Source organism: Polyodon spathula, chromosome 3, assembly GCF_017654505.1.
Source record: "Polyodon spathula isolate WHYD16114869_AA chromosome 3, ASM1765450v1, whole genome shotgun sequence".
Lineage (NCBI taxonomy): Eukaryota > Metazoa > Chordata > Actinopteri > Acipenseriformes > Polyodontidae > Polyodon > Polyodon spathula.
The window spans coordinates 99,659-243,837 of NC_054536.1; the positions used below are offsets into that span (position 1 = coordinate 99,659).

The window sequence follows — 144,179 nt, forward strand, 5'->3', positions numbered from 1 at the left end:
AAGGTGTGTTCAGCATCGTATTGTTGTATTGTTGTTGTCTGTAGTGTATTTTGAGAAGTGAAGGTGTGTTCAGCATGCAGCAGTCGTATTGTTGTTGTCTGTAGTGTATTTTGAGAAGTGAAGGTGTGTTCAGCATGCAGCAGTCGTATTGTTGTTGTCTGTAGTGTATTTTGAGAAGTGAAGGTGTGTTCAGCATGCAGCAGTCGTATTGTTGTTGTCTGTAGTGTATTTTGAGAAGTGAAGGTGTGTTCAGCATGCAGCAGTCGTATTGTTGTTGTCTGTAGTGTATTTTGAGAAGTGAAGGTGTGTTCAGCATGCAGCAGTCGTATTGTTGTTGTCTGTAGTGTATTTTGAGAAGTGAAGGTGTGTTCAGCATGCAGCAGTCGTATTGTTGTTGTCTGTAGTGTATTTTGAGAAGTGAAGGTGTGTTCAGCATGCAGCAGTCGTATTGTTGTTGTCTGTAGTGTATTTTGAGAAGTGAAGGTGTGTTCAGCATGCAGCAGTCGTATTGTTGTTGTCTGTAGTGTATTTTGAGAAGTGAAGGTGTGTTCAGCATGCAGCAGTCGTATTGTTGTTGTCTGTAGTGTATTTTGAGAAGTGAAGGTGTGTTCAGCATGCAGCAGTCGTATTGTTGTTGTCTGTAGTGTATTTTGAGAAGTGAAGTTGTGTTCAGCATGCAGCAGTCGTATTGTTGTTGTCTGTAGTGTATTTTGAGAAGTGAAGTTGTGTTCAGCATGCAGCAGTCGTATTGTTGTTGTCTGTAGTGTATTTTGAGAAGTGAAGGTGTGTTCAGCATGCAGCAGTCGTATTGTTGTTGTCTGTAGTGTATTTTGAGAAGTGAAGGTGTGTTCAGCATGCAGCAGTCGTATTGTTGTTGTCTGTAGTGTATTTTGAGAAATGAAGGTGTGTTCAGCATGCAGCAGTCGTATTGTTGGTGTCTGTAGTGTATTTTGAGAAGTGAAGGTGTGTTTAGCATGCAGCAGTCGTATTGTTGTTGTCTGTAGTGTATTTTGAGAAGTGAAGGTGTGTTCAGCATGCAGCAGTCGTATTGTTGTTGTCTGTAGTGTATTTTGAGAAGTGAAGGTGTGTTCAGCATGCAGCAGTCGTATTGTTGGTGTCTGTAGTGTATTTTGAGAAGTGAAGGTGTGTTCAGCATGCTGCAGTCGTATTGTTGTTGTCTGTAGTGTGATTTTGAGAAGTCAAGGTGACAGTACTAGACAAGTAAGCTTATTACTGTTCAGTGAGCCGGCAGAACGTTTTAAAAAAATGAATAAACCTCCGATTAATTGTTAGTGGTATAGGTATATATTCCTCTGGTCAGTTGTGGTTATTATCTATAGAGAGAAGTTGCTGACGCGGTATGTAGATATTGACATACTGCACCTGTGGTTGAAACAGTGTTAGTCTTTGTTTAGCTACAGGAAATTATAAAAAAAAATGTGCTATCTGTATTGTTTGTCTAACTTACTATTACTATTTTAATGCATTTACTGGCACTAATGCAAGATTGTCTTTTCCAATGTAAACGCAGGTTTGATAATAATTTCTTATTTGAGCAACTAAGACCAAATCAGACTTTTAACATGCACTGCAAGCAACATAGAAATCTCTATTAAAACCCAACGAAAAGACCAAAGTCCTTGCTGATGTCTGTTGTGAAAGCTGCTTGATGGGTGTTTTGTATGTCCTTGCTGACGTCTGTTGTGAAAGCTGCTTGGTGTTTGTTTCGTGTGTTCTTGCTGACGTCTGTTGTGAAAGCTGCTTGGTGTGTGTTTTCTATGTTCTTGCTGATGTCTGTTGTGAAAGCTGCTTGGTGTGTGTTTCGTGTGTTCTTGCTGACATCTGTTGTGAAAGCTGCTTGGTGTGTGTTTTGTATGTTCTTGCTGATGTCTGTTGTGAAAGCTGCTTGGTGTGTGTTTTGTATGTTCTTGCTGATGTCTGTTGTGAAAGCTGCTTGGTGTGTGTTTCGTGTGTTCTTGCTGACGTCTGTTGTGAAAGCTACTTGGTGTGTGTTTCATGTGTTCTTACTGACGTCTATTGTGAAAGCTACTTGTTGTGTGTTTTGTATGTCCTTGCTGACGTCTGTTGTGAAAGCTGATTGGTTTGTGTTTCGTGGGTTCTTGCTGACGTCTGTTGTGAAAGCTGCTTGGTGTGTGTTTTGTATGTTCTTGCTGATGTCTGTTATGAAAGCTGCTTGGTGTGTGTTTCATAAGAACATAAGAACATAAGAAAGTTTACAAACAAGAGGATGCCATTCGGCCCATCTTGCTCGTTTGGTTGTTAGTAGCTTATTGATCCCAAAATCTCATCAAGCAGCTTCTTGAAGGATCCAACGGTGTCAGCTTCAATAACGTTACTGGGGAGTTGATTCCAGACCCTCACAATTCTCTGTGTAAAAAAGTGCCTCCTATTTTCTGTTCTGAATGCCCCTTTGTCTAATCTCCATTTGTGACCCCTGGTCCTTGTTTCTTTTTTCAGGTCGAAAAAGTCCCTTGGGTCGACACTGTCAATACCTTTTAGAATTTTGAATGCTTGAATTAGGTCGCCACGTAGTCTTCTTTGTTCAAGACTGAACAGATTCAATTCTTTTAGCCTGTCTGCATATGACATGCCTTTTAAGCCCGGAATAATTCTGGTCGCTCTTCTTTGCACTCTTTCTAGAGCAGCAATATCTTTTTTATAGCGAGGTGACCAGAACTGCACATAATATTCAAGATGAGGTCTTACAAGTGCATTGTACAGTTTTAACATTACTTCCCTTGTTTTAAATTCAACACTTTTCACAATGTATCCGAGCATCTTGTTAGCCTTTTTTATAGCTTCCCCACATTGTCTAGATGAAGACATTTCTGAGTCATCAAAAACTACTAGGTCTTTTTCATAGATTCCTTCTCCAATTTCAGTATCTCCCATATGATATCTATAATGTACATTTTTATTTCCTGCGTGCAGTACCTTACATTTTTCTCTGTTAAATGTCACTTCCTATGTGTCTGCCCAGTTCTGAATCTAGTTTAGATCATTTTGAATGGCCTTTGCTGCTGCAACAGTGTTTGCCACTCCTCCTATTTTTGTGTCGTCTGCAAATTTAACAAGTTTGCTTACTATACCAGAATCTAAATCATTAATGTAGATTAGGAATAGCAGAGGACCTAATACTGATCCCTGTGGTACACCACTGGTTACCACACTCCATTCTGAGGTTTTTCCTCTAATCAGTACTTTCTGTTTTCTACATGTTAACCACTCCCTAATCCATGTACATGTGTTTCCTTGAATCCCAACTGCGTTCAGTTTGAGAATTAATCTTTTGTGCGGGACTTTGTCAAAAGCTTTCTGGAAATCTAAATAAACCATGTCATATGCTTTGCAATTATCCATTATCGATGTTGCATCCTCAAAAAAATCAAGCAAGTTAGTTAGACACGATCTCCCTTTCCTAAAACCATGTTGACTGTCTCCCAGGACCCTGTTACCATATAGGTAATTTCCCATTTTGGATCTTATTATAGTTTCCATAAGTTTGCATATAATAGAAGTCAGGCTTACTGGTCTGTAGTTACCTGGTTCAGTTTTGTTTCCCTTTTTGTGGATCGGTATTACGTTTGCAATTTTCCAGTCTGTCGGTACCACCCCTGTGTCAAGAGACTGCTGCATGATCTTGGTTAGCAGTTTGTAAACTACTTCTTTCATTTCTTTGAGTACTACTGGGAGGATCTCATCCGGCCCAGGGGATTTGTTTATTTTAAGAGCTCCTAGTCCCTTTAAAACTTCTGCCTCAGTTATGCTAAAGTTATTTAAAACTGGATAGGAACTGGATGACATGTGGGGCATGTTGTCAGTATCTTCCTTTGTAAAAACTTGTGAAAAGTAATCATTTAACATATTTGCTATTTTTTTTCTTCCTCTACGATTTTGCCATTTGTATCTCTTAAACATTTAATCTCCTCTTTGAATGTTCGCTAGCTGTTGTAATATTGGAAAAACATTTTGAAATTGGTTTTAGCTCCCTTAGCAATGTTTATTTCTATTTCTCTCTTGGCCTTTCTAACTTCCTTTTTGACTTGCGTTTGCAGTTCTGTGTACTCTTTCTGCGTACTTTCTTTTTGGTCCTTTTTTAATGCTCTGTAAAGTGTCTTTTTTCGCTGAATATTTTTTTTAATTGATCTATTAAACCATTTTGGCAATATAGTTTTACATGTAGATTTGTCTACTTTAGGGATGTAATTGTTTTGCGCCTCTAGTACTACATTTTTGAAGAACAACCATCCTTCTTCTGTGGGTGTTTTCTCCCCAGCGACAGCGAGTGGAAGCGACCGCGAGTGGGACAAGTACAGGCGTGGAAAAGTACAGAGCAGTTTCGAAGCAGAAAGGAGAAATTGCATCTTGAATTGCTTTAATCAGAAAAGAGAGGACATTGGGGAAACACAGCAGCAGCTCAAAGTCAAACAGCCGCGTGTGTTTTTCTGATAACAAACAAGCTGAAACTCGGAGCAGCTGATTCAAATTCAGCGCCGTTTTGAGACACGGGCGAGGGGAGGAGCCAACAGCACAGCAGAGCAATGCAGTTAAACGAGGCAGTCTTCCCAGCGACAGCGAGTGGAAGCGACAGCGAGTGGGACAAGTACAGGCGTGGAAAAGTACAGAGCAGTTTCGAAGCAGTTTGAAAGCAGGTTGACAGCTGCAGAAGAAACTAAACTTCAAAAAAAAAAAAAAAAAAACCTCAACATGGTCTTCAAGCCAGTAATCTGTGACACCTGCTTGATGTGGGAAATCCGAGAAAACCCAGCGGAGCTAAACCAAGTGTGCGTAAAGTGCCGCACGATCCAGGATTTGCATAAACTAGTAAGTATGCTAGAAATGGAGCTGGAAGAAGTGAGACAGCAACAGGATCTTGAGGAACTGGCACACCCACAATTCATGGAAGTCTGCATCACCCCTAACAGACTGAAAGCCACCAGGGAGATAGAAGGTCAGAACAGCTGGGTTCAGGTAGGCAGAAGCAGGGAAAAAAAGAAACCTTCGTCAAACACAACCACCAGAAATCAAAACAACCAACAAATTTGAGTCACTTCAGAATTTTGATGAGCAGAACCAACAACAAGAGAATGAAAGGAACAACATCCAGGACCCTATTGACAGTGGTGACCAGACAGCAAAAAGAAGGGAGGTCATGATTGTTGGGGACTCCATATTGAGAAACACAGCAAGTTCAATTCACAGTTTGGACCCCCTTACTACAACAGTGTGCTGCCTTCCGGGAGCCTCGGTCAAGCACATCACTGAGAACGTGGACAGGCTCCTAGAACGAACAGGAGACGACCCGGTAGTAGTCGTCCACATCGGTACAAACAACATTGGAAGAGACAGACCAAAATCCCTGCAAAACAAATTCAGAGAGCTAGGAAGGAAATTAAAAGAGAAAAACAAAACTGTGGTATTTTCTGGTATACTACCCGCACCTTGCAAAGGACCATATGGACAGCTGGAAATAATTAATCAAAACGAATGGCTGAAGACGTGGTGCACACGGGAAGGCTTCACCTATCTTGATCATTGGACCACATTCTACAACAAGGACTATCTGTATAGACGGGATGGACTGCACTTAAATAACAAGGGAACTAGTCTACTTGGAGAAAAGATCCTCGAGCAGGTTCAGAAGCATTTAAACTAGAAAGGAAGGGGGGAGAAATCAACAAAAAAAACAGAAGGGAGACCGCATCAAAACAAGAACAACAACTCAGGTAAGACAACCATTAAATGTATTTATCTAAATGCTAGAAGTATCAGAAACAAAATTCTAGAACTTGAAGCTACTGCACTAACAAGTAACTATGATGTGATAGGTGTTACAGAAACGTGGTTATCTGAGAGTGATGGGGACGAATATAATATTTGTGGGTATACACTGTATAGGAAAGACAGGCAGGACAGAAGAGGAGGAGGGGTAGCGCTATACATAAGAAACAGTCTTGAAGCCCAGGTGTTAAACCTGGACAAAGAAAATAAAACCGAATCAATATGGGTCAGAATAACAGACAAAAATTCAAAAGGCATAATAATAGGAGCATGCTATAGACCGCCAGATTCAGACGGTGAGCACAATAATCTGTTATACAATGACATTAGAAATGTGTGTAGCAAAGGAGAAGCCATACTAATGGGGGATTTCAACTTCCCCCAAATAAAATGGGAAAACCCGGTGGGTAGCGCGAAGGATGAAATAGAAATGGTGGAAATGACAAATGACTGCTTCCTAACACAATTTGTGAAGGCACCCACTAGAGGGGAGGCATGCCTTGATTTAGTCTTTTCAAATAACGAAGATAGAATAACTAAAACAGAGGTCAGAGAACCACTGGCAAACTCAGACCACAACATGGTCTCATTTGAAGTGTTTTTTAAATCCCCAAAAGTAAAGACTAAAGCTAAGGTTTACAATTTTAGAAAAGCAAACTATGAAGGTATGAAACAGAGACTAACAGAAGTAGATTGGAGTAAAATAGAGAAAACACCCACAGAAGAAGGATGGTTGTTCTTCAAAAATGTAGTACTAGAGGCGCAAAACAATTATATCCCTAAAGTAGACAAATCTAAATGTAAAACTAAATTGCCAAAATGGTTTAATAGATCAATTAAAAAAAAAAATTCAGCGAAAAAAGGCACTTTACAGAGCATTAAAAAAGGACCAAAAAGAAAGTACGCAGAAAGAGTACACAGAACTGCAAACGCAAGTCAAAAAGGAAGTTAGAAAGGCCAAGAGAGAAATAGAAATGAACATTGCTAAGGGAGCTAAAACCAATTCCAAAATGTTTTTCCAATATTACAACAGCAAGAGAACATTCAAAGAGGAGATTAAATGTTTAAGAGATACAAATGGCAAAATCGTAGAGGAAGAAAAAAAAAAAATAGCAAATATGTTAAATGATTACTTTTCACAAGTTTTTACAAAGGAAGATACTGACAACATGCCCCACATGTCATCCAGTTTTAAATAACTTTAGCATAACTGAGGCAGAAGTGTTAAAGGGACTAGGAGCTCTTAAAATAAACAAATCCCCTGGGCCGGATGAGATCCTCCCAGTAGTACTCAAAGAAATGAAAGAAGTAATTTACAAACCGCTAACCAAGATCATGCAGCAGTCTCTTGACACAGGGGTGGTACCGACAGACTGGAAAATTGCAAACGTAATACCGATCCACAAAAAGGGAAACAAAACTGAACCAGGTAACTACAGACCAGTAAGCCTGACTTCTATTATATGCAAACTTACGGGAAACTATAATAAGATCCAAAATGGAAAATTACCTATATGGTAACAGGGTACTGGGAGACAGTCAACATGGTTTTAGGAAAGGGAGATCGTGTCTAACTAACTTGCTTGATTTTTTTGAGGATGCAACATCGATAATGGATAATTGCAAAGCATATGACATGGTTTATTTAGATTTCCAGAAAGCTTTTGACAAAGTCCCGCACAAAAGATTAATTCTCAAACTGAACGCAGTAGGGATTCAAGGAAACACATGTACATGGATTAGGGAGTGGTTAACATGTAGAAAACAGAAAGTACTGATTAGAGGAAAAACCTCAGAATGGAGTGTGGTAACCAGTGGTGTACCACAGGGATCAGTATTAGGTCCTCTGCTATTCCTAATCTACATTAATGATTTAGATTCTGGTATAGTAAGCAAAACTGTTAAATTCGCAGACGACACAAAAAATAGGAGGAGTGGCAAACACTGTTGCAGCAGCAAAGGTCATTCAAAATGATCTAGACAAGATTCAGAACTGGGCAGACACATGGCAAATGACATTTAATAGAGAAAAATGTAAGGTACTGCACGCAGGAAATAAAAATGTACATTATAGATATCATATGGGAGATACTGAAATTGGAGAAGGAATCTATGAAAAAGACCTACGAGTTTTTGTTGACTCAGAAATGTCTTCATCTAGACAATGTGGGGAAGCTATAAAAAAGGCTAACAAGATGCTCGGATACATTGTGAAAAGTGTTGAATTTAAATCAAGGGAAGTAATGTTAAAACTGTACAATGCACTAGTAAGACCTCATCTTGAATATTATGTGCAGTTCTGGTCACCTCGCTATAAAAAAGATATTGCTGCTCTAGAAAGAGTGCAAAGAAGAGCGACCAGAATTATTCCGGGCTTAAAAGGCATGTCATATGCAGACAGGCTAAAAGAATTGAATCTGTTCAGTCTTGAACAAAGAAGACTACGTGGCGACCTAATTCAAGCATTCAAAATTCTAAAAGGTATTGACAGTATCAACCCAAGGGACTTTTTCGACCTGAAAAAAGAAACAAGGACCAGGGGTCACAAATGGAGATTAGACAATGGGGCATTCAGAACAGAAAATAGGAGACACTTTTTTACACAGAGAATTGTGAGGGTCTGGAATCAACTCCCCAGTAATGTTGTTGAAGCTGACACCCTGGGATCCTTCAAGAAGCTGCTTGATGAGATTCTGGGATCAATAAGCTACTAACAACCAAACGAGCAAGATGGGCCGAATGGCCTCCTCTCATTTGTAAACTTTCTTATGTTCTTATGTTCTTAAACCCGTCCCTGAAAAACTGCACTTGGATTTGCTCCATTGTAAGCATTTACTTGCATTTACAAAATAGAACGTCGTATCGACATCTGATTGAACTATGTATTGTAATGGTTCACAAATAAATCATAAAGCAGCTAGAATTTAGCCCTAGTTACTCACACAAGATGTACGCAGTAGACTACGCATTAGCTAGACATTATTATGCAACACACAGTACATATCAAAATACAGAAATACAAAATGGACAACTTTTATTTTAGTTACATAAACGGATTCCATTGCTACATTCTCGGCATGCTTTCAGTACATTATGCAATGCTGTCTTTCTGAACTTCTCATTAAATATAAATACAAGGGGCAGCTATATAGTATATACGCTAATTATACAAATCTTTCTTGAAATAAAAAGAAAGGTTAGGAAAAATGATTACACAAACGGAAACCCGACACACTGACAAACAGAGCCCACTGTGTCTCCCTAGCCACGCTATGACAGAATAAGCGGGCTAGTTCTGCTAAATCAATTCGAAATCTCAAAAACTTTGCATTATTTCCTGTTAACTGACGCGCATGACAGTACAATCTCTTTTAAGATCACAAGCTCTTTAGATACCGTAGGCGCTAACTGCAGAGGCTGCTCCCGGCAACAGCGTAAAAGAGGAGTTTTGGAAGGACGGCTGTGTTGTAAATTGAACTGTACACTACCCGAGGGGCTTTCTTCGATGTCAAGACAGCTGCGTACTACACAAACAAAGCCTGGAGGTGCTCTCTGAATATATGCGGTTACTTCTGTTGCTCGGGGTTGTCTCCCTCTAGGTGCATTAGCAGCGCGTGGCTACTGGAACTTCACCTGTGAACACCCGGTCCCACCCCACGGGCTCCTGGCAGGGTGTGGAGAGAACGCGTTCTCATTACAGTTACATGCCTTCAGCTGGGACAAGCGCTCCAGTGTTTAGTGAGCCGAGTAGCCGGCTACCGGGAGCAGCGTCTGTGCAGTGAGAGGGGATTGAAGAAGGGAGCCTTCTGCGGAGGATTTACTGAACTTACTGAGACAGAGCGCAGTATCTTGATGACAGATTCGTGCTTTATTTTGTGATCAACTTCCTTGAAGAATGTGACTCATACCAAAACAAACACGAGAAGATATTGGTTGTCAAATATATTGAACTGAGCTGCTGGTTTGATGTCCTTTTAAACTCAGTCTGAACGGGAAACCCAACTGTGCTGAAAACGACTGGAATAAAGAATTTTTTTCTAAAAGCTGAAAGAAAATGGATATTTCACACATTGCGATCCTTGCACTAAGTCTACAGTACCTTTTTTCTTCTGTGAGTAGCTCCGTGTTTTCTGATTCCTATTTGAGTATTATAACTTCATCATGTAGCTTGATCGTTAGGTAATTTACGAACACTAATGTACATTTTGATATTTGGTAAATTGTCTGTTTTGTCTGATTGACAAGTTAATGAGCCGATAATTTGTATAAAGACGCTTTAGCTGTAATCAATAATCATGTTAATGTGACTAGAGTAATGCCAAGCCAAGTGTCATTTGTGTAACTGGAATACTATTATTACTGCTGCTGCTGCTACTACTAATAATAATAGTCGTAGTAGTAATACTGCTTGTCTTTGTGGCTGCAGGCAAGATTGCCTTGATGTTATATCAGTATAATCTGTCTTGCTAAAAGATACTGTGGCTTCTAGTAGAATTTATATTAGTAAAAAGAAAAACAAAAAAAATGCTGCTGCGAGGAGATTTTCTCTGAAAACTCAAATGCAAATTCACTTTAACCAGTGATGAAGTTATTTTTGCATTCTGTGAGACCCGAAGAAACAAAACGTTGCTCGTGTCTCAAACAGAACTACCGCAGGATGACAAACTGCAGCAGAGGCTGTGGTTTGTATAGGCAATTGAACAGTCTGGTATTTGAGTTTATACCAAGATATGTACAACTGTAATAGCCTAGGTCAGAGCAGCACTGTTACCTGTATGCTACCGTAAGTGTGAGAGTATATGCATTTTCCTGCACGTATGGGGTTTTAGTAAGTGTGAGAGTATATGCATTGACCTGTAGGCACAGGGTTTTAGTAAGTGTGTGAGTATATGCATTGACCTGTAGGGGCAGGGTTTTAGTAAGTGTTTGAGTATATGTATTGACCTGTAGGCACAGGGTTTTAGTAAGTGTGTGAGTATATGCATTGACCTGTAGGGACAGGGTTTTAGTAAGTGTTTGAGTATATGCATTGACCTGTAGGCACAGGGTTTTAGTAAGTGTTTGAGTATATGCATTGACCTGTAGGCACAGGGTTTTAGTAAGTGTGAGTATATGCATTGACCTGTAGGCACAGGGTTTTAGTAAGTGTGAGTATATGCATTGACCTGTAGGCAAAGGGTTTTAGTAAGTGTGTGAGTATATGCATTGACCTGTAGGGACAGGGTTTTAGTAAGTGTGAGAGTATATGCATTGACCTGTAGGCACAGGGTTTTAGTAAGTGTGTGAGTATATGCATTGACCTGTAGGGACAGGGTTTTAGTAAGTGTGTGAGTATATGCATTGACCTGTAGGCACAGGGTTTTAGTAAGTGTTTGAGTATATGCATTGACCTGTAGGCACAGGGTTTTAGTAAGTGTGTGAGTATATGCATTGACCTGTAGGCACAGGGTTTTAGTAAGTGTGAGAGTATATGCATTGACCTGTAGGCACAGGGTTTTAGTAAGTGTGAGAGTATATGCATTGACCTGTAGGCACAGGGTTTTAGTAAGTGTTTGAGTATATGCATTGACCTGTAGGCACAGGGTTTTAGTAAGTGTGTGAGTATATGCATTGACCTGTAGGCACAGGGTTTTAGTAAGTGTTTGAGTATATGCATTGACCTGTAGGCACAGGGTTTTAGTAAGTGTTTGAGTATATGCATTGACCTGTAGGCACAGGGTTTTAGTAAGTGTTTGAGTATATGCATTGACCTGTAGGCAGAGGGTTTTAGTAAGTGTGAGAGTATATGCATTGACCTGTAGGGACAGGGTTTTAGTAAGTGTTTGAATATATGCATTGACGTGTAGACACAGGGTTTTAATAAGTGTGTGAGTATATGCATTGACCTGTAGGCAGAGGGTTTTAGTAAGTGTGAGAGTATATGCATTGACCTGTAGGGACAGGGTTTTAGTAAGTGTTTGAGTATATGCATTGACCTGTAGGCACAGGGTTTTAGTAAGTGTTTGAGTATATGCATTGACCTGTAGGGACAGGGTTTTAGTAAGTGTTTGAGTATATGCATTGACCTGTAGGCAGAGGGTTTTAGTAAGTGTGAGAGTATATGCATTGACCTGTAGGGACAGGGTTTTAGTAAGTGTTTGAATATATGCATTGACCTGTAGACACAGGGTTTTAATAAGTGTGTGAGTATATGCATTGACCTGTAGGCAGAGGGTTTTAGTAAGTGTTTGAGTATATGCATTGACCTGTAGGCACAGGGTTTTAGTAAGTGTGAGAGTATATGCATTGACCTGCAGGCACAGGGTTTTAGTAAGTGTTTGAGTATATGCATTGACCTGCAGGCACAGGGTTTTAGTAAGTGTGAGAGTATATGCATTGACCTGTAGGCACAGGGTTTTAGTAAGTGTTTGAGTATATGCATTGACCTGTAGGCACAGGGTTTTAGTAAATGTTTGAGTATATGCATTGACCTGTAGGGACAGGGTTTTAGTAAGTGTTTGAGTATATGCATTGACCTGTAGGGACAGGGTTTTAGTAAGTGTGAGAGTATATGCATTGACCTGTAGGCACAGGGTTTTAGTAAGTGTGTGAGTATATGCATTGACCTGTAGGCACAGGGTTTTAGTAAGTGTGTGAGTATATGCATTGACCTGTAGGCAGAGGGTTTTAGTAAGTGTGAGAGTATATGCATTGACCTGTAGGGACAGGGTTTTAGTAAGTGTTTGAATATATGCATTGACCTGTAGACACAGGGTTTTAATAAGTGTTTGAGTATATGCATTGACCTGTAGGGACAGGGTTTTAGTAAGTGTGTGAGTATATGCATTGACCTGTAGGCACAGGGTTTTAGTAAGTGTGAGAGTATATGCATTGACCTGTAGGGACAGGGTTTTAGTAAGTGTTTGAGTATATGCATTGACCTGTAGGCACAGGGTTTTAGTAAGTGTGTGAGTATATGCATTGACCTGTAGGCACAGGGTTTTAGTAAGTGTTTGAGTATATGCATTGACCTGTAGGCACAGGGTTTTAGTAAGTGTGAGAGTATATGCATTGACCTGCAGGCACAGGGTTTTAGTAAGTGTTTGAGTATATGCATTGACCTGTAGGCACAGGGTTTTAGTAAGTGTGTGAGTATATGCATTGACCTGCAGGCACAGGGTTTTAGTAAGTGTGTGAGTATATGCATTGACCTGTAGGCACAGGGTTTTAGTAAATGTTTGAGTATATGCATTGACCTGTAGGGACAGGGTTTTAGTAAGTGTGAGAGTATATGCATTGACCTGTAGGCACGGGGTTTTAGTAAGTGTGAGAGTATATGCATTGACCTGTAGGCACGGGGTTTTAGTAAGTGTGAGAGTATATGCATTGACCTGTAGGGACGGGGTTTTAGTAAGTGTGAGAGTATATGCATTGACCTGTAGGCACGGGGTTTTAGTAAGTGTGAGAGTATATGAATTGACCTGTAGGGACGGGGTTTTAGTAAGTGTGAGAGTATATGCATTGACCTGTAGGGACGGGGTTTTAGTAAGTGTGTGAGTATATGCATTGACCTGTAGGGACAGGGTTTTAGTAAGTGTGAGAGTATATGCATTGACCTGTAGGGACAGGGTTTTAGTAAGTGTGAGAGTATATGCATTGACCTGTAGGCACAGGGTTTTAGTAAGTGTGTGAGTATATGCATTGACCTGTAGGGACAGGGTTTTAGTAAGTGTTTGAGGATATGCATTGACCTGTAGGCACAGGGTTTTAGTAAGTGTTTGAGTATATGCATTGACCTGCAGGCACAGGGTTTTAGTAAGTGTGTGAGTATATGCATTGACCTGTAGGGACACGGTTTTAGTAAGTGTGTGAGTATATGCATTGACCTGTAGGGACGGGGTTTTAGTAAGTGTTACGTAAGGACTGTTATCTCGCCTCAAATGTTGTGTTTAAGGGTTTTGCATGCACAGCTGCACTTATTCAAATGCTTTGTGACCAGTCAGGTTTCAAAGAAGAAGAACTACATATTCTTTAGGAATTTAAATGTAACCATAGTTCAGGTATGTTAAAATTAATGTAGATTATTATTTTGTGGCTCAGGGCTGACCCAGTTTTGCATCTATAATTGAACAGCTATTTTTATGATTTAAGCAGTGTTAGTAGTCAGATCCCTGCTGTTTGAAATAAATAAGCAGTGCTGAAACCTCACTTATATAAAGAGTTGTGACTCTGGCATTCTTTTCATCAGTTTAGCAGCACAGCGTTTTGACATGAAAGTGTTTACTGCTCTGATAACAGGAATGCAGTATGAATTGTAGTATCTTGAGCACTGTCTGGAACACTCATTGCAACAGGTGTGTGTTTCTCGTGATCCACACCTACGAAACCAGCCTCTTTATAAGTCAAGGACATTCCTGAAACAATTTTCTATAAATGTTGTACAGGATCCGCCAACACAGGGATTGTTACTGTAATTGAACATTCTAAAAGTATCATCCTGTTTCTGCAAACACAACTGAGCTTGTTGGAGGTGTGAGCATTGAACACTTTAACGCATCAGTGTACCAAATTACCTAAAAAGAAAAAAAGGAAATGACTGTTTGGTCCACAGTCATCGTCTGTAAATTCTCTGTAATACAAAAGTATACACAGAATGACCTAAAATGAAAGACATGTCAATTTCAGTACACAGTTGACATCTAAAGCATCCTGCATTCATGTCTGCTATTAAACTTCCTGTCAGTGTCCATGGTGTGATGCTACTATAGCCTTGAAGCTGCACCTCTCAACACAAACCATTTCCAAGTAGATGGGACAGTATACATTGCATTGCAATACATATTTTTGAATTCTGAATGCTTGAATCAGATTGCCATGTAGTCTTCTAGAATAGATTCAGTTCTTTTAACCTCTGCATATGACATGCCTTCAAGATGGGGTCTTACTAATGCATTGTAACGTTTTAACATTGCTTCCCTTGATTTAAATTCAACACCTTCAACTGTATATCTGCATATGACATCTTGTTGACCTTTTTATAGCTTCCCCAGATTGTCTTTAATAAATCAACATCAAGTCCTAGGTCTTTTTCATAGGTTCCTTCTTCAATTTCAGTATCTCCCATTTGGTATTTATAATGCACATTTTTATTGCCATTATGCAGTACCTTACACTTTTCTCTATTAAATGTCATTTGCCATTTGTCTGCCCAGTTCTGAATGGGACCTAGATCATTTTAAATGACCTTTGCTGCTGCAGTGGTGTTTGCCACTCCTACAATTTTTGTGTCTTCTGCAAATTTAACACTTTTGTTTGCTTACTATACCTTGCTGAAACCATGTTGACTGTCTCTCAGGATGTTGTTACCATATAGGTAATTTTCCATTTTGGATCTTATTGTAGTTTCCATAAGTTTACATATAATAGAAGTCAGGCTTATTGGTCTGTAGTTACCTGGTTCAGTTTTGTTTCCCTTTCTGTGGATCAGTATTATGTTTGCAATTTTCCAGTCTGTCGATACCATCCCTATGTCAAGAGACTGTTGCATGATCTTGGTTAGCGGTTTGTAAATTACTTCTTTCATTTCTTTGAGTACTATTGGAAGGATCTCATCCGGCCCAGGGGATTTGTTTATTTTAAGAGCTCCTAGTCCCTTTAACACTATAACCAACACGGTAGTCATTTTGACGGTTTTCACTTTTAAAATATAAATTACTCTGTGTGTGCTAAAGATCCGCGGTTGTCTGTTTTTGACTTTTCCTAAATACATGTGTTAAATATTCTGACAGTGTTTGAAAGTCAGAATCGCAAAAATAAAAGTTAGAAGCACTTCTACTTAAAAAGTAGTCATTCTGACGGCTTGTTACAATACTTGCTTCTATTGTCAATATAACCTACAATATGTTATTTACTATATGTGTACAAGCCAGTTTCTTATCTCTGCCTCTGCTGAGTTTACAGCAGTATGTGTTTTAATAAAATATTGCTCTTGAAGTCTAGCTATGTGTTATCCAAATCTCTATTGTAATCCTATCAGTTCAGTTCAGTAAACAAAGTGAGAAGAGCGTTTCCACCATCTGCGCAAAACTTAGTACTCTGTGAAAGCAATCACCGGTGTCCAGGTGCTGTATTTTACAATGGACTGGACATGGCAGCCGTCAATTTCTTCTTTTTGTACAATGAATGCACAGAGCTAAACATCATCTTCTGATGCTAGCCATGGAGCTTTGGCAGAAACATTTTGATCAGAAAGCTGCAAAGCGGCAGGGAAACGCAGCTCAACCTGGATACAGTGCGCATCATGTGACACGCAACAGAAAACAATGACGGGTAACTAAATGCAATGAAAATAAAGTGTCCGATATCTATCTGTGCCCAGTGTGAAAGAGCAGTATGTGGTAAATGCACACGACAAGTTGATAAGCGGTACATCTGTGTGGATTGTGCTAATATGGGGGCTACTTTGAAGTTGATGTTTGCCTGAATGTGCATTCCCGTTACACAATGTGAACAGAGTTATTTTCTTTTTTATATGATTTCGATTTTACAATTCTGTATGTAGGCTTACATTAACCAGTTTACAGCTGGTTACACAATATTTCCTTTTGAAATGTTTATTTTATTATAGTTTATATTTTTTGAAGTCGTGCTATCCAATAGACTAATGTGAAAAAAAAGCCTTTTATATTATTTTTGTAAATAATTACTTTGTTTTTACAATTTTGTATGTACATACGCTGTAGCATTTTACACGTTTACACAATATCTTCTTTTGAAAGGTTTATTTTATTCATTTATAATGTTTTTCATTTTTTTATGTAATGCATTATATGCGCTGATTTAAAAAATAAATAGCCTTTTATGTTTATTTTTTCATTTAAATACAGTGTTTCTGCTATGCAAATGTTAGATATGATGTTCATAAATAAATCTTTTGACTTGTCTGATAGTTTGCATTTCATTTTCATATCAAAGTTGTTTAAAATGTACCCATCAAAATGACTACTGCTGGCGGTTCTAGGTAGTAGCATAAACACACTTATGCCTCTGTTATGCTAAAGTTATAAATACTTTTTAGAATTGGCTTTATCCCCCTTGGCAATTTTCATTTCTATCTCTCTCTTGGCCTTTTAACTTTTTCAAGTACTCTTTCTGTGTACTTTGTTCTTGGTCCCTCATAAACACTCTGTAAAGTGCCTTTTTCCTCAGAAAAAAAATATATATAGTGCCTTGCAAAAGTATTCAGACCCGTGACCAATTTTCTCATATTACTGAATTACAAATGGTACACTGAAATTTTGTTCTGTTTGATATTTTATTTTTAAACACTGAAACACAGAATCAATTATTGTAAGGTGACATTGGTTTTATGTTGGGAAATATTTTTTAAGAAAAATAAAAAACTGAAATATCTTGCTTGCATAAGTATTCAACCCCTGTGCTGTGGAAGCTCCCAGTTTGCACCGATGAAAGAAATTGCCCTAACGAAGACACAATTATCTTGCCATTGGCCTCCACCTGTGAACCATTAAAGTTGCTGTCACATTTTCTGGATAAAAACCCCACTGTTGAAGGATCATTGGTAAGGCTGTAAATCTGAAGGAAAATGAAGACCAAAGAGCATTCTACAGAAGTTAGTTAGAGATAAAGCAATAGAAATGCATAGATTAGGGAAAGGGTACAAAATAATATCCAAGTGTTTGGATATCCCAGTGAGCACAGTTGGATCAATAATCAGGAAGTGGAAGCTGCATCACACCACCCAGGCACTGCCAAGAAAAGGCCGTCCCTCAGAACTCAGCACTCAAACAAGGAGAGAAGCCACAGAGAGGCCAACAATCACTTTGAAGGAGCTACAGAGTTCAGTGGCTGGGAGTGGAGTAATGGTGCAGCAGTCAACCATATCAAGAGCTCTGCATAACACTGGCCTGTATGGGAGGGTGGCAAGAAAGAAGCCTTTACTCAAAAAGTACCATCTGAAAGCACGTCTGGAGTTTCCCAGAAAGCATGAGAGTGACCCAGCTGCGATGTGGGAAAAGGTTTTGTGGTCAGATGAGACCAAGATAGAGCTTTTTGGCCAAAACTCAAAGCGCTATGAGTGGCGCAAACCTAACACTGTCCATGCCTCAAGACACACCATCCCTACAGTGAAGTATGGTCATGGCAGCATCATGCTGTGGGGATACTTCTCATCAGCAGGGACTGGGCATCTTGTTACAATTGAAGGAAGAATGGATGGAGCAAAATACAGGAAAATACTGCAAGAGAATCTGCTTCAGTCCACTAAAAAACTGAAGCTTGGGAGGAAATTCACCTTTCAGCAGGACAATGATCCCAAGCACAAGGCCAAAGCAACATTGGAGTACCTCAAGAACAAAAAGGTGAATGTCCTATAGTGGCCCAGTCAAAGTCTTGATCTCAATCCCATTGAGAATCTGTGGCACTATTTGAAAATTGCGGTCCACAAGCGTCATCCAACCAACCTGAACAACCTGGAACAAATCTGCCAAGAAGAATGGGCCAAAATCACTCCGACACTGTGTGCAAAGCTGGTACATACTTACCCCAAAAGACTTAAAGCTGTTATTGCAGCGAAAGGTGGCTCTACCAAATATTAATGTGTAGGGGTTGAATACTTATGCAAGCAAGATATTTCAGTTTTTTATTTTTCTTAAAAATATTTCCCAACATGAAACCAATGTCACCTTACAATAATTGATTTTGAGTTTAAGTGTTTTAAAATAAAATATCGAACAGAACGAAATTTCGATGTACCATTTGTAATTCAGTAATATGAGACAATTGGTCAGGGGTCTGAATACTTTTGCAAGACACTGTATATATATATATATATATATATATATATATATATATATATATATATATATATATATATATATATATATATATATATAAATTTATAATTTATTTAAAATTTTAATCTATTAAACCATTTTGGCCATTTTGTTTTAGATTTTGATTTGTCTACTTTTGGGATGTAATTGTTTTGTGCCTCTATTACTACATTTTTGAAAAATAGACATCCTTTCCCTGTGGCTGTTTTCTCTATTTTACTCCAATCTACTTCTGTTAATCCCTATTTCATTCCTTCATAGTTTACCTTTTTAAAATTGTAAACTTTAGTGTTAGTTTTAAAAAGCACTTCAAACGAGACCATGTTGTGGTTTGTCAGTTGGTTCTCTGACCTCTGTTTTAGTTATTCTGTCTTTGTTATTTGAAAAGACTAAATCAAGGCATGCCCCCCCCCACCCCCCTCTCTAGTTGGTGCCTTGACAAATTGCGTTAGGAAGCAGCAGTCATTTGTCATTTCTACCATTTCAATTTTGGCTGTCATGCTCCCCACCGGGTTTTCCCATTTTATATGGGGGAAGTTGAAATCACCCATTAGCATGGTTTCTCCTTTGCTACACGCAGATCAGTGTGGTTATTACACAGCCATACCTGTTATTAAAGAAGCACACTACAAGCCATAGCTACAGTGTGACCTGTACCTGTTATTAAAGAAGCACACTACAAGCCATAGCTACAGTGTGACCTGTACCTGTTATTAAAGAAGCACACTACAAGCCATAGCTACAGTGTGACCTGTACCTGTTATTAAAGAAGCACACTACAAGCCATAGCTACAGTGTGACCTGTACCTGTTATTAAAGAAGCACACTACAAGTCATAGCTACAGTGTGACCTGTACCTGTTATTAAAGAAGCACACTACAAGTCATAGCTACAGTGTGACCTGTACCTGTTATTAAAGAAGCACACTACAAGCCATAGCTACAGTGTGACCTGTACCTGTTATTAAAGAAGCACACTACAAGTCATAGCTGCAGTGTGACCTGTACCTGTTATTAAAGAAGCACACTACAAGTCATAGCTACAGTGTGACCTGTACCTGTTATTAAAGAAGCACACTACAAGCCATAGCTACAGTGTGACCTGTACCTGTTATTAAAGAAGCACACTACAAGTCATAGCTACAGTGTGATCTGTACCTGTTATTAAAGAAGCACACTACAAGCCATAGCTAACAGTGTGACCTGTACCTGTTATTAAAGAAGCACACTACAAGTCATAGCTAACAGTGTGATCTTGTGTACCTGTTTCTAAAGGTGCTGACCTTACCCCCTGAGTGTACCATCATGCTGGAAATTGAGAGGGAACGAGAGGACTGTGTGAGAAAGGTGGAATCTGAAAACATTTCCGCTGTTTACGGTAAGGATGGTACTGGACTGTCATACCACTCCAGAGCTCAGTGTACTGCGGATCCACTGGCACAGATTAATACAGCACGACTGCACTGCAGATCCACTGGCACAGATTAATACAGCACGACTGCACTGCAGATCCACTGGCACAGATTAATACAGCACGACTGCACTGCAGATCCACTGGCACAGATTAATACAGCACGACTGCACTGCAGACTGCAGATCCACTGGCACAGATTAATACTGGCACAGATTAATACAGCACGACTGCACTGCAGATCCACTGGCACAGATTAATACAGCACGACTGCACTGCAGATCCACTGGCACAGATTAATACAACACGACTGCATTGCAGATTCCCTGGCTTATTTCGGGCAGCTTTTGATTTTTGTTTTTAGTTCAGTTCCAGACTAATGTAGTTGTTTTAACTTAAACTATGATTTGATTCAGTGCACAGGAAGAAATTTTTAAATCTGCACCTTACTACCTACAACAAGAACACTTCTATAAACTAAAGAAATCTAATTTCAAATCTGGAGTGCACTGGACCTTCTTTTGTATACCCTGCCTACAGTCATGGTTGGCCCATCGTTATTGTTATTGTGATATTAAAGATGTCAAAAACTACAGTACTGTGCAAAAGTTTCAGGCAGGTGTGAAAAAAATGCTGTAAAGTAAGAATGCTTTCAAAAATAGACATGTTAATAGTTTATATTTATCAATTAACAAAATGCAAAGTGAGTGAACAGAAGAAAAATCTACATCAAATCCATATTTGGTGTGACCACCCTTTGCCTTCAAAACAGCATCAGTTCTTCTAGGTACACTTGCACAAAGTCAGGAATTTTGTAGGCATATAGTCAGGTGTATGATTAAACAATTATACCAAACAGGTGCTAATGATCATCAATTCAATATGTAGGTTGAAACACAATCATTAACTGAAACAGAAACAGCTGTGTAGGAGGAATAAAACTGGGTGAGGAACAGCCAAACTCAGCTAACAACGTGAGGTTGCTGAAGACAGTTTACTGTCAAAAGTCATACACCATGGCAAGACTGAGCACAGCAACAAGACACAAGGTAGTTATACTGCATCAGCAAGGTCTCTCCCAGGCAGAAATTTCAAGGCAGACAGGGGTTTTCAGATGTGCTGTCCAAGCTCTTTTGAAGAAGCACAAAGAAACAGGCAACGTTGAGGACCGTAGGCGCAGTGGTCGGCCAAGGATACTTACTGCAGCAGATGAAAGACACATCATGCTTACTTCCCTTCGCAATCAGAAGATGTCCAGCAATGCCATCAGCTCAGAATTGGCAGAAAACTGTGGGACCCTAGTACACCCATCTACTGTCCGGAGAAGTCTGGTCAGAAGTGGCCTTCATGGAAGACTTGCGGCCAAAAAGTCATACCTCTGACGTGGAAACAAGGCCAAGCGACTCAACTATGCACGAAAACACAGGAACTGGGGTGCAGAAAAATGGCAGCAGGTGCTCTGGACTGATGAGTCAAAATTTGAAATATTTGGCTGTAGCAGAAGGGAGTTTGTTCGCCAAAGGGGTGGAGAGCATACACGAATGAGTGTCTGCAGGCAACAGTGAAGCATGGTGGAGGTTCCTTGCAAGTTTGGGGCTGCATTTCTGCAAAGGAGTTGGGGATTTCGTCAGAATTAATGGTCTCCTCAATGCTGAGAAGTACAGGCAGATACTTATCCATCATGCAATACCATCAGGGAGGCATCTGTTTGGCCCCAAATTTATTCTACAGCATGACAACGACCCCAAACATATAGCAAAAGTCATTAAGAACTATCTTCAGCGTAAAGAAGAACAAGGAGTCCTGGAAGTGATGGTGTGGCCCCCACAGAGCCCTGATCTCAACATCATCGAGTCTGTCTGGGATTAAATGAAGAGAGAGAAGCAACTGAGGCTGCCTAAATCCACAGAAGAGCTGTGGTTAGTTCTCCAAGATGTTTGGGCCAACCTACCTGTCGAGTTGTAAGTGTACCTAGAAAAACTGATGCTGTTTTGAAGGCAAAGCGTGGTCACACCAAATATTGATTTGATGTAGATTTTTCTTCTGTTCACTCACTTTGTATTGTGTTAATTGATAAATATAAACAATTAACATGTCTATTTTTGAAAGCATTCTTACTTTACAGCATTTTTTCACACCTGCCTAAAACTTTTGCACAGTACTGTAGATCGATAAGGGCTCCCGAGTGGCGCATCTGCTAAAGTAGCTCCGCATGGAGTGCAGGATGCACCCTATAGCATGGATGTCACAGATTCGAGTCCAGGATATTCCACTGCTGACCGGGGGTGGGAACGGCTCAGGTCAGCCAGGGTGTCCTCACTCACTATGCACCAGTGACCCTTGTAGTCTGGCCGGATGCCTGCAGGGTTGCCTGTAAGCTGCCCAGAGCTGCACTGAGCGGTGAGCTGAGCCTAAAAATAATTGGCTGTTCTAAATTGGGAGAAAAAGATTTAAAAAAAACAAAAAAAAACACAATTAGCAACTACTAAATCTTTAAAATGCAAAAAAAAAAAAAATAGTATGCAATGCCACCTCCTACATTGCTAAACTTCAAGCTGGTTTTTAACTCATTTTATCTGAAAGCAATGTAAACATTTTGCACCTATTGTTTTTGCATCTCTACTACTAAAATAGAAAATACATTTTTAGATTCTGCTGCAATTAAAGCAGAAAAGCAATAATGTGCAGGAGACGAGTGCTCTGAATAAGCTAACAACAAGAAAATGTGTTGCAAGATTGATTTGCAATTCATAAAACACTCTGTATGTCTTGCCTTATCTGCACAGGAAAGATGTTGAATAAGAAGCCGCTTCTTTCAGTAAGCTGGTCCACTAATTGTAATGCGTTTGTATGTCTAGAGGAGGAAGAGGATCTTTTTGTTGAAAGTCTTTAAAGATGTGCACTGGACTACCCTGTAGAGGCTTTTTAAAATCACAAATACATTTTCTGTTACAGATGTTGGCAATGTTTTTGCACTCCATGAAATATGTATTTTTGATCAACATTAGATTTTATATTTAAGTCAACTTTATTATTTTAAGTTTTTTTTTATTCAGAAACTCATACAGAAATAACAATACAGATACAAATATATATATATATTAAAAAAGAGAACAAATGAGATCCCCATTTTCTTTTCTTTACCCCCTCCCTCCCGGGTGGCTATCTCCCTCCCTCCCGTTACCCCCTACAAGGGCCCCAGAGATCTCATTCAGTCCGGATTTAACAACGGCTTAAGATCAGCCATACCTTTCCAGGCATTAATCGTCTGTTCCCTGGCACCATCAATCCGAGCGGTGGAGAGCTCTAAGTAAATGATATCAAGGAATGTTAGAACCCAGTGGCACCAGGGAAGGGAGTATGGCGGCTGCCAACGCAGAGCACCCATCATCTTCACTGCAGTGAGGCCAGCCAACAAATTGCCTTTCTGCTGTGGAGAAATGAATTATCGCTCAATAAAAGAAACACAGCGGAGCGAGGGACTACCCTCCAAATATAGATGAACAAGTAGAGGAAACACGCTCCCAGAATAAAGCTTCAGCGGGGCATTCCCAAACCATGCGTGGAAAAGCGCCCTGGGGGCATAGAGAACAGTCAGGGGTAGGGGCAAGCCTGATAAGAAAACGTCTTCGAGGGGTTAGGTCTGTCCTATGAAGAAAGTTAAAGTGAATCATCTGGTGATTAGGGGTCCTAGAAGCCAAGCCTAAATGATTCCAGATAGTATCCCAGTTAACCTCGATCTCTAAGGGAGCTAGGCTTCCATTCCAAATCGTACTAGCTGCTAAGGGTTTATAGGAGGCTTTTAAAAGATATATACATAGAAAGAAGAAACCAGCCCTTGTTCAACATATCATGAAGTGGATGTACTGGTAATGTAGCCCCCCAGGGAACCCCATAGGCACGCATGAGTCAACATAATAATAATAATAATAATAATAATAATAATAATAATAATTTTGTATATTACTTTCAAACTTACTTCTATTTATTTTATGTATCTTTCCTTTTTCTAATTACTGTATAATTTGCAGATGTTTCCTTGAGCCATAATCAGCATTGATGAAGCTACCGGCTCTTTCTCTCTCAAAGTATTTTAAATCATTTCCATCATTACTTACAACATATCTTTGTGCTTCAGCTGGCAATGTTGAGTGAATGTGGTTCCTTCAAGCTGACCTCCTAATATCCTGCTTCACAACAACAGATACAAATTGTAGAGTAATTTCAGTTTTGCCAGAAATGTTAAAGATAGGTGCCGGGCAACAACAAATTGGCTTTAAGAAGGTTGGTCAGTAAAATTGAATTGTATTATACATACTGTATATCTGTACAGTAATCAGCATTGTAATTAAATAGCAATTGAGGTTAGCTGGTGTCATAGATACTATAAGGCTCAATCCGTCACTCACTCCCCTGCGTATGTGTCCCGTTATCACCTATAGTTCAAAGAGACCTCAAAGCAGGTTCATTGAATGATATGCTGTGCTCTGTTTCTGTAGGCTGCAGAGGAATGTGGGATAACATTACCTGCTGGCCCTCAGCCCAGGTTGGGGAGATGGTTCTGAGGCAATGTCCAACATACTTCAGCTTTTTCTCAGATATGCACGGTAAGTGTCAATGGTTTAGCACTGAAGTGTGTCAGTCATACAACATTACCCTGGGTGAAGTGTGTCAGTCATACAACATTACCCTGGGTGAAGTGTGTCAGTCATACAACATTACCCTGGGTGAAGTGTGTCAGTCATATACAACATTACCCTGGGTGAAGTGTGTCAGTCATATACAACATTACCCTGGATGAAGTGTGTCAGTCATATACAACATTACCCTGTGCTTGGATCAATCCACAAATTTCAAGGACTCTGAGTACAGGTGCCTGTTTTTAACACACTAGGTGAAAAAATAGGATGATTAAAAATGTTCAGTTTTTTTGTTTCTCTCCATGGTTCTCATGATGACAATTAATTGAGCCCACAAATAAAAACCTCTTTTTTTTAAATACATTTAAAAGCTACTTACTGATCAATCAATAAAAACTTATTTATCCAGATGAGTCGATTGAAAACAAATTCTCATTCACAACGACGAGCCGGTAAGAGGCTCGCACCCCCACAGCAAGCGGCATGAAACATGAGAAATAGGGAGTTTAAAAACACGGCATCAATCAGACATGTAAAACCACGTCAGTCAGTAACCTCAATAAGAACCGTTCTGATTTGAACTTGAGTTTAATTCCACAATCGTTAATCGGGACACTGTTTTATTGCAAAACTGACATTTCTTGCTTTATTGTATTTTAAAACACATCATAACAAATGCAAGATAATTCCTTATTGCCTTATATTTGACTGAATTGCTCCTGTAAGTTAACCCCGCTAGACTGACTGTATTAAGTGTATTTTGAGTACTTTTCTGTGAAAGGGACAGTAACTAAGCTGTGTATTACCTGGTCTAGAATGAGAATGTGTAATCATTGTTCCGCTTAATTTCTGATCCCGTATAAGGTAACCTATAGTATGTTAACATACTCAATTGAAATCTAATCTGTGATATATTATAGTATTGTAGGGTAGCTTTCACAGCGTATGCATTGTAAAGGACACTGTCACTGTCCAAAGGTAGCAGCTAGTTATGTAATTTAACATTACAGGATCAATCAGTGCTTAATATGCAAACATTATGATTATGGAACTGGCTTTTGTTAGCGCTAGCTTTTTGAATAATAGGTTACAGTCTGCGTGCTATGAATGTCATGCTGTGGGTTATATTTCATTATTATACCTGGTTTTACTAGCACACATTTCTTCTTCATTTTACTACTCTATTTAGGGGTCTACCTAAATCGCGTTATCGTTGATTTCGCGGAAATTGTGAAATTGAGCGGTCCCCGCGAAATTCAATGCATACCGGACAAGTATGGAGAGAAAAAAAGAAACATTGTTTAAGTCAACTACTGCACAACGCAAGAGGCACAAACAACAAACAAACAAAAAACATCCACAAGTAACATTTACAAAGAAAATTCAGTGCGTCTGTACTGCTTTTCTGTGACCTGTACTGTACAGCAGGGGGTGGGACAAAGTTAGTGCTGCATTGTTTTGATTTAGGCTGCTAAAATCTATTTTTCACCATTGGAGGTAAAATAGTAGAAATGGACGACAGAGTAAAAAAAGCAAAGTATATTTCGTCTGATGATCGTGTCAAGATATTTCCCAAAGAAACTGTGCATGCAGTTGGAGGTAATTGTTTTGCACGTCTTAATGTGTCTTTGGAGAAAATACGATCGATCGCTATTTAGCTTTTGAATCACACATTATACAAAAGGCTACTACAGAGGCTGCTGAACAGAACATAAAATAAACAGCTTTCAGAAACGAAACCGGAAAGTCAGCGCAGACAAAAAGTATTCCTGACGGCAAGTTAAATCAGAACTACAGCAATCTAGCACAGCCACCTCGCTTCAACCTGCTGCTTACTTTTTCGCAGGTGAAATTTTAGACCCGAATAACTACGTTTTCTTTGTTTTGACTCGGGACTAATAAAATAAATTATTGGATGGGACAAATGACATGACAACGAACGTGCTTCATATATTGCCTTTATTAAAGTATGCCAGATGCCCTTGGGTAAACGTTTTTTTTTTTTTTTTTCTTTCTAATCAATTTTAACATCTGTATAACTTGGCAAAGCATTGTCTTTAAATTCATACTAATTCAGTGGACACAGAACGTGCAGTCTCAATGTATAAGAACATAAGAACATAAGAAAGTTTACAAACGAGAGGAGGCCATTCGGCCCATCTTGCTCGTTTGGTTGTTAGTAGCTTATTGATCGCAAAATCTCATCAAGCAGCTTCTTGAAGGATCCCAGGGTGTCGGCTTCAACAACATTACTGGGGAGTTGATTCCAGACCCTCACAAGGGGCAAGTCAGCTGCAGGGGGGTGCCGCATGATGGCCTTTAATAAATGCCAGCACTCTGTTTTAGTAAGGAAGCAAGTACCACTATGTTTAGACTTTATAGTGTTCTGAAATACTGTCTACTTGAGTTTATTTAATGTTTAAACAGGTCCGCGAAATGCCTGTGAAATCCTAATTTTATTCCGCAACCTACCCGTGAAAAATATGTAAATTTACCGTGAATTAAGTAGACCCCTACGTCTATTGGGCATCTATTAAAAGTATAACGGGTGTAGTTTCAGTTGTTATATGCATTTACATGATATTCAGTTTCTCTGTAGACTGAGTCTGCATTCATTACATGTGTTTTCAGATTTAGTATTAAGTTTAATTCCACAATCGCTAATCGGGACGCTGTTTTATTGCAAAATTGACTACATGTCTTGCTTTATTGTATTTTAAAACACATCATAACAAATGCAAGATAATTTCTTATTGTCTTCTTATATTTGACTGAATTGCTCCTGTAAGTAGGCTATTTAAACAAAGGGTTATGAACCTAAAACAAGCAGAATAAAAAGGTAAAATAATGTTCCCCCGGGTAATACCCAAGCTCCCAAGGTGTATTGAGCTGATTGGACTGAAGGAAGCTCCTTGCTGTTCCATATTCATTTCTTCAGCTTGTGCCCATGCGTAGATAATGATTTTACCAGACAAAGGCACCTAAGCATCCCCACTATTTGTCCTACTTTTTTTTTTTTTTATAAACATGGAGTTTCTCCCTCACCTTAATAAGTGTGTGGCTAAATCTATTCATCCCCATACCTAGGGATCTCTGTTAATCCAGCCTTGAGTCTATTCACAGTGTACCCAGGGATCTCTGTTAATCCAGCCCTGAGTCTATTCATAGTGTACCCAGGGATCTCTGTTAATCCAGCCCTGAGTCTATTCACAGTGTACCCAGGGATCTCTGTTAATCCAGCCCTGAGTCTATTCACAGTGTACCCAGGGATCTCTGTTAATCCAGCCCTGAGTCTATTCACAGTGTACCCAGGGATCTCTGTTAATCCAGCCCTGAGTCTATTCACAGTGTACCCAGGGATCTCTGTTAATCCAGCCCTGAGTCTATTCACAGTGTACCCAGGGATCTCTGTTAATCCAGCCCTGAGTCTATTCACAGTGTACCCAGGGATCTCTGTTAATCCAGCCATGAGTCTATTCACAGTGTACCCAGGGATCTCTGTTAATCCAGCCCTGAGTCTATTCACAGTGTACCCAGGGATCTCTGTTAATCCAGCCCTGAGTCTATTCACAGTGTACCCAGGGATCTCTGTTAATCCAGCCCTGAGTCTATTCATAGTGTACCCAGGGATCTCTGTTAATCCAGCCCTGAGTCTATTCATAGTGTACCCAGGGATCTCTGTTAATCCAGCCTTGAGTCTATTCAGTGTACCCAGGGATCTCTGTTAATCCAGCCCCGAGTCTATTCACAGTGTACCCAGGGATCTCTGTTAATCCAGCCATGAGTCTATTCACAGTGGACCCAGGGATCTCTGTTAATCCAGCCCTGAGTCTATTCACAGTGTACCCAGGGATCTCTGTTAATCCAGCCATGAGTCTATTCACAGTGGGGATCTCTGTTAATCCAGCCGAGTCTATTCACAGTGTACCCAGGGATCTCTGTTAATCCAGCCCTGAGTCTATTCACAGTGTACCCAGGGATCTCTGTTAATCCAGCCCTGAGTCTATTCACAGCATACCCAGGGATCTCTGTTAATCCAGCCCAGATTCTATTCACAGCATACCCAGGGATCTCTGTTAATCCAGCCGAGTCTATTCACAGAGTACCCAGGGATCTCTGTTAATCCAGCCGAGTCTATTCACAGAGTACCCAGGGATCTCTGTTAATCCAGCCGAGTCTATTCACAGAGTACCCAGGGATCTCTGTTAATCCAGCCGAGTCTATTCACAGCATACCCAGGGATCTCTGTTAATCCAGCCCTGAGTTTGTTTCCTATAGATAGGGATTTTCATGGCCATAGTTTGGTTTTCAAGCACTAGTAAAATGTATTTTTGTAAAAGGTTTTTCTGCACAGTGTCTGTAGGCCTGTTATCACAATGGCATTGTAAACACTTACCATTTAGAGTTGTAATTTTAACATTTTTGTGTGGTATCAACTGTACTGTGTTTATGTAAAATTTGCTAATGATGATCACTCCAAAAATAATGTATTACTAATGTAATGCAAGGAAAACAAAAAGCCAATGCAAATGTCTCTCTCCTCCACTCATAAAGTGGAAGGTCTGAGTTACTGGTAATTTACAGAGATCAATATTTACTGTGCTTTTACAATAGAGTAACACAACTTGTCTTGCCGAGGGACAGCGGCCATTTCATCCTTCAAACAGTCAGTCTCATAAGAACAGCTTTGTACTTTCAACAAGCGTTGTTACTATGACATCAGAGTTACACACAGTCCTGCATTAAAAGCACAGTATGGTAAACACCATTGAGTGTTAGCATTCCATTTGCCAATGTCAGCAGAGTAGAGTCAAGGGGCAGCTTTCATTACTTACATCTTGTGTCAACACTAGTCTATAGAGGCACCAGCTCCTTCTAATTAGCTTTGAGGATAGCTATGCTTTTTCTTCTGGGACATTAGTATCAAAGTGCAATAAGGTAATTTGTATTTCTTGTATCATTTAAAAAAGAGATGGAGCTAAGCTGTTTACCTGTTAACACAAACGTCACGCACGCAAAGGTTTTTACACACTACCTTTCTCTTTCTTTACACTTGCATACACCTACAAGCGGGCTTTCCACCCACAGCAGCCCGGAACACACTGGCTGCTTTCTATAAATAACACCCTGCACCTGGCTCTTAATTACAATAAACATCAGGTGCAGGGGATAACTAATAATTAAACAATAAAACAATTAACACGTATGTATGTGCCTACTCACATGTTTTTAGCAGGGAGGATTTTAACCCCCTCCTTGCCGTGTTACAATATATAACAGCTCTGGAAAAAATTGAGAGACCACTGCAAAATTATCAGTTTCTCTGGTTTTACTATTTATAAGTATGTGTTTGAGTAAAATGAACATTTTTGTTTTATTCTATAAACTACTGACAACATTTCTCCCAAATTCCAAATAAAAATATTGTCATTTAGTACAAGGTTGTCCTGGAAGAAAACTTGCTTCCTTCTGCTCTGACAATGTTCCCCAACTCTGAGGATTGTTTTTTCCAGCAGGACAATGCTCCGTGCCACACAGCCAGGTCAATCAAGGTGTGGATGGAGGACCACCAGATCAAGACCCTGTCATGGCCAGACCAATCTCCAGACCTGAACCACATTGAAAACCTCTGGAATGTGATCAAGAGGAAGATGGATTGTCACAAGCCATCAAACAAAGCCGAGCTGCTTGAATTTTTGCGCCAGGAGTGGCATAAAGTCACCCAACATCAATGTGAAAGACTGGCTTTAAAATCAGGGTTATTCCACCAAATATTGATTTCTGAACTCTTCCTAAGTTACAACATTAGTATTGTGTTGTTTAAAAATGAATATGAACTTATTTTCTTTGCATTATTTGAGGTCTGACAACACTGCATCTTTTTTGTTATTTTGACCAGTTGTCATTTTCTGCAAATAAATGCTCTAAATGACAATATTTTTATTTGGAATTTAGGAGAAATGTTGTCAGTAGTTTATAGAATAAAACAAAAATGTTCATTTTACCCAAACACATACCTATAAATAGTAAAACCAGAGAAACTGATAATTTTGCAGTGGTCTCTTAATTTTTTCCAGAGCTGTGTATATATATATATATATATATATATATATATATATATATATATATATATATATATATATATATATACCATATATATACACACACACACACACACACACACACACACACACACACACACACACACACAACAGTAAATGAAGACCGAACATAATGCATGGTACAGGTGACTGCTATAGTAATATTCTGGTACAGTAAGCAAACTTGTTAAATTTGCAGATGACACAAAAATAGGAGGCGTGGCAAACACTGTTGCAGCAGCAAAGGTCATTCAAAATGATCTGGACAAGATTCAGAGCTGGGCAGACACATGGCAAATGACATTTAATAGAGAAAAGTGTAAGGTACTGCACGCAGGAAATAAAAATGTACATTATAAATATCATATGGGAGATACTGAAATTGGAGAAGGAATCTATGAAAAAGACCTAGGAGTTTTTGTTGACTCAGAAATGTCTTCATCTAGCCAATGTGGGGAAGCTATAAAAAAGGCCAAGATGCTAGGATATATTGTGAAAAGTGCTGAATTTAAATCAAGGGAAGTAATGTTAAAACTGTACAATGCATTAGTAAGACCTCATCTTGAATGTTGTGTTTAGTTCTGGTCACCTCACTACAAAAATGATGAATCTATTCAGAACTAAAAGAACTGAATCTATTCAGTCTTGAACAAAGAAGACAATGCAGGGATGTGATTCAAGCATTCAGAATTTGAATTGACAATATCAACCCAAGGGACCTTTTCAACCTGAAAAAAAGAAACAAGGACTAGGGGTCACAAATGGAGATTAGACAAAGGGACACTCAGAACAGAAAATAGGAGGCACTTTTTTACACAGAGAATTGTGAGGGTCTGGAACCAACTCCCCAGTAATGTTGTTGAAGCCGACACCCTGGGATCCTTCAAGAAGCTGCTTGATGAGATTCTGGGATCAATAAGCTATGAACAACCAAGCAAGCAAAATGGGCCGAATGTTGTTCTTCTTCTTATGACATTTACATTTAACAAAGACAATGTTATTCTGATACTTGCACCCTTGATGTATAGACGTTATCCTTTGGGCAGCCTCTGCTGCAGCAGCCATAACTCAGCTTCTCCTAATTATTTAAACAATGTACAATGCTAGAGATCTTGCTAAGAAGACACAACAGATATTTAATTTGGTACTGTGCGGCTGTCTTCATTAAAATATTTTCTCTTAGTACATTTTAACTTTAAGTGTTGCGATGGAAATGCAGATTGCGGTATGTTTGCACTACAAACTATTCCAAATCATCATTGGCAAATTTTGTTTCTGAAAGAAAGAAAAAAAAACATTTGCATTTCTAAAAGGATGAATAAATGAAATGTCTGAGTTGTCGATTTTTTATTTGGGTGTGCTCTCACTGTCATGCTGATGACAATTTCTTAGAGGAAACCCTTTTGAGAATCTAGCCCAGTGTGTACTTAGGCGACAGTTTTCAGATCTCTGCGATTTGGTAATAATTTTGAATACTGTGCAATAAAGCATGTGAAAAGTGTAATAAAAGCAACATCAAACAAAGGAATCTAAAAGAATAAATTAGCCAACTGAATCTTGCAACAGGCCAGTTAAAAACACAACCCTCTGAAAACTGAAAGCATTGTGATTCATCAGAAAATGTTTTTTTAAAAGCCCACACAAGTGTGGTCTGTAACCTCCTGCTGCATTGCTTTCAGTGTTGTTGCAATATATACAATTTATTTCACCAGGCATCTGTTTTGTGTCAACATTGAAGTAGAAGCTAAATCTGTAATGGACAAAATACTTGTAAAGATTTTTTTTTTTTTTTCAGAATCAGTTCTGTCAAGATACAGAATTTAAATATATGACATGCAGTGTAAAAAGAATATCAGTTTTGCTTATTGTGTATCATGACTGGTGTGGTTCTAGTCGCGAAGTCACTCAGAATCACTGTGCTGGTGTAAGGAGGGGGGGTGCTCTCTCTCAGTTCATTTTACTGGAGAGGGATTAGTTTATACCTGTGTATATAAATATAGTGCTGGCGTTCTCTTAACTATAACTAAAATAATGATTCAGCCCACAATTAAATCAGTTCGGATTTCTATTTTCTTTACTGCTGCAGTTTACACATATGGCCATTAAAAGTTATAAAATAAATGTAGTTCTTTTAGTGGTACCACTTTAAGCAACACGTGTGCCTTAAAACAAGTCCTTGAATTTGCACTCATCTGATCCTTAAAGCAATGTGTCCAGTGTGATGTCTTGATCGCAGTTCAACGTAATTCTTCAACCTAAAATAAAATATTGAGAACTAAAATATTCCTAGCCCTCTCAGCTACTTCAGGTCTTTTAAGGATTTGATCCTAACATCACAGACACACATCGCAGCTTGGCGGCGTCCATCTTAGTTTTCTATATTCACTCGCGAGCACGTTGTATTACTAAACTAACTAAACAACCACAATCAAATAAATCAGATTGGTTACTAATTGTAATTTCTTTAAATAACTCTGAATTTCAAATAAACATTCTCATACACTGAATTTATAAAACATATTTGCTGGCAAAATGCAGTAGTATGAATTACTACAGATATACATGTATTCAGTACAGTGTACACTGCGCAGATTAAAGATTTAACATAACTTTCAAGTAAAGTTTGAATATTACTCTAAATTTCCGAAACATCAACTAAAGTTAATTTGGCAACACTTACCTAAAATAAAATATTGAGAACTAAAATATTCCTAGCCCTCTCAGCTACTTCAGGTCTTTTAAGGATTTGATCCTAAAATCACAGACACACATCGCAGCCAGGCGGCATCCATCTTAGTTTTCTATATTCACATAAGAACATAAGAACATAAGAAAGTTTACAAACGAGAGGAGGCCATTCGGCCCATCTTGCTCGTTTGGTTGTTAGTAGCTTATTGATCCCAAAATCTCATCAAGCAGCTTCTTGAAGGATCCCAGGGTGTCAGCTTCAACAACATTACTGGGGAATTGATTCCAGACCCTCACAATTCTCTGTGTAAAAAAGTGTCTCCTATTTTCTGTTCTGAATGCCCCTTTTTCTAAACTCCATTTGTGACCCCTGGTCCTTGTTTCTTTTTTCAGGCTGAAAAAGTCCCTTGGGTCGACACTGTCAATACCTTTTAGAATTTTGAATGCTTGAATTAGGTTGCCACGTAGTCTTCTTTGTTCAAGACTGAACAGATTCAATTCTTTTAGCCTGTCTGCATATGACATGCCTTTTAAGCCCGGAATAATTCTGGTCGCTCTTCTTTGCACTCTTTCTAGAGCAGCAATATCTTTTTTATAGCGAGGTGACCAGAACTGAACACAATATTCAAGATGAGGTCTTACTAGTGCATTGTACAGTTTTAACATTACTTCCCTTGATTTAAATTCAACACTTTTCACAATGTATCCGAGCATCTTGTTAGCCTTTTTTATAGCTTCCCCACATTGTCTAGATGAAGACATTTCTGAGTCAACAAAAACTCCTAGGTCTTTTTCATAGATTCCTTCTCCAATTTCAATATCTCCCATATGATATTTATAATGTACATTTTTATTTCCTGCGTGCAGTACCTTACACTTTTCTCTATTAAATGTCATTTGCCATGTGTCTGCCCAGTTCTGAATCTTGTCTAGATCATTTTGAATGACCTTTGCTGCTGCAACAGTGTTTGCCACTCCTCCTATTTTTGTGTCGTCTGCAAATTTAACAAGTTTGCTTACTATACCAGAATCTAAATCATTAATGTAGATTAGGAATAGCAGAGGACCTAATACTGATCCCTGTGGTACACCGCTGGTTACCACACTCCATTCTGAGGTTTTTCCTCTAATCAGTACTTTCTGTTTTCTACATGTTAACCACTCCCTAATCCATGTACATGTGTTTCCTTGAATCCCAACTGCGTTCAGTTTGAGAATTAATCTTTTGTGCGGGACTTTGTCAAAAGCTTTCTGGAAATCTAAATAAACCATGTCATATGCTTTGCAATTATCCATTATGGATGTTGCATCCTCAAAAAAATCAAGCAAGTTAGTTAGGCACGATCTCCCTTTCCTAAAACCATGTTGACTGTCTCCCAGTACCCTGTTACCATATAGGTAATTTTCCATTTTGGATCTTATTATAGTTTACATAAGTTTGCATATAATAGAAGTCAGGCTTACTGGTCTGTAGTTACCTGGTTCAGTTTTGTTTCCCTTTTTGTGGATCGGTATTACGTTTGCAATTTTCCAGTCTGTCGGTACCACCCCTGTGTCAAGAGACTGCTGCATGATCTTGGTTAGCGGTTTGTAAATTACTTCTTTCATTTCTTTGAGTACTACTGGGAGGATCTCATCCGGCCCAGGGGATTTGTTTATTTTAAGAGCTCCTAGTCCCTTTAACACTTCTGCCTCAGTTATGCTAAAGTTATTTAAAACTGGATAGGAACTGGATGACATGTGGGGCATGTTGTCAGTATCTTCCTTTGTAAAAACTTGTGAAAAGTAATCATTTAACATATTTGCTATTTTTTTTTCTTCATCTACAATTTTGCCATTTGTATCTCTTAAACATTTAATCTCCTCTTTGAATGTTCGCTTGCTGTTGTAATATTGGAAAAACATTTTGGAATTGGTTTTAGCTCCCTTAGCAATGTTTATTTCTATTTCTCTCTTGGCCTTTCTAACTTCCTTTTTGTCTTGCGTTTGCAGTTCTGTGTACTCTTTCTGCGTACTTTCTTTTTGGTCCTTTTTTTAATGCTCTGTAAAGTGCCTTTTTTTGCTGAATATTTTTTTTAATTGATCTATTAAACCATTTTGGCAATTTAGTTTTACATTTAGATTTGTCTACTTTAGGGATATAATTGTTTTGCGCCTCTAGTATACATTTTTGAAGAACAACCATCCTTCTTCTGTGGGTGTTTTCTCTATTTTACTCCAATCTACTTCTGTTAGTCTCTGTTTCATACCTTCATAGTTTGCTTTTCTAAAATTGTAAACCTTAGCTTTAGTCATTTCTTTTGGGGATTTAAAAAACACTTCAAATGAGACCATGTTGTGGTCTGAGTTTGCCAGTGGTTCTCTGACCTCTGTTTTAGTTATTCTATCTTCGTTATTTGAAAAGACTAAATCAAGGCATGCCTCCCCTCTAGTGGGTGCCTTCATTTCCACCATTTCTATTTCATCCTTCGCGCTACCCACCGGGTTTTCCCATTTTATTTGGGGGAAGTTGAAATCCCCCATTAGTATGGCTTCTCCTTTGCTACACACATTTCTAATGTCATTGTATAACAGATTATTGTGCTCACCGTCTGAATCTGGCAGTCTATAGCATGCTCCTATTATTATGCCTTTTGAATTTTTGTCCATTATTCTGACCCATATTGATTCGGTTTTATTTTCTTTGTCCAGGTTTAACACCTGGGCTTCAAGACTGTTTCTTATGTATAGCGCTACCCCTCCTCCTCTTCTGTCCTGCCTGTCTTTCCTATACAGTGTATACCCACAAATATTAAATTTGTCCCCATCACTCTCAGACAACCACGTTTCTGTAACACCTATCACATCATAGTTACCTGTTAGTGCAGTAGCTTCAAGTTCTAGAATTTTGTTTCTGATACTTCTAGCATTTAGATAAATACATTTAATGGTTGTCTTACCTGAGTTGTTGTCCTTGTTTTGATGCGGTCTCCCTTCTGTTTTTTTGTTGATTTCTCCCCCCTTCCTTTCTAGTTTAAAGCACGTTGTATTAAGGGCTCTTAAAGGTACGGTGCCAAATTAAAATAAGTCTGCCGACTAAATATTAATTAAGTCTTATTTTGATTTAATAAAACTTTTTTTTTTTTTTTTTAACAGCAATAAAACAACTCTAGTCCTTTGTTGGTAACAAACACTATAAAATAATAATAAAATAATGTATTATTTTATAGGGGGTTACATTCTCCCTCCCTTGTAGTTGTCGTCCTCGACAAGCTTTTAAACCTTTATTTTTTTCTTAACACAGGCATTTAGCAGTTAGTACTTCCAGTACTTTATTTACCATCTGACTCTGATTCTGAATTATTTGATTTTGCCTGGTAATAAAACTGAACAGATACTTTTCATTTGTACTGTTCTCTTGGCAACATTTAAACTCATGCCCTTGAGCCTGTGCTTGCTTGCCAACTAAAGGGTATTCCCATCTATTTGGGGGTCTTCGATTCCGAGTTGATCTTCTTGGTGCAGGAATTCTTGTTTCATTCTCATAATCACAGTTACTTGCGATCACCTCCTCAGCTAGATCATCATCCCAGCTTCCAGTCTCATCAACAGGGTCGAAAAATTGAAACTCCTCTGCTTCTGGGTTCAACACATACTCCGGTTCATCAACCTTAGCATTCTGGTTCTTTTCTTGATAGTGTTCATCTTCCAGTTCTTCAGGGTCCAAAACCACATCTTTCTCTGTTTTGGTTTCCCTTTCTCGCCTATCAGCACGTGGGCTTGCTACTTGAAAATCACGGTCTGTGTCTTCCCTGGTAAGCCTTTCTGTACTGTCTACAGGTTGCTGCCTTGTCCTTGGTCGTCGTGGTCGGATGGGGGTCCGTTTTTCTTCTTCCAGGTGGTCACAAGATGGGGTGAGAAAACAGAGTAGTAATAGGTCACGATGAAGTGTCCTCTCTGGACCACTTTCATTTTCTGGTTTCACTATAAAGACAGGAATATCTTCTGCAGTTTGTTTAACAACAACATAGACAGTAGAATCCCAGCGATCAGAAATCTTATGTTTGCCTCGGATCCCTGTATTCCTCACTAGAACCCTGTCACCTTCAATGATCACGGATACCGTAACCTTGCGGTCCCATCTCCGCTTATTGGCTTGCTGGCTTTTTTCAGCTGATCTAGTGGCCAATTCACATGCATACTTAAGCCGTCTTCTGAGCGGTTTTGTGTACTGCTGATGTACTTTATCATTATACCCCGCAAGACCTAAACCAAAACAAAGATCAACTGGTAGTCGAGCTTGCCGCCCAAACATAAGAAAAAATGGGGACTCCCCAGTGGTGTCATTGCGAGTGCAATTATAGGCATGCACTAAAGGCCGCACATAATGACGCCACTCCTCCTTCTTCTTGTCACTGAGGGTCCCAAGCTCCTATTAAATCGTTCAACGGGATTACCTCTGGGGTGGTAAGGTGTGGTACGAGACTTGACCCCAGCAATTCCACACAGTTCATCTATCAGCTCAGATTCGAAATTGGCACCTTGATCACTGTGAATTCTTTGAGGAAACCCATAGTAGAGAATTAAGTTTTCCCAGAGCACATTCGCCACGGTTTTCGCAGTTTGATCCTTGGTTGGTACTGCCAACGCATACTTGGTAAAGTGATCGGTCATTACTAGAATGTTCCTGATATCTTTGTTAGCAGGCTCTAGAGAGAGAAAATCTATATAGACCAGTTCAAGTGGTCCAGATGTTTTGATGGTTACTAACTTTGTAGCTCTTTGCAGTTTTGCCTTCCTCTTAACACATCTTGAACACGTCTTACACTTCCTTTCCACTTCAGAGGCCATACGAGGCCAATAAAACCTGGCTCTGGAGAGATCTAAGGTTCTGTCTGTACTGAAATGTCCAGTCTCATCATGGATTCCTTCAAGAGCACGTGCTCTGTGACTCAAAGGCACTACTAAATGAAAAAATACGTCTCCATGGTGACCTTGAACTTTACGATATAATACTCCCTCCCGAAGTGTAAGTTTGTCCCACTCTCTTAACATTATCCTCACTTCAACAGATTCCCTGCCCCGCTCCTTCTCAGAAGGTTTGTTATCCGCTTCCAGGTAGCAAATAACTAGCAATGTGTGGATCTTCCCGCTGAAATCTGAACCAGTCTTCAGCTGTTAACACAGGTAAAGGAGACTGACCAGGCCATGGCTCTGGATCTTCAAAATCTGATGGAATAACATCATCTCTACAACTAAGACTCCACCAGGGTGATTTCATCTTCTGCATATTCGTCTCCGGTGACCTGAGTCTGAGAACATGCAATAGGTGCTAAGTAGTAATTGATTGCTTCCACATTGTGTCTCTGAGAAATTGTTCCGTCACCCTGGACTTCAGCTTCAATATCCTCTTTTCCATCTCTGAGGACGCATCATCAACAAGAGAAGACTCATGTGGCCGTCGCGCTAGCCCGTCTGCATCTGCATTTTGTTTTCCAGAGCTGTATTGTATATCAAAATTGTACAAGGATAATGCTGCAAGCCAGCGATATCCTGCAGCATCTAATTTAGCAGTGGTGAGTACATATGTCAAAGGATTATTGTCAGTAACAACCCTGAATTCACAGCCATACAGGTAATCATGAAACTTGTCTGTGATTGCCCACTTCAGAGCAAGAAATTCCAGTTTGTGGGCTGGGTAATTCTTCTCACTTTTGCTGAGTCCTCTGCTGGCATATGCAATTACACGCATCTGCCCTTCTTGTATCTGATATAGTGCTGCCCCAAGCCCTGTAGTGCTAGCGTCACTATGGAGAACACAGGGAAGCCTCCAGTCAGCAAAACCCAGAACAGGTGCAGTAGTTAATTTTGCTATAACAGTCTGGAAAGCCTTCTGACAGTCTACAGTCCATCTAGCTTCCAGGAACTTCGTGCTTGACAATTTCTTAGTGTCATTACTTCTGTAACCCTTCTCTTTTTTAGGGGTCTGCCCCACTAAAAGATCATTTAATGGTCTAACGATCCTTGCATAATCATGGACAAACCTTCTGTAATATCCAGAGAACCCGAGAAATGCTCTTAGCTCCTTGATGCTTTTCGGAACAGGCCATGTTTCCAATGCAGACACTTTATCGTGATCTGGTTCGATCCCCTTTTCAAAAATGAGGTGCCCCAAATACTTCACAGAAGACTGAAAAAAACTGCATTTCGGTAGAGATAATTTCAATCCATGCTGTGCTATACGGTTCAAAACTTTCATCAGTCTCACTTCATGTTCTTCCAATGTTTCAGAGAAAATGATGAGATCATCTAAAAAAAGCAATCACTTCTTCCAGGTTAAGTCCAGCCATGACCTTCTCCATGGTTCTCTGAAATGTGGCAGGAGCATTGGTCAATCCCTGTGGCGATTGTGCCAATTAAATTGCCAATTCCCAAACGGCGTTGTGAATGCTGTTTTAGGCTTATCATTTTCTTCCTTTTCAATCTGATAATAGCCACTCTTTAGATCCAGCACAGTAAACCACTTTGAACCTGCAAGAAGGCTAAAAGTTTCTTCAATCCTTGGAAGAGGATAGGCATCCTTTTCAGTCAACTGGTTTAATTTCCTATAATCCACCACCATCCTCAAAGCACCACTCTTCTTTCTTACAAGAACTATCGGAGATGCATATGGGCTGGCATATTCTTCAATGATCCCTGCATTAATCAGCTCATACAGGTGCTACTTCAGATCCTTAAGGTCAGAGGGAGACACACGTTGAGTGCGCTCCTTGAAAGGAGTATCATCGCTCAGCTTAATCCTGTGCTTGACACCTGATACATGTCCGATATCTAAATCATGTTGTGAGAAAACATGCGGCACTTCTTCACGCATTCTTTTAACAATGTGTTTCTTAACCTCAGATGGAATTGGTGAGCCTTCAAAATTAAACTAAAGACACAAGGGTGCTATAACTGCATGTTGCGAGCACAAAACCTTCCCTGTATTTCCAACAGGAAAGTCCAGTGGGGTCCCATTACTAGAAACACTCTTCACCCATTCTACTGCACACACATTAGCAATAACTCTTTTGGGAGTAAGCACAATATCGTGTTCAGTTTTATTCTTAATGAGAACACTGGACATTGTAAATCCATTCTGAACATCGGCAATCTGGCTGAACATAATCAAACCGCCTGGTAAGCATGGATCATCTGGAGCTTCTAAAATTACATATTTACTATGTGAAGCTTGCCCATGATATTCCCCAAGAACCTCCGCCATTTCACCACTCGACAGAGTAAGTGGTTGGCTGTTGTTGAGTGTGAGCTGTCCCAATTTGTCTTCTATTGGAGTGATAACGTCTTCTCTAACAATAGTTTGCAAAACCCTAGCCCAATCATTCCGAATGGTTAGTGTATGAAGAAAATTATCACCAGCAACATCTTTGCAAGATAAAACAAGAATCCTTAGTAGATTAGTACCCACAATTAGAGGAACACGTTGAGTGTACTGTTGATCAGGGCAGACAAGAGCGAGAATACAGAATTTGTCATCTGTTCCACATATCTCTTTAGGTAACTGCACTTCCAACTCAATATACCCTAAGTAAGGCACTAGTTGTCCTGCAGCACCTTCTATGGTAATTATAGTACAAAGGGAGTTCAATTCACGATGGCTAAGGTAAGTATTATAGAATGACTCTGCAACACTGTAACCTGAAACCACTGTCAACAAGGTGGTGGGCAAACACACTCCCTGCCATCAACCAGAACAGTTATGTGTACCACAAGCCTCTCCATAAGTTTGCCATTTCAGGTACCCAATGTAGGGACCCACACGTTGGGAGTGTAATGTTGACTTATGCCTGCCAACCAACTATCAGGGTTTGACAACTGGTAACAAGATACTTTTGGGGGCACCGAGGGACCAGTAAAGTTTTTTTCTGCAAAAACAATTTTGAAAACCACGCTTGCAAACCAGAAAAACAGTTAAACTTTCTGGGGGGGGGGCCTCTCCATAAGGGGTACATCATTTGTCCAAAACTTCCAGGGTTTTGATAAAACATCTTTTGCAAACCTGGACCCCTTTTTTGTTGCCTTGAAAGCTTGGTCCCTTCAGAAGTTAGTAAAATGTTTAAAAAAGACGGGTGATGGTTTGAGGATGGTTGAGAGCTGTTAAACTTTGTGTTTCTATGTTTAAACCGCTTGCAAAGTTTCTGCTGCATGAGAATGGCATTTGTTTCATTGCTACACTGACCTAGGTGATGTCCATCTTCACCACAATTTTAACAGAAACTGAAAGATTTTCCAGCTAAGGGTGTGCCATGCTGGTGTTCAACTGAGGTAGGCAAATATGTAATCTCTTCTTTTCCTGTAGTCATGGCCATGGTAGTGGTCACTGAGTGGTGAGCTTTGGCATGCATGTCTGCTAATTTTCTTTCCAGCTGAGCAACCTTTTGTTGAAGCTGCACTGGGCTATCCTGAGCATCAGAACTAGAGAGTCTGGCACTGTGCAGTGAGATTTGCTAGCCCCTTTAACCTGCTGACCTCCCAAGTAACGCTTCCTTCTATCCTCTTTAAAATCACGCTCCCGTTCTGCAGACCGACCATAAAAAGCAACCCACCATAAGTTATGCTACTGTCCTTGGCAGACGATAACTCACTTAGACGCAGGTCAGAAATCAACTTCTCCTCCCAACAACCTCTTATGAACTGTTTTAGCAGGACCTGTTCAGACCTTTTACTACCTATGCCCCCTCTCTCCTTCACTGCTTGCAATAACTCATTGAGGCGCTTTAAGTAATCGGATGATTTCTCCCCTTTGTTCTGCTGAGTTTCCAACCACTGGGTATATAACTCTTCGCCATCTGCAACATTACCAAATGCTTTCTCCACCTCCTCAAAGTACACTGAAGCAGAAGCCGAATCACCCAAATGTAAAGCTGTATTGAGGGCGGAAGGCATTAAACTGTCCAACAGCTTTCTTCGTTTCTCATTGTCTGAAAGATCAGGATCTTTAATCAATTGCTGGGCTTGTAATCGCTATACTTTATAATTGACCTCATTGGACGGTTTCGGCAAGTTTCCAGAAAACACTCTAAGGCGATGATGGTTAGATGCAACGTTTCTCACTACATGCTCCACAACTACTTTGTGAACATCAGGGGGGATAGAGATTGATGAACTACTCTGAACACAAGGAGTAGAAAACTGTGGCTGTTGCACCGGCTCCCCAGAGAATCTCACCTGTCTTCTCAGTGATTCAGTTGGACTGGTTTTGAAATGAGAGGAAGACTGTGAAAGGGTTGCAGGTGTTTCTGCTACAGGGCTGCTACTTCCAGAAACGCCAGACATATCCAGTTTAGCAAAGGCAATGTTACGTAATTCATCTACATTTACATTGTTTGCAACAGCAAGACAGTCTATTTGTTCTTGAAAATTAGAAGTCAGATCACATAAGATATGATCAAGGAGCTCTCCAGACTTACAATCATTTACTATTTCACTGTAACATGTACATGGTTCTGGATACCCTTCAGCAACAGGAGTAATTTTCCATTCTCCATTTACTCCTGGGTGCTTATCGTCAAGCAACAAAACAGATAAAGAGTCTTGGAACTCACACAACATATCACCATCACTGACTTGTTGTACTTGAGAAACTTCTCCCAGTAAATGGAATGTGTGTTTAACATCTTGAAAGGACACACAGGGATCCACTCCACTAATAACAACTGTGCACTCAGGTTTAAACTTATACTTCTGACAAAAATCCATATTCACAACAACAAAACAACAAATAATATTTGTCTTCAAACTACTAGTAAAATGTAAAAAAAAAAACCCACTGTATTGCAATTTCTGTAGTGTTTTTGTATATAAAATAACTACATTGTAAAAAAAATTAAAGCTGATTACTTACTTAACAATTTCAATTGTTGGTATAATTGTTAACGTGTTTGAATGTCCTTGAATTTGCACTCATCTGATCCTTAAAGCAATGTGTCCAGTGTGATGTCTTGATCGCAGTTCAACGTAATTCTTCAACCTAAAATAAAATATTGAGAACTAAAATATTCCTATCCCTCTCAGCTACTTCAGGTCTTTTTTAAGGATTTGATCCTAAAATCACAGACACACATCGCACCCTGGCGGCGTCCATCTTAGTTTTCTATATTCACTCGCGAGCACGTTGTATTAAGGTCTCTTAAAGGTACGGTGCCAAATTAAAATAAGTTTGCCGACTAAATATTAATAAAGTCTTATTTTGATTTAATAAAACTTTTTTTTTTTTTTTTTTAACAGTAATAAAACAGCTCTAGTCCTTTGTTGGTAACAAACACTATAAAATAATAATAAAATAATGTATTATTTTATAGGGGGTTACACTGGTGCAGGAGAACAGCTGCAAAGCATTAAGCATCTCCTGCACACTGATGGCGCACAAGTTTTTTTTTTCCTTTAATACTCACTGAGACTTGAAGTCATGTTATTTGCTTCTGGAATATAATTCTCTTGAGAAAATAAAATGAGGGACAGCTTATAACTGAGCAAAAGCTTAGCTTTTTAAGGGTTAATGAGCGCACAGAACGATGCTAAAAAAATCCTCATTTAGGTCAACTGGATTCGAACAGTTAACATGTTTATATGAACTGCTGCAGTTAACACTTGGATCCTGGCTTTGCAAAATAATGTATGACCTTTGTAAATGAGAATGTACCTGATTCAATACAGAACAGAGTAATAGTATTGTGAAATATGTATGCTGTCCAGGAGAAATATCGCCATAAAGAACCTGCAACAGCCAGGGCGGTTATGTCAAATTACAGTTTTGTTTTTATACCTATGATTTTGCAGAAGAACTAGGGGAGGGAGTCCTGTGTGCACGAATCTCTCTATATATCAAGGATTCTATTACAGCACATAAATAAAGATTTCTGTCCAAATTAGAATATCAATTGCTTGTAAAATACTTCAAGTATTATTCAACTACTTATTGTAGATGTGGAGTGTGTGTATTCTGTAGTCTAAGAACATGTAAACACAGCATTGATTCCACATGTTATAAAGATATCAAGTAAAAGAGATAATGCAGTCTGTAAGAGTTACTACTTCCATTCTCAATTCATGTTAATCAATGGTTATGAGAGAGCTACAGGGCTCTGGTTATCAATGGTTATGAGAGCTATGGGGCTCTAGTTATCAATGGTTGTGAGAGCTACAGGGCTCTGGTTATCAATGGTTATGAGAGAGGTAGAGGGCTCTGGTTATCAATGGTTATGAGAGAGCTACAGGGCTCTAGTTATCAATGGTTATGAGAGCTATGGGGCTCTGGTTATCAATGGTTATGAGAGAGGTAGAGGGCTCTGGTTATCAATGGTTATGAGAGCTACAGGGCTCTGGTTACACTATGTAACACAATCACTCGCCTTGCTCCTCCGAGTACGCTCCCATGTTCTCCTTGAATTTATCCAGATGAGCATCAAGGATATGGACTTTGAGGGACATCCTACAGCCCATTGTGCCATAGTTCTTCACCAGAGTCTCAACCAGCTCCTCATAGTTTTTGGCCTTGTGATTGCCCAGGAAGCCCCGAACCACTGCGACAAAGCTGTTCCAAGCCGCTTTCTCCTTACTAGTGAGCTTCTTGGGGAATTCATTGCACTCCAGGATCTTCTTTATCTGTGGTCTGACGAAGACACCGGCTTTGACCTTTGCCTCAGACAGCTTAGGGAAGAAGTCTTGAAGGTACTTGAAGGCTGCCAACTACTTAACTAGAGCTCTGACAAATTGATTCATAAGGCCCAATTTGATGTGCAGTGGTAGCATCTGCACCTTCCGGGGGTCCACCAGTGGCTCCCACTTGACGTTGTTCCTCCCCACAGAGAACTCGGTCCGCTGTGGCCAGTCCCGCCTGTGGTAGTGCGCCTTGGTGTCCCTGCTGTCCCAAAGGCAAAGATAGCAGGGAAACTTGGTAAAACCGCCTTGGAGACCCATCAGGAATGACACCATTTTGAAGTCTCCTATGACCTCCCAGCCGTACTCATCATACTTCAAGGCATCCAGCAAGGTCTTGATGCTGTTGTAATCCTCTTTGAGGTGCACCGAGTGAGCCAGGGGAAGAGATGGGTACTTGTTACCATTATGGAGCAGCACGGCTTTGAGGCGCCTGGATGAGCTGTCAATGAAGAGGCGCCACTCATTCTGGTTACAGGCGATTCCGATTGCCTCGAACAGGCTGGTCACATTGTGGCAGAAGCAGAGCCCATCTTGACGGGTGAAGAAGCTGGAAAAAGGTTGGTGACGCTTCCTCTGATCTGCGACTTGCAAACTTTCATCCAACAAGTTCCACTGCTTGAGCCTAGACGTCAAAAGCTCGGCATTGGACTTGGTGAGACCAAGATCTCTAATCAAGTCATTGAGGTCTTTTTGGTTGGGGTAGTATGGGTTTCTCTCCTCAGCTCCACCTCTGAAATTGTCATCTGGATCTACAACGTCTTCCTCGCTCTCTGACTTGCTGCTCTCTTCTAAAGACGGCTGCTCTCTCTCCGGAGGAGTGGTACGGGGAGCTCATGGCAGTGTGGCACCGGGGCGATGGATGAAGGAAGGTCCGGATACATGATAGCAGGTGCATTCTTGCCAGTCCGACGTTTGGAAGGGTCCACCGTGCAGAAGTAGCAGTTGCTTGAGTGGTCAGTGGGTTCTTGGGATAGCGAACTTCATGGCTCTCTTTTCCCCTCTGTACCATCCTACAAAAATACATTTATTTCACCCATGACTAATGTGTAAGAGATTCTCACAACATTTTTCATATATGATATATTTTTTCAATAACATTGAAAATTGTAAAACATTTTAAAATTAAAAACTTTTACAATTTAAAAAATTTTAACAAATTTTATAACATAAAATTCCGAGCAACAATTGTCCATCTTACCTTCCGAAGTTTTTTGCAGTGCTCGCAGGTGAAATTAGGTGCCCAGGGTTAGTCTTGATCCCCGACAGACATGCCTAAATATGTCTTGTAGGCCTCACACATCTTAGCAGATGCTTCCACGGGTACTTTTTCGCTCTTGTCTTGATAAATTGGCTGCAGACATAGCAAAATGCGTCTGCCGGATGCTTGCAGCCTCTTGATGCCATCTCAGAAAAATGCAGATATGTATCCACTTAGGCAGCTGGAACTAAACTGAACTGGTGGGCTTAAGGCCCCTGTATTTATACTACTATTTATATTACTGGAAAGTTCTAGAAAGTTCTAGAAGTTACTCTAAGTTTACTCAGCACTGAATCTATCTGGAATGTTCTGGAAAATAGGTAAATTTCAAAATATCACTGTCCTGGTCACAAAAGCAAAGTTTGTGGGGAATAATAGCCATTTTCTATACTTTTGAGGCATAAGCAATTAGGAAATAACACTTACTACCCAGGAACCAAAAAAAAAAAAAAAAATTGTTACACGGTGTTATCAATGGTTATGAGAGCTACAGGTCTCTGGTTATCAATGTTTATGAGAGCTACAGGTCTCTGGTTATCAATGTTTATGAGAGCTACAGGGCTCTGGTTATCAATGGTTATGAGAGCTATGGGGCTCTGGTTATCAATGGTTATGAGAGCTATGGGGCTCTGGTTATCCTGTTCTAAATAACATTGTCCTGCCCCGCTGATCTTTTCCAGAAAGCATTTAATGTTGTTTTCAATAGTGTGCTGTTTCTATACTTTCGCAAACAATGCATGGGGTTCAGAAGGTATTGTCCACATTCGTCTACTTGCAATTATATCTGCTCTTCAAAAAAAAAAGTCCAAAGCACTAGTAAAAAGAAAACAGCTCCCTAATACCCTGTAATTAAATGTTTAAACTCAAAGCTTCCAGACCGTTTTATTTCCACTACTTGCCACACTAATTCATTCAGATGATTTTTAATTGATCAATATTGCCAGCTTCCAAGAAAAAAAAAAACAGAAAGAACAGCGAGTCATTTCAGCTGTAATTTTACATTTGACAATTACAATAAACATTTTCCAGGAACTGCAGGTGGCCCATTGATTATAATGTGTTTTTACTATGCAAAAATCACTCTCTGTGTTTGTTAAATCTTAGCAAGGGAAATTTGTTGAGGTGTTAGAGCTCTTGAGAGCCTTCTCTGTATTGTTTGTATATTGACAGAACACAAGCTATGGCTGAAGTGCTGAGTGCTTTCGTTTCTCTGAATCTGTACCATGCTGCCACTTACTGTACTGGCAAAGTGTTGGAGGGAGGATCCTGGGGGCAGCGTAGCAAAGGCTGACCAGCTCCTTAGGATCAGCAGCTAAACTAGATCAAGTTTAGTGTGGATTGCAGCGGCCTGCAAATGTACAGTACTGTATTTTATAGCCGACAGTATGCATTGTGTAGAATGGTGAATTCCACTGACTTTTAAAAAAACAGGTCATATTAGTTTAAGTCCTGTTAATGTAAAGGGAATTCAATAGAAAAGAACTGCTGAAGAATGGGATGTTGTCAGTGTTTGTTAATGCAGTAATAGGTAGTGGAGCTTGGTAAATGAAATACTGTTGAAGAATGGGATGTTGTCAGTGTTTGTTAATGCAGTAATGGGTAGTGGAGCTTGGTAAATGAAATACTGCTGAAGAATGGGATGTTGTCAGTGTTTGTTAATGCAGTAATGGGTAGTGGAGCTTGGTAAATGAAATACTGCTGAAGAATGGGATGTTGTCAGTGTTTGTTAATGCAGTAATGGGTAGTGGAGCTTGGTAAATGAAATACTGCTGAAGAATGGGATGTTATCACTGTTAATGCAGTAGTGGAGCTTGGTAAATGACATACTGCTGTAGAATAATAAAGTTTACAAACAAGAGGAGGCCATTCGGCCCATCTTGCTCGTTTGCTTGTTACTAACTTATTGATGGGATGTTATCAGTGTTTGTTATCGCAGTAGTGGGTAGTGAAACTTGGTAAATGAAATACTGCTGAAGAATGGGATGTTGTCAGTGTTTGTTAATGCAGTAATGGGTAGTGAAGCTTGGTAAATGAAATACTGCTGAAGAATGGTATGTTGTCAGTGTGTGTTAATGCAGTAATGGGTAGTGGAGCTTGGTAAATGAAATACTGCTGAAGAATGGGATGTTATCAGTGTTTGTTAATGCAGTAATGGGTAGTGGAGCTTGGTAAATGAAATACTGCTGAAGAATGGGATGTTGTCAGTGTTTGTTAATGCAGTAATGGGTAGTGGAGCTTGGTAAATGAAATACTGCTGAAGAATGGGATGTTGTCAGTGTTTTTTAATGCAGTAATGGGTAGTGGAGCTTGGTAAATGAAATACTGCTGAAGAATGGGATGTTATCAGTATTTGTTAATGCAGTAATGGGTAGTGGAGCTTGGTAAATGAAATACTGCTGAAGAATGGGATGTTGTCAGTGTTTGTTAATGCAGTAATGGGTAGTGAAGCTTGGTAAATGAAATACTGCTGAAGAATGGGATGTTATCAGTGTTAATGCAGTAGTGGAGCTTGGTAAATGAAATACTGCTGTAGAATAATAAAGTTTACAAACAAGAGGAGTTAATGCAGTATCTTGCTCGTGGAGCTTGGTAAATGAAATACTGCTGTAGAATAATAAAGTTTACAAACAAGAGGAGGCATTCGGCCCATCTCGTGCTTACAGAATGGGATGACAGTTGTTGTAATTAATGGACAAGTAAGGGTAATGAAGCGCTTGGTAAAACTCGAACCATTGGGATGTTATCAAGGTAAATGCAGTAATGGGTAGTGAAGCTTGGTAAATGAAATACTGCTGAAGAATGGGATGTTATCAGTATTTGTTAATGCAGTAATGGGTAGTGGAGCTTGGTAAATGAAATACTGCTGAAGAATGGGATGTTGTCAGTGTTTGTTAATGCAGTAATGGGTAGTGGAGCTTGGTAAATGAAATACTGCTGAAGAATGGGATGTTGTCAGTGTTTGTTAATGCAGTAATGGGTAGTGGAGCTTGGTAAATGAAATACTGCTGAAGAATGGGATGTTGTCAGTGTTTGTTAATGCAGTAATGGGTAGTGGAGCTTGGTAAATGAAATACTGCTGAAGAATGGGATGTTGTCAGTGTTTGTTAATGCAGTAATGGGTAGTGAAGCTTGGTAAATGAAATACTGCTGAAGAATGGGATGTTGTCAGTGTTTGTTAATGCAGTAATGGGTAGTGGAGCTTGGTAAATGAAATACTGCTGAAGAATGGGATGTTGTCAGTGTTTGTTAATGCAGTAATGGGTAGTGGAGCTTGGTAAATGAAATACTGCTGAAGAATGGGATGTTGTCAGTGTTTGTTAATGCAGTAATGGGTAGTGGAGCTTGGTAAATGAAATACTGCTGAAGAATGGGATGTTGTCAGTGTTTGTTAATGCAGTAATGGGTAGTGGAGCTTGGTAAATGAAATACTGCTGAAGAATGGGATGTTGTCAGTGTTTGTTAATGCAGTAATGGGTAGTGGAGCTTGGTAAATGAAATACTGCTGAAGAATGGGATGTTGTCAGTGTTTGTTAATGCAGTAATGGGTAGTGGAGCTTGGTAAATGAAATACTGCTGAAGAATGGGATGTTGTCAGTGTTTGTTAATGCAGTAATGGGTAGTGGAGCTTGGTAAATGAAATACTGCTGAAGAATGGGATGTTGTCAGTGTTTGTTAATGCAGTAATGGGTAGTAAATGAGCTTGGTAAATGAAATACTGCTGAAGAATGGGATGTTGTCAGTGTTTGTTAATGCAGTAATGGGTAGTGGAGCTTGGTAAATGAAATACTGCTGAAGAATGGGATGTTGTCAGTGTTTGTTAATGCAGTAATGGGTAGTGGAGCTTGGTAAATGAAATACTGCTGAAGAATGGGATGTTGTCAGTGTTTGTTAATGCAGTAATGGGTAGTGGAGCTTGGTAAATGAAATACTGCTGAAGAATGGGATGTTGTCAGTGTTTGTTAATGCAGTAATGGGTAGTGGAGCTTGGTAAATGAAATACTGCTGAAGAATGGGATGTTGTCAGTGTTTGTTAATGCAGTAATGGGTAGTGGAGCTTGGTAAATGAAATACTGCTGAAGAATGGGATGTTGTCAGTGTTTGTTAATGCAGTAATGGGTAGTGGAGCTTGGTAAATGAAATACTGCTGAAGAATGGGATGTTGTCAGTGTTTGTTAATGCAGTAATGGGTAGTGGAGCTTGGTAAATGAAATACTGCTGAAGAATGGGATGTTGTCAGTGTTTGTTAATGCAGTAATGGGTAGTGAAGCTTGGTAAATGAAATACTGCTGAAGAATGGGATGTTGTCAGTGTTTGTTAATGCAGTAATGGGTAGTGGAGCTTGGTAAATGAAATACTGCTGAAGAATGGGATGTTGTCAGTGTTTGTTAATGCAGTAATGGGTAGTGGAGCTTGGTAAATGAAATACTGCTGAAGAATGGGATGTTGTCAGTGTTTGTTAATGCAGTAATGGGTAGTGGAGCTTGGTAAATGAAATACTGCTGAAGAATGGGATGTTGTCAGTGTTTGTTAATGCAGTAATGGGTAGTGAAGCTTGGTAAATGAAATACTGCTGAAGAATGGGATGTTGTCAGTGTTTGTTAATGCAGTAATGGGTAGTGGAGCTTGGTAAATGAAATACTGCTGAAGAATGGGATGTTGTCAGTGTTTGTTAATGCAGTAATGGGTAGTGAAGCTTGGTAAATGAAATACTGCTGAAGAATGGGATGTTGTCAGTGTTTGTTAATGCAGTAATGGGTAGTGGAGCTTGGTAAATGAAATACTGCTGAAGAATGGGATGTTGTCAGTGTTTGTTAATGCAGTAATGGGTAGTGGAGCTTGGTAAATGAAATACTGCTGAAGAATGGGATGTTGTCAGTGTTTGTTAATGCAGTAATGGGTAGTGGAGCTTGGTAAATGAAATACTGCTGAAGAATGGGATGTTGTCAGTGTTTGTTAATGCAGTAATGGGTAGTGGAGCTTGGTAAATGAAATACTGCTGAAGAATGGGATGTTGTCAGTGTTTGTTAATACAGTAATGGGTAGTGAAACTTGGAAAATGAAATACTGCTGAAGAATGGGATTTTGTCAGTGTTTTTTAATGCAGTAATTGGAAGTGGAGCTTTGTAAATGAAATACTGCTGAAGAATGGGATGTTGTCAGTGTTTGTTAATGCAGTAATCTGTAGTGAAGCTTGGTAAATGAAATACTGCTGAAGAATGGGATGTTATCAGTGTTTGTTAATGCAGTAATGGGTAGTGGAGCTTGGTAAATGAAATACTGCTGAAGAATGGGATGTTGTCAGTGTTTTTTAATGCAGTAATGGGTAGTGGAGCTTGGTAAATGAAATACTGCTGAAGAATGGGATGTTGTCAGTGTTTGTTAATGCAGTAATGGGTAGTGAAACTTGGAAAATGAAATACTGCTGAAGAATGGGATTTTGTCAGTGTTTTTTAATGCAGTAATGGGTAGTGGAGCTTGGTAAATGAAATACTGCTGAAGAATGGGATGTTGTCAGTGTTTGTTAATGCAGTAATGGGTAGTGGAGCTTGGTAAATGAAATACTGCTGAAGAATGGGATGTTGTCAGTGTTTGTTAATGCAGTAATGGGTAGTGGAGCTTGGTAAATGAAATACTGCTGAAGAATGGGATGTTGTCAGTGTTTGTTAATGCAGTAATGGGTAGTGGAGCTTGGTAAATGAAATACTGCTGAAGAATGGGATGTTGTCAGTGTTTGTTAATGCAGTAATGGGTAGTGGAGCTTGGTAAATGAAATACTGCTGAAGAATGGGATGTTGTCAGTGTTTGTTAATGCAGTAATGGGTAGTGGAGCTTGGTAAATGAAATACTGCTGAAGAATGGGATGTTGTCAGTGTTTGTTAATGCAGTAATGGGTAGTGGAGCTTGGTAAATGAAATACTGCTGAAGAATGGGATGTTGTCAGTGTTTGTTAATGCAGTAATGGGTAGTGGAGCTTGGTAAATGAAATACTGCTGAAGAATGGGATGTTGTCAGTGTTTGTTAATGCAGTAATGGGTAGTGGAGCTTGGTAAATGAAATACTGCTGAAGAATGGGATGTTGTCAGTGTTTGTTAATGCAGTAATGGGTAGTGGAGCTTGGTAAATGAAATACTGCTGAAGAATGGGATGTTGTCAGTGTTTGTTAATGCAGTAATGGGTAGTGGAGCTTGGTAAATGAAATACTGCTGAAGAATGGGATGTTGTCAGTGTTTGTTAATGCAGTAATGGGTAGTGGAGCTTGGTAAATGAAATACTGCTGAAGAATGGGATGTTGTCAGTGTTTGTTAATGCAGTAATGGGTAGTGGAGCTTGGTAAATGAAATACTGCTGAAGAATGGGATGTTGTCAGTGTTTGTTAATGCAGTAATGGGTAGTGGAGCTTGGTAAATGAAATACTGCTGAAGAATGGGATGTTGTCAGTGTTTGTTAATGCAGTAATGGGTAGTGGAGCTTGGTAAATGAAATACTGCTGAGGAATGGGATGTTGTCAGTGTTTGTTAATGCAGTAATGGGTAGTGGAGCTTGGTAAATGAAATACTGCTGAAGAATGGGATGTTGTTAGTGTTTGTTAATGCAGTAATGGGTAGTGGAGCTTGGTAAATGAAATACTGCTGAGGAATGGGATTCGGTCAGTGCTTTTGGTTGTTACTCGCTTATTGATGTTGTCAGTGATGTTATCAGTGTTTGTTATCGCAATGGCGATAGTGGTGTTTGTGAAGCAGTAATGGGTAGTGGATGAGGTCAAATGAAATACTGTATTGAAGAATGGATGTTATCAGTGTTTGTTATGCAGTAGTGGGGTAGTGGGAGCTTGGGTTACGCGCTGAAAATAAGAATGGGATGTTGTCAGTGTTTGTTAATGCAGTAATGGGTAGTGGAGCTTGGTAAATGAAATACTGCTGAAGAATGGGATGTTATCAGTGTTTGTTAATGCAGTAATGGGTAGTGGAGCTTGGTAAATGAAATACTGCTGAAGAATGGGATGTTGTCAGTGTTTGTTAATGCAGTAATGGGTAGTGGAGCTTGGTAAATGAAATACTGCTGAAGAATGGGATGTTGTCAGTGTTTGTTAATGCAGTAATGGGTAGTGGAGCTTGGTAAATGAAATACTGCTGAAGAATGGGATGTTGTCAGTGTTTGTTAATGCAGTAATGGGTAGTGGAGCTTGGTAAATGAAATACTGCTGAAGAATGGGATGTTGTCAGTGTTTGTTAATGCAGTAATGGGTAGTGGAGCTTGGTAAATGAAATACTGCTGAAGAATGGGATGTTGTCAGTGTTTGTTAATGCAGTAATGGGTAGTGGAGCTTGGTAAATGAAATACTGCTGAAGAATGGGATGTTGTCAGTGTTTGTTAATGCAGTAATGGGTAGTGGAGCTTGGTAAATGAAATACTGCTGAAGAATGGGATGTTGTCAGTGTTTGTTAATGCAGTAATGGGTAGTGGAGCTTGGTAAATGAAATACTGCTGAAGAATGGGATGTTGTCAGTGTTTGTTAATGCAGTAATGGGTAGTGGAGCTTGGTAAATGAAATACTGCTGAAGAATGGGATGTTGTCAGTGTTTGTTAATGCAGTAATGGGTAGTGGAGCTTGGTAAATGAAATACTGCTGAAGAATGGGATGTTGTCAGTGTTTGTTAATGCAGTAATGGGTAGTGGAGCTTGGTAAATGAAATACTGCTGAAGAATGGGATGTTGTCAGTGTTTGTTAATGCAGTAATGGGTAGTGGAGCTTGGTAAATGAAATACTGCTGAAGAATGGGATGTTGTCAGTGTTTGTTAATGCAGTAATGGGTAGTGGAGCTTGGTAAATGAAATACTGCTGAAGAATGGGATGTTATCAGTGTTTGTTAATGCAGTAGTAGTGAGCTTGGTAAATGAAATACTGCTGAAGAATGGGATGTTGTCAGTGTTTGTTAATGCAGTAATGGGTAGTGGAGCTTGGTAAATGAAATACTGCTGAAGAATGGGATGTTGTCAGTGTTTTAATGCAGTAATGGGTAGTGGAGCTTGGTAGAAATACTGCTGAAGAATGGATGTTGTCAGTTTGTAATGCAGTGGGTAGTGGAGCTACTAAATGAAATACTGAAGAATGGGATGTTGTCAGTGTTTGTTAATGCAGTAATGGGTAGTGAAGCTTGGTAAATGAAATACTGCTGAAGAATGGGATGTTGTCAGTGTTTGTTAATGCAGTAATGGGTAGTGGAGCTTGGTAAATGAAATACTGCTGAAGAATGGGATGTTGTCAGTGTTTGTTAATGCAGTAATGGGTAGTGAAGCTTGGTAAATGAAATACTGCTGAAGAATGGGATGTTGTCAGTGTTTGTTAATGCAGTAATGGGTAGTGGAGCTTGGTAAATGAAATACTGCTGAAGAATGGGATGTTGTCAGTGTTTGTTAATGCAGTAATGGGTAGTGGAGCTTGGTAAATGAAATACTGCTGAAGAATGGGATGTTGTCAGTGTTTGTTAATGCAGTAATGGGTAGTGGAGCTTGGTAAATGAAATACTGCTGAAGAATGGGATGTTGTCAGTGTTTGTTAATGCAGTAATGGGTAGTGGAGCTTGGTAAATGAAATACTGCTGAAGAATGGGATGTTGTCAGTGTTTGTTAATGCAGTAATGGGTAGTGGAGCTTGGTAAATGAAATACTGCTGAAGAATGGGATGTTGTCAGTGTTTGTTAATGCAGTAATGGGTAGTGGAGCTTGGTAAATGAAATACTGCTGAAGAATGGGATGTTGTCAGTGTTTGTTAATGCAGTAATGGGTAGTGGAGCTTGGTAAATGAAATACTGCTGAAGAATGGGATGTTGTCAGTGTTTGTTAATGCAGTAATGGGTAGTGGAGCTTGGTAAATGAAATACTGCTGAAGAATGGGATGTTGTCAGTGTTTGTTAATGCAGTAATGGGTAGTGGAGCTTGGTAAATGAAATACTGCTGAAGAATGGGATGTTGTCAGTGTTTGTTAATGCAGTAATGGGTAGTGAAGCTTGGTAAATGAAATACTGCTGAAGAATGGGATGTTGTCAGTGTTTGTTAATGCAGTAATGGGTAGTGGAGCTTGGTAAATGAAATACTGCTGAAGAATGGGATGTTGTCAGTGTTTGTTAATGCAGTAATGGGTAGTGGAGCTTGGTAAATGAAATACTGCTGAAGAATGGGATGTTGTCAGTGTTTGTTAATGCAGTAATGGGTAGTGGAGCTTGGTAAATGAAATACTGCTGAAGAATGGGATGTTGTCAGTGTTTGTTAATGCAGTAATGGGTAGTGGAGCTTGGTAAATGAAATACTGCTGAAGAATGGGATGTTGTCAGTGTTTGTTAATGCAGTAATGGGTAGTGGAGCTTGGTAAATGAAATACTGCTGAAGAATGGGATGTTGTCAGTGTTTGTTAATGCAGTAATGGGTAGTGGAGCTTGGTAAATGAAATACTGCTGAAGAATGGGATGTTGTCAGTGTTTGTTAATGCAGTAATGGGTAGTGGAGCTTGGTAAATGAAATACTGCTGAAGAATGGGATGTTGTCAGTGTTTGTTAATGCAGTAATGGGTAGTGGAGCTTGGTAAATGAAATACTGCTGAAGAATGGGATGTTATCAGTGTTTGTTAATGCAGTAATGGGTAGTGGAGCTTGGTAAATGAAATACTGCTGAAATGAGTATGGTGATGAAATACTGCTGAAGAATGGGATGTGTCAGTGTTGTTAATGCAGTAATGGGTAGTGGAGCTTGGTAAATGAAATACTGCTGAAGAATGGGATGTTGTCAGTGTTTGTTAATGCAGTAATGGGTAGTGGAGCTTGGTAAATGAAATACTGCTGAAGAATGGGATGTTGTCAGTGTTTGTTAATGCAGTAATGGGTAGTGGAGCTTGGTAAATGAAATACTGCTGAAGAATGGGATGTTGTCAGTGTTTGTTAATGCAGTAATGGGTAGTGGAGCTTGGTAAATGAAATACTGCTGAAGAATGGGATGTTGTCAGTGTTTGTTAATGCAGTAATGGGTAGTGGAGCTTGGTAAATGAAATACTGCTGAAGAATGGGATGTTGTCAGTGTTTGTTAATGCAGTAATGGGTAGTGGAGCTTGGTAAATGAAATACTGCTGAAGAATGGGATGTTGTCAGTGTTTGTTAATGCAGTAATGGGTAGTGGAGCTTGGTAAATGAAATACTGCTGAAGAATGGGATGTTGTCAGTGTTTGTTAATGCAGTAATGGGTAGTGGAGCTTGGTAAATGAAATACTGCTGAAGAATGGGATGTTGTCAGTGTTTGTTAATGCAGTAATGGGTAGTGGAGCTTGGTAAATGAAATACTGCTGAAGAATGGGATGTTGTCAGTGTTTGTTAATGCAGTAATGGGTAGTGGAGCTTGGTAAATGAAATACTGCTGAAGAATGGGATGTTGTCAGTGTTTGTTAATGCAGTAATGGGTAGTGGAGCTTGGTAAATGAAATACTGCTGAAGAATGGGATGTTGTCAGTGTTTGTTAATGCAGTAATGGGTAGTGGAGCTTGGTAAATGAAATACTGCTGAAGAATGGGATGTTGTCAGTGTTTGTTAATGCAGTAATGGGTAGTGGAGCTTGGTAAATGAAATACTGCTGAAGAATGGGATGTTGTCAGTGTTTGTTAATGCAGTAATGGGTAGTGGAGCTTGGTAAATGAAATACTGCTGAAGAATGGGATGTTGTCAGTGTTTGTTAATGCAGTAATGGGTAGTGGAGCTTGGTAAATGAAATACTGCTGAAGAATGGGATGTTGTCAGTGTTTGTTAATGCAGTAGTGGGTAGTGGAGCTTGGTAAATGAAATACTGCTGAAGAATGGGATGTTGTCAGTGTTTGTTAATGCAGTAATGGGTAGTGGAGCTTGGTAAATGAAATACTGCTGAAGAATGGGATGTTGTCAGTGTTTGTTAATGCAGTAATGGGTAGTGGAGCTTGGTAAATGAAATACTGCTGAAGAATGGGATGTTGTCAGTGTTTGTTAATGCAGTAATGGGTAGTGGAGCTAGGTAAATGAAATACTGCTGAAGAATGGGATGCTGTCAGTGTTTGTTAATGCAGTAATGGGTAGTGGAGCTTGGTAAATGAAATACTGCTGAAGAATGGGATGTTATCAGTGTTTGTTAATGCAGTAATGGGTAGTGGAGCTTGGTAAATGAAATACTGCTGAAGAATGGGATGTTGTCAGTGTTTGTTAATGCAGTAATGGGTAGTGGAGCTTGGTAAATGAAATACTGCTGAAGAATGGGATGTTGTCAGTGTTTGTTAATGCAGTAATGGGTAGTGGAGCTTGGTAAATGAAATACTGCTGAAGAATGGGATGTTGTCAGTGTTTGTTAATGCAGTAATGGGTAGTGGAGCTTGGTAAATGAAATACTGCTGAAGAATGGGATGTTGTCAGTGTTTGTTAATGCAGTAATGGGTAGTGGAGCTTGGTAAATGAAATACTGCTGAAGAATGGGATGTTGTCAGTGTTTGTTAATGCAGTAATGGGTAGTGGAGCTTGGTAAATGAAATACTGCTGAAGAATGGGATGTTGTCAGTGTTTGTTAATGCAGTAATGGGTAGTGGAGCTTGGTAAATGAAATACTGCTGAAGAATGGGATGTTGTCAGTGTTTGTTAATGCAGTAATGGGTAGTGGAGCTTGGTAAATGAAATACTGCTGAAGAATGGGATGTTGTCAGTGTTTGTTAATGCAGTAATGGGTAGTGGAGCTTGGTAAATGAAATACTGCTGAAGAATGGGATGTTGTCAGTGTTTGTTAATGCAGTAATGGGTAGTGGAGCTTGGTAAATGAAATACTGCTGAAGAATGGGATGTTGTTGTTTGTTAATGCAGTAATGGGTAGTGGAGCTTGGTAAATGAAATACTGCTGAAGAATGGGATGTTGTCAGTGTTTGTTAATGCAGTAATGGGTAGTGGAGCTTGGTAAATGAAATACTGCTGAAGAATGGGATGTTATCAGTGTTTGTTTTGAAGCTGACAACAGTGAGCAGCTTGGTAAATGAAATGTTAACTGCTGCTGATATGAATTCTCTTTTTTCAGTGATATCTTTGTATGAGCTGCTGATATGAATTCTCTTGTCTCTTCTGATAGCTCTGTATGAGCTGCTGAATGAATTTCTCTTATCTCCACTGATTCTCTGTATGAGCTGTTGATTTGAATTCTCTTATCTCTTCTGATAGCTTTGTATTGAGAACATTTTACCATGAACAGATTGAAGAATCTTATTTCCCACATACCTCGATAGCTTACTCCTGTTAACTGAGATGTTACTGATATGACTAACATCTTTTGTCTCCCTATGACCCTCTATAGATGCTGTGATGAAATGAATTCTATTATCTCTTCTGATAAATATTTGTATGAGCTGCTGTATTGTTAAGATGTGATTCCTATTCTGTCTGTTGGTCTTTATTCCAATGATATATCTATACAAGCGGCTGATACAATTCATCTATCATTCCACTGATATGAATTCTCTTATCTCTTCTGATAGCTCTGATAGCTGAATTCTCTTATCTCTTCTGACAGCTTTGTATGAGTTCTGCTGAATTGAATTCTCTTATCTCTTCTGATAGCTTTGTATGAACTGCTGATATGAATTCTCTTATCTACACTGATAGCTCTGTACAAGCGGCTGATATGAATTCTCTTATCTCCACTGATATCATGTACGAGCTGTTGATATGAATTCTCTTATCTCTTCTGATAGCTCTGTATTGAGAACAGCAAGAAGACCTGGTTTAGGGACATCAATTAATAATATATGGATCTAAATGACCATATATTATATATATATTATACTATATATTGGCATATTATATATATATATATAATATAGCTATATTAAGGGCGCGAGCAAAATATTGTGGAACTTCGAGGACCAGCAACGTTTTAGGAGCTTCGTTAGCACCGCAAAACATTTCAAGTTCAGAAACCTGACAAAATAAACATTAAAACACCATGTCCTTGTTTTTGCTTATAACCTCAAATATTTTACTAGATATTACATCGATTGCAAGTGTTCATCAAAAAATATGTATAAGCTATTGTTTACAGTCCTGACAAATGAAGACAGTTGTCTTTGTAGCAAGGGGTGCCAATGAAGTGGCTCCCTGTGCTCTCATTGTTCTCCCTCTGAATAATCTGAATACTATGAAATATGAGCTGCCATAAGATGTCTTTAAACCTCAACCCCTCACTTTTGCAATGGCAAAAGCTTTATGAAAGCATTTCAAACCCTTCCCAAGGTGTAGCTGTTTTATTTGGTTCCATTCCTGAGCCCCCAGTTTGTAAAAGCTTTTTTTCTGGGTCAATGATGTTTAATATGCCAAATCAACAACTACATGGTCTAATCCATGACCTTTAAATAAACTCAACATACCTAACTCAAGTCATGTGACATGGGTCATCCTTTTCGCAGCTGAAGTAACATCAGCATGTCTCATTCTTTATTAAACAAGCTATCAAGACAGAAGTTTATTTCATTCTGTACCAGGACAATAATGGGAACGTTTTGTTTCACATGTGCATGTAGTGTGACAATAGAAGTTTCTTCCCCTTGCTTGAATGAACATCTTATGCATTTGCCAGTGATGCGTACTGATATATTTGTATTCTATCTTATTGAAAAATGTGAACCTCTGAGAATACACAGTAAGAAGAAAAAGAAAACAAGAGGAGGCCATTCGGCCCATCTAGTACTGGAATTACAGTGCAAAAATAGCAGAATCAGTCAAATGATACAGCAGAACACTGCTTATTACACAAGCATTCCACATAAATCTGAAAGGAAAAATGTCTTTACATCATTACCTCTGTTATACTAAAGGCATAGAATATACAACACACTAATGATTTTCCTTTAAAATGTAGTTTATTTTGTAGTTCAATCACCCTAAAAAACTACAAAAAAAAACAGTATGAACTGACATTGATTTCCTTGGTGTGATAAAATGTAGTTGAAAAGCCTGCCAGCAAGCTTGCATGTGTTAATTATAAGAATGCAATGCATTTTAAGGCAGATGACATTGAGCTTCTCAAACCCTTGGATGTAGGAGATGTGTAAAGCTGTATATTGTTGCCTCATAGGTAACGTCACACGAAGCTGCACTAAGCAAGGCTGGGCTGGCATGCATCCTGTCTCCTATGCTGTGGCTTGTGGCTACGATGTCAACACGTCTGCTATGGAAGAGGTTTGTAAACTTTTGTTATCTGTGTGACTCTGCAGTGTATGACTGGAAAGGTCTCATCTACCCCCAATTACTAAGCAGGTTTTCAGCTGAATTCATGCTCTGTGGTTCATAAATAACATACAGATGGAATGTTCAGATTGGAGCATGTCAGTAAAACATATGCCAAAAAAGCAATTTCATATACAAATTGTGCAAACATGTGGTCAAGTATCAGTGACCAGGAAAGGGCTTTTAGTTCTGCCATCACTTCAAATGATGATATGTTGATGAAGTTCAACAGGCAGTTTTACTAAAACCATGACATTTTATCATTTAGGAGCAGATTCTCAAACTGTTTACTCCAAATCATCACAATAGCACATTTTTGGAGGATCCATACAGTTACAAATAGGAAACAACTTAAGACTAACTACTAGTGCCTAAATGAAACATCAGAGTTATTGGGTGCTTTTCTTTCTTTTCTTAGTAAAAGCACCTAGACTTTATTGCAGTTTGTCTCCAGTCCAGGGATGTAGTGTCCATACATTAAGAATCACATTTAAAAGAAGTGAAATGAACTTCAACTTTTAATTGCAGTGTATTACATTAGAATAAGAGAGTGTGTTCCCTGTTTTACACCGCATAACAAAAATGATAGCTAAAACAAAAAAAAACAAAGTTTCTGAAAGCTGTAAAGCAGAGCCTCTTTTTTCCATGGAAAGCAGAATGGTTCAGGCTGTGACAGGAACATGCTTGGAAAGGGAGTCGCTCTCTGGATGTGTAAAGAAGGCTTGAGAACAGCAGTCGAATGACAGGGAAGGTGATATCGTTAACATTTGTTTCTGGGGTCAGACTGCAATTGTAGATACTGTTGACTCTCAGGCACAAATTTATAAAGGGGAAAAACCGACCGCAAAAAAACATGTAATGTGTGTGTTCAGTACGGCCACACTCACTGTCAAAATAACAACCTATTTTATAAGACTGATTAAAGCAGGCGAGTCCGCAATCAACCAATTTAAATATCCTTAACGCAATTAGCAGTGGAGAATTACACACCTCACAATAAATAACAGGTTTGGGTCAACCCTGCGTGTGTAGGCTACACATTCCAAAGAAAATCAAAGGCACACAAAGACCTCAGCCTGGTACTAGCCATGGTGATGAGGATGCTCAGAAGCAAAAACTGAAAGTTATCAATATGGAAGTGGAGATTTTGGTACAAGCAGTACTTGTAACACATGAAGATATGTTACAAGCTTGAAATACATCACCAGGACAAATGAATAAAATATGGAATGTGCGGTGGCTTCTTAATAAACAAAAGTACCAGTTCAGAGCTTGTAGTAGGTTGCTTATACATTACGATGCATAATCCAGTTACTGTGCTTCTCATATTAGTTCGACTTGTTATTTCATAAAGAATAATTCCAGATGTATAGACTTCTCAGACTTCAGAAACAATATGTTTTATTTACTGTGGAAGGGTGGTGGGTGATTCACTGACACACGGGAGACAGACAGGTGGAATTGAAACACCACACAGGTGCCCAGTTTTATTATTACCGACTCTTTGGTCAGTGATTTGTTTTAGCCCGCAGGGGGCGCTGTTGTCCATGGCCTGACTATCAACAATGATAGACAGAACCACGGAAATACCGATACTGATACAGGAATCAACTGCGGGCACACTCGCAGGTGCTCAAAATAATAATGAAAACAGAAGGCGAAAGAAAAAGGGAAAATAAAACATGGTAATAAAACTGCAAATAAAAGGTGCTGCACTTGGCAGCTTTACCCCCGTCGTCGCTACCTGCATGACCAGGGTCACAGACCTACACTCACAGCTCCCTCAGCCTACTATGCACAATACTTCGGGTTTCTGCCCAAGGTTTCTCCTCTACCACTATACCTCTCTGTGGTTTCATTTTGTTATCTCTCGTTCCTCCCGGGTTGCTTTCTCCCGGCCGTTCTTAGTCCTGGATTAGCGCTTCTGTACGCTCAGCACGTCTAAAAGGGCAGGCCTGAGGAAACAGCAGAGTGATATTTTATAGGGATAACAATTCCCGCAAGATCTGCCTCTCAGCCACTCAGAGAGAGGGAAAGCCACACACCCTCTCTCTCCTAGCTCTCCGTGTCACTGCCAGGACCGCCAAGCGGGTGTTGGACGACTGCTGCCCTCTTCCTGAAGCACTGTGAACATGCCAGCAGAGTCAGCACAGATCCCCCTGTTACATTTACTTACATCCATGGCAGTCAAACTGGTGGATAATCCTTCCACTGTTGTACAGCAGTATGTTCAGCAACAATAACTCCATACAGCTGCATACGAACAGTCTTCAGTTTAACTACGACTTGTATCTTCTTCAAGTCTTATGCAGTTACAACTCTCCTACTTATTATGTTTGTCTATTTCTTACACTGTGTATGATTTTAAAGCATAGCTGTATTGTATATATGGTTGATAAACTGTACTTGCTCTAACTGCGTCATTTGTCCCTCTGTCCTTTTTTTTTTTTTTTACCAAATTTAACAATACCGCCTGAACCAGTATTGTTAAATACTAGAATGCCATATTACAAAAAATAAATGCTGTAGGCGTTACTAAAATAACGGTGGGGGATGAGCCCTCATTGTATATGAGACTTTTTCTTTTGTGTACTTTCTTTCGGTCCATCTGTTCTTAAAATAATCAATACGAGGCCTGCAATTACCAGCAGTTTTAATAAATTAGACAGAATATTTAATAGACCTCATTTGCAAAAGCCCCTCCCAATTTTAGCGGTTTTGTTCAGAAATGCCTCAGAATTACATCTGCATATACAGAATGACATATGCATCAAGGGCTAAAGCGCACAGACATTGCCCACGCAAATCACGTGTTAATTGCGTGTTTATGCCATTGCGTGTGTTTTATAAATCCCAACCAAGAATTCAGAACCCTCAGTGCCTGTTTAACAGTTGTAAAACATGTGCAATCCTTTGTATAATATAAATGTATAAATCTGGGCCTCAGTGTATTACAAAGCAGTATATTTTTGCCATGACTGTGTCTTGGCTATCAGTTTTATGCTCATACGTCACACTGTGTACCATGTTAAACATGGAGGTGTTGTCCTGTTAATACATTCTTTAGTATTATTTACTATGTGCTGTGGTTCTTTTTCTCAGACCCAGTTCTTTGGGACAGTGAAGATTGGCTACACTGTTGGACACAGCTTGTCTCTAATGTCCCTGACTGTAGCCATGACCATTCTATGTGTATTTAGGTAAGGACTGTAGCCATGATCTTTATATGTGTATTCAGGTAAGGACTGTAGTCATGGACACTCTATGTGTATTCAGGTAAGGACTGTAGCCATGGACACTCTATGTGTATTCAGGTAAGGACTGTAGTCAAGCTCACTCTATGTGTATTCAGGTAAGGACTGTAGTCATGATCACTGTGTGTATTCAGGTAAGGACTGTAGTCATGGTCACTCTATGTGTATTCAGGTAAGGACTGTAGTCATGGACACTCTATGTATATTCAGGTAAGGACTGTAGTCATGGACACTCTATGTGTATTCAGGTAAGGACTGTAGCCATGGACACTATATGTGTATTCAGGTAAGGACTGTAGTCATGGTCACTCTATGTGTATTCAGGTAAGGACTGTAGTCATGGACACTCTATGTGTATTCAGGTAAGGACTGTAGTCATGGACACTCTATGTGTATTCAGGTAAGGACTGCAGTCATGATGACTCTGTGTATTCAGGTAAGGACTGTAGTCATGATGACTCTGTGTATTCAGGTAAGGACTGTAGTCATGATGACTCTGTGTATTCAGGTAAGGACTGTAGTCATGATGACTCTGTGTATTCAGGTAAGGACTGTAGTCATACTCAGTCTATGTGTATTCAGGTAAGGACTGAGGAGTTGACAGCATTGTATTTTGTAATATTCTTTACAGTGGATATTTGTTTTATCTGGTTCATCTAAAAGTGTGGATCTCTCCTGAAGGCATACAGTGCTAATTGCACCAGATGCTTAAACCCTGTTTGAAATTCTAACTAATCCTTGAATAGTAAATGAGTCGGTGGCCGAGTACTCGAAGGCTCTGAGAAATCATCCGAGAATTGTAGCTGGGTTGTTTAAATGAGTACATTAACAATAAAGTGGTATGTAATACAGTTTGAGGACTTCAGGCTTGTGTGCGAGATTTATAGCGACACTGGTAATCTGTAAACATACCTCAGCTTTCAGCCCTGGTCCATTCATTTTTACTGTGCCCAAGCTCCCAAATACACAGAACTTCACAGCCCCTTAGCCTTTAATGACACAACAGCATGTACTGTATGTTACAAAGCAAAGTCTATCTAGTGCATCTCTTATTTCTTTTCAGGAAATTGCACTGCACAAGAAACTACATACATATGCATCTGTTCATGTCCTTCATTCTGAGGGCTATTGCTGTCTTTGTAAAGGATGTGGTTCTTTTTGAAAGTGGAGAATCTGATCACTGCTTTGTTGGTTCAGTAAGTGAATTTTATAAACCTTCTATTAAGAACTTTTTCAATGTTAAAAATAAAACAGCATACTGCATACATAGACCAGCTCAAATCTTAGATTCTATATTCTATATTTTGAGCTGTTGCATGTCTGGTAATCACTGACTTTCATACAACATTTTATATTACACGCAATGTATTTTATATCGCACCCAATGTATTTTATATCGCATGCAATGTATTTTATATCGCACCCAATGTATTTTATATCGCACGCAATGTATTTTATATTACACGCAATGTATTTTATATTACACGCAATGTAATTTATATTACACGCAATGTATTTTATATTACACGCAATGTATTTTATATCACACGCAATGTATTTTATATCGCACGCAATGTAATTTATATTGCACGCAATGCAATGTTTTTATATTTATATTATATCGCACGCAATGTATTTTATATCGCACGCAATGTATTTTATATCGCACGCAATGTATTTTATATCGCACGCAATGTATTTTATATCGCACGCAATGTATTTTATATCGCACGCAATGTATTTTATATCGCACGCAATGTAATTTATATCGCACAATGTATTTTATATCGCACGCAATGTATTTTATATCGCACGCAATGTATTTTATATCGCACGCAATGTATTTTATATCGCACGCAATGTAATTTATATCGCACGCAATGTATTTTATATCGCACGCAATGTATTTTATATCGCACGCAATGTATTTTATATCGCACGCAATGTATTTTATATCGCACGCAATGTATTTTATATCGCACGCAATGTATTTTATATCGCACGCAATGTTTATATTTGTATTTTATATCGCACGCAATGTATTTTATATCGCACGCAATGTATTTTATATCGCACGCAATGTATATTTATATCGCACGCAATGTATTTTATATCGCACGCAATGTATTTTATATTGCACGCAATGTATTTTATATTGCACGCAATGTATTTTATATCGCACGCAATGTATTTTATATTATTTTATATCGCACGCAATGTATTTTATATCGCACGCAATGTATTTTATATCGCACGCAATGTATTTTATATCGCACGCAATGTATTTTATATCGCACGCAATGTATTTTATATCGCACGCAATGTATTTTATATCGCACGCAATGCAATTTATATTGCACGCAATGTATTTTATATCGCACGCAATGTATTTTATATCGCACGCAATGTATTTTATATCGCACGCAATGTATTTTATATCGCATGCAATGTATTTTATATTACACGCAATGCAATTTATATTGCACGCAATGCATTTTATATCGCACGCAATGTATTTTATATCGCACGCAATGTAATTTATATCGCACGCAATGTAATTTATATCGCACGCAATGTATTTTATATCGCACGCAATGTATTTTATATCGCACGCAATGTAATTTATATTACACGCAATGTATTTTATATCGCACGCAATGTATTGCTTCTGTTAGGTTGGCCCCGTAGCTTACAAACCCTGAAACATTAATGAGTCAATTATCGGCTTCGTAATCAGATGGGCTTAGTCATCTGATTTGGATAATAGTTTGCTTCTTTGTGGCAAGCAGTGTTTAATGACTGCTTCTGCCAGTGTGCAGTATGCTACTGTAATTGCTTTGTGCCTCGTCACAGCATTCATCTACAGTCACAAGAAGAAAACAAAAAGGCTTGTAAAGTAACAATCTTACCTGAGACTGTTTAACCAGAGCAGTACTGCGACTGCATTACTGCAAAGAAACAAAAAACTATGACTTCCAGGTTCCATGTTGACTGCCAGAGGCGTTTGTTTGCACAAATATCCCTCTTGAAAAAGTGGACAACCGAAAGTTGCATTAATTCTTCAGGCTGAGTGTAGCAAATGGTGGAGTGATTCCTTCATCAGCCCAGCTGAGACATGAATACTTACCTAAAGCTGCCGAGTATCACAAGCAGGAGATTATGGAATTGGTAAATTGGTTGCTTGTCAATGGTCACTGACGAGTCGACTGATGCCCAAGATCAATACGAGTTACACATTGTATTTGTTTTGCAATGCCTATATGGTGAACATGCATCTGACGTACTAGAACTGAAAGCTGTCCTTGCAGATACACTTTACCTACAGGCTGTTAATTACAACACTGTTTCACAAGCTATTGGAAAGTGCTTGATGATGTCAGTGCATTTATCTCTATATTTGATGTTTAAAATAATAATACAAATCTGTACACATAATGTATGAAATAGTTCCGTGCACATTCCGCAAATACTGTACCCATGACACTGCTGTGAATTGTAAAGAATGTCTATGGTTTTCACAGGGCTTTAAGCCTAGCCATTGGAAAAGCAAAGGAAGTGCTGAGTGTCTGTATGTACCCGGGTTGTTTACTCTCCAGATTAAAGCTGGCCTGTAAATGTCGTCTGGGAAAGATAAGGAAGGAACATGACAACAAAAACAATTGTCAAACAATTAGAATTGGTGCAGCTGAACACAATCTGAAACCATCTCCCAGACCAGTAGCTTTCAGCCTTTTCATCTCCAGTACCAGTGTTTCCAGCAGGGACCACCAGGTGTACTGGTAACCATGTGCAATCTTAAACTGCTGTTGTAAAACCGAGACCTACTCCATTACAACCAGATTTGTGTCTGTACTCGCTTGTTTGTTGCCTCATTCTGATGAATGGTTAATCTATTCATGAGCTCTGCATGTTTATATTTTTAATATATTGCAAGTGTTGTGTATTGAATTGGTGACCGCACCTGTGATTGTGTAGAGTTGCACAGTAATATGGAGACAGCATGCTGAAGCTGCCATGCTCAGTTTAGTGATATCCTGATCTGACAGCATGTAACACAGACTCTCTAATGATTTACATACCGTTTATTCTTCAGTAAAAACAAGTTTAAATTGCAGTGAGTTTGTTCTGCTGTATTTACGATATTAAATACACCACAGCAAGCACATTGTCATACATTTTCATTAACACAATCCGAGAGCTAAATTTAGTAAATGGTGTGTTTTTTTTTTTTGGTTTACTGCAATCAGGTAAGCTGCAGTACACAATACACTTCCTAATTACAGTCCCCGGTGTGTGTGTTCTGCTGTCACATTTTTTAAATGGTCAGTTTGAAAAATAAACTTTGTTTTCCCTGCAATAGCTGACCCTGCTTTAGTACAAAACTCACGCTACATACTGTTTTACATAATGGTAACGGTGCTCATAAATTACTGTGCCTGCTTCTTTGGCTGAAGAGATATTATCAGCTCAACTGGAATCTTGTGCAATTAAGTCATACTTAAACTGCTGACTTTAAACAATGTAACTAAGTCTGTTATATCTGGGATGCAAGACGCAACAGACGTGTTGACTCAAGACTTTATTGAGGCACTCTATGATTTGACTGGTGAAAGATAACAGTGGTTTATTGGAGTTTGCAATGATAACTTTTTTTAGCTTGGTATGGTAACCTTTTCACTTCCTTGCTTGTTTAATTATTGTACTTTTTGCTGCATTACAGCCCTTCATTAATTATTTTCTTTATTTTAAGTTTCCAGGGCATTTTGTTAATGGCGCGTGTTCAAAACTCAAACCTGAAGTGCATTTGTATTTGTTGCTGTCCTTGTTCTACGTTTCTTAAATGCGGCTGTTCATTTTAAGCTACTTTTTTACACAGCAGTACTCACACATGTTTCGTCACCATCACAACTGTTGCAAGAAACTGGGGTTCCATATTCTTCTGATGTTAATATACTTGTCTGCACTTACAAGCATTTTCATTGATGAAATTGTTACCGTCCTTGTCTCCCTTCAGTTTATTAAAACATGTGATATGCATTTTTTTATACACAGACCAACGTCATGTCACATTTGTAAATATTCACACTTGCTTTTAAAGGGAGATGCAGCATTTTTGCCTATAACCCCTAAAAAACAGTTTTTAAAATGTTGTTTTTGTTGTTGTTGCATTTTTAACCCTTTTAGTCGCAGTCTGGTGCCCTGCATCATAACTGATCATTTTTCTGTCATTCAGTGATACAAACAGATTGATACATTACAATGGTGCGACTGAGGGAGCATTGTGTTTTGAGGAATCGTATCGTCATCAACTCCCCAGTAATGTTGTTGAAGCTGACACCCTGGGATCCTTCAATAAGCTACTAACAACCAAACGAGCAAGATGGGCTGAATGGAATGAATTATTTATTTCTTAGCAGACACCCTTACCCAGGGCAACTTACAATTGTATACAAAAAATACATATCAAGAATTACAGTACAATTAAGAGCAAGATACACAATGCAGTGACTTGAGTCCTAATAAGAGCAAATACAAAACACAGTACAATTTGATATCAGGGCAGTTCAAGAGCAAATAGCACTGTTGATAGTTACATCAGGGTTAGATATGAGTGCAGGTGAAATACAAGACACTACAGATTGGGTTCAGTGCAGGATTAAATACAGTAAAACAGGGAGCAGCTAAGTGCAAGTTAAAGTGCATTGCCCAGAAGGGGAGAGTTGAGTTTTACAGGTATTGTTTGAAGAGGTGTGCCTTGAGGAGGCGCTGGAAGGTGGTCAGGGACTGGGCAGTCCTGACATGCGTAGGAAGGTCGTTCCACCACTGTGGGGTGAGGGTGGAGAAGGATCAGGCTCTGGCGGCAAGGGAGCGTAGAGGAGGTAGAGCCAGTCCTCTAGTGCAGGTGGAGCGGAGAGGTCGGGTGGGGGTGTACGGAGAGATGAGGGTCTGGAGGTAGCTGGATGCAGTCTGGTCAAGGCATCGGTAGGAGAGTACAAGAGTCTTGAACTGGATCAAGAGCCAGTGGAGTGAGCATTGTAGTGGAGTAGGGTTGGAGAAGGAAGGCAGAGAGAACACCAGACGAGCAGCAGAGTTCTGGATGAGCTGGAGTGGATGGATGTCCAGGAGGAGATAGCAGACAGACTGGTAGAGATATGGGAGGGGAGGTGAGGGGACAGAGGGAGTCGAGGGAGGAGGTTAGGGTTGAGGGAGAGAAAGTGGAGGTTAGGGTGGGTGGTGACAGTGGGGGTAGGTGGAGTTGGGAGAGAGGAGAGGTGAGATCCAGTTGACGGCCAGCTTTGTAGGTAGGGGATGAAGATAGAGAGAAGTTGAAGGAGTGAAGGAATCTGGGAGAGTGGGTGGGGTTGGAGAGATGGATATTGAAATCACCTAACAGGACAGTTGAGGGTAGACAGAGAAGGGAGGGAGGAAAGGAGATAGTCAAGTTCATCAAGAAAGTGAGTGAGAGGTACAGGGGATGGTAATATACAATTAGCAGGAGTTGACAGGGCGAGGTTAGTTGGACAGCGTGAAATTCAAAGGTGTTAACAGAGTGAGGAGAGGTCAGAGGGGACAGAAAAGAGTAAGGAGGGAGAGGAGAAGACCAGACCTGTTCTTATGTTCTTATGAAACCATGGTTACAATATTAAACTTGCATTGAAGAGCATAGACAATGAAACCATGGTTACAATATTAAACTTGCATTGAAGAGCATAGACAATGAAACCATGGTTACAGTATTCAATTTGCATTGAAATTTAAAGCAATGAAACCATGGTTACAGTGTTAAACTTGCATTGAAATACAAAGCAATGAAACCATGGTTACAGTATTAAACTTTCAGGAAACACTTGCAGACAGGGGGACGGTTAATGTGTTGTTCTTAGTAGTTTATAGTTTCACACCATTATATTATTTTACTCCGCAGATTGCTAAATTTCCTTTTAGCCTAAGAGGATTGAGTTGTCAATTGTTTTCAAGCAGCTCTTACTAGGTTTAATCTCACTGAAGTTCTGGGGATGCAGTAATCTACTAATGCAATGATCCACCTAATAATGTGTTTGTTTTAGTTATTGATTCATAGATTTGGAAGGTTGTTTTAAAGGTATATTTATTTTCCAGCCACAGACAAATAATCTGCTCCAGAAACTCCAGGATATCCATTTTCCTGTTCCCTTCACTGAAGCGTGGATATTGGTCTGTGTGTCCGACACTGAACATGTTTTGTCCTTGTCACAAGCTCTTCCAGCTACACAGTGCACTCACTCTTCACGCAGAAGTTAATGCAGCAGGTAGAGATCCATTAGGACGGACAGAGAGAGCTAGATAGTTAACCAGCTGTGGAATAATATCAGGCAGAGGCACAATGCCGCTGATGGGTTTGAACCTGGGCCAACATTTGGCAGTACAGAATAAAGTGTTTCTGTTTCTAAAACTGTGGAGCACAAAAGCCACTTTTACAGGAACAGTGGTTTGAAATCTAGTTTGAGGCAACTTTTCTGTATCAAACCCCAAGTCTCCCCTGGTGTGCTACTGCAGTGGCCTGAAACCTAGTCTTCTGAAACCAAGTTCCAAGATCCAAAGTGGCTTTGTGTTCCCTCAGCTTAACGTCTTAATGTTTTGCAGCCTAAAAGGTAGAAGCAACCTCTGTCATATTGTCCATGCTCACAGCTTGACTGCAGACAGTGGATACATTTGAACTGGACATTTTGACTAAGAATGGCTTGAGTATCATATTTCAGGCAGCTGGAGAGACTGTACTGCTGTTTACACAGTTTTGAGAAATTGCTCATGCATGTTTTTAGACAGGAAAGTTTTTGTAAAAGGAGACAGTGACAGTCTGAAGTAAAGCAGCTGTTGCTGGGTTGCTAAGTACGTTCCATGTTGATTCCAGTCTGGCTAGATTATTTCTAAAACTACATGGTGCTCTGAACACTCAAGTCTGTCATGGAAACCTCTGCTGCTCCTTCCACTGCTCTTGCTTTCCTTGTGAACTCTCTTTGAAGAGTTGAGCACGGAGCAGAGGAGCAATGCAGTGATCTGTAATCTCGGGACGGCAGTTTAAGAGACTGCTGTTCGTGTCATGCTTTATAAGAGAATGAAAGTACAAATCAAATGGTATGGGGACCAGTCCCTGGCTTTTCAGCATTGTGTACAGAACTGGCAGCCAATAAATGTACAAACAGGATGTACTGTAGAAAAATACACAGTCACTAACACTTTCATTCATAAACAAGACATTTCAACTGGCAAAGATTATAAAAGGATGCACATGCATAAGCTTGGAGGATTTAACCTTCATGCTTTACCAATAGGACTTCCTTGACTAATCCCCACAGTGAGAGGAATAGATGGAGCCTTACTTGATTAACTTTATTACTGCCAGGCTGTATTCTTCTTAATCATATTAACTATTTACAACATAGGAACACAACAAAAATACAGCTTGAATTTATTGATTTATTGTTATTGAAGGTAATTTATTATAAGCTCAGTTAGTATATATATATAATATATATGATAAATATACCTTGTATTGTTTTATATCGAAATTTTTAAATACCTAAAATAACAAGTTTAAATATATGGATATATTATATAATATTAATTATATATATATATATATATATATATATATATATATATATAACACATATATGAAATAATATAACAGAGAAGTCGACTTATGATTAAACTCAGAAGAGCCAGCTGATTAACTGTCCAAGACACTAAGAGCATGATATAAAGACAATGTTAAGAACCCTTCTCATTCACACTGATGATCTCCTCTGTGTGTACAGTGCATGTGCTTGTTAATGAATGTTTCTTGTCCTAGGTACAGCAAGCGATCAGATTGAATAATAAGAAAAGATCATTATCTTTCCTTCATAGCTGCTTCCTGGATATTCTGTCAACCAGATTATTGTGAAAGGGATTTATATTGTTTAAACAACCCTTTCTCACAGTCCCAAAGCAGCTCCAGGACTGATATCATTGTAATTGTGACTGTTTTGTGTGGCACTGTTTGATTTATGTTTGATATAACCGATTGCATATTTGTACTATATAATATATATATGTATATATATATATATATATATATATATTATTTATATATATCTGTAATCATATAAATATATATATATATAAATATATACTACTACGCCTGTGTGTGACACATATTTGTGTGTGTGTGTATATATATATATATATATATATATATATATATATATATATATATATATATATATATATATATATATATATATAGATTTCTGGATGTGGATCTCAAGCAAAATAGAAAGACAGCAACGCTGATGTACAGGTAAGTACAGGTAAGTAAGCTGGGCTGAGCTGAGTGGGAGATGGAGGGGGGTGGGGAGGCAAAAGGCAAAATAAGCTGATCCCTGGAGCCAGAAGCAATCAACACCAGACAGAAGGATATCTACATCATCAGATGGAAAGAAATGCAAATGGATGGAGATGCAGATGGATCCCATTAGTTTACTTTAAAGCTACGTCTTAGTTGGTGCTTATCTTGGCGAGAGCCGAGTTCAAATGACATTAGTAGATTCACGTGACAAATGTATAAGGGAGGCAGCACCTGTGTTGAAAACTGGAAGAAAATGGACAGCAAAGAAAGCTCTGGAAGATGCTAAAGCTGCCCTTCGATTCAAAGATATTATGGGGCAAGTTCAGCATGGAAAAGGAGGTTTTGGTCTCAGTTCCGCTCCTCCTACATGGCACAAGGCAACCCCGGCTCAATGGAGGAAGCTGGTAGTCAACGAGGTGCAAAAGCAGGAGGAGAGGATCAGGTGTGTAAAGGCCGTTTCCCAGGCCAAGCAGGGAGAGTGGATGAGATGGGAGAGTGTGGAACAAAGCAAGATCAGCTGGCAAGACCTATGGACAACGGAACAGAGCAGGATCAGTTTCCTTATCAGATCAGCATATGATGTTCTCCCATCACCACAGAACCTAAACCTCTGGGTGGGTGAGGATCCCTTGTGTTTATCACCTGCAACATTGAGGCACATTTTGACAGGATGTAAGGTGGGTCTTAGCCAAGGACAGTTTACTTGGCGCCATGACCAGGTGCTGCGATGTTTGGCCTTAGCATTGGAAGACAAGCGTAACCTGACCAATAAGTTGCCACCAGTTCCATCAAAGCATTACACACAAAAGACAATATTCCTCCGTCCAGGAGAGCAACCACCAAGGAAAGGTGTTAAAATCAAATCTCGCTCAGGACAACTGGAAGCTGCTAGAGACTGGAAGATGCTGGCAGATGTTGGTCTACGGCTTATTTTTCCACCTGAGATTGCCACCACTAACCTTCGACCAGACATTGTCTTGTGGTCTGGATCAGCACGCCTTATTCATCTGGTAGATTTAACAGTGCCATGGGAAGATGCTGTGGATGAGGCGTATGAGAGGAAGAAACTTTGGTATGCTCAACTAGCTGCTGAAGCGGGACAGCAAGGATGGAGAGTCCAGGTTTACCCAGTGGAGGTGGGTTGTCGAAGATTTGTGGCACACTCTACAACTCGGTTTCTCAGAGACATCGGATTCAGTGGCCAAGAGGTGCGCCGCACAGTGAAGAACTTATCTGAAGCAGCAGAGAGGAGCAGCAACTGGCTGTGGTTGAGACGGAAAGATTCTGGATGGGAATCTCAAGCACAATAGAAAGAAAGCAACGCTGATGTACAGGTAAGTAAGCTGGGCTGAGCTGAGTGGGGGGGGGGAGGGGGGTGATGCTGGGACGCCAGAATCACTGTCAAGCCCTCTTGAGGTGTCGTGGGCTAGTCAACGAAACACCGAGGATGGAAGGTGCCCACTTGAAGACCCCAGAGAAGTACCCTACTTAGCTCAATCCAGACAGTTGTCATGCTGATGCACTGGGGAGACCGCACTGTGGTTGATTCCCCGGAGCCAGCATCGCAGCCGTTGTGTGTGCTGATGCGCTGGGGAGGCAAAATGAGCTGATCCCTGGAGCCAGCATTACACTTCAGCAATCAACACCAGACAGAAGGATATCTACATCATCAGATGGAAAACAACGCAAATGGATGGAGATGCAGATGGATCACATTAGTTTACTGCAAAGCTACGTCTTAGTTGATGCTTATCTTGGCGAGAGCCGAGTTCAAATCAGCATGAAGTTCAACATCTACTCTCATGTAATGGTAATAATTTATATATATATATATATATGGATGTAGCAGGACAGGGGACCTGCAATTTAAGAATCCTTGTTTTATGGCAAAATTAATTGTTTTATTTATTGTTAATTGTTAATTATCACCTGGACCTGGTGATAATTAGAGCCAGGTGCAGATTTTAAAAGGCATGTAACCAGTCTCTTTGGGGCTGCTGAGTAGAAGGACATGGGAAGGAGTACTCTGTGTCCAAGCAGTCACGGTGTAAGTACTGTCCGAAGTTTAGTTTGTAAACTGTGTGTTTTGTTTTTACAGCAGGTAAACAGCTTATCTGTCCTGTGAGTCAGTCAGAGACCTGCTGTGTGTGTAGTCAGTGCTCATGAGAGCTAGGTTTTTGTTTGTTTGTTTTTTGTGTTTTTAATAAAAGTGTGTCTAAGTGCTGAAAAATCAAAGTTTTCCTCTCTAGGTCATGTTTTTAAAGGGGCACTAACCCCAAAATTGGGTTTTGATACCGGTTAACAAAGTGATGATATATGATATATATATATATTATATATATATCTATATATATATATAATACTACACACACACACACACACAAACACACACACACACACATACAGTGCCTTGCAAAAGTATTCAGACCCCTGACCAATTCTCTCATATTACTGAATTACAAATGGTACATTGAAATTTCATTCTGTTTGATATTTTATTTTTAAACACTGAAACTCAGAATCAATTATTGTAAGGTGACATTGGTTTTATGTTGGGAAAAATTTTTAAGAAAAATAAAAAACAAATATCTTGCTTGCAAAAGTATTCCACCACTGTGCTGTGGAAGCTCCCAGTTTGCACCGATGAAAGAAATTGCCCTAATGAGGACACAATTACCTTACCATTGGCCTCCACCTGTGAACCATTAAAGTTGCTGTCAATTTTCTGGATAAAAACCCCACTGTTGAAGGATCATTGGTAAGGCTGTGAATCTGAAGGAAAATGAAGACCAAAGAGCATTCTACAGAAGTTAGAGATAAAGTAATACAAATTCATAGACTAGGGAAAGGGTACAAAATAATATCCAAGTGTTTGGATATCCCAGTGAGCACAGTTGGATCAATAATCAGGAAGTGGAAGCTGCATCACACCACCCAGGCACTGCCAAGAAAAGGCCGTCCCTCAAAACTCAGCACTCAAACAAGAAGGAGACTTGTGAGAGAAGCCACAGAGAGGCCAACAATCACTTTGAAGGAGCTACAGAGTTCAATGGCTGGGAGTGGAGTAATGGTGCACCGGTCGACCATATCAAGAGCTCTGCATAACACTGGCCTGTGTGGGAGGGTGGCAAGAAAGAAGCTGTTACTCAAAAAGTACATCTGAAAGCATGTCTGAAGTTTGCCAGAAAGCATGAGAGTGACCCAGCTGCGATGTGGGAAAAGGTTTTGTGGTCAGATGAGACCAAGATAGAGCTTTTTGGGCAAAACTCAAAGCGCTATGTGTGGCGTAAACCTAACACTGCCCATGCCTCAAGACACACCATCCCTACAGTGAAGTATGGTGGTGGCAGCATCATGCTGTGGGGATGCTTCTCATCAGCAGGGACTGGGCATCTTGTTACAATTGAAGGAAGAATGGATGGAGCAAAATACAGGAAAATACTGCAAGAGAATCTGCTTCAGTCCACTAAAAAACTGAAGCTTGGGAGGAAATTCACCTTTCAGCAGGACAATGATCCCAAGCACAAGGACAAAGCAACGTTGGAGTGGCTCAAGAACAAAAAGGCGAATGTCCTATAGTGGCCCAGTCAAAGTCTTGATCTCAATCCCATTGAGAATCTGTGGCACTATTTGAAAATTGCGGTCCACAAGCGTCGTCCAACCAACCTGAACAACCTGGAGCAAATCTGCCAAGAAGAATGGGCCAAAATCACTCCGACACTGTGTGCAAAGCTGGTACATACTTACCCCAAAAGACTTAAAGCTGTTATTGCAGCGAAAGGTGGCTCTACCAAATATTAATGTGTGGGGGTTGAATACTTATGCAAGCAAGATATTTCAGTTTTTTTTTTTCTTAAAAATATTTCCCAACATAAAACCAATGTCACCTTACAATAATTGATTTTGAGTTTCAGTGTTTTAAAATAAAATATCAAACAGAACGAAATTTCAATATACCATTTGTAATTCGGTAATATGAGAGAATTGGTCAGGGTTCTGAATACTTTTGCAAGGCACTGTATATATATATATATATATATATATATATATATAATATCTATATACCATATAATAGATATATATATATTATATAATTTAGAATTATATATATTAATCCCGTTGGGAGCCAGTGCAACCGAACTTTGCGTGGCCGCCTCTTTCATCCAGGGGAAGGTCGAGGGCTGTGTTTGGATCCAAAATTTTGACCCCCGGAGCACGGAGTAAGGGAAAGGGGTCTGAGCATATCGGTAACTTGTAGGAAACCATAAGGCTACGATTCCCCAATTTGTCATGCATGAAATATTGAACTATTGAATTTACTTCAACTTATATATATATGTAATGGACAAAAATGCTGGACAGGCCTGGTTGCCTATAATTATGGCTAGCATGGATGCAAGAGGAGACCTCAGTGACTTTGAAAGAGGGGTGATTGTTGGGGCTCGATTGGCAGGAGCTTCAGTAACCAAGACAGCTCAGCTGATTGTTGGGGACTCCATATTGAGAAACACAGCAAGTTCAGTTCACAGTTTGGACCACCTTATTACAACAGTGTGCTGCCTTCCAGGAGCCTCCTTCACGCACATCACTGAGAACGTGGACAGGCTCCTAGAACGAACAGGAGATGATCCGGTAATAGTCGTCCACATCGGTACAAACAACATTGGTAGAAACAGACCAAAATCCTGCAAAACAAATTCAGAGAGCTAAGAAGGAAATTAAAAGACAAGACCAAAACTCTGGTATTTTCTGGGATACTGCCGGCATCTTGCAAATGACCATATGGACAGCTGGAAATAATTAATCTAAACGCATGGCTGAAGACGTGGTGCACACGGGAAGGTTTCACCTATCTTGATCATTGGACCACATTCTACAACAAGGACTATCTATATAGACGGGACGGACTGCACTTAAATAAAAAGGGAACCAATCTACTTGGAGAAAAGATCCTCAAGCAAGTTCAGAAGCATTTAAACTAGAAAGGAAGGGGGGAGAAATCAACAAAAAAACAGAAGGGAGACCGCATCAAAACAAGGACAACAACTCAGGTAAGACAACCATTAAATGTATTTATCTAAATGCTAGAAGTCTCAGAAACAAAATTCTAGAACTTGAAGCTACTGCACTAACAAGTAACTATGATGTGATAGGTGTTACAGAAACTTGGTTGTGTGAGAGGGGATGAATATAATATTTGTGGGTATACACACTATAGGAAAGACAGGCAGGACAGAAGAGGAGGAGGGGTAGCTCTATACATAAGAAACAATCTTGAAGCCCAGGTGTTAAACCTGGACAAAGAAAATAAAGCCAAATCAATATGGGTCAGAATAACGAACAAAAATTCAAAGGGCATAATAATAGGAGCATGCTATAGACCGCCAGATTCAGATGGTGAGCAAAAGAATCTGTTATACAATGACATCAGAAATGCATGTAGCAAAGGAGAAGCCATACTGATGGGGGATTTCAACTTCCCCCAGATAAAATGGAAAAACCTGATGGGTAGCATGACGGACGAAATTGAAATGGTGGAAATGACAAATGACTGCTTCCTAACACAATTTGTCAAGGCACCGACTAGAGGGGAGGCATGCCTTGATTTAGTCTTTTCAAATAACGAAGACAGAATAACTAAAACAGAGGTCAGAGAACCACTGGCAAACTCAGACCACAACATGGTCTCATTTGAAGTGCTTTTTAAAACCCCAAAAGTAATGACTAAAGCTAAGGTTTACAATTTTAGAAAAGCAAACTATGAAGGTATGAAACAGAGACTAACAGAAGTAGATTGGAGTAAAATAGAGAAAACACCCACAGAAGAAGGATGGTTGTTCTTCAAAAATGTAGTACTAGAGGCGCAAAACAATTACATCCCTAAAGTAGACAAATCTAAATGTAAAACTAAATGGCCAAAATGGTTTAATCAGCACAGATATCCCCCTGCTACAGCAAGTCAAAAAGGAAGTTAGAAAGGCCAAGAGAGAAATAGAAATGAACATTGCTAAGGGCGCTAAAGCCAATTCCAAAATGTTTTCCAATATTACAACAGCAAGAGAACATTCAAAGAGGAGGTTAAATGTCTAAGAGATACAAATGGAAAAATCATAGATGAAGAAAATAATAGCAAATATATTAAATGATTACTTTTCACAAGTTTTTACAAAGGAGGATACGAAAAATTAATTCTCAATCTAAATGCAATAGGGATTCAATGAAATGCATGTACATGGATTAGGGAGTGGTTAACATGCAGAAAACAGAAAGTACTGATTACAGCAGAAACCTCAGAATGGAGTGTGGTAACCAGTGGAGTACCAAAGGGATCAGTATTAGGTCCTCTGCTATTCCTAATCTACATTAATGATTTAGGTTCTGGTATAGTAAGCAAACTTGTTAAATTCGCAGACGACACAAAAATAGGAGGAGTGGCAAACACTGTTGCAGCAGTAAAGGTCATTCAAAATGATCTGGACAAGATTCAGAACTGGGCAGACACATGGCAAATGACATTTAATAGAGAAAAGTGTAAGGTACTGCACGCAGGAAATAAAAATATGCATTATAAATATCATATGGGAGATACTGAAATTAAAGAAGGACTCTATGAAAAAGACCTAGGAGTTTTTGTTGACTTAGAAATGTCTTCATCTAGATAATGTGGGGATGCTATATAAAAGGCTAACAAGATGCTCGGATACATTGTGAAAAGTGTTGAATTTAAATCAAGGGAAGTAATGTTAAATCTTTACAATGCATTAGAAAGACCTCATCTAGAATATTGTGTTCAGTTCTGGTCACCTCGGTATAAAAAGGATATTGCTGCTCTATAAAGAGTGCAAAGAAGAGCGACCAGAATTATTCCGGGTTTAAAAGGCATGTCATATGCAGACAGGCTAAAAAAATTGAATCTATTCAGTCTTGAACAAAGAAGACTACGCAGTGATCTGATTCAAGCATTCAAAATTCTAAAAGGTATTGACAATGTCGACCTAAGGGACTTTTTTGACCTTGTGGCAGGCTGGCGAGTGGATAGAGGCCCAGAGACAGTCTGAAGTTCAAAAAAATAACTAATTTATTATAAATAAACACAAAAATGAAAGGGCACAAGGGCCAAAGCAAATGGATTGAAACACAAAAAGAAAGACAAAAAGCAAAACTTACAAAATAAAGGTTTCCAGGCTGGGCAATGCCTTCACTGGATTTAGCAAAATTGAAAAATCTCAAACAACAAACAACAGACAACAGACAACAGACAACAGACAACAGACAACAGACAACAACCTCAGCTCCCTCCTCTCAAATGAGAAGCAGAGGCCTCCTTTTATGTCAGGTGGCTGGGCGCTGATTGATTGTTAATTAAACTAATCAACTAATCAACCCCAGCCACCTGAACATAATAAACCCAGACAGGTAGGGGAAATTAAACCCATCCCTGCCAATTTAAAAAGGGCAGAGCTCTGCTCTGCCACAGACCTGAAAAAAGAAACAAGGACCAGGGGTCACAAATGGAGATTAGATAAAGAGGCATTCAGAACAGAAAATAAGAGGCACATTTTTACACAGAGCATCGTGAGGGTTTGGAATCAACTCCCCAGTAATGTTGTTGAAGCTGACACCCTGGGATCCTTCAAAAAGCTGCTTGATGAGATTCTGTGATCAATAAGCTTCTAACAACCAAATGAGCAAGATGGGTCGAATGGCCTCCTCTCACTTGTAAACTTTCTTATGTTCTTACTTAGAGCAATGTCTCACCTGAAAGGTGGAGCACAAGGAGGTTAAGTGACTTGTTCAGGGTCACACAATAAGTCAATGGCTGAACTGGGTACCTCTTGGTTACAAGCTTGTTTCTTTAGTCTTTACTACCAGCCCCCTACGCTCCTTTGTTTTACTTCATCCCCCATTAGTTTGACTTCTACTCATCCTGTGACTCATCTGTGTTTATTTTAAGAAGCAATTTGCCACTGTCCCAACTCCCACAGCGATCAGTCTGCCGCAGGCTGCCCACAGGATAGTTTGTTTGGATCTTTCTCTGCACGGCTCCTGAATTTAAGATTTAGCACTCAGATTTCTGGTGCTCATTTGATGTGTTCAAAATTAACGGCTCATTGGTTTTACTCCTAGTTCTGAAACACCACGTGTTTGATAAGCTTAGAATAATAGTAATTTGTCTGCCTTTTCTGTTTTTTTAATTGAATGTCAATGTAATGACATGGGCACTAACACAACCTTTCCTACTATTATATCAATGCATTATTTAGTCAGCGCTAATTCATATTAGCAGCTATGTGTAGACTGTGCAGCATCCTTCTGCAAGGGACAAGGGATGCAACCCAAGACCAAGTGGGCTGCTTGTTGTCTTTAAATGCGTTCTCTCCTGTGTGCAAAGGAGAGGAACATGGGTTAAGAGGCTCTGCTGAATCATAGTTTCTTTGTTTCATTTCTTAACCAGGATAAAAAAAGAAAAAATCTTATCTCTTATTCTTATTCTTACTGTAAATCATCTTAGTAATTATTGCTCAGAATGGAATATTTACACCCAGTCCCAGATAACACTACACAATGACTCAGTGTCACTGCAGTCCCATTCACACTGCACACTCTCATTCTCACTGCACAAATCCAGTCCACTGTCACAGTTGGTCAGACTGCCATCTCAGTCTCACTGCACAGTGTGGGATGTGTAAGCTGTTCACCCTGATTCACACGCACCGTAGTACGAGCTCACTGTTTGCCCCGTTGGACCCTTTAAGAAGTGACGTGCACCGTACTAAGTATTCACTGCACACTCCCATTCACACTGCACAGTCCTTTTTTTTGTGTGACGTTGTCATTGACAATACAGGAACGTGATCTGATGACTGCACAGTCTCATTCTGCACTACACACGTGGGTCTCACTGCACAGTCCATTCTACTGACCACTCTCATTCGGACTGCACAGTCATTCACACTGCACACTCTCAGGGTCAATGTGATGTGGTCAGTCCATCTCAGTGCACACTGTCATCATACTGCACACTGACTGCACAGTCCTACATACCTCACTGCACACTCCCATTCACACTGAACACTCCCATTCTCACTGCACACTCCCATTCTCACTGCACAGTCCCATTCTCACTGCACAGTCCCATTCTCACTACACACTCTCATTCTCACTGCACAGTCCCATTCACACTGCACACTCTCATTCTCACTGCACACTCCAATTCTCACTGCACACTCCCATTCACACTGCACACTCCCATTCTCACTGCACAGTCCCATTCTCACTACACACTCCCATTCTCACTGCACAGTCCCATTCTCACTACACACTCTCATTCTCACTGCACACTCCAATTCTCACTGCACAGTCTCATTCTCACTGCACACTCCTACATTCTCACTGCACACTCCCATTCACACTGCACAGTCCCATTCACACTGCACAGTCCTACATACCTCACTGCACAGTCCCATTCACACTGCACAGTCCTACATACCTCACTGCACAGTCCCATTCACACTGCACAGTCCTACATACCTCACTGCACACTCCCATTCACACTGCACAGTCCTACATACCTCACTGCACACTCCCATTCACACTGCACAGTCCTATATACCTCACTGCACACTTCCATTCACACTGAACACTCCCATTCACACTGCATACTCCCATTCACACTGCACAGTCCTACATACACACTGCACAGTCCCATTCACACTGCACAGTCCTACATACCTCACTGCACACTCACATTCACACTGCACAGTCCCATTCACACTGAACACTCCCATTCACACTGCACAGTCCTACATACCTCACTGCACACTCCCATTCACACTGCACAGTCCTACATACCTCACTGCACACTCCCATTCACACTGCACAGTCCTACATACCTCACTGCACACTCCCATTCACACTGCACAGTCCTACATACTTCACTGCACAGTCCCATTCACACTGCACACTCCCATTCACACTGCACAGTCCCACACTGAACACTCACTTGTACAGACAAACTGCGTAGTCCTACATTCTCACTGCACAGTCCCATTCACACTGCACACTCCCATTCACACTGAACACTCCCATTCACACTGCACAGTAGTCCCATTCACACTTCTCATATCTCTCTTGTTTACACTTTATGATAAAACATGGTCAGCCAATAGGTAGAAGGTTTTTGTTTGGTACGCTGTGTCGCTGATATTACAGAAATTTGCAATATTTCATTTAGTCAGATACATCTTTGGTATTACAGTACATTGATAAAGTCTTATAAATTAAACGTTGACCCTTTACACAATTGTGGTTCCCTTATGTCAGAGACACACACGGTAAGAGCAGTAAATTTGAAATTATAAAAGACTAATATGAATAAATCATCAGCGTTTCATGGTGTCAGGTAGGCATTGTCAGCTTAGCAACACCCTTTCAGCAAACAGATGTGGGAGAGTTTCAGGCATTTAAAGCTTTTTTTTTTATAAAGACTACATTTGCTTTTCTTTTCCTTTCTGTGTACATGAAATCCATTCAAACAAGCACAGTCCGCTTGAGAGGGTTAGGAAGGCATTCTTTTTTATGCTGTGTCCTGGAAAATATAAATTACAAAATATATGTCATAATATACAAAAAAAGGACCAACTGACTGTGATTTAATCAGTCTAGATCCATGTGCTCTTATTTGCTTGGACTTGCTGTAAAGGTTTTTTTGACATATATAAATGTAGTGTGTGGTTGAATGGGGCTCCATGTGTGTTCAGGAGAGCCAGGACAATGACCGGTGAGTTAATAGAAGGGGCTTGGCATGGACCTTACAATCTCAGGGTCCCTGTTCTTCAGACCTAATCGAATGAAGCAGGAGGACTGCTTCTGCCCCCTGCAGGCTGTTTGGCAGGCCTGTCACACTCTGCTTCTTACTGTACACGTTCTGCTTGTCTTTAGATTGGCTGCAAAGCTGCCATTGTCTTCTTCCAGTACTGTATAATGGCCAACTTCTTCTGGCTCCTGGTGGAAGGCCTATACCTCCACACGTTACTGGTGGTCTCCTTCTTCTCTGAGAGGAAGTACTTTTGGTGGTACATAATGATTGGCTGGGGTAAGTTTATCTGTCATATAAGAAATCCTTCTAAGATCATTATGGAGCAGAAAATGTGTTTGTTGCAATCTCATTAAAAGTACTTTGACACCCTGGTGTTTAGACAGTACATGCCAATATATAGCAGTTTTGTAAATAACCTAGAACACAACTTGCTGCTTTCACAAACTGTATGGGAGTGTTCATAGTGTCCTGTGAATATAAACCCTGTATTTCAGCTGGGTCTGTTACAATGTTCTGGTGTTGCTTTTTTATTTGTTCACCCTCTTCTCTTCCTTTAGGAGGCCCATCAGTATTCATTACAGCTTGGAGTATCACTAGAGCTTATTATAATGATATTGGGTATGTCCACTGAGAGGCTTATCCTCCGGGGTATGTCCAGAACTTGATTAATCATTTATTGTGGTTGTGTGTGTGTGTGTGTGTGTGTGTGTGTGTGTGTGTGTGGGTATCTATTCATTGTGTCACACCGTTTCATGAACAGTACCTTGACACTGCCCACAAATTGTGTGTGTGTATTTTGTGTTGTGTGTTAATGTTGATGTATAGTCATTGGTACACAGGATATAAATGGGTTTGTGTAACACGAGTGTTTAAAATGTTTATTTGTATTTAGGTACGAGGATTGCACAGCACTTCACATGCAAGTAAAACGTAATAATATGTGAGCAAGGGGAATTGCACTTTATTAATTCACGTGCAGTTGTACCGAGACTCCAATTGAATGATTGATTAGCAATCGAGTCACGGTACAGCTGCATAAAAGCTACATGTATTCACCCACTCGGGATTGTGTGTTCGGTGAGTGGAGAACGGGATTGGAGACAGAGGTAATAATTGTAATAATAATAACGTAAAGTTAAAATATCTGCTCACCGTGTTTTGTGTAGTGTTAGTCCGTTTTGTTTGTCTCTTTTGTTTTGGCGATAGGGCTATGTCCTGTGTTTTTGTGTTTGTTACAACAGTTTATTTATTAAATGCTTGTAGCATTTGTCGCGGAGTAGAGGTGGTTTGCTCAGCTCCACCAAATTCCACGATCTAGCTTCGGTGTTGGTTTATTTCCGATGAGGCTCCTGACAGCCACCCACTCACGGGCTGTCTTAGGACAACAGTGGTTATGTCATCGCTTTTGGATTAGACCAGCACAAAGGCCTCAGATAACGCAGAAAACACCAGAGCAGAAACCACAATTTTGTTGAGGACTGGTGTTTAAAACAATATAAAATAAAAAAAAAATGTCAGCGTCAGAAAGACGCAAATAAGGTCCCTCACATAGGGGATCGGGGAGGACCAGGACAACTGTGGGTGGGCACCCTAATGGTCTGTTGGGATTTTGGCTGCAGTCCATTGCCCATAGACACATCTGAGTCTGATGGTTGATGGACAGGGGTCCATTCCGATGGGAGGCGCGTATGGATTGCCCACTAAGCATACCGGTCATACTAACACTGGAGGAACCTCGGTGCGGAGTGGCACACCATGGATGTGAGACCTCACTGACGGGCAGCTTAACTTGCGTGGGGTTTGAGGGACAAGGGTATCAGGGTACTCCGGCTCTGCTACCTGGAGGCAGCTATAAATAGAACAGCAGCCCAGGTAGCAGGGTCTCCAGCGCCCAGACGGGGGGACCGCGACAGTCCAGCGCCCAGACGGGGGGACCGCGAGAGTCCAGCGCCCAGACGGGGGGACCACGGGAATCCAAAGCCCAGAGAGGGAGCTGTTCCCATCTCCACCAGCAGAGGGTGAGTGCCTGCTGGTATCACTTCCCCTACCGTCACCACCTGGAGGAGAGGAGCAGGTGCTTCCTCTGCCTCCATCACCTTCCCCTGCAAGTGAGGGAGAGCTGCACCAGTCCCCTGTAATAAGGGTAGACTACACGCCGCTCCCACCTCCGCCGCCAGGAGACTACATGCCTCCGCCACCTCCATCGGCAGGAGCAGAGCAGCAGGAGCTGCCTCTGTCTCCGCCACCTCCACCAGCAGAGGATGAATGCCTGCTGGGGGGGGGGGGGCCTGTCCACCAGCAGAGGGTGAATGCCTGCTGGGTCCCCTTCCTGCCCACCAGCAGAGGATGAATGCCTGCTGGTATCCATCCCCAGTGAGGGGACGTGAAGGCGTCGTCCGCTGGTTTCCCCACGCCCCGAGCCCAGGTGGATGGGGGTGGTGGTTCGTCCGAACCCACGGACGACCATGCCGGGATGCTTCGGCCGGCTTCCGCGGCGGTCACCCAAGGAGGAGCTACAGAACGGATGTCGCTTCGCCCCACGGTTACCTGCTGCTCGAGAATGTGCCCACGCGACGCCACGGCACCGGACGGGGTGCGGTTGCAACGGGACATCGCCTGGGGTGCGGAACGCTAACGTCACACGAGGGTTGCGGACCCCAACGACGGCGAGGCTGGGGTGCCCAGCAGGAGCGTCCGCTTAGGCGGAGGGGTTGCAAGCCGGGTCGATTGTATCGGTTCGCATCGTCTATGGTCTCTGGAAATATCCTGTCCCCGTTAGCTTCGCATCGTCTATGGTCTCTGGAATTGCTTCGCCAGGGGTCGCAGTCAGCTCTGCTTGGCCGCAGGGGTCAGTGTGGCCGGAGCCCCACCAGAGGGAGCTGCTGGCTATGAAAAAGGGGGTAGAAGTCAGGAGACCACCTTTCCCCATAGCAGTTTCGCTGCTGGAGATCTTGGGGGAGGTCTGGAGACCACCAACCCCAGCAGCTGTTTCTGCTGCTGGACTTGCCCTGGCTGAAGGAGTCAGTCTGGGAGCTGTCAGCACGTCTGCTGACAGCCGCACCATTGGCAGCATTTCCGCTGCCAGTGGTACAGCGGGAGGAGAGATTCGCCCCACTGTCAGCACGTCTGCTGACAGCATGGCCAGTAGCAGCCTGGCTACTGGCAACATTGCCGCCCATCAACCCCTTAAAGTCCCTGTTCTTGGCCCAGGACTTTGAGCGAGACTTTTGGGATTTTAAGGGGGGAGGTGGCCATTGAGGCCATGTGTGCTTTGCACAAGGGGGGGTATATGTGGCGAAGTGCCCGCCCCTGTGTGTATTTTGTGTTGTGTATTAATGTTGATGTATAGTCATTGGTACACGGGATATAAACATCTGTGTAACACAAGTGTTTAAAAAATAAACATTTGTCATGTCTATGATGCCGGCACGAGGATTGCACAGCACTTCACGTGCAAAGTAAAACATAATAATATGTGAGCAAGGGGAATTGCACTTTATTAATTCACGTGCAGTTGTACCAAGACTCCAATTGAATGATTGATTAGCAATCGAGTCTCGGTACAGCTGCATAAAAGCAACATGTTTTCACCCACTCGGGGTTGTGTGTTTGGTGAGTGGAGAACGGGATAAGAGACGGAGGTAATAATAATAATAATAATAATAATAATAGTAGAAAATATCTGCTCACTGTGTTTGTCTGTATAGTCCGTTTTGTTTGTCTCTTTTTTGTTTTGGCGAATGTGCCGTGTCCTGTGTTTTTGTTTGTTACAACCTTTTTATTTACTGTTCTGTTCATTTTATTAAATGCTGATTAAATGCTGAGCGAAGCCATTCTCTCAGCTCCACCAAACTCCACCTCTCTGTCGTTTATTTCCTGCTTCTGGTCTGACGTCACCCACTGCAGCCATCATTGTGACATACAGACACAATTCATTTTTAATTTAACATCTTGTACCACCATGATATTCTACTTTCACTTTGATTCGTTACATTGTTGAGTGCTTACATACATAACACTGGTATTCTACTTTCACTTTGATTCGTTACATTGTTGAGTGCTTACATACATAACACTGGTATTCTACTTTCACTTTGATTCGTTACATTGTTGAGTGCTTACATACATAACACTGGTATTCTACTTTCACTTTGATTCGTTACATTGTTGAGTGCTTACATACATAACACTGGTATTCTACTTTCACTTTGATTCGTTACATTGTTGAGTGCTTACATACATAACACTGGTATTCTACTTTCACTTTGATTCGTTACATTGTTGAGTGCTTACATAGCACATTTATAGGCAGCACATTTTTGTAGCCATTGCTCCTTGCTGTGAAGGGCCATGGTGCTGGAGTAACATCAACATGCAGCAATAATGCTGCACATTTTGGGTGAATAGGAGCTGTGGCTTCTGAATTCATGCCATTGGGGTGCTATCACAATAGCGTGTATTTCTGTGAAAATGTGCAGAACAGTTAACAACCTACTGCATTACCAACAAACCAGCAATGGCTATGCCATGGATTGAATAGCAGTGTAATGCCATGGATTGAATAGCAGTGTAATGCCATGGATTGAATAGCAGTGCAATGCCATGGATTGAATAGCAGTGCAATGCAATGCCATGGATTGAATAGCAGTGCAATGCCATGGATTGAATAGCAGTGCAATGGCATGGATTGAATAGCAGTGCAGTGCAATGCATGGATTGAATAGCAGTGTAATGCATGGATTGAATAGCAGTGCAATGCAATGCCATGGATTGAATAGCAGTGTAATGCCATGGATTGAATAGCAGTGCAATGCAATGCCATGGATTGAATAGCAGTGCAATGCCATGGATTGAATAGCAGTGCAATGCCATGGATTGAATAGCAGTGTAATGCCATGGATTGAATAGCAGTGCAATGCCATGGATTGAATAGCAGTGCAATGCCATGGATTGAATAGCAGTGCAATAGCATGGATTGAATAGCAGTGCAATGCCATGGATTGAATAGCAGTGCAATGCAATGGATTGAATAGCAGTGCAATGGCATGGATTGAATAGCAGTGCAATGGCATGGATTGAATAGCAGTGCAATGGCATGGATTGAATAGCAGTGCAATGCCATGGATTGAATAGCAGTGCAATGCCATGGATTGAATAGCAGTGCAATGGCATGGATTGCAATGGAGCAGTGCAATGCCATGGATTGAATAGCAGTGCAATGCAATGCCATGGATTGAATAGCAGTGCAGTGCCATGGATTGAATAGCAGTGCATGGGATTGAATAGCAGTGCAATGCAATGCCATGGATTGAATAGCAGTGCAATGCCATGGATTGAATAGCAGTGCAGTGCAATGCCATGGATTGAATAGCAGTGCAATGCCATGCCAATGGATTGAATAGCAGTGCAATGCCATGGATTGAATAGCAGTGCAATGCAATGGATTGGATTGAAGTGCAGTGCAATGCCATGGATTGAATAGCAGTGCAATGCCATGGATTGAATTGCAGTGCAATGCAATGCCATGGATTGAATAGCAGTGCAATGCCATGGATTGAATAGCAGTGCAATGCCATGGATTGAATAGCAGTGCAGTGCAATGCCATGGATTGAATAGCAGTGCAATGCAATGCCATGGATTGAATAGCAGTGCAATGCAATGCATGGATTGAATAGCAGTGCAATGCCATGGATTGAATAGCAGTGCAATGCCATGGATTGAATAGCAGTGCAATGCAATGCATGGATTGAATAGCAGTGCAATGCCATGGATTGAAGAGCAGTGCAAATAACATTATCGGTACATGGATCGTTGCCATAAATTAGGTCAGGCAATCACACCAATGCATGGAATTGAACTTTGTCGAGTCAATGCCTAATGCCCATGGATGAAGAGCAGTGACGTTGACCAGTCGCCATGGATCACGAACGTAGTGTCACGTTACGCAAGGCTAATGTTTACCTACCTTGTTCGTACAGCGAGTACAGTGACCTAATGCATGGACACCGATGATAGCAGTGTAGCGGCCATGGACTTGAATCGCACGTGCAAACTGCCATCGGAACGTGTAACTTAGCAGTGCGGCCAGAATTTTCATGCCGTGTGTTATACATGTCGTTACGTACATGAATAGCGCCGGACGTTACGGAAGGGACGGCTGAGAATATAGTCGTCAAGTGCCATGGATTGAATAGCAGTGCAGTGCCATGGATTGAATAGCAGTGCAGTTGCCATGGATTGAATAGCAGTGCAATGCCATGGATTGAATAGCAGTGCAATGCAATGCCATGGATTGAATAGCAGTGCAATGCATGGATTGAATAGCAGTGCAATGCAATGCATGGATTGAATAGCAGTGCAATGCCATGGATTGAATAGCAGTGCAATGCCATGGATTGAATAGCAGTGCAATGCCATGGATTGAATAGCAGTGCAATTGAATAGATTGTGCAGTGCAATGCCATGGATTGAATAGCAGTGCAATGCAATGCATGGATTGAATAGCAGTGCAATGCCATGGATTGAATAGCAGTGCAATGCCATGGATTGAATAGCAGTGCAATGCCATGGATTGAATAGCAGTGCAGTGCCATGGATTGAATAGCAGTGCAGTGCAATGAATAGCAGTGCAGTGCCATGGATTGAATAGCAGTGCAATGCCATGGATTGAATAGCAGTGCAATGCCAATGCCATGGATTGAATAGCAGTGCAATGGCATGGATTGAATAGCAGTGCAATGCCATGGATTGAATAGCAGTGCAATGCCATGGATTGAATAGCAGTGCAATGGATTGAATAGCAGTGCAATGCCATGGATTGAATAGCAGTGCAATGCAATGCCATGGATTGAATAGCAATGCAATGCCATGGATTGAATAGCAGTGCAATGGCATGGATTGAATAGCAGTGCAAATGCCATGGATTGAATAGCAGTGCAATGCCATGGATTGAATAGCAGTGCAATGCCATGGATTGAATAGCAGTGCAATGCAATGCATGGATTGAATAGCAGTGCAATGCCATGGATTGAATAGCAGTGCAATGCCATGGATTGAATAGCAGTGCAATGCCATGGATTGAATAGCAGTGCAATGCCATGGATTGAATAGCAGTGCAATGCAATGCCATGGATTGAATAGCAGTGCAATGCCATGGATTGAATAGCAGTGCAGTGCCATGGATTGAATAGCAGTGCAATGCAATGCATGGATTGAATAGCAGTGCAATGCCATGGATTGAATAGCAGTGCAATGCAATGCCATGGATTGAATAGCAGTGCAATGCCATGCAGTGCAATGGCATGGATTGAATAGCAGTGCAATGCAATGCCATGGATTGAATAGCAGTGCAGTGCCATGGATTGAATAGCAGTGCAATGCCATGGATTGAATAGCAGTGCAATGCCATGGATTGAATAGCAGTGCAATGCAATGGCATGGATTGAATAGCAGTGCAGTGCAATGCCATGGATTGAATAGCAGTGCAATGCCATGGATTGAATAGCAGTGCAATGGCATGGATTGAATAGCAGTGCAGTGCCATGGATTGAATAGCAGTGCAATGCCATGGATTGAATAGCAGTGCAATGGCCATGGATTGAATAGCAGTGCAATGCCATGGATTGAATAGCAGTGCAATGGCATGGATTGAATAGCAGTGCAATGGCATGGATTGAATAGCAGTGCAATGGCATGGATTGAATAGCAGTGCAATGCAATGCCATGGATTGAATAGCAGTGCAATGGATTGAATAGCAGTGCAGTGCATGGATTGAATAGCAGTGCAATGCCATGGATTGAATAGCAGTGCAATGCCATGGATTGAATAGCAGTGCAGTGCCATGGATTGAATAGCAGTGCAATGCCATGGATTGAATAGCAGTGCAATGCCATGGATTGAATAGCAGTGCAATGCCATGGATTGAATAGCAGTGCAATGGCATGGATTGAATAGCAGTGCAATGGCATGGATTGAATAGCAGTGCAATGGCATGGATTGAATAGCAGTGCAGTGCCATGGATTGAATAGCAGTGCAATGGCATGGATTGAATAGCAGTGCAATGGCATGGATTGAATAGCAGTATAATGTACTACTGAGCCTAACTGTGACACCATTGGCATGTTACAAAATGACAATGTGTTACAAATGTTACAACGTGTGGTACATCCCAGTCTACTTGTGCTAACACTGTTTATCATCATGGTGCTCTCATTGCTGTTTTGTACAGAGCAATTACAGTGCTATGCTAATGTCTGGTGTTACAGTGCTATGGTGTTGTCACAGGATTGCATTGCTATGCTAATGTCTGGTTTTACAGTGCTATGGTATTGTCACAGGATTGCATTGCTATGCTAATGTCTGGTGTTACATTGCTATGGTGTTGTCACAGGATTGCATTGCTATGCTAATGTCTGGTGTTACAGTGCTATGCTGTTGTCACAGGATTGCATTGCTATGCTAATGTCTGGTGTTACAGTGCTATGGTGTTGTCACAGGATTGCATTGCTATGCTAATGTCTGGTGTTACATTGCTATGCTGTTGTCACAGGATTGCATTGCTATGCTAATGTCTGGTGTTACAGTGCTGTGCTGTTGTCACATGATTGCATTGCTATGCTAATGTCTGGTGTTACAGTGCTATGCTGTTGTCACAGGATTGCATTGCTATGCTAATGTCTGGTGTTACAGTGCTATGCTGTTGTCACATGATTGCATTGCTATGCTAATGTCTAGTGTTACAGTGCTATGCTGTTGTCATAGGATTGCATTGCTATGCTAATGTCTGGTGTTACAGTGCTGTGCTGTTGTCACATGATTGCATTGCTATGCTAATGTCTGGTGTTACAGTGCTATGCTGTTGTAACAGGATTGCATTGAATGCTAATGTATGGTGTTACAGTGCTATGCTAATTACCATTGAAATCGTTTGGTACGAGGAACAGGCACACTATTTTCATGAGGAACAGGCACACTTACAAACAAAATGAGGGTCTGTGTAGAAATAGTTTATACATGGAGTCGAGTAACGAGGTAAAAACTGGCACACAAGCTGAACCAATAATGCAAACAGCAAAACATACAAACCATTGTTTGCCATGTTAAGAAAAGTAACATGAATAGTTTGTGATTATCAGTGATGTTTTTGTTCTTGTTTAATAGTTGCTGGGACATTATTGAGGCTCCATACTGGTGGATCATAAAAGCACCGATTTTGGTTTCAATATTGGTAAGTTAACAGGACTCCAACATGCCTGTGATTTCAGTCTTTTCATGTCTTTTTCTCTAAAGATCACTTTCCCTAGAACTTAATCACACAATAATCAGTAACACTGCCGTGTAGCACGCAGTCTTGTTTAGAACATCTGATGCCTCAAACTCTTCTGTGGGGTTCTATTTTTGTATTCTTGTGTAATGCTAGCTCTGTAAATTACCAGGTTAATTTTTCCCATGTACGGCACGACGATTGCTGGTTGCACATTGCATTCCACACGTCTTATAAACCAATTAGACAAAAAACACACAAGCACAATAAAGACAATTTGCCAATTAGACAAGACGATGAAAACCTGATTAAAGCAAAAGTGAAGAATTTGTCAGAAATGCTAAACCAGCAAGTTTGACAACAACAATTTTTTTCTGTCATACAACTCAAAATCTCCACTGCAGCAAAATCATGAAACTTATTGAGCATCCCCTAACCGTTCATCCATGCATATCCACATGTCCCCTCCCTGCTTAGATCCTACTTGTCAGGTAAAAAGCAATGTGTTCCAATGGGAGGTCATGGGCGTCCACACAATTCATTCCAGGGGGACAAAGAGTTTAAAACTAGCTGGGGTAACGTGGGTTTGTGTTGCATAATAATTACACTTCTAAGCCTCATTTACATTCACAACTCAGACTTGAGCTGGTATAGGTCCGGATGGCAGCAGAGAGCCTTATCGTTTTCAGGTTGTGTTTACACTTGTGTATCTTTATTTAATTCAAGAGGTCAGACTGTGCTGCACAGGAAAGGGAATTAAAGAATACACGTTATCTATCAATATACTTTGCAAAGAAAAACACCCACAACCAAGCAGAGCAGGAAGTGTAAACTTTAATACAAAAAATGCCACCTACTGACATATTGCAGTAACGAAGTGCATGCTAAACACAGCGCTCCAACCTAAGTGAACTATTTAAAACAAACAGCCAGCACAAACTTAAACAGCATGATACTGTGATAGTCATCACACAGAGGTCTGTGTGGCTCCAGAGCTGGAGCACTGACTGACATACCCAACAAAGAGGTTGTTAAATGTCTAAGAGATACAAATGGCAAAATCATGCACAAAGAGAAAAAAATAGCAAATATATTAAAAGATTACTTTTTACAAAGGAGGATACCGACAACATGCCCCACATGTCAACCTGTTCCTATCCAGCTTTAAATAACTTTAGCATAACAGAGGCAGAAGTGTTAAAGGGACTAGGAGCTCTTAAAATAAACAAATCCTCTTGGCCAGATGAGATCCACCCAGTAGTACTCAAAGAAATGAAAGAAGTAATTTACAAACCGCTAACCAAGATCATGCAGCAGTCTCTTGACACAGGGGTGGTACCGACAGACTGGAAAATTGCAAACGTAACACTGATCCACAAAAAGGGAAACAAAACTGAACCAGGTAACTACAGACCAATAAGCCTGACTTCTATTATATGTAAACTTATGGAAACTATAATAAGATCCAAAATGGAAAATTACCTATATGGTAACAGTATCCTGGGAGACAGTCAGGAAAGGGAAAGGGAGATTGCGTCTAACTAACCTGCTTGATTTATTTCAGGATGCAACATCGACAATCGATAATTGCAAAGCATAAAACATGGTTTATTTAAATTTCCAGAAAACTTTTGACAAAGTCCCACATAAAAGATTAATTCTCAAACTGAATGCAGTAGGGATTCAAGGAAATGCATGTATTTAGAGAGTGGTTAACATGCAGAAAACAGAATGCACTGATTAGAGGAGAAACCTCAAAATGGAGTGAGGTAGCCAGTGGTGTACCACAGGGATCAGTATTAGGTCCTCTGCTATTCCTAATCTACATTAATGATTTAGATTCTGATATAGTAAGCAAACTTGTTAAATTTGCAGACGACACAAAATAGGAGGCGTGGCAAACACTGTTGCAGCAGCAAATATCATTCAAAATGATCTAGACAAGATTCAGAACTGGGCAGACACATGGCAAATGACATTTAATAGAGAAAAGTGTAAGGTACTGCATGCAGGCAATAAAAATCTGCATTATAAATATCATATGGGAGATACTGAAATTGAAGAAGGAACCTATGAAAAAGACCTAGGAGTTTATGTTTACTCAAATGTCTTCATCTAGACAATGTGGAGAAGCTATAAAAAAAGGTCAACAAGATTCACGGATGTATTGTGAAAAGTGTTGAATTTAAATCAAGGGAAGTAATGTTAAAACTGTACAATGCATTAGTAAGATCTCACCTAGAATATTGTGTTCAGTTCTGGTCATCTTGCTACAAAAAGGATATTGCTGCTCTAGAAAGAGTGCAAAGAAGAGCAACCAGAATTATTCCAGGTTTAAAAGGTATGTCATATGCAGACAGGCTAAAAGAATTGAATCTGTTCAGTCTTGACCAAAAATGAATACGCAGTGATCTGATTCATGCATTCAGAATACTAAACGGTATTAACAATGTCGACCCAAGGGACTTTTTCGACCTGAATAAAGAAACAAGGACCAGGGGTTACAAATAAAGATTAGACAAAGGAGCATTCAGAACAGAAAATAGAAGGCACTTTTTTTTACATAGAGAATCGTGAGGGTCTGGAACCAACTCCCCAGTAATGTTGTTGAAGCTGACACCCTGGGGTCCTTCAAAAAGCTGCTTGATGAGATTCTGGGATCAATAAGCTACTAACAACCAAACGAGTAAGATGGGCTGAATGGCCTCCTCTCATTTGTAAACTTTCTTATGTTCTTATGTCTCTAATTGCTGCTTATTTAAAGAGTAGCTACTTTGTAAATGCATGTGCTCTTACACATAACTACAACGCTATTATGCATAGCTACAATGTACTTAATGTGTACATCGTTTCGCACATTATATGTAAGTACACAATTGTATCAGAAAAGAGTTTGGGTTAGGGTTATATCATGCAACAAAATGTATACATTAAGTACATTATAACTGTGTATAATAGCATTGTAATTGTGTATAAGTACACATGTATTTATTAAGTAGCTGCTATGTAAATACACAGTAATCAGAGTCACTTAATGTAAAGTGTTATCAGCATGCAATCTCTAAGTACATCGGGTACACCAGAGTGTAACCAGAACCTGTCCACTGAAACACAATTTCCCTAGCTGATGCTGGATCTACTATTAGATATACAAGTAATAATACTAAAATAAACTCAATTAAGGGTTACAATATTATCGCCTAATCAGTGTTATAAGGAATGTTTTTTGAACTAATCTTATTTTAGTATACTAAATATTCTATTTTATAGATCAGCCTCAATCATTTTGTATTAATGAAATGATTATTTAAGGTCCGAGTGGCTCTCCATTACATAAGCAGATTCTTTAAAAGGTACTCTGTGAACTTGACAGACTAAATGGGTGTGATAAATGGTCTGTAATAGTAATCATAGTCGACAATGGAACAGGGCTAAACCGCAATATCAAAACATATTGAGAGAGAATCCTGTAAACGAGAAGCTAAAAATCATATATATACAGTGTGTGTGTGTGTGTGTGTGTATATATATATATATATATATATATATATATATATATATATATATATATATATATATATACTTTAGGGTTGTGATCCCTTGCCAGTTTTAAACTTTGTAATGTCTACCTGAATACTAATCTGCAGCTGCTTTTATATTACAGCAATCTTTCTTTGTTGGTAAGAAAGAACAACCAGCATCATATTGTACTTGAATTAAAGGCTGCAAGCCCTTTGGGAAATGGGTTTGCCATTTTGCACTGTCAGGAGGAATGTATCATTACTTTTATAAATGGGCCATTTATCCGATCCAGCTAGCTGGGTAAATGTCAAATGGGAGCCCTTCTCAAAAAAGAATATATATAACTATACTCCAATGGAAATTTTATAATCTCTAGAAATTTCTCAAAAATAAAGAATTTTAGGAAGAATCTTTCTTAGCAAAAGTTATGCTTTTGTGGATGAAGAAATAAAAGTTAAAATAGATGTCCATAATTATTTATTTCAGCAATTTTTTTTTGTTTGTTTGCAAAACTCCAAAAATGCTAATTCAAAAGTATTCATACCCTTTGATGCTAATATAGTATTATCTACAAGGTGCTAGAGATTTCAATATGATAACGCAGAACCTAATTCTAGAAAAGCCTAGGAAATGCTGGATTGTAGGTGAACATTTTTAAAGAGTATTAAAGGGTTTGGCATAGCATGATTGCTGTCATTACCAGTAAGTCAATATGGGAAAAAATAAAGAGTTGTCTGAAGACTTTAGTCATAAAATTATTTATTATCATAAAGATGGAGAAGGTTCTAAGATTTCCAAGCATTTGAGTATCCCAATTTCAACTATTGTTTATATATTCAAGAAGTGCAAGACTCATGGTACTGTCACAACGCTCCCTTGGTCTGGAAGAAAGAAGCTTCTTTCTCCAAGAAGTAGAAAAATTGTGAGGAAGGTTTCGAGATTGACTGCCAAAGATATTCAAAGAGAACTGGCTGTAAGTGGGACTGAGGTTTCCATTTCAACCATAGGTCGAGTATTGCATGGTGAAGGTCTAAATAGTCATGGGCCAAGGAAAAAGCCACTCTTAAGAAAACGTCACAAGGACAGTCGCTTAAAGTTTGCAAAACAGCATTTGAATGATGGATGGTCAAAGGTGTGGAGTGAGGAAATAAAAATCGAGTTATTTGGCCATGCTGATAGTCGTTATGTTTGGAGAAAGTCTGTTGAGGTGTACAAAGAAAAGAAAACCATACCTATTTTCAAGCATGGAGGTAGTAATATCATTCTATGGGGCTGTTTTTCCTTTAATGGCGCAGGAACTTTACTTCCAATACATGGTAAAATGGATTCCATAGCATACCAAAAGATAGTCGCCAATCATCTGAAACCCTCCGCTACAAAACTTTGTTTAAAGCGCAACTGGACATTCCAACACAATAACAATCCAAAGAGTACATCAAAATCTACTTCAGAATGGTTAAAGAAGAATAAAATCAGGTTCTGGAATGGCCTAGTCATCAATCAATCAATCTTAATTGTATATAGTGCCTTTCATAGTTGACCATCATCACAAAATGCTTTACAAAGTGCAGTAACAACAAGAAAATCCACAATATTTTAAAAACAGAGAAATGTGTAATGCAGGCTAAAAAAAGGGCAATACATTAAATACAGTGGAAAGTGCATAATACATGATAGGAGCATAATACATGAATTAGTACATTAAATACAGTGGAAAGTAAAATAGTATGTGAAATAGTAGGAGAAACACAGCAGCTAATAGCAGATACCAGACTTAAAGAGCATGGAAAGCAAAAGAGAACAGGTGGGTCTTGAGAGTTGATTTAAAGCAAGCACGGTGGGAGCATCACGCACCAAAGCTGGGAGAGAGTTCCAGAGAGTCAGAGCCATGAAGCTAAATGAGTGTTCTCCAAGTGTGGTGTGCTTTTGCTTGGTGATGACAAGCAGGCCAGAGTCGGAGGACCTCAGCTTGCGGGCAGGGACATAGCGGGTCAGTAGGTTGAGGAGGTACTCGGGACCTGTGTGATGAAGGGAGAATCTTTAGTATGAGTTGAAGAAGGCTGTGCACAAGGGAGGTCCTCGGAATGTGAATGAACTGGAATAATTTTGCATTGAAGAATGGTCAAAAATCACTAAACAATAATGCTGTGACAGGTTGGCTGAGCGAAGACGTTCCCAGACCAGAAAGCTGACAGAGAGACACACAGGCAGGAACTACAGTTGAAAGAGCGCTCTGGTGCCATTTTATTGAAACAAAAAGTAAATAAAAAGGTTGTACACAAAACACTGCTCATAGAGCAAAATCAATATTTAAACAAAACAAATCTCACACACTAATCCCGTAAGTAAATACCGTGCTGGTCAGCCTGACACTAGTAGCAATTGCTCGCTTTCTTACTGTTTTACTTTCACTTTCATTTCTTTGTCGTTACCTCTCTCTCTCTCTCTCACACACACACACACACACACAAGTTCCACCTCTCTTTCACACACAGACACACACACACACGTTCCTCCTCTTGAACAGACAGAAACACACGTTCCTCCTCTTGAACAGACAGAAACACACGTTCCTCCTCTTGAACAGACAGAAACACACGTTCCTCCTCTTGAACAGAGAGAAACACACGTTCCTCCTCTTGAACAGACAGAAACACATGTTCCTCCTCTTGAACAGACAGAAACACACGTTCCTCCTCTTGAACAGACAGAAACACACGTTCCTCCTCTTGAACAGACAGAAACACACGTTCCTCCTCTTGAACAGACAGAAACACACGTTCCTCCTCTTGAACAGACAGAAACACACGTTCCTCCTCTTGAACAGACAGAAACACACGTTCCTCCTCTTGAACAGACAGAAACACACGTTCCTCCTCTTGAACAGACACACACACACGTTCCTCCTTTTTAACACACATACACATATACACACACACACCTCTTTCTCCCCCTCCTGGACACAGGAACAGACATGTCTACATACACATGGCCATCTCCCAATCAACACCCAATTCATTCACCCGGAGACGCCACATTCTGCACACAAGGTTTAGTTTGGGTTAGGGTTAGGATTAGGGTTTCAAAATTCTCAAGATGTAAGTAACTAGGCAGTTCTTCTGGGGGTATTCTCAAGATGTAAGCTTGCACTTCAGTTTGTGCAGCAATCCAGTATTATCTACATGCACTCTGAGGCTTGCATTAGTCATTTCTTTGGGTCTGAGCCCACACAAAGGAGTGACAAGCATCTGGATCTCAGCCCTGGCAAGGAAGAGAGTCAATTTCCTTAGTGAAGAGATATGTCCTTGCACCCCATGGAAGAAAGACTTCAACTTCTGTTGTGCTTTGAATGGAAATGGCCAGAAGGGAGCCAGCAGGAAGTTTAGACATATTGCAGCATGAGCCTCTGCACAGTAATGTAGGATTTCAAATGGGAAACATGCATTCACTACAGTCCCATTCTGTCAGGACATTGCTGACTCAGGAAGCTAATGATGCTTCTTTGAAAATGGCTGTCTGTTTGTCATGGTTTGTCTTTTCTGAGCAGTCAGTCACATTGTTGCTTGTGTATTTGGGCACTGATGTCTTTGTTCCTCTTGGCAGTCAGTCACGTTGCTGCTTGTGCATTTGAGCACTGATGTCTTTGTTCCTCTTTTTTTGGCAGTCACTTACGGTGTTGTTTGTATACTTCAGTAGTCACATCTTTTGCTGGCGAATTTAATACATGCATCACTATGCCTGAATATAAGATGCAGGCTATTTTTGAGAAGCAAACATGTTTTCAAAAAAAATATTTTTTCTTCTTTTCAAAGAAGCATCGTGGTCAAAGCCTAAAAGAAAACAGTGAAAGCATGAGAGAAGTAAACAGTGTAGATTTGACATGACTAAACAATTTAGAGGCACTGCATCTAGGAAACTAGGAGGACACAGAATCTAAAGAGATGCTGAACCGCTGCATCTTGAAGCCCTTTTTATAATAAACCCAAAGAATGACATTGAACTTAGCGACGTCTATTCAATAGAATGACATTGAACTCAGCAGAGTCTATTCAATAGAATGACATTGAACTCAGCAGAGAATATTCAATAGAATGACATTGAACTCAGCAGAGAATATTCAATAGAATGACATTGAACTCACAGATAATATTCAATAGAATGACATTGAACTCAGCAGAGAATATTCAATAGAATGACATTGAACTCAGCAGAGAATATTCAATAGAATGACATTGAACTCAGCAGAGTATTCAATAGAATGACACTGAACTCAATGGAGTCTATTCAATAGAATCACATTGAACTCCACAAAGTCTATTCAATAAAATGACATTGAACTCAGCAGAGTTTATTCAATAGAATGACATTGAACTCAGCAGAGTTTATTCAATAGAATGATATTTAACTCAGCAGAGTCTATTCAATAGATTGACTTTGAAGTCATGTGAATGTTTTCTTTTCACAAATCCCAAATGTTTCCTCTTTTAGTGTAGCTGAGGGTCCAGTTTGAGTGATTCAGTCAATGCTCCCCACTGTTTAGGCCAATGGAATGAATTCCATAGTAGAATAAAGTACTGGATTCAATGCAGGGCATTATGAAACATAAACAGATGCCGCTGATGATACAGACATACTAAAAGCAGGACCTAGAAATACATCAGAGAAGCAACAGAAAAACATGCGTGGAACAACTGTCACATGAAGAAGTGCCTAATAATAATGGTGAACTGCCAAAGAAAGGCAACATGCAGTAAGATACTGTAACAACTGGAGGAATAATGTAACTGTCAACCCCAAGAAAGACATTCAGCTCCTCCTCTTCCTACAGGCACTACAGAAACACTAGAAAAGGAGCAGACCACTTTCAGAGAGGACAGAAAAGTGAAACCTATCTGAGCAAGGAAATGCCGGGAACAGAAGCCCGTGACAGATTTCTTTACAGCTAGATGTTGTGGACACTGAAAGGATATTTAGTTGCCTCCACTATCTGAAAGGCTGTTAACCAGACTGTGAATTAACCGGAAAATCACAATAAAACGTGTACTTATAAAGATAATTAGCAAAGCTACTAAGCTTCATAACTGGAGCATGCTTTTAAGTCATTTTGCCTTGCAATGCATCCCTGTTACTCATATGGAGTGAGACAAATAAAGTAATCAGGGTTAGGGTTAGTGTTAGCTTCTTTGATACACGGCATGTTTCTTTCCTTGTAGCAAGCCTCATTTTTTACATTGATTGTGTGTGTGTGTGTGTATATATATATATATATATATATATATATATATATATATATATATATATATATATATATATATTAAAAAAAAGAGAGAACTTCCATATGTTACGGATATAGAAAAATCTACACCCCCTTGAACTTTTTCAAAATTTTGTTGTGTCAGTGCCTCAGAGTTTCATGCATTTCCACTTATCTACACACCATACTCCACACTGTTAGGGGGAAAAACATTTTATGTTATTGAGAAAAAAAATTATATATTAAAAATAGAAAACTGAAAGTTCATAATTGGATAAGCCTCCACCCGCTGAGTTAATACTTTTTGGAAGTACCTTTGGCACCAGCTGTGAGTCTGTTGGGATAGGCCTCTACTAACTTTGCACACCAAGAACTGGCAATATTTAACCATTCTTCTTCACAAAACTGTTCAAGCTCTGTCAGGGCTTTGACTGGGCTACTCAAGGACATTTACCTTTTTGTTCCTTAGCCACTCCAGTGTAGCTTTGGCTGTGTGCTTTGGTTCGTTGTCATGCTGAAAAGTGAACTTCCGTCCCAGTTTCACCTTTCTTGCAGAGGGCAGCAGGTTTTCCTCAAGGACTTCTCTGTACTTTGTTCCATTCAGGTGCCCCAGTCCCTGCCAATGAGAAACATCCCCATAGCATGATGCTGTCACCACCATGCTTCACAGTAGGGATGGTGTTCTTTGGGTGATGTGCTGAGTTGGGTTTGCACCAAACATAACGCTTTGCATTTAGGCCAAAAGGTTTCATCAGACCACAAAACTTTTTGCCACATGGCTACAGAATCTCCTGAGTTTTTTTTTTTTTTGCGCAATTCAAATAGGATTCAAGATGGGCTTTCTTGAGTAATGGCTTCCTTCTTGCCACCCTACCATACAGGCCAGATTTGTGGAGTGCTTGGGATATTGTTGTCACATGCACACTTTGACCAGTTCAAGCTTTTAGCTTGAAGCTAAAAGATTAAAGCTTGTAGCTCTTGTAAAGTTGCCATTGGCATCTTGGTAGCCTCTCTGATCAGTCTCCTTGCTCGGTCATCCAGTTTGGAGGGACGGCCTGATCTAGGCAGGGTCTTGGTGGTGCATACACTTTCCACTTCTTAATAATTGTTGACCATGCTCCAAGGGATATTCAAGGCCTTTGATATTTTTTTATACCCATCCCCTGATCTGTACTTTTCAACAAAGAGTTCTTTTGAAAGGGTTTTGGTGCTCATGGTTGAATCTTTGCTTTGAAATGCACTACCCAGCAGAGGGAACCTACAGGAACTGCTGAAACTATGTTGAATCACTACAGTTTAACACAGCTGGAGGCCACTTAACTTGGTGTGTGATTTTGAAGGCGACTGTTTACACCTGAGCAAATTTATGATTGCTATTACAAGGTGGGTGGACACTTATCCAACCAAGCTGTTTCTGTTTTTATTTTTAATTAATTTTCTACAAATTTCTAGAATATTTTTTTCACTTGGAAGTTGTGGGGTAGGATTGTAGAAAAATGCATTTTAATGCATTTTAATTCCCGGCTATAAGGCAACAAAAGGTGAAAATGTTGAAAGCGGGTGTAGATTTTTTGTAGGTACTGTGTGTATATATATATAAACATGGACTGGATAGGAGGGCCATAATGGAAAGTTATTACGTCTGTACATGTGTGTGTGTGTGTATTTTTATCCATTAAAACATAAACTGTTGCACCCCTACAATAGCCCTTATTCTAGTTTTAATTTATTTTGCAGGCTAATTCTATTCTCTTAATCTGCATTATCCGCATACTGGTTCAAAAGCTGCACTCTCCGGATGTGGGGAGGAGCGAATCCAACCAGTATTTGTGAGTATAGAATTTAGAGCTTATCTGTGATAAACCCTGTCTATTTGTCAAATCTGTTAGGAAATGTACCATTTGCAGCAACATGCAACCCCTTTCCATAACATCTTCAATCAATAAAGAACCTCAACATGCAACCCCTTTCCATCACCTCTTCAATCAATCAAGCAATGAAACCCAACATGCAACCCCTTTCCATAACCTCTTCAATCAATAAAGAACCTCAACATGCAACCCCTTTCCATCACCTCTTCAATCAATCAAGCAATGAAACCCAACATGCAACCCCTTTCTATAACCTCTTCAATCAATAAAGAACCTCAACATGCAACCCCTTTCCATCACCTCTTCAATCAATCAAGCAATGAAACCCAACATGCACCCCTTTCCATAACCTTTTCAATCAATGAAGCAATGAAATCCACCATGCAACCCCTTTCCATCACCTCTTTAATCAATCAAGTAATGAAACCTAACATGCAACCCCTTTCCATAACCTCTTCAATCAATAAAGAACCTCAACATGCAACCCCTTTCCATCACCTCTTCAATCAATCAAGCAATGAAACCCAACATGCAACCCCTTTCCATAACCTCTTCAATCAATCAATCAAGCAATGAAACCCAACATGCAACCCCTTTCCATAACCTTTTCAATCAATGAAGCAATGAAATCCACCATGCAACCCCTTTCCATCACCTCTTTAATCAATGAAGCAATGAAACCCAACATGCAACCCCTTTCTATAACCTCTTCAATCAATAAAGAACCTCAACATGCAACCCCTTTACATCACCTCTTCAATCAATCAATCAAGCAATGAAACACAACATGCAACCCCTTTCCATAACCTCTTCAATCAATCAAGCAATGAAACCCAACATGCAACCCCTTTCCATCACCTCTTCAATCAATCAAGCAATGAAACCCAACATGCAACCCCTTTCCATAACCTCTTCAATCAATCAATCAAGCAATGAAACTCAACATGCAACCCCTTTCCATAACCTCTTCAATCAATAAAGAACCTCAACATGCAACCCCTTTCCATCACCTCTTCAATCAATCAAGCAATGAAACCCAACATGCAACCCCTTTCCATAACCTCTTCAATCAATCAATCAAGCAATGAAACCCAACATGCAACCCCTTTCCATAGCCTCTTCAATCAATCAAGCAATGAAACCCTACATGCAACCCCTTTCCACCACCTCTTTAATCAAACAAGCAATGAAATCCACCATGCAACCCCTTTCCATCACCTCTTCAATCAATCAAGCAATGAAACCCAACATGCAACCCCTTTATATAATCATATATATATATATATATATATAATAATATATATATATATATATATATATATATATAAATAAGCAGTATAGATATATATCTATATATCACGGTTATCTCGGACTTCTTCACAAATTTTAGTGACCATTCCGGGTGGAATACATCAATTTACAGGGCTCGGCTTCGGATCCGCCGATTGTATTGCTCTTTCTGGACTGATATTTAGGGAGAATACAACGATAAATCTTTTAACTTAACAATTTTATTATTGTAATGTAAGTTTGTTTTTTTGTGATTTTATGCAGCACTAGTTTTTGTTACTAATGAATATAGTTTTCCTCATTATTCTATGAATAATGCAGTTTGCTCAGAGTTCAACATTCCTCTATGACAGGAGGGTCAGTCTTGTACCAGGGATCACATGTATAGAGTTCCTCATTCCTCTATGACAGGAGGGTCAGTCTTGTACCAGGGATCACATGTATAGAGTTCCTCATTCCTCTATGACAGGAGGGTCAGTCTTGTACCAGGGATCACATGTATAGAGTTCCTCATTCCTCTATGACAGGAGGGTCAGTCTTGTACCAGGGCTCACATGTATAGAGTTCCTCATTCCTCTATGACAGGAGGGTCAGTCTTGTACCAGGGCTCACATGTATAGAGTTCCTCATTCCTCTATGACAGGAGGGTCAGTCTTGTACCAGGGCTCACATGTATAGAGTTCCTCATTCCTCTATGACAGGAGGGTCAGTCTTGTACCAGGGATCACATGTATAGAGTTCCTCATTCCTCTATGACAGGAGGGTCAGTCTTGTACCAGGGCTCACATGTATAGAGTTCCTCATTCCTCTATGACAGGAGGGTCAGTCTTGTACCAGGGCTCACATGTATATGACAGCCTAACTGATGGTGTGATGAGTTTAGAACATTCCATTTGCATCTGACTTCCAGCCACTCATTGTACTGTGAGGCTCTCATTTGGAAATGCTTATCCACCTGGATTCCCATATTTTGTAGTTCTAAGGAGTATAACACCATTACTGTTTATGTGTGATTGTTCCACAGAAAACTGGCAAAATCCACCTTGCTGCTGATTCCTCTCTTCGGTGCTCATTACATCATTTTTGCATTTGTTCCTGACCACTTTAGAGTGGATGTGAAGCTGATCTTTGAGCTTGTTCTGGGTTCATTTCAGGTAAGCCAAGAAACCAAAAACTCACCTGCAAGCATTTGGATAAATGCACTGTAAATATCCCTTTTCATGAGCCAAACAATATCATGTCATGTGAGTCTCTTTGAAAGGTCAAGTTGCTGCTTGATGAAGCAGCAGGGAAAGGTCTGTGCCATATGTGCCGGGTGAATCTTTCAGCCAAGTGGAAGCCATTTCAGCATTGCACTCAGAGCACTGCAGCCCCTTTGGGACCCTGCTGCTTTTAAAGTAAGACCAGGTTATCACACCAAGGCTCCAATCTGAAGAACAGGTGCAAGGCACCTGGATCCCAGTCTGAGTTAATATCCATCCTCTTCACTTGGAATATCTAGAGTGATTGCTGGAGCAGTCAGGACAGGTCAGTAATGTGCACAATAAGAGAGTGGCTGTGTGGATCCCAGTTTGAGTTAATATCCATCCTCTTCACTTGGAATATCTAGAGTGATTGCTGGAGCAGTCAGGCCAGGTCAGTAATGTGCACAATAAGAGGGTGGCTGCATATTTATGATGCTCCTGATTATGATTAATGCAGGTGAGGCTCCTTAACTACCATAGCAGTGACAGAGCACAGCCATGTGTATGAAGATAATAACTGGCAATTTTCAGATAAGAAAGCACTTCCAGAAAAGAAGAATACTTCAAGTGAATGAAGCAGGTTATTATTGTGCACTGCCTTTTTTCAAAGCTGTTTATAAATATCTATTTCTAATACTGCTCACTCATACAGTAACAGCTACACTCATTGTGCACCTCCTGCCTTCAGCCCCTGGGCAGTAAGAAAATGGCCATCTGCTTTGCTAGCTGCGAGTCCCTAAGCTCTTTATGAGGAAAAACAATCTTTAATGGTCTTTATACTCTCAATAGCAGCCTGATTTAAGAACATGACTTTAACCTTTTCAGAAATGGTCAGCATTTCATTTTTGTTTGTTTGTTTGTTTTCTTCATTATGGGCTGTAGAAAAGGGGGCTTTATGTGGGAAAACTATCAGCGAATACATTCCAGAATAGTCTTATAAAACTGACATCTCTCAGCATGATGAATCCAAGCTGTTAGACACTCAGAACTAATCCCAGTGTTTCTTCTGTGTGTTTATTGACGAGCAGAGTAAATGTGTGATCTCTGTAATTCTGGATGATGTATAAGAATGATAAGTATAAGGCATGTATTCATCAGAATGACTAAATAATGGGATTTGAATAGCACATTTACAAACTGCTGAAAACCCACTTTTTATCATATAAAAAGCTGAACATTGTTTTTAGTTTATTTCATTACATTCGACAGTCAGAATTAATTAATCCTGTAATTTCCAACCATTTTTTAAATGAGAAAAGCTACTTTACATAACTAGATTTTGTTTCTTGTACAAAATAAAACAAATCCCCTGTCTGGCAACACATGATGTAGTGCATAGGAAACATTCCGTGTGTGAGTCTGGATTTGATAATATAGAGGGGTGGCTCAGCATTGTGTCAGAATACTCTACTGCTAGCGGGGCATGAACACATAGCACATGTTAACCCTGTAATGTCTGTCAGTTTTATATCGAAAACTACAGAGAGACTGCATTGTTTTGTGTTGAGTAATGAAGATGTTTTATTCCATTTAATTAAAACCAATTAATTTATACCAAACACATTTCTTAAAGGCAATTACTCTGAAAATATGAGTATCAGAACACCCCTATAAACATTTTGAGTTATTGGGTTGAAGTTTTTTATCATCCACATTGTGCTTTCTTTATAGAGAAGAACTGGTACAGTGGTAAACTCTTTGTGAATGACCTGAAGTGGAGACAGCATGTGAAAGCTAGCATGGTAAAATACATTTAGTGGAATAAGGCCCTGAGCAATGTTATTTATTAAAGATGTATTTTTTAAGAATCTGCATACAGGATGTAAGAAAGTTGCTTCCAGGCAAGGGTCACTTTGCACCTTAGCCCTGAATTCTGGGGTCTAACACAATTCTTCTGTTGTTTTGCAGGGCTTCGTGGTGGCTGTCCTGTATTGTTTCCTTAATGGAGAGGTAAAGCTGGCAGTTTGAAATGGGCTGTGTTTTTGTTTTTTTAATGTCTTTTTCTTGTTTTCCTTCCTTCTTCCTGATAAGGGTTTCTGAATCTGTAAATGTTGTTTTCTACTCATTACTTGCATAGTAGTTGTTCCAGAAGCCAAGAACGTTGGTGATTAATTTCCTTTCCTCAAAGTGCATTTTCAACTGGAGAGATTGTGAAAGATTGATCTGTGATAGATTATACCTGGAGTGATAGATTGCTCTGTGATAGATTACACCTGGAGGGATAGATTGCTCTGTGATAGATTAGACCTGGAGTGATAGATTGCTCTGTGATAGATTAGACCTGGAGTGATAGATTGCTCTGTGATAGATTAGACCTGGAGTGATAGATTGCTCTGTGATAGATTACACCTGGAGGGATAGATTGCTCTGTGATAGATTAAACTTGGAGTGATAGGTTGCTCTGTGATAGATTAGACCCGGAGGGATAGATTGCTCTGTGATAGATTACACCTGGAGGGATAGATTGCTCTGTGATAGATTAAACCTGGAGGGATAGATTGCTCTGTGATAGATTACACCTGGAGTGATAGATTGCTCTGTGATAGATTACACCTGGAGTGATAGATTGCTCTGTGATAGATTAGACCCGGAGGGATAGATTGCTCTGTGATAGATTACACCTGGAGGGATAGATTGCTCTGTGATAGATTAAACCTGGAGGGATAGATTGCTAAGTGATAGATTACACCTGGAGTGATAGATTGCTCTGTGATAGATTAGACCTGGAGGGATAGATTGTTCTGTGATAGGTTACACTTGTAGTGATAGATTGCTCTGTGATAGATTATAGCTGGATTGATAGATTGCTCTGTAATAGACCACACTTAAGTGACAAAACAAACCAGCTTAATTTTAACATTCGACCAAACAGGGTGGATGAACCTATATGCAGATTACGCTATAGGGCAGGGCCCCCAGCAGAACTGGGGCCTCCAGCAGAATTGGGGCCACGCAAGGTCAACGTTTTTGGGACATTTTACAAAATGTGCATGTGGGCGGCCAGGACCAAACACACAGGAAGAGACATTCCTTGTGCTAGACATTCCTTCTCGATTGCAGGTATCTGGACTGAGTCTCTCACACAAGCAGCTTCCTGAGTGTGTATAATAGCAAATGCTACACGCCCTCTACCTCCTGGGAGAGATATGTCTCTAGCCCTACGTCAGAGGCATCAGCCTGCAGGATAAAATGTAGGAGTCATGCTCAATTTATGCATTCATTTATTTCAGTTTTAGAGCCAATTTAAAAACCTGTCCAGTCTCAAATGTGCACAGTATGCCTCTTTACATTTTAGAAACTTTCTTTTTTAATTCAGGGGTTTGAGTTTTAAAAGAAAAGGCAGGTAAAGGTAAACGTGTAGAATGCGGGAGGCTGCCCTTCTGCAGGCGGCAAAGAAGGGTTTAAGTCCATAGCATTGGTTTCTCTCCCTTTAATTTACTGTGCGGAAATTATGGAATTAGCCCGATACCACGATTTTTTTTCAATATTCTTAAGAAATAAAAATACATTATTTCATAATTATTTGTATTTCATACAAAAAAATCACATTAAGTAAACTGTACAGATCTGCTGTGTGCCTGCGTGTAATATTCACCATGCACATAGTGCTCTGCAGTGATTATGTCATGTGACTACAGTTTATGCAATCTAGGTGGGAAATTAAAATACTACACATTGTAAACAAGGTCAAGGTCCAATGTATTTTCACAAGCACTGTTTATTTTACATGCGCTGTTTTTTTTTTTTTTTTCAGAGTAAAACAGGTTTAAAAGGTACATTATGGCAAAAAGACATCAGTACTGTATCTCCAGCCAAGCCCCACCCCTTGTTTGCTGTATTTTTCCCATACCTCTTTATAGGCGTGCACACTGATAAATCCTCTCCTGATCACTCGTTTTATCACCAAACTCCTTACTAATGCGATCCAAGTCAATATTTTATTACTATGACATCTCAAAAAGCGTGATATTCTTTGAGTGCTGGATGCAGAAGCAGCTATCTCCTTTGTTATGTGCCTTGTTATCTGTATTGCTCAGATACACTGGTGACTTCCATGTTCCAAGTGTCCACTGAAATCCGTGAAGCATGAAACACATTACATTTTGACGTGGCAGAGGCGTTTGTTTCTGCAAATATCCCTCTTGAAAAATTGGACAACTAAAAAGTAAACTAAATTCTTCAGACTGAGTGTAGCAAATGGTGGAGTGATTCCTTCATCAGCCCAGCTGAGACATGAATACTTACCTAAAGCTGCCGAGTATCACAAGCAGGAGATTATGGAATTGGTAAATTGGTTTCTTGTCAATGGTCACTGACGAGTCGACTGATGCCCAAGATCAATACGAGTTACACATTGTATTTGTTTTGCAAGGTCTAAATGGTGAACATGCATCTGACGTAGAACTGAACACTTTCCTTGTAGATACACTTTACCTTCAGGCTGTTAATTACAACATCATTTCACAAGCTATTGTGCATAGGGCCCCCAGAATATGGGTTAGCATCGAGCCCCCTCGTCTTTAAATCCAGCCCTGCAACCAAACATTAAAATATAGAGTGTGCCTCTATTTTAAATTCTGCAAATTCTCGTTTGGAAAGATGGGCGCTTCAGTCCTAACCACCTGTATAAAAGTATAGAAGCAATGGTCTTCAGAATGCATGTGGTTGATACAAGCCTGATGTGTTTATACATACTTTCCAAAGTCTACCCGACTATTTCTACCATGCTATTTGAAAAAGGTGGAAGCTGAAATATTCTTGCTAATGATTCAATTACCGAGTATTCTTTTTCAAATAGATAGATAGATATTTGATGTTCATTTTACTCCCCTCCCCCAAATAAGCTTCTGCAGTAATGCCTGTAGAACACTCAATGCAGCAAAGACTGTCCCCCAGTCTGCATGCAGTCTTCATCTGTTGCAATACTCGTTAATGTATCAACAAGGTGGCACCCTGTTGTAAAAGACCTCCATGTCTTGCATCAGGAATCAAGCATGCTCATCGATGACAGGTTTCAACTGCACTTACATGCCAGTTTATTTGCTTTTTAGGTTCAGGCAGAAATAAAGAGGAAATGGAGAAGGTGGCATCTGGAGAGGTTGCTAGGGACAGACACAAAGTATCACCATCCTTCCATGGGAAGCAACGGAACCAACTTTACCACCCAGATCTCCATGCTTACTAAATGCAGCCCAAAGGCCAGAAGAGCATCAAGCCTCCAAGACTCCTCACTGGTGTAACACCAGCCCAGTCTTGTTCTACACCTCACTTTGTTCTTCAGTAAACTGGTGGTGTATTTCCTGGATTTGAGTTTGTATTACTGTGTATATGGAAATTATTTATTGTACTAAAATGTCAACATATTTATTAAAGCATGAATCAAGAAGTGGGGAAATGAAGTTTAACTGTAACAAAATGCCACATGTGTCAGTATGTGCTTTGCAATTCAGCAAATTCTGAAGTTTTCAAACATAAATGCCCTTTGCTGCACTATACGTAATGTTTTACAATAGAGTTTCAGAAAAATAAAGTTTGTGAGATTCATTATCCTGTGGAGGCCAGATTTGACTTTCAGTTCCCATTAGGAAAATGTCAAAAGAAAATGCACAGTATCAGAAAAATGTACAGTAAATGTGTATTTCACGCTGCACAAGTAATATTTCAAGCTGCATAAGTGAGACCTTCTTGGTGCAGCATGTGGAAGCATACAACAGTTAAGATATGGGATTATAGCTGCTTTATAACCCTTTAAACTGGCAAATGACCTTTAAAACAATGAATTATACTTGACATATAATAGCTGTAACCAAGGGAAAACGAGTGTACCGTGACAGCCGCCTCCCTCTCTAGTATACAGTATAAGCCTACACTTAGTCTGGGAACATCCATGTCTCCTTGTACACTTGATGTGCTGTCTTCTTACTGCTTCAGTACAATGTCTGCAATTGAAACCCAGTAAACCAGCAAATGCTGACATGTAGCACAGTGTAGGAGATTACAATAGCTGTTATTTATCATTGTGTCTGGGATTACAACAGCTGTTATTTATCATAGTGCAGGGGATTATAATAGCTGTTACTTATCATAGTGCATGGGATTACAATAGCTGTCATTTATCATAGTGTCTGGGATTACAGCAGGTGTTTTTTATCGTGGTGCATGGGATTACAATCGCAGTTATTTATCGTAGTGCATGGGATTACAGCAGCTGTTTTTTATCATAGTGCATGGGATTACAGCAGCTGTTTTTTATCATAGTGCATGGGATTACAGCAGCTGTTTTTTATCATAGTGCATGGGATTACAGCAGCTGTTTTTTATCATAGTGCACGGGATTACAATAGCTGTTACTTAATAGAGCGAGTGTAAAAAAAAATAGGCTGAACAAACTGACAGGCAGTGCTCAGTCTTTTATATGGAATAGTAATCTGGGAGACAGTCAGCATGGTTTTAGGAAAGGGAGATCGTGTCTAACTAACCTGCTTGACTTTTTTGAGGATGCAACATCGATAATGGATAATTGCAAAGCATATGACATAGTTTATTTAGATTTCCAGAAAGCTTTCAAGGAAATGCATGTACATGAATTAGGGAGTGGTTAACATGTAGAAAACAGAAAGTACTGATTAGAGGAGAAACCTCAAAATAGAGCGAGGTAACCAGTGGAGTACCACAGGGATCAATACTGTATTAGGTCCTCTGCTATTCCTAATCTACGTTAATGACTTAGATTCTGGTATAGTAAGCAAACTTGTTAAATTTGCAGATGACACAAAAATAGGAGGAGTGGCAAACACTGTTGCAGCAGCAAAGGACATTCAAAATGATCTAGACAAGATTCAGAACTGGGCAGACACATGGCAAATGACATTTAATAGAGAAAAGTGTAAGGTACTGCACGCAGGAAATAAAAATGTGCATTATAAATATCATATCAAAAAGGTATTGACAATGTCGACCCAAGGGACTTCTTCAACCTGAAAAAAGAAACAAGGACCAGGGGTCACAAATGGAGATTAGATAGAGGGGCATTCAGAACAGAAAATAAGAGGCACTTTTTTACATAGAGAATTGTGAGGGTCTGGAACCAACTCCCCAGTAATGTTTTTGAAGCTGACACCCTGGGATCCTTCAAGAAGCTGCTTGATGAGATTCTGGGATCAAGAAGCTACTAACAACCAAAAGAGCTGTAAAACAAAATGTGAATTTAATGCTGTATCTCTCATCAAATGTAAAAAAAGAATGTCGATTTTGATGATGTTTAAGCTAAATGTACTGTATGGTTAAGACATCAGCAACTGTCACAAGTGTTGTGTCATGTGGGAATGGTTCGAGGTGTAAGTGTTGTGTGTCTTGTGGGAATGGTTCAAGGTGTAAGTGTTGTGTGTCATGGGAATGGTTCAAGGCGTAAGTGTTGTGTGTCATGGGAATGGTTCAAGGCGTAAGTGTTGTGTGTCGTGTGGGAATGGTTAAAGGCGTAAGTGTTGTGTGTCGTGTGGGAATGGTTCAAGGTGTAAGTGTTGTGTGTCGTGTGGGAATGGTTCAAGGTGTAAGTGTTGTGTGTCGTGTGGGAATGGTTCAAGGTGTAAGTGTTGTGTGTCATGGGAATGGTTCAAGGTGTAAGTGTTGTGTGTCGTGTGGGAATGGTTCAAGGTGTAAGTGTTGTGTGTCATGGGAATGGTTCAAGGTGTAAGTGTTGTGTGTCATGGGAATGGTTCAAGGCGTAAGTGTTGTGTGTGTCGTGTGGGAATGGTTCAAGGTGTAAGTGTTGTGTGTTGTGTGGGAATGGTTCAAGGTGTAAGTGTTGTGTGTCTTGTGGGAATGGTTCAAGGTGTAAGTGTTGTGTGTCGTGTGGGAATGGTTCAAGGTGTAAGTGTTGTGTGTCGTGTGGGAATGGTTCAAGGTGTAAGTGTTGTGTGTCATGTGGGAATGGTTCAAGGTGTAAGTGTTGTGTGTCGTGGGAATGGTTCAAGGCGTAAGTGTTGTGTGTCGTGTGGGAATGGTTCAAGGTGTAAGTGTTGTGTGTCGTGTGGGAATGGTTCAAGGTGTAAGTGTTGTGTGTCATGAGACTGGTTCAAGGTGTGAGTGTTGTGTGTCGTGTGGGAATGGTTCAAGGTGTAAGTGTTGTGTGTCATGGGAATGGTTCAAGGTGTAAGTGTTGTGTGTCATGGGAATGGTTCAAGGTGTAAGTGTTGTTTGGGAATGGTTCAAGGTGTGAGTGTTGTGTGTCGTGTGGGAATGGTTCAAGGTGTAAGTGTTGTGTGTCATGTGGGAATGGTTCAAGGTGTAAGTGTTGTGTGTCGTGTGGGAATGGTTCAAGGTGTAAGTGTTGTTTGGGAATGGTTCAAGGTGTAAGTGTTGTGTGTCGTTTGGGAATGGTTCAAGGTGTAAGTGTTGTGTGTTGTTTGGGAATGGTTCAAGGTGTAAGTGTTGTGTGTCGTGTGGGAATGATTCAAGGTGTAAGTGTTGTGTGTCGTGTGGGAATTGTTCAAGGTGTAAGTGTTGTGTGTCATGTGGGAATGGTTCAAGGTGTAAGTGTTGTATGTCGTGGGAATGGTTCAAGTTTTGTAAAGCCTTTCCATTTGCAATGCATTGTTGTCTAGTATTATCAAGTCTTTATAATGATCTGGTGTTGTCAAAGTTGAAAACTGTGTAAGTACTTGCAAAACCGATTTCTGTGTACCATTAAATGACATGTTTCACATCAAAACGTCTCGGAATAACTATTGTATTGTACATTAGACTCTCAACACACATGTATGTGCTTAAAAATACAGCTATGGCTAAAAGTCTTGTATTGAGTACCACAATTCAGCACTCTACAGTGCATCAGCTAGATAATCCAAAAACCCCACAGCACACCAGCTCTCTCTCTGTGTGTGTGTGTGTGTATATATATATATATATATATATATATATATATATATATATATATATATATATATATATATATATATATAGATAGATAGATAGATAGACAGGTAGACAGGTAGATTGATAGATAATGATAATATGTATATGTGGAAGGGGTGTGGGTAATTCACTGACTAGGAGACAGACAGGTGTAATTGAAAACACCACCCAGGTGCCCAGTTTTATTTGCGAACAGTTCTTGCTTTTTCCCTCAGAGGGCACTGTTGACCATGGGCTGCCTATCAACGATGATAGACAGCACCACGGAAATACCACAGCTGGTACGTGAACAGCAAGTGCACTCACAGGTGCTCAAAGAAATAATAATGAAAAGGCGAAAAGAACAATGGAAAATAAAACAGTAATAAAACTACAAATAAAAGGTGCTGCACTCGGCAGCGTTATCCCGGTCTCCGCTACACGCACAACCCGGATCACCGTCCTACTCTGTAGGCTAACTAGCCTGCTCTTTTACAATATGCCGGGGTCTGCCCAAGGGTTCCCCGCTCTCTCTGTCTCGCTGTGAAACTCTCTTTGTTTCGACTGATTGGATCACAGTTTCCACACTCTCGGCCCGTCTAAGTGGGCAGAGCTGAGGAAACAACAGAGCGTTAATTTATAGGGCTAACAATCTCCCAGGACGCGCCTCTCAGCCATTCAGAGAGGGGAAAAATCCACACACCCACTTTCCCACCTCCCCGCGTCACTGCCATGACTCACAGGCGGTTGTTGGACGACTGCCGCCCTCTTCCTGCAGCCCGTGAACACGCCAGCAGAGATCTCTCCCTGTTATAGTATATTTGTAAAATATACAGTGTAAAAACAAAGTGATTTTAAAACAGTGTCAGTTCTACTCCTTAAGAGTGCTGAAGAATAAATAAGAATAATAATAAAGCATTGTGAAAGCATACTGTATACAGGATAGACATTGTAAAGCCTCAGAAAGGTATACTATAAAACCATGGGAAAAGCAACATTGCTGTGCAGCTTCACTGTGGTAAACTTTTCTAAGGGAGGGAGCATATTCAGATTGTTTTCTGTGCCAGTACATGATAACTTTCATATGGAACAATTTATCTAAATATTTAGTAATGCAAGAGGAAACCACTGTGTCTATATTCTTTGTAAACTAAACTCTCCATGTTTATTACTAAATGCATTTGGAAATCAAAATGTTCTAACAATGTGTCAGCCCATTCAAACTATCTTAAATACATGAAAGGTTTCTATAGTATTTTGTAGACGAACATCTCTGTAATACAAGAATGTGTTTGCTTACATTTATACAAATTAACCCTTTGCATACAGCTTTGTTCATTAAAGGTCCCATCAAGAGAAGAAAATACACACCCCATTCTGTTACTGTAGAAGTCTAGTTGGAAAACTTGTTTTAAAGGACTTTATTAATGAGATACTAGACAAGAAAGTGTAAGAGAGACCAGTACAGTTACAATCCCAGGTGCCTCTATAAAGGGCATTATTGTGTGATGCATCACTCTTATGTTCTGTCCCTGTCAGTGATCCTTGCTCTTTAGCATCATAGTTTAGATTCTCTCTTGTGGTGTGTGGGGTTGCTGGTTCACTCTCATCCTCTCCTCTGTTGCACTCTCTTGTGGTGCAGGGGGTCGCTGGTACACTCTCATCCTCTCCTCTGTTACACTCTCTTGTGGTGCAGGGGGCCGCTGGTTCACTCTCATCCTCTCCTCTGTTACACTCTCTTGTGGTGTATTGGGTCGCTGGTTCACTCTCATCCTCTCCTCTGTTGCACTCTCTTGTGGTGCAGGGGGTCGCTGGTTCACTCTCATCCTCTCCTCTGTTACACTCTCTTGTGGTGCAGGGGGTCGCTGGTTCACTCTCATCCTCTCCTCTGTTACACTCTCTTAAGCTGTGTGGGGTCTCTGGCTCACTCTCATCCTCTCCTCTATTACACTCTCTTGTGGTGTATTGGGTCGCTGGTTCACTCTCATCCTCTCCTCTGTTGCACTCTCTTGTGGTGTGTTGGGTCGCTGGTTCACTCTCATCCTCTCCTCTGTTACACTCTCTTGTGGTGTGTTGGGTCTCTGGCTCACTCTCATCCTCTCCTCTGTTACACTCTCTTGTGGTGTGTGCAGTTGCTGGTTCACTCTCATCCTCTCCTCTGTTACACTCTCTTGTGGTGTGTTGGGTCTCTGGCTCACTCTCATCCTCTCCTCTGTTACACTCTCTTGTGGTGTGTGGGGTCTCTGGCTCACTCTCATCCTCTCCTCTGTTGCACTCTCTTGTGGTGTGTTGGGTCTCTGGCTCACTCTCATCCTCTCCTCTGTTACACTCTCTTGTGGTGTGTGGGGTCGCTGGTTCACTCTCATCCTCTCCTCTGTTACACTCTCTTGTGGTGTATTGGGTTGCTGGCTCACTCTCATACTCTCCTCTGTTACACTCTCTTGTGGTGTGTGGGGTCGCTGGTTCACTCTCATCCTCTCCTCTGTTACACTCTCTTGTGGTGCAGGGGGTCACTGGTTCACTCTCATCCTCTCCTCTATTATACTCTCTTGTGGTGTATTGGGTCGCTGGTTCACTCTCATCCTCTCCTCTGTTACACTCTCTTGTGGTGTGTGGGGTCTCTGGCTCACTCTCATCCTCTCCTCTATTACACTCTCTTGTGGTGTATTGGGTCGCTGGTTCACTCTCATCCTCTCCTCTGTTGCACTCTCTTGTGGTGTGTGGGGTTGCTGGTTCACTCTCATCCTCTCCTCTGTTACACTCTCTTGTGGTGTGTTGGGTCTCTGGCTCACTCTCATCCTCTCCTCTGTTACACTCTCTTGTGGTGTGTTGGGTCGCTGGTTCACTCTCATCCTCTCCTCTGTTACACTCTCTTGTGGTGTGTTGGGTCTCTGGTTCACTCTCATCCTCTCCTCTGTTACACTCTCTTGTGGTGTGTTGGGTCTCTGGCTCACTCTCATCCTCTCCTCTGTTACACTCTCTTGTGGTGTGTTGGGTCTCTGGCTCACTCTCATCCTCTCCTCTGTTACACTCTCTTGTGGTGTGTTGGGTCGCTGGCTCACTCTCATCCTCTCCTCTGTTACACTCTCTTGTGGTGTGCGGAGTCGCTGGTTCACTCTCATCCTCTCCTCTGTTACACTCTCTTGTGGTGTGCGGGGTCGCTGGTTCACTCTCATCCTCTCCTCTGTTACACTCTCTTGTGGTGTGTTGGGTCTCTGGCTCACTCTCATCCTCTCCTCTGTTACATAAGAACATAAGAACATAAGAAAGTTTACAAACGAGAGGAGGCCATTCGGCCCATCTTGCTCGTTTGGTTGTTAGTAGCTTATTGATCCCAAAATCTCATCAAGCAGCTTCTTGAAGGATCCCAGGGTGTCAGCTTCAACAACATTACTGGGGAGTTGATTCCAGACCCTCACAATTCTCTGTGTAAAAAAGTGTCTCCTATTTTCTGTTCTGAATGCTCCTTTTTCTAAACTCCATTTGTGACCCCTGGTCCTTGTTTCTTTTTTTCAGGCTGAAAAAGTCCCTTGGGTCGACACTGTCAATACCTTTTAGAATTTTGAATGCTTGAATTAGGTCGCCACGTAGTCTTCTTTGTTCAAGACTGAACAGATTCAATTCTTTTAGCCTGTCTGCATATGACATGCCTTTTAAGCCCGGAATAATTCTGGTCGCTCTTCTTTGCACTCTTTCTAGAGCAGCAATATCTTTTTTATAGCGAGGTGACCAGAACTGAACACTATATTCAAGATGAGGTCTTACTAGTGCATTGTACAGTTTTAACATTACTTCCCTTGATTTAAATTCAACACTTTTCACAATGTATCCGAGCATCTTGTTAGCCTTTTTTATAGCTTCCCCACATTGTCTAGATGAAGACATTTCTGAGTCAACAAAAACTCCTAGGTCTTTTTCATAGATTCCTTCTCCAATTTCAGTATCTCCCATATGATATTTATAATGTACATTTTTATTTCCTGCGTGCAGTACCTTACACTTTTCTCTATTAAATGTCATTTGCCATGTGTCTGCCCAGTTCTGAATCTTGTCTAGATCATTTTGAATGACCTTTGCTGCTGCAACAGTGTTTGCCACTCCTCCTACTTTTGTGTCGTCTGCAAATTTAACAAGTTTGCTTACTATACCAGAATCTAAATCATTAATGTAGATTAGGAATAGCAGAGGACCTAATACTGATCCCTGTGGTACACCGCTGGTTACCACACTCCATTCTGAGGTTTTTCCTCTAATCAGTACTTTCTGTTTTCTACATGTTAACCACTCCCTAATCCATGTGCATGTGTTTCCTTGAATCCCAACTGCGTTCAGTTTGAGAATTAATCTTTTGTGCGGGACTTTGTCAAAAGCTTTCTGGAAATCTAAATAAACCATGTCATATGCTTTGCAATTATCCATTATCGATGTTGCATCCTCAAAAAAATCAAGCAGGTTAGTTAGACACGATCTCCCTTTCCTAAAACCATGTTGACTATCTCCCAGTACCCTGTTACCATATAGGTAATTTTCCATTTTGGATCTTATTATAGTTTCCATAAGTTTGCATATAATAGAAGTCAGGCTTACTGGTCTGTAGTTACCTGGTTCAGTTTTGTTTCCCTTTTTGTGGATCGGTATTACGTTTGCAATTTTCCAGTCTGTCGGTACCACCCCTGTGTCAAGAGACTGCTGCATGATCTTGGTTAGCGGTTTGTAAATTACTTCTTTCATTTCTTTGAGTACTACTGGGAGGATCTCATCCGGCCCAGGGGATTTGTTTATTTTAAGAGCTCCTAGTCCCTTTAACACTTCTGCCTCAGTTATGCTAAAGTTATTTAAAACTGGATAGGAACTGGATGACATGTGGGGCATGTTGTCAGTATCTTCCTTTGTAAAAACTTGTGAAAAGTAATCATTTAACATATTTGCTATTTTTTTTTCTTCCTCTACGATTTTGCCATTTGTATCTCTTAAACATTTAATCTCCTCTTTGAATGTTCTCTTGCTGTTGTAATATTGGAAAAACATTTTGGAATTGGTTTTAGCTCCCTTAGCAATGTTTATTTCTATTTCTCTCTTGGCCTTTCTAACTTCCTTTTTGACTTGCGTTTGCAGTTCTGTGTACTTTCTTTTTGGTCCTTTTTTAATGCTCTGTAAAGTGCCTTTTTTCGCTGAATATTTTTTTTAATTGATCTATTAAACCATTTTGGCAATTTAGTTTTACATTTAGATTTGTCTACTTTAGGGATATAATTGTTTTGCGCCTCTAGTACTACATTTTTGAAGAACAACCATCCTTCTTCTGTGGGTGTTTTCTCTATTTTACTCCAATCTACTTCTGTTAGTCTCTGTTTCATACCTTCATAGTTTGCTTTTCTAAAATTGTAAACCTTAGCTTTAGTCATTACTTTTGGGGTTTTAAAAAACACTTCAAATGAGACCATGTTGTGGTCTGAGTTTGCCAGTGGTTTTCTGACCTCTGTTTTAGTTATTCTATCTTCGTTATTTGAAAAGACTAAATCAAGGCATGCCTCCCCTCTAGTGGGTGCCTTCACAAATTGTGTTAGGAAGCAGTCATTTGTCATTTCCACCATTTCTATTTCATCCTTCGCGCTACCCACCGGGTTTTCCCATTTTATTTGGGGGAAGTTGAAATCCCCCATTAGTATGGCTTCTCCTTTGCTACACACATTTCTAATGTCATTGTATAACAGATTATTGTGCTCACCGTCTGAATCTGGCGGTCTATAGCATGCTCCTATTATTATGCCTTTTGAATTTTTGTCTGTTATTCTGACCCATATTGATTCGGTTTTATTTTCTTTGTCCAGGTTTAACACCTGGGCTTCAAGACTGTTTCTTATGTATAGCGCTACCCCTCCTCCTCTTCTGTCCTGCCTGTCTTTCCTATACAGTGTATACCCACAAATATTATATTCGTCCCCATCACTCTCAGATAACCACGTTTCTGTAACACCTATCACATCATAGTTACCTGTTAGTGCAGTAGCTTCAAGTTCTAGAATTTTGTTTCTGATACTTCTAGCATTTAGATAAATACATTTAATGGTTGTCTTACCTGAGTTGTTGTTCTTGTTTTGATGCGGTCTCCCTTCTGTTTTTTTGTTGATTTCTCCCCCCTTCCTTTCTAGTTTAAATGCTTATGAACCTGCTCGAGGATCTTTTCTCCGAGTAGACTGCTTCCCTTGTTATTTAAATGCAGTCCATCCCGTCTATACAGATAGTCCTCGTTGTAGAATGTGGTCCAATGATCAAGATAGGTGAAGCCTTCTCGTATGCACCACATCTTCAGCCATTCGTTTTGATTAATTATTTCCAGCTGTCCATATGGTCCTTTGCAAGGTGCGGGAAGTATACCAGAAAATACCACAGTTTTGGTTTTCTCTTTTAATTTCCTTCCTAGCTCTCTGAATTTGTTTTGCAGGGATTTTGGTCTGTCTCTTCCAATGTTGTTTGTACCGATGTGGACGACTACTACCGGATCGTCTCTCTTGTGGTGTGTGGGGTTGCTGGTTCACTCTCATCCTCTCCTCTGTTACACTCTCTTGTGGTGTGTTGGGTCTCTGGCTCACTCTCATCCTCTCCTCTGTTACACTCTCTTGTGGTGTGTGGGGTCTCTGGCTCACTCTCATCCTCTCCTCTGTTGCACTCTCTTGTGGTGTGTTGGGTCTCTGGCTCACTCTCATCCTCTCCTCTGTTACACTCTCTTGTGGTGTATTGGGTTGCTGGCTCACTCTCATACTCTCCTCTGTTACACTCTCTTGTGGTGTGTGGGGTCGCTGGTTCACTCTCATCCTCTCCTCTGTTACACTCTCTTGTGGTGCAGGGGGTCACTGGTTCACTCTCATCCTCTCCTCTATTATACTCTCTTGTGGTGTATTCGGTCGCTGGTTCACTCTCATACTCTCCTCTGTTACACTCTCTTGTGGTGTGTGGGGTCGCTGGTTCACTCTCATCCTCTCCTTTGTTACACTCTCCCTGAGCAATGTGAATGTGTGTGTGTTTAAATGCTTCCTCCCTGAGCAAGGTGAATGTGTGTGTGTTTAAAAGCTTCCTCCCTGAGCAAGGTGAATGTGTGTGTGTTTAAGAGTGTTCAGTAAAAACAGAATCCAGTCTGGAGGTGTGTGCATCTCGACTATACTTTATCATTGATATTTATAAAGAGTGTTCAGTAAAAACAGAATCCAGTCTGGAGGTGTGTGCATCTCGACTATACTTTATATCATTGATATTTATAAAGAGTGTTCAGTAAAAACAGAATCCAGTCTGGAGGTGTGTGCATCTCGACTATACTTTATCATTGATATTTATAAAGAGTGTTCAGTAAAAACAGAATCCAGTCTGGAGGTGTGTGCATCTCGACTATACTTTATCATTGATATTTATAAAGAGTGTTCAGTAAAAACAGAATCCAGTCTGGAGGTGTGTGCATCTCGACTATACTTTATCATTGATATTTATAAAGAGTGTTCAGTAAAAACAGAATCCAGTCTGGAGGTGTGTGCATCTCGACTATACTTTATCATTGATATTTATAAAGAGTGTTCAGTAAAAACAGAATCCAGTCTGGAGGTGTGTGCATCTCGACTATACTTTATTTATCATTGATATTTATAAAGAGTGTTCAGTAAAAACAGAATCCAGTCTGGAGGTGTGTGCATCTCGACTATACTTTATCATTGATATTTATAAAGAGTGTTCAGTAAAAACAGAATCCAGTCTGGAGGTGTGTGCATCTCGACTATACTTTATTTATCATTGATATTTATAAAGAGTGTTCAGTAAAAACAGAATCCAGTCTGGAGGTGTGTGCATCTCGACTATACTTTATCATTGATATTTATAAAGAGTGTTCAGTAAAAACAGAATCCAGTCTGGAGGTGTGTGCATCTCGACTATACTTTATCATTGATATTTATAAAGAGTGTTCAGTAAAAACAGAATCCAGTCTGGAGGTGTGTGCATCTCGACTATACTTTATCATTGATATATAAAGAGTGTTCATAAAAACAGAATCCAGTCTGGAGGTGTGTGCATTCGACTATAAATTGATATTTATAAAGAGTGTTCAGTAAAAACAGAATCCAGTCTGGAGGTGTGTGCATCTCGACTATACTTTATCATTGATATTTATAAAGAGTGTTCAGTAAAAACAGAATCCAGTCTGGAGGTGTGTGCATCTCGACTATACTTTATCATTGATATTTATAAAGAGTGTTCAGTAAAAACAGAATCCAGTCTGGAGGTGTGTGCATCTCGACTATACTTTATCATTGATATTTATAAAGAGTGTTCAGTAAAAACAGAATCCAGTCTGGAGGTGTGTGCATCTCGACTATACTTTATCATTGATATTTATAAAGAGTGTTCAGTAAAAACAGAATCCAGTCTGGAGGTGTGTGCATCTCGACTATACTTTATCATTGATATTTATAAAGAGTGTTCAGTAAAAACAGAATCCAGTCTGGAGGTGTGTGCATCTCGACTATACTTTATCATTGATATTTATAAAGAGTGTTCAGTAAAAACAGAATCCAGTCTGGAGGTGTGTGCATCTCGACTATACTTTATTTATCATTGATATTTATAAAGAGTGTTCAGTAAAAACAGAATCCAGTCTGGAGGTGTGTGCATCTCGACTATACTTATACTTTATCATTGATATTTATAAAGAGTGTTCAGTAAAAACAGAATCCAGTCTGGAGGTGTGTGCATCTCGACTATACTTTATCATTGATATTTATAAAGAGTGTTCAGTAAAAACAGAATCCAGTCTGGAGGTGTGTGCATCTCGACTATACTTTATCATTGATATTTATAAAGAGTGTTCAGTAAAAACAGAATCCAGTCTGGAGGTGTGTGCATCTCGACTATACTTTATCATTGATATTTATAAAGAGTGTTCAGTAAAAACAGAATCCAGTCTGGAGGTGTGTGCATCTCGACTATACTTTATCATTGATATTTATAAAGAGTGTTCAGTAAAAACAGAATCCAGTCTGGAGGTGTGTGCATCTCGACTATACTTTATCATTGATATTTATAAAGAGTGTTCAGTAAAAACAGAATCCAGTCTGGAGGTGTGTGCATCTCGACTATACTTTATTTATCATTGATATTTATAAAGAGTGTTCAGTAAAAACAGAATCCAGTCTGGAGGTGTGTGCATCTCGACTATACTTTATCATTGATATTTATAAAGAGTGTTCAGTAAAAACAGAATCCAGTCTGGAGGTGTGTGCATCTCGACTATACTTTATCATTGATATTTATAAAGAGTGTTCAGTAAAAACAGAATCCAGTCTGGAGGTGTGTGCATCTCGACTATACTTTATCATTGATATTTATAAAGAGTGTTCAGTAAAAACAGAATCCAGTCTGGAGGTGTGTGCATCTCGACTATACTTTATCATTGATATTTATAAAGAGTGTTCAGTAAAAACAGAATCCAGTCTGGAGGTGTGTGCATCTCGACTATACTTTATCATTGATATTTATAAAGAGTGTTCAGTAAAAACAGAATCCAGTCTGGAGGTGTGTGCATCTCGACTATACTTTATCATCATTGATATTTATAAAGAGTGTTCAGTAAAAACAGAATCCAGTCTGGAGGTGTGTGCATCTCGACTATACTTTATCATTGATATTTATAAAGAGTGTTCAGTAAAAACAGAATCCAGTCTGGAGGTGTGTGCATCTCGACTATACTTTATCATTGATATTTATAAAGAGTGTTCAGTAAAAACAGAATCCAGTCTGGAGGTGTGTGCATCTCGACTATACTTTATCATTGATATTTATAAAGAGTGTTCAGTAAAAACAGAATCCAGTCTGGAGGTGTGTGCATCTCGACTATACTTTATCATTGATATTTATAAAGAGTGTTCAGTAAAAACAGAATCCAGTCTGGAGGTGTGTGCATCTCGACTATACTTTATCATTGATATTTATAAAGAGTGTTCAGTAAAAACAGAATCCAGTCTGGAGGTGTGTGCATCTCGACTATACTTTATCATTGATATTTATAAAGAGTGTTCAGTAAAAACAGAATCCAGTCTGGAGGTGTGTGCATCTCGACTATACTTTATTTATCATTGATATTTATAAAGAGTGTTCAGTAAAAACAGAATCCAGTCTGGAGGTGTGTGCATCTCGACTATACTTTATCATTGATATTTATAAAGAGTGTTCAGTAAAAACAGAATCCAGTCTGGAGGTGTGTGCATCTCGACTATACTTTATCATTGATATTTATAAAGAGTGTTCAGTAAAAACAGAATCCAGTCTGGAGGTGTGTGCATCTCGACTATACTTTATCATTGATATTTATAAAGAGTGTTCAGTAAAAACAGAATCCAGTCTGGAGGTGTGTGCATCTCGACTATACTTTATCATTGATATTTATAAAGAGTGTTCAGTAAAAACAGAATCCAGTCTGGAGGTGTGTGCATCTCGACTATACTTTATCATTGATATTTATAAAGAGTGTTCAGTAAAAACAGAATCCAGTCTGGAGGTGTGTGCATCTCGACTATACTTTATCATTGATATTTATAAAGAGTGTTCAGTAAAAACAGAATCCAGTCTGGAGGTGTGTGCATCTCGACTATACTTTATCATTGATATTTATAAAGAGTGTTCAGTAAAAACAGAATCCAGTCTGGAGGTGTGTGCATCTCGACTATACTTTATCATTGATATTTATAAAGAGTGTTCAGTAAAAACAGAATCCAGTCTGGAGGTGTGTGCATCTCGACTATACTTTATCATTGATATTTATAAAGAGTGTTCAGTAAAAACAGAATCCAGTCTGGAGGTGTGTGCATCTCGACTATACTTTATCATTGATATTTATAAAGAGTGTTCAGTAAAAACAGAATCCAGTCTGGAGGTGTGTGCATCTCGACTATACTTTATCATTGATATTTATAAAGAGTGTTCATCATTGATATTTATAAAGAGTGTTCAGTAAAAACAGAATCCAGTCTGGAGGTGTGTGCATCTCGACTATACTTTATCATTGATATTTATAAAGAGTGTTCAGTAAAAACAGAATCCAGTCTGGAGGTGTGTGCATCTCGACTATACTTTATCATTGATATTTATAAAGAGTGTTCAGTAAAAACAGAATCCAGTCTGGAGGTGTGTGCATCTCGACTATACTTTATCATTGATATTTATAAAGAGTGTTCAGTAAAAACAGAATCCAGTCTGGAGGTGTGTGCATCTCGACTATACTTTATCATTGATATTTATAAAGAGTGTTCAGTAAAAACAGAATCCAGTCTGGAGGTGTGTGCATCTCGACTATACTTTATCATTGATATTTATAAAGAGTGTTCAGTAAAAACAGAATCCAGTCTGGAGGTGTGTGCATCTCGACTATACTTTATCACTATCATTGATATTTATAAAGAGTGTTCAGTAAAAACAGAATCCAGTCTGGAGGTGTGTGCATCTCGACTATACTTTATCATTGATATTTATAAAGAGTGTTCAGTAAAAACAGAATCCAGTCTGGAGGTGTGTGCATCTCGACTATACTTTATCATTGATATTTATAAAGAGTGTTCAGTAAAAACAGAATCCAGTCTGGAGGTGTGTGCATCTCGACTATACTTTATCATTGATATTTATAAAGAGTGTTCAGTAAAAACAGAATCCAGTCTGGAGGTATTTATAAATCATTGAGTGTTCAGTAAAAACAGAATCCAGTCTGGAGGTGTGTGCATCTCGACTATACTTTATCATTGATATTTATAAAGAGTGTTCAGTAAAAACAGAATCCAGTCTGGAGGTGTGTGCATCTCGACTATACTTTATCATTGATATTTATAAAGAGTGTTCAGTAAAAACAGAATCCAGTCTGGAGGTGTGTGCATCTCGACTATACTTTATCATTGATATTTATAAAGAGTGTTCAGTAAAAACAGAATCCAGTCTGGAGGTGTGTGCATCTCGACTATACTTTATCATTGATATTTATAAAGAGTGTTCAGTAAAAACAGAATCCAGTCTGGAGGTGTGTGCATCTCGACTATACTTTATTTATCATTGATATTTATAAAGAGTGTTCAGTAAAAACAGAATCCAGTCTGGAGGTGTGTGCATCTCGACTATACTTTATCATTGATATTTATAAAGAGTGTTCAGTAAAAACAGAATCCAGTCTGGAGGTGTGTGCATCTCGACTATACTTTATTTATCATTGATATTTATAAAGAGTGTTCAGTAAAAACAGAATCCAGTCTGGAGGTGTGTGCATCTCGACTATACTTTATCATTGATATTTATAAAGAGTGTTCAGTAAAAACAGAATCCAGTCTGGAGGTGTGTGCATCTCGACTATACTTTATCATTGATATTTATAAAGAGTGTTCAGTAAAAACAGAATCCAGTCTGGAGGTGTGTGCATCTCGACTATACTTTATCATTGATATTTATAAAGAGTGTTCAGTAAAAACAGAATCCAGTCTGGAGGTGTGTGCATCTCGACTATACTTTATCATTGATATTTATAAAGAGTGTTCAGTAAAAACAGAATCCAGTCTGGAGGTGTGTGCATCTCGACTATACTTTATCATTGATATTTATAAAGAGTGTTCAGTAAAAACAGAATCCAGTCTGGAGGTGTGTGCATCTCGACTATACTTTATCATTGATATTTATAAAGAGTGTTCAGTAAAAACAGAATCCAGTCTGGAGGTGTGTGCATCTCGACTATACTTTATTTATCATTGATATTTATAAAGAGTGTTCAGTAAAAACAGAATCCAGTCTGGAGGTGTGTGCATCTCGACTATACTTTATCACTGATATTTATAAAGAGTGTTCTGTAAAAACAGAATCCAGTCTGGAGGTGTGTGCATCTCGACTATACTTAAATTTATCATTGATATTTATAAAGAGTGTTCAGTAAAAACACAATCCAGTCTGGAGGTGTGTGCATCTCGACTATACTTTATCATTGATATTTATAAAGAGTGTTCAGTAAAAACAGAATCCAGTCTGGAGGTGTGTGCATCTCGACTATACTTTATCATTGATATTTATAAAGAGTGTTCAGTAAAAACAGAATCCAGTCTGGAGGTGTGTGCATCTCGACTATACTTTATCATTGATATTTATAAAGAGTGTTCAGTAAAAACAGAATCCAGTCTGGAGGTGTGTGCATCTCGACTATACTTTATCATTGATATTTATAAAGAGTGTTCAGTAAAAACAGAATCCAGTCTGGAGGTGTGTGCATCTCGACTATACTTTATCATTGATATTTATAAAGAGTGTTCAGTAAAAACAGAATCCAGTCTGGAGGTGTGTGCATCTCGACTATACTTTATCATTGATATTTATAAAGAGTGTTCAGTAAAAACAGAATCCAGTCTGGAGGTGTGTGCATCTCGACTATACTTTATCATTGATATTTATAAAGAGTGTTCAGTAAAAACAGAATCCAGTCTGGAGGTGTGTGCATCTCGACTATACTTTATCATTGATATTTATAAAGAGTGTTCAGTAAAAACAGAATCCAGTCTGGAGGTGTGTGCATCTCGACTATACTTTATCATCATTGATATTTATAAAGAGTGTTCAGTAAAAACAGAATCCAGTCTGGAGGTGTGTGCATCTCGACTATACTTTATCATTGATATTTATAAAGAGTGTTCAGTAAAAACAGAATCCAGTCTGGAGGTGTGTGCATCTCGACTATACTTTATTTATCATTGATATTTATAAAGAGTGTTCAGTAAAAACAGAATCCAGTCTGGAGGTGTGTGCATCTCGACTATACTTTATCATTGATATTTATAAAGAGTGTTCAGTAAAAACAGAATCCAGTCTGGAGGTGTGTGCATCTCGACTATACTTTATCATTGATATTTATAAAGAGTGTTCAGTAAAAACAGAATCCAGTCTGGAGGTGTGTGCATCTCGACTATACTTTATCATCATGATATTTATAAAGAGTGTTCAGTAAAAACAGAATCCAGTCTGGAGGTGTGTGCATCTCGACTATACTTTATCATTGATATTTATAAAGAGTGTTCAGTAAAAACAGAATCCAGTCTGGAGGTGTGTGCATCTCGACTATACTTTATCATTGATATTTATAAAGAGTGTTCAGTAAAAACAGAATCCAGTCTGGAGGTGTGTGCATCTCGACTATACTTTATCATTGATATTTATAAAGAGTGTTCAGTAAAAACAGAATCCAGTCTGGAGGTGTGTGCATCTCGACTATACTTTATCATTGATATTTATAAAGAGTGTTCAGTAAAAACAGAATCCAGTCTGGAGGTGTGTGCATCTCGACTATACTTTATCATTGATATTTATAAAGAGTGTTCAGTAAAAACAGAATCCAGTCTGGAGGTGTGTGCATCTCGACTATACTTTATCATTGATATTTATAAAGAGTGTTCAGTAAAAACAGAATCCAGTCTGGAGGTGTGTGCATCTCGACTATACTTTATCATATTTATGTGATATTTATAAAGAGTGTTCAGTAAAAACAGAATCCAGTCTGGAGGTGTGTGCATCTCGACTATACTTTATCATTGATATTTATAAAGAGTGTTCAGTAAAAACAGAATCCAGTCTGGAGGTGTGTGCATCTCAGACTATACTTTATTTATCATTGATATTTATAAAGAGTGTTCAGTAAAAACAGAATCCAGTCTGGAGGTGTGTGCATCTCGACTATACTTTATCATTGATATTTATAAAGAGTGTTCAGTAAAAACAGAATCCAGTCTGGAGGTGTGTGCATCTCGACTATACTTTATCATTGATATTTATAAAGAGTGTTCAGTAAAAACAGAATCCAGTCTGGAGGTGTGTGCATCTCGACTATACTTTATTTATCATTGATATTTATAAAGAGTGTTCAGTAAAAACAGAATCCAGTCTGGAGGTGTGTGCATCTCGACTATACTTTATCATTGATATTTATAAAGAGTGTTCAGTAAAAACAGAATCCAGTCTGGAGGTGTGTGCATCTCGACTATACTTTATCATTGATATTTATAAAGAGTGTTCAGTAAAAACAGAATCCAGTCTGGAGGTGTGTGCATCTCGACTATACTTTATCATTGATATTTATAAAGAGTGTTCAGTAAAAACAGAATCCAGTCTGGAGGTGTGTGCATCTCGACTATACTTTATCATTGATATTTATAAAGAGTGTTCAGTAAAAACAGAATCCAGTCTGGAGGTGTGTGCATCTCGACTATACTTTATCATTGATATTTATAAAGAGTGTTCAGTAAAAACAGAATCCAGTCTGGAGGTGTGTGCATCTCGACTATACTTTATCATTGATATTTATAAAGAGTGTTCAGTAAAAACAGAATCCAGTCTGGAGGTGTGTGCATCTCGACTATACTTTATCATTGATATTTATAAAGAGTGTTCAGTAAAAACAGAATCCAGTCTGGAGGTGTGTGCATCTCGACTATACTTTATCATTGATATTTATAAAGAGTGTTCAGTAAAAACAGAATCCAGTCTGGAGGTGTGTGCATCTCGACTATACTTTATCATTGATATTTATAAAGAGTGTTCAGTAAAAACAGAATCCAGTCTGGAGGTGTGTGCATCTCGACTATACTTTATCATTGATATTTATAAAGAGTGTTCAGTAAAAACAGAATCCAGTCTGGAGGTGTGTGCATCTCGACTATACTTTATCATTGATATTTATAAAGAGTGTTCAGTAAAAACAGAATCCAGTCTGGAGGTGTGTGCATCTCGACTATACTTTATCATTGATATTTATAAAGAGTGTTCAGTAAAAACAGAATCCAGTCTGGAGGTGTGTGCATCTCGACTATACTTTATCATTGATATTTATAAAGAGTGTTCAGTAAAAACAGAATCCAGTCTGGAGGTGTGTGCATCTCGACTATACTTTATTTATCATTGATATTTATAAAGAGTGTTCAGTAAAAACAGAATCCAGTCTGGAGGTGTGTGCATCTCGACTATACTTTATCATTGATATTTATAAAGAGTGTTCAGTAAAAACAGAATCCAGTCTGGAGGTGTGTGCATCTCGACTATACTTTATCATTGATATTTATAAAGAGTGTTCAGTAAAAACAGAATCCAGTCTGGAGGTGTGTGCATCTCGACTATACTTTATCATTGATATTTATAAAGAGTGTTCAGTAAAAACAGAATCCAGTCTGGAGGTGTGTGCATCTCGACTATACTTTATCATTGATATTTATAAAGAGTGTTCAGTAAAAACAGAATCCAGTCTGGAGGTGTGTGCATCTCGACTATACTTTATCATTGATATTTATAAAGAGTGTTCAGTAAAAACAGAATCCAGTCTGGAGGTGTGTGCATCTCGACTATACTTTATCATTGATATTTATAAAGAGTGTTCAGTAAAAACAGAATCCAGTCTGGAGGTGTGTGCATCTCGACTATACTTTATCATTGATATTTATAAAGAGTGTTCAGTAAAAACAGAATCCAGTCTGGAGGTGTGTGCATCTCGACTATACTTTATCATTGATATTTATAAAGAGTGTTCAGTAAAAACAGAATCCAGTCTGGAGGTGTGTGCATCTCGACTATACTTTATCATTGATATTTATAAAGAGTGTTCAGTAAAAACAGAATCCAGTCTGGAGGTGTGTGCATCTCGACTATACTTTATCATTGATATTTATAAAGAGTGTTCAGTAAAAACAGAATCCAGTCTGGAGGTGTGTGCATCTCGACTATACTTTATCATTGATATTTATAAAGAGTGTTCAGTAAAAACAGAATCCAGTCTGGAGGTGTGTGCATCTCGACTATACTTTATCATTGATATTTATAAAGAGTGTTCAGTAAAAACAGAATCCAGTCTGGAGGTGTGTGCATCTCGACTATACTTTATCATTGATATTTATAAAGAGTGTTCAGTAAAAACAGAATCCAGTCTGGAGGTGTGTGCATCTCGACTATACTTTATCATTGATATTTATAAAGAGTGTTCAGTAAAAACAGAATCCAGTCTGGAGGTGTGTGCATCTCGACTATACTTTATCATTGATATTTATAAAGAGTGTTCAGTAAAAACAGAATCCAGTCTGGAGGTGTGTGCATCTCGACTATACTTTATCATTGATATTTATAAAGAGTGTTCAGTAAAAACAGAATCCAGTCTGGAGGTGTGTGCATCTCGACTATACTTTATCATTGATATTTATAAAGAGTGTTCAGTAAAAACAGAATCCAGTCTGGAGGTGTGTGCATCTCGACTATACTTTATCATTGATATTTATAAAGAGTGTTCAGTAAAAACAGAATCCAGTCTGGAGGTGTGTGCATCTCGACTATACTTTATCATTGATATTTATAAAGAGTGTTCAGTAAAAACAGAATCCAGTCTGGAGGTGTGTGCATCTCGACTATACTTTATCATTGATATTTATAAAGAGTGTTCAGTAAAAACACATTCCAGTCTGGAGGTGTGTGCATCTTTATAAAAACAGAATCCAGTCTGGAGGTGTGTGCATCTCGACTATACTTTATCATTGATATTTATAAAGAGTGTTCAGTAAAAACAGAATCCAGTCTGGAGGTGTGTGCATCTCGACTATACTTTATCATTGATATTTATAAAGAGTGTTCAGTAAAAACAGAATCCAGTCTGGAGGTGTGTGCATCGACTATACTTTATCATTGATATTTATAAAGAGTGTTCAGTAAAAACAGAATCCAGTCTGGAGGTGTGTGCATCTCGACTATACTTTATCATTGATATTTATAAAGAGTGTTCAGTAAAAACAGAATCCAGTCTGGAGGTGTGTGCATCTCGACTATACTTTATCATTGATATTTATAAAGAGTGTTCAGTAAAAACAGAATCCAGTCTGGAGGTGTGTGCATCTCGACTATACTTTATTTATCATTGATATTTATAAAGAGTGTTCAGTAAAAACAGAATCCAGTCTGGAGGTGTGTGCATCTCGACTATACTTTATCATTGATATTTATAAAGAGTGTTCAGTAAAAACAGAATCCAGTCGGATATATTGTAAACCTGAGGGACTTCAACACAGGATATATTGTAAACGTGAAGGCCTTCAACACAAACTATACTCTAAACCTGAAGGTGTTCAACACAGGATAAACTGAGGGTATCAATGCATTTGTCAAAAAGTAAAGAAAAAAATTAACGCTTTTTTAGTTCCTTTGCAATTGTACTGTTTGCATGTTATTCCTCATACCAGTACTGGCTTTTTAACAAGTGATATGTGTAGTTAGTATGCTTTTACTAAGTGATGTGCATGGTACATTGTAGTTATGTGTAAGCACACATGTATTTACTATGTAACTACTATGTAAATACACAGTAATTAAAGACACCATGTAAAGTGTTACCAATATCCTCAGCCAGTGTGCTTACCAATGTGTGAAATGGTCTCATGTGTCTGGAGTGATGTGCTGTGCTGTGCATTTGATAGTTGGCTTTTGTTAATGTCAGAATGTTTCCAGATTAGATTGCATGAAGTGTTATTACACCATAAGCCAAGCTTTTCAAAAAACATGTTGAGGCTAACCTGCCCTGCTGTAAGCCCTGTCCATATCTGCCAGGATCTCATATTTCCTCCTGGTCTCTTACATTCATTTGTATTGTCAAATACTAAACACTAGCTGGCAGCTGTAGAACAGTGTGTGGCAGAAATGATTGAAAAGCTTGCAGGTACTATTGTGTCAGGAGATCTTCTTTTAAATGATGCCTTAAGGGAACAATTTCACTCTGAACTAATAAAGAGTCCATTTATATTAACTTTGAAGTAGTAGATGTGGATTTGACCTTATTAGAAAGATATGGAAGAGACTTCATCCAAGTTAGAATAAATAGTGGGGAAATACTGTGCTTGTATAAATAGGACCAAACCTAAAATACTGTGCTTGTATAAACAGGACCAAACCTAAAATACTGTGCTTGTATAAACAGGACCAAACCTAAAATACTGTGCTTGTATAAACATCGCCTGTGGCTGCCTGGAGTTCCGCATCGCCTGGACCTGTCTGTGTCTCTTTTATATCTCCTAGGGTCGCTAAGGGTCCGGCTTCGTCTGGGGTCGCTGAGGGTCCCGCTTCGCCTGGGGATGCCGAGGGTCCCGCTTCGCCTGGGGATGCATGTGTCTCCTTTACTTCCCCTAGGGTTGCTGCCAGTCCTGCTTCACCTGGGGTCGCTGAGGGCTCTTCTTTGCCCAGGGTTACTGAGGGCTCTGCTTTGCCTGGGGTCTCTGAGGGCTCTGCTTCACCTGGGCTCGCTTGCCAGCTCTGCTTCACCTGGGGACGCTGAGTGCTCTGCTTCTTCTGGGGTTGCTGCTGGCTCTGCTTTGCCTGGGGTCACTGAGGGCTCTGCTTCGCCTGGGGTCGCTGCCGGCTCTGCTTCACCTGGGGTCTCTGAGGGCTCTGCTTCACCTGGGCTCGCTTGCCGGCTCTGCTTCACCTGGGGACGCTGAGTGCTCTGCTTCGTCTGGGGTCGCTGCTGGCTCTGCTTTGCCTGGGGTCACTGAGGGCTCTGCTTCGCCTGGGCTCGCTTGCCGGCTCTGCTTCACCTGGGGACACTGAGTGCTCTGCTTCTTCTGGGGTTGCTGCTGGCTCTGCTTTGCCTGGGGTCGCTGAGGGCTCTGCTTCGGCTGGGGTCGCTGCCGGCTCTGCTTCACCTGGGGTCTCTGAGGGCTCTGCTTCACCTGGGCTCGCTTGCCGGCTCTGCTTCACCTGGGGACGCTGAGTGCTCTGCTTCTTCTGGGGTTGCTGCTGGCTCTGCTTTGCCTGGGGTCGCTGAGGGCTCTGCTTCGCCTGGGGTCGCTGCCGGCTCTGCTTCACCTGGGGACGCTGAGTGCTCTGCTTCTTCTGGGGTTGCTGCTGGCTCTGCTTTGCCTGGGGGCTCTGAGGGCTCTGCTTCACCTGGGCTCGCTGCCGGCTCTGCTTCACCTGGGGACGCTGAGTGCTCTGCTTCGTCTGGGGTCGCTGCTGGCTCTGCTTTGCCTGGGGTCTCTGAGGGCTCTGCTTCACCTGGGCTCGCTTGCCGGCTCTGCTTCACCTGGGGACGCTGAGTGCTCTGCTTCGTCTGGGGTCGCTGCTGGCTCTGCTTTGCCTGGGGTCTCTGAGGGCTCTGCTTCGCCTGGGGTCGCTGCCGGCTCTGCTTCACCTGGGGACGCTGAGGGCTCTGCTTCACCTGGGGTCTCTGAGGGCTCTGCTTCACCTGGGGTCGCTGCTGGCTCTGCTTCGCCTGGGGTTGCTGCCGGCTCTGCTTCACCTGGGGCCACTGCCTGGCTTGCCTCCCTCGGGGTCGCTGCCGGCTCTGCTTTGCCTGGGGTCTCTGAGGGCTCTGCTTCACCTGGGCTCGCTTGCCGGCTCTGCTTCACCTGGGGCCACTGCCTGGCTTGCCTCCCTCGGGGTCGCTGCCGGCCTTGTTTCGCCTGGGGTTGTGGCTGGTCCTGCACCCCTGTGTAGTTTATTTTGTGTTTTGTATTATAATTTATTTATTTGTTTTTGTATTTGTTGCAGTGTGGATGGGAAGCCCATCCACATTAATTGATAAACCCGGATTGGATCTTCAGTGTGTAAAATGATGGATTGACAGGAGCATGTTTCGGAGGACGCCTGCTCCAGCCTCCATTTCCCGAGTTGGCGGGGGGGTTCGAGCAGTGAGCCGAGGATGCAGATAATAATTGGGCAAACTAAATTGGGGAGAAAACGGGGGTAAAATATTGGAGACGACTAAAGTGATTAAAAAAAAAAAAAAGAAGATCTAGGAACAGTGAAGGTGATCACCCAGCCTGACCTATATTTGTATTTTTTGTGTTCGAGACTTTGTTTTTGTTTATCCATTTATTTTGCTCTGTCAGCAGAGTTTTTGTTAAACTCTTTTATTTTTGTTTAATAAATGGCGCACAGAGCGTCCTTCTGCACTGCTGTCCTATCACACTCCCTCTTCTAACAGCCATGCCAATTCATTAATTCCAGTGATGGTGGCGTGTCTGTCCTTTCTTTTCTCTTCCACACTGTACTGTATCTCACTGTTTTTAAACTTGTTTACTGAACGGTGGAATATCTCAGCTTCTCAGTTATACATTTTCCTCACATCAGCAGACCATTCCATCTTTTTAGCCATGTTGGTGCCTTCTCTTTTGGAATAAGGTTAGCTAAGGTTGGGTAATATACAAATGAGATATGGTTTTCAATTACAGTTAGCAGCTAAATATGCTCTGCAGGCCTATTGCTTAAGAGCCAGTATCACACCCATACACATCATGACAATACCTTCATAATGTTAAATTATTATTTATGCTATTTTTAAATAGTTACAAAGCAACATTGTCCACCACAGTTTAAAGCTATGAGCAGCCTGAGAGCACCAGTATTGGAAGAAATATTAAGCAGCTCGATAGTGTAAAGGCCTCTGAATGAATTATTTCTAATCTCGATACTGAAGCCAGAAAGCTACATTTGTACTCATCAGCAACTAAAATTACAGCAGTGCAGAATAAAAGCACGAAAAAACAAGAAACAAACTGACAACTTGAAATTTTCATTTTTTAATTATTCATTTATATAAAAAATAAATGGCTGCTGAGGACCACCAGCATCTAGTCCTGGTCCTTCTGGTGCAGGGAGAGGCAGCTCCTGCTCCTCTCCCCCTGATGGTGATGGAAACAGAGGCAGCTCCTGCTCCTCTCCCCCTGCTGGTGGGGGAAGTGATACTAGCAGGCATTCATCCTCTGCTGGTGGGGGAAGTGATACCAGCAGGCATTCACCCTCTGCTGGTGGACAGGGACCCAGCAGGCATTCACCCTCTGCTGGTGGAGGAGGCAGAGGCAGCTCCTGCTGCTCTGCTCCTGCTGGTGGAGCTGGGAGCGATGTGTAGTCTCCTGGTGACGGAGATGGGAGTGGCATGTAGTCTACCCTTGTTTCAGGGGACTGTTCCGGCTCGCCCTCTCTTGCAGGGGACTGGTGCGGCTCTCCCTCTGGCTCTGGAGGTAAAACCAGCAGGCACTCTTTCTCTGCTGGTGGAGATGGGAGCAATGGAAGCTCTGCCTTCTTCTTCCCCTTTCCCCTTCTCAGTCATCTCACCTTCCTCTCCTGGGCCAGTTCCTCCTCTCCATGCTGGTAGGGGCAGCGAAAGGGACAGTTGGCGAACAGATGGTCCTGGTCGCAGAGGAGGCACCCTTGCGATGGCTTGCTACATCGTCGTGGGTGTCTGGCCCTTAGGCGGCACTCCTCCTCCCTGTCCTTCACCTCCTTATCCTCCTTCCATATAATTTTATTATTTTATTTTTGTTGTGTTTTTTTTTTTTTTTTTTTTTTTTTTTTTTTTAAACAACAAATTGCGGTTCCTGCACTGGAGACACTTGGAGGCGCTGTTGTCCCAGTTCTGACACCACGTGTCACAAAGATGGCCGGAGTGGGTGTAGTCAGACCAGAGCGAGGAAATAAATGGCAGAGAGGTGTGGTTTGGTGGAGATGAGCGAATGTTTTCGCTCAGCATTTAATAACCAGAACAGAAAATAAAAAGGTTGTACAAACAAACACAAACACAGCACACATCGCCAAAACAAAGAGACAAACAAAACGGACTAACAGCAAAACAGTGAGAAGATCGACAGACTAACAAAACAGGGTGAGTTTAAACAAACAAGTATCATGCTGGTCCCACCAGCACATAATAGCAATTGATTCTAATATTACAACAGCAAGAGAACATTCAAAGAGGAGATTAAATGTTTAAGAGATACAAATGGCAAAATCGTAGAGGAAGAAAAAAAAATAGCAAATATGTTAAATGATTACTTTTCACAAGTTTTTACAAAGGAAGATACTGACAACATGCCCCACATGTCATCCAGTTCCTATCCAGTTTTAAATAACTTTAGCATAACTGAGGCAGAAGTTTTAAAGGGACTAGGAGCTCTTAAAATAAACAAATCCCCTGGGCCGGATGAGATCCTCCCAGTAGTACTCAAAGAAATAAAAGAAGTAATTTACAAACCGCTAACCAAGATCATGCAGCAGTCTCTTGACACAGGGGTAGTACCGACAGACTGGAAAATTGCAAACGTAATACCGATCCACAAAAAGGGAAACAAAACTGAACCAGGTAACTACAGACCAGTAAGCCTGACTTCTATTATATGCAAACTTATGGAAACTATAATAAGATCCAAAATGGAAAATTACCTTTATGGTAACTGGGTCCTGGGCCAGTCAACATGGTTTTAGGAAAGGGAGATCGTGTCTAACTAACTTGCTTGATTTTTTTGAGGATGCAACATCGATAATGGATAATTGCAAAGCATATGACATGGTTTATTTAGATTTCCAGAAAGCTTTTGACAAAGTCCCGCACAAAAGATTAATTCTCAAACTGAACGCAGTTGGGATTCAAGGAAACACATGTACATGGATTAGGGAGTGGTTAACATGTAGAAAACAGAAAGTACTGATTAGAGGAAAAACCTCAGAATGGAGTGTGGTAACCAGCGGTGTACCACAGGGATCAGTATTAGGTCCTCTGCTATTCCTAATCTACATTAATGATTTAGATTCTGGTATAGTAAGCAAACTTGTTAAATTTGCAGACGACACAAAAGTAGGAGGAGTGGCAAACACTGTTGCAGCAGCAAAGGTCATTCAAAATGATCTAGACAAGATTCAGAACTGGGCAGACACATGGCAAATGACATTTAATAGAGAAAAGTGTAAGGTACTGCACGCAGGAAATAAAAATGTACATTATAAATATCATATGGGAGATATTGAAATTGGAGAAGGAATCTATGAAAAAGACCTAGGAGTTTTTGTTGACTCAGAAATGTCTTCATCTAGGCAATGTGGGGAAGCTATAAAAAAGGCTAACAAGATACTCGGATACATTGTGAAAAGTGTTGAATTTAAATCAAGGGAAGTAATGTTAAAACTGTACAATGCACTTGTAAGACCTCATCTTGAATATTGTGTGCAGTTCTGGTCACCTCGCTATAAAAAAGATATTGCTGCTCTAGAAAGAGTGCAAAGAAGAGCGACCAGAATTATTCCGGGCTTAAAAGGCATGTCATATGCAGACAGGCTAAAAGAATTGGATCTGTTCAGTCTTGAACAAAGAAGACTACGTGGCGACCTAATTCAAGCATTCAAAATTCTAAAAGGTATTGACAGTGTCGACGCAAGGGACTTTTTCAGCCTGAAAAAAGAAACAAGGACCAGGGGTCACAAATGGAGTTTAGAAAAAGGGGCATTCAGAACAGAAAATAGGAGACACTTTTTTACACAGAGAATTGTGAGGGTCTGGAATCAACTCCCCAGTAATGTTGTTGAAGCTGACACCCTGGGATCCTTCAAGAAGCTGCTTGATGAGATTTTGGGATCAATAAGCTACTAACAACCAAACGAGCAAGATGGGCCGAATGGCCTCCTCTCGTTTGTAAACTTTCTTATGTTCTTATGTTCTTAAAAACTCTTTGGTTTCTCCTCCTCTCTCTCCCGTTCTCCACTCACCAAACACCCAACCACGAGTGAGTAAAACGTGCATCTATATATACTGTTGTGCTGGGATTCAATTACTAATTAATTATTCACTTGAATCCCAGCACATGAATTAATTATGTGCATCCTCGTGCTCACATATTAACTACTTTAAATGTACGTGAAGTGATGTACAATCCCGTGCCTAAATACAAATATACATTTTAAACACTCGTGTTACAGAGATCCATTTATATCCCGTGTATCAATGACTATACACCAACATTTAACAAACCACATGCAACATAACAGATAATATACACAGCGGCGGGCACTTTGTCACAGCATGACAAAGGCTCCTGGAAGGCAGCACACTGTTGTAGTAAGGGGGTCCAGCCTGTGCACTGAACTTGCTGTGTTCCTCAATAGGGAGTATGTGTGCAGCTCCACCTCCCTGCCTGTGCTCCTGTCTCTTCTAGAGTATGTGTGCAGCTCCACCTCCCTGCCTGGGCTCCTTTCTCTTCTAGAGTATGTGCAGCTCCACCTCCCTGCCTGTGCTCCTGTCTCTTCTAGAGTATGTGTGCAGCTCCACCTCCCTGCCTGGGCTCCTGTCTCTTCTAGAGTATGTGTGCAGCTCAACCTCCCTGCCTGGGCTCCTATCTCTTCTGGAGTATGTGTGCAGCTCCATCTCCCTGCATGGGCTCCTGTCTCTTCTAGAGTATGTGTGCAGCAAAACCTCCCTGCCTGGGCTCCTGTCTCTTTCAGTCCTTCTCTTTGTTGTCTCCCCTCTTGTTTTCTGTGGCTCTCATGTACTCTATCTTTCATCCATCATGTTGGAAAACATGGATTGAGAATTGATTAGCAGTTTGCTAAGCATGTGGACTGGCAGAGCTATACTGGTGTTCTTTTCTGAAAAGAGATTAATATTGCAGATAGCAGACTGTTTGGTTCAAATTGCATGTACTGCTAACAATTGATAGAGCCATTGCGTCTACAAGTTTCTTGCCCAGCATTGACTGCAAGCTAACATGATAACAATGCTGTGGACTAGAAGGGGCCAAACTCTAAGACTTTGGAATGCAAAGCATAAAGGGGCTAAAAGGCTCCCAGGGACTGGCGTTGGACCCAGAGGTTCTCAGAGAGATCCAAAGAGATAATGCCACTGGAATCAAAAGGGTCTCAAGATGACAAAAAGCAGATGTATGGACCTTTTGGGCACTAGGCATCTGAAGAATGCACTGAGTTCAGAGGTTGTCACACTAGACTACACACACAGAGACACACACACACACACTAAATTAAAGTACCTTTGCTATTGGTTAAGTGTCAGAGAAAGGGAAGGTGGACCATCTATACAGAAGGGTATTTTATGTCATGCAAACATTGTAATGATGAGTATTCTGTTTGTCCTGTACCTGGGACCAGACTCCCTGCATATTTCAATAAACCTAACAACTGATTGAAGAAAAGGACTCTGTGCATTTTCTTGAATCTACTTAATCACCATCATTTTTTTTTTAAGTTACTTCACATCAGTACAGATTTCTATCAAAGCACTGGCCCTGAATGACTTCTTCAGTCCTTAGCCGGAAGAAGATTTGTGTCAAGAGTAACCTGTGTAAAGCACCCCAGCTAATACAAGGTCAGGATTTCATTGTGAACATAATGATTAGGTTCTTTCTCTTTGCAATCTTCTAAAGGCAAAATTTGACCCTAATCACCAACTAACTCCAACCTTCAGGCTTAATAATATATAACATCTTTATTTTTATATAGTTCCTTTGATAGTGGCCCACCATCACAAAGCAATTTACAGAGGTAGACAGTGAACTGTGCATCTGCAGGATAGAGCACAATGAGGGTAGATGAGTGATAGAGGTGGGATTTAAACCAGTGACCTTCTGATTACAAGCGCAGGACTTTAACCACCAGACCACACTGCCTCCTAATGTCCACGGGAACCTATTTTCTTTCCTTGTCTATTTTAATATCCACAGGAAACTATTTCCTTTGCTTGTCTTAATGTCCACATAAATTGATTTTCTGTTGCTTCTCTATATTGCTTTACTTGGTGTTCTTCAATGAACATCATTAAAGCTGTCGATTGTCCAGTAGCGATGTGGTAAGGCAAAGGTTTTGCAGCCTTGTGTAAAATGATTGAATGTCTTTGTTGTTTATGAGCAGCTGAAACACAGCCTGACTTGTGTGTAACATGGGCAGACACATCTCCTGTATGTCAGCAGGCAGGGAAGCTAGGTATCGATCATGGCTCATTATCTGTCATTCTCACTTGTAGCATATCAGCAAGACGTGCAGGACTCACCTAGGTCTTTACTGCAGAATGTTTGCCAATAAGAACACAGAATGCAAACATGGAATTAATTACTTTGTTACGCTATATGGATGAGACCGGACCATGTTTCAAATCTTACCTGTGTTTACCAGTCTACATTGATCATTACTGTTTAAATGTAATATATGCCACTAGTATTAACAGAGATAGACAATTGATCAGGTTACCTAACCCCCAGGAGAGACAGCCTCAGATGCTATACCGATGATCCTGATGATCTGGAGGTATTGGGAGCTTCTCTGTCTGTTGCCTCTGTGCTTGCTATTTATAGGCTTAGAGCATTCATGACTGCTGTTTGTTCCTGCTATCTTACTAATTATAATATAAAAGAGTTATTTAGCTGTTACTCCATTCAAGTGCAACCAACCAAAAACAACTCTCTTTTACAAGGTTACTGTGATTAATTATTTAGCATGGGTCTCCTTTCCCATACATTCCTGCACATGCCTTATCACCCCACATGCTGAGCCTAATCACTCTAATCATTAATATTTCCATACAGGAAGAAAAATAAAACAGCATTGTATCTGTAATATTTGTCATGAATTATTCATATATTATTGAATAAATGCATTTTAAAAAATGCAATATATAACAAATATATTTTTGGTTAAGCTCCTTTGCTTATACTATATATATATATTATACCATATATATATATATTATATAGGATATATTATTATGTGTATATATATATATATATATATATATATATATATATATATATATATATATATATATATATATATATATATATATATATATATATATATATATATATATATATATATATATATATATATATATATATATGTATATATATATATATATATATATATATATATATATATATATATATATATATATATATATATATATATATATCTGTTATAATGTTATAAAATTAAGTATCAATTTCTGACAGTTTCCTAATGAAGAACCAGATTCCGCTAAAGAAAATATACTTCACTCCAAAAGACTTCTATTTGCTCCTCAAAATCAAACATCTTACTCCACATTCCTGATGACTTGGCTGTAACCTTCTCTTCTCTCATCTTGCACATCTTCCTTTAGTAAGGATTGAAGACAGATGAAGAAGTGTGGGGTACGGGGGGCATTTGTTGCCCAACTCAGATCCCTTGTTCACTTACAGTTTTTTACAGTTGCTTTGACACATTTTTCGAACCATACTTCCAAAGTGTAAAACTCCTAACATAAAAAGCCAAACAGAGTTGTAAAATTCTGACCCTAAGACACATGTTTACATACAAAATGACTCTAACTCTTAATCACTTACTCAAGTCTTTAAGTACTATTGTCTTTCCTAACAACCTATTTCAAATGCTAATTGATAATCTGGCAAAATACTTAATTATTTGAGCATCTGGCAACAATTAGTGCTCATTGTTGCAAATGACCTCATTCATGTGAGAATGCAAGGAAGCTTAATTAATGATCATTACATCACTACATAAAAACTCTGAGGAAACAGCAGCAGTTTGTGACAAAATGGAGCAACTGGATGAAGTTACTGGACGTGGACGGGGATGTGGACGTGGTCAACAACGACGTGTGGCAGTCTTAAATGAAATTAGAGCAATAGTGATTGACCACGTCATAGACAGAGGTTTGACAATGAAAGAAGCTGGTCGTGTTGTCCAGCCAAATTTGAAGAGGTCTACTGACGGTTCAATTACACCGTGTAACAATTTTTTTTTATTTTTTTTGTTCCTGGGTAGTTAGTGTTATTTCCTAATTGCTTATGCCTCAAAAGTATAGAAAATGGCTATTATTATTATTATTATTATTATTATTATTATTATTATTATTATTATTATTATT

General features: G+C 39.9%; 1 protein-coding gene across 1 annotated transcript; it reads left to right on the forward strand.

Annotated features, from left to right (window-relative positions):
• The first annotated feature begins 9,211 nt into the window (after positions 1-9,211).
• On the forward strand, positions 9,212-113,087 carry LOC121309696 (vasoactive intestinal polypeptide receptor-like). Its single transcript, XM_041242796.1, has 13 exons — positions 9,212-9,913; positions 19,910-20,012; positions 24,545-24,652; positions 60,545-60,648; positions 63,799-63,896; positions 65,014-65,146; positions 84,262-84,415; positions 84,697-84,757; positions 93,302-93,368; positions 103,918-104,009; positions 106,366-106,495; positions 108,494-108,535; positions 111,637-113,087. The coding sequence occupies exons 1-13, from the start codon at positions 9,857-9,859 to the stop codon at positions 111,823-111,825; spliced, it is 1,338 nt and encodes a 445-aa protein (XP_041098730.1). The 5' UTR covers positions 9,212-9,856; the 3' UTR covers positions 111,826-113,087.
• Positions 113,088-144,179: the final 31,092 nt, after the last annotated feature.

What these genes read in the sequence shown, in the direction of transcription:
- LOC121309696 (XM_041242796.1), top strand. Translation starts at nt 9,857, where the DNA reads ATGGATATTTCACACATTGCGATCCTTGCACTAAGTCTACAGTACCTT. An exon ending in CTTTTTCTCAGATATGCACG is followed by an intron (nt 24,653 to 60,544) that starts GTAAGTGTCAAT and finishes GTTGCCTCATAG; the next exon opens with GTAACGTCACACGAAGCTGC. An exon ending in ACACGTCTGCTATGGAAGAG is followed by an intron (nt 60,649 to 63,798) that starts GTTTGTAAACTT and finishes TCTTTTTCTCAG; the next exon opens with ACCCAGTTCTTTGGGACAGT.